Source organism: Miscanthus floridulus, chromosome 16, assembly GCF_019320115.1.
Source record: "Miscanthus floridulus cultivar M001 chromosome 16, ASM1932011v1, whole genome shotgun sequence".
NCBI lineage: Eukaryota > Viridiplantae > Streptophyta > Magnoliopsida > Poales > Poaceae > Miscanthus > Miscanthus floridulus.
Window position 1 is genome coordinate 44,627,738 of NC_089595.1, and position 144,179 is coordinate 44,771,916.

The window sequence follows — 144,179 nt, forward strand, 5'->3', positions numbered from 1 at the left end:
AGTAAGCCATCCATTTCAGTTTTACTGGTAGCCCCTGATAAACTAGCTGGTAATCATATGAAAAAGGTAGATCAACAGTAGGTGTTTGTGTTATGATTTGATCCCCTGTTGTTAATTTCTAGTATTCAGTTAACAATCTTTAGTTCCTCTTGTTATACTCCGGTCTTTCTTTTGTGAATTTTACAGCTTGGTATTGGGTTAACAATCTACCAGCTTACTGTTGTATGGTAGAAGTAGAAGATCTCTCTCTTTTTCTCCATAGGTCACACCAGATGCCTCAAAATATATATTAAATTTGATATCCTGATTATATAAAGAACATGGTAATTATTAGAAAATTCCATTGTGTTAATTCTTAGAAAAAAGCGCAGTAAATGGACCAAGATGGAAACCTTTTAACCAACATAGATATTCATACTTCATCTATTCCAATGTTCCTAGCCATTCACATTTGCAACTGTATCCAACAAAAGGACTCCCTGTGATGGCATTTAGCAAATTTTCCAACCATTTTGCTTGCCTATTGGCCTCCAGCATGGCTTCTATCGGCTACTAACACTTGTCGGCTTCCTACAGGCCAATTTGTTTTTGCTTCCTACAGGCTTACCGATAGTACTTGCCTATCGACTTCCTGCATGGCTCCTATCGGCTACTATATGGCTGACATGATCCTATCGTCTCCACTCTGTTTCTTATCCTCTCCTCTATGTTTGGCAGCAGCAACTGCTCTATTTGTTTTGGCAAGCTGGTGCTGCTCTATTTGTTTTGGCAAGCAGCAGCTGCTTTTTTTGGCCTCCTCTCCTCTCCTCTCCTTTTTGCCTATGATGAAATTGTCATCTCCATATATTATCTGAAATGAGCTTATGATCAAATTCTTGTGAGGAACTGGGCATCATCTACCTTACCTTCATGCACTTCTTTGTTACGATGCCTTGATGCTCCAAGATCATGATCAAATGATTATTGACATATTTCTAAGGCCTCTTACTCATACTCCTCCTACTTCTACTACTACTACTAGTACTACTACTTCTACTACTACTACTACTTCTACTACTACTACTGCTCCTACTACTACTTCTACTACTGTCCCACTACTACTAATTTCTGCCTTTTGCTTATAGCAGTAAGTGATTTCCTATGTTTTCACATTGGCTGGTTTCTACTGTTAACTATATTTGTGATATTTTCTTGGACTACTCCTCCTCCTACCACTACTCCTACTCCTCCTCCTCCTCCTCCTCCTCCTCCTCCTCCTCCTCCTACTCCTTCTCTATTTTTTTTGCTTATATAATGCTGGTGTGTAGTGGCTGTTGCTGCTGCTGCTACTACTACTACTACTACTACTACTACTACTACTACTACTACTACTACTACTACTACTACTACTACTACTACTACTACTACTACTACTACTACTACTACTACTACCACTACTCCTACTAGCCCTCCTGCTCCTACTACTACTCCTTCTCTATTTTTTTGCTTATATACTGCTGGTGTGTAGTGGCTGCTGCTGCTACTACTACTACTACTACTACTACTACTATTACTACTACTACTACTACTCCTACTCCTCCTCCTCCTCCTACTACTCCTCTTACTACTCCTACTACTACTCCTCTTACTACTCCTACTACTCCTCCTCCCTCTACTTGCTACTCCTACTGCTGCTCTTCTTTTAGTGATGCTCCCACTACTACTCCTAAGTGGCTGCTGCTCTTACTCTACTACTACCACTCTACTGCTACACTTACTCTACTCTACTACTTTCTACTTACTACTACTACTTGCTACTCCTAAGTGGTTGCTGCTCTTACTCTACTACTACCACTCCTTTCTCTGTTTTTTTGCTTATATACTGCTGGTGTGTAGTGGCTGCTGCTGCTGCTGCTGCTACTACTACTACTACTACTACTACTACTACTACTACTACTACTACTACTACTACTACTACTACTACTACTACCACTACTCCTACTACTACTCCTCCTCCTCCTACTACTCCTCTTACTACTCCTACTACTCCTCCTCTTACTACTCCTACTACTACTCCTCTTACTACTCTTACTACTCCTACTACTCCTCTTACTACTTGCTACTCCTAAGTGGTTGCTGCTCTTACTCTACTACTACAACTCTACTGCTACACTTACTCTACTCTACTACTTTATACTTACTACTACTACTTGCTACTTCTAGCTACTAACTGTTGGCTGTTGTTGCTTTTTTTGTCAAATCTCCTAGGACTCGCCTAGGACTTGTTGTCCTATCTTTTGCCATCAACTGCTGCTCTATGTTTGCTAAGCAGCTATTGGTTTTTTTGCCAAATCTCCCCTCTCCTCTCCTCTCCTTTGTTTTGCCGATGATGAAATTGTCCAAGTCCATACATTATATGGAATATGAGTTGATGATCAAGAACTTGTGAGGAACTTGGCATCATTAGTAGCCGCCCCTACATTACCTTCTCCTCTCTTCTCTGTTATGATGCCTTGATGCTCCAAGTTCAAGATCAGATGATGATTGACATGTTTCTGAGGCCTCTACCACTGCTACTACTCCTTTTTTATATATTGTTGTTTTATAGGACTACTTTGGTTTATAGACCTTTTTTATTTCTTATACCTTCTCGCATACCTAAAGCATACTTTCTTGCATCTATTAGAACAAAGCGTGAAATAATGTCGCGGATAGCAGACAGTGCAGCCTGATGCCCCAAGCATGATGAGCACCCAACCTATGAGGAGCAAGCACTAGAGGACCAGCTTACTTAGGAGCAGTTCGATAACAAGTTAGAAAAGGATCTAGCAGTGATGCTTACTCAGGAGCAGTGTGACAAGGAGGAAGGGGAGCAGAAGGAAGAGTAGGAGAGGCTGCTGAAGGTGAAGAAGTTGATGATGATGATGATGACTCAGAAGAGGGATATGTAAGTCCCAAGGATCCTTTCCCACGTGAAGCTAGAAGGAGGCCAACGGAGGAAGATTTGGACAAGGATTTTGACCCGAACGAGGAGGTAGGGAAAAAGCCTTAGCTTGTAAATTTGACTAAAGCTTTGGCTGTGTTACCTCTGCTAACACTTTGACCTATCGTATATATAGGTCTCTCCTGAAACTCGGAAAAGACGACATCGATGTCCGTGACATCTCGCTGGACAAGATGGAGTAGAGGAAAGGAGAGCAGAGGCAACAGCCACAGAGACAGATCATGATGCCTTTGCTCTACAACCTCAAGACACAACCACGACTACCAAGCCTAAGAGCAAACGAGGGGATAGAAAAGGAAATCTATATCTAGATAAGGCATGCTATGTGATAACGGAGGTCGGGCCAACAGGGGAGATCCTTGAGCCAAAGGAATTAAGAGCCTGATTTCGTAATGCGATCGGGGCCCTAGTAAGAGATAAATTGAACCCAACAATCCCTAACTAGAAAGAGATACCAGAGAACAAAAAGAATGAACTATGGGATAGGCAGCTGAAGCTCAATTTTAGATTTCTGGAGGGTAAGCAAGAACTGGTAAAAAATGCTTTTAGGATGATTGGAGAGTCATTCCGACGTTAGAGGTCGGAGCTCAACACGAAGTATATCCAAAAGGGGTTAACTCCCTTCAACGAGTTCGATAAAATAACTCCTAGTCAATGGGAGGAGTTCGTGGCTCAAAAGACTTCACCGGAGATATTGGAGCTCAGTGCCCATAACACCGAGCTGGCGAAGAGGAACAAACACCATCATCATCTAGGCCCTAGTGGCTATTATGCCAAGGAAGAGCAGTTTAGGAAGATGGATGAAGAGGCCGTAGCTACTGGGAATATCAATGTGACGAATTTGAAGGTACGCTCAAGGAATTGGATATATGCGAGGAGTACAGAATCATCCGGCGGTAATCTTAAGTTTGATAAGCCAGAGGCCCAAGAGGCAGTATCAAGCATACTGAAATATATTGAAGACAAGGAGAAGGGCTCATTCAATCCTTCCAGAGAGAGGGACGAGCTTAGCCTTGGCTTGGGAAACAAGGAGCACATAGGCCGCACCAGGGGGCTAGGGAAAAGGATGACCTAGAAGCAAGGATTCGAAGAGGACAAACACATGTACAAGAAACATGTCAGAGACTGGGAGACTAATCTTGAGCTCCAAGTGAAGGCTCTAGTTGTGAAGGCGGTGGAGGAGCAAGGACTATCTATGGAGCCACAGATATTAGTGACGCCACCGAGAGAAATGGCATTAGTTGGCAGCCATCCGAAAGTTCCTAGCAGCTAAGGTTCCACTGTAGCCACAACCCCCGTCGATCGCATATGGGAACCAACTAGTTGCACCTTGGTGTTTCTCAGCGGCCGGCAGAACACTGTGATGGAGGTGGCAACGGGTGTGGCACATCCTCCTAGTGGCTTACACCACAATAATAAGATACCGCCGGACTACACTAGGGTCGAGGTGCATACCGTAAAGCCCAAGTTCATGCAGTGGAGGATAGACTATGCAACTCTCGAGGGGCTGGTGTTACTCAGAGACGTTATTGGGTAGTTCATCCTCTGGCACAAACATGACATTATATTGACTGCTTCTTCGCCGCATCCCCCTCTCCAAAATTTGGAGCAAGTTGTTGAGGTCGGGAGATATTTTCACCGTCTCGTGACCACCACATTCATGAGATGCCACATTCTTCCCCGCCTCCTAGCGAGCATGTGCCTAATGAGATGCCACAACCTTCTCTAGCTCGTACCGAGCAAGTGTATGATGAGATGCCACAGTCTTCTCAACAAGCACAGCCGATACATGAACAATGAGTGTTTCCTGAAGAAGGTGATGCACAAGAAGATGAGGACGTTCCTGAATGGGAACTTTGAAAGAAGCATCCAATCACCATAAGGCCAGTTTATGTTCTGATGAAAGACGTCTTGTCAGTGTCCAAGTGGTATTCCCATGACCAGTTCAAGCCTGAGAACCAAGTTAAAAAAGTCCCATCACGGAGTTCTGAGGAGGCCGTCACTAGCAAACTCCACCAAATTGCAAAGCAGTATCCAAATGTTGATGCCATCAAATGGTCAAAGGATTGCCCAAAAACATATGAAAGAGGCAAGCCCTTCCTACCAAACTGGGACATCCAGCGCCTACCACTTAGAATGAGAAGGTTCCATATTGATACTTGCGTGTTCTCCCAACGAGCATAGACCTCATACAAGCATGCTTTCCCACCGGCACATTTGGAAGCCCAGCTGGGAAAATTGTCTTTGACTTCAATGACATGCAGACATGCTTTCACCTGAGAGCAATGGAGATGAATCTAATTCGCACGTGGTGCCTGTAAGTCCTTGTCCTTCCGATATGATATGAATGTAATCTTTGAATTTTGTTATAACTAACCCACGCCATGATTTGTAGAATGCAAGTGCACATTGTCAAACAAATGCTAAGTGTGAAAGCCAGGTATATAGACCCTCAAGCTATAACCCAAACAAATTTTAATTACCCTAAACAGTGGAAACTGGATGCCAAAGAGCTAGCTGCTGCAAAGACTTTTTGGGAGAAAGAGCACATCCATAAAGCAAAACTAAGGGAAGAGTCCCTTAAGGTAGCAGCATACATTGCCCTGGCTTTCAAAATTCTCCAACATCACTCTACTATATGGCTACCTAAAAGCTCTAGTTTAGTTTTGGTGAATTGATGAAACCCTAAGTGCTAACCTAGTTTATCAAGTGATAATGAGATAGGTAGCACACTCCAAGTTGTGAAGCAAATGAAGATCATAGCATGATGAAGATAATGCCATGGTGATGATCAAGTGCTTGGACTTGGGAAGAAGAAAGAGAAAAACAAAAAGCTTAAGGCAAAGGTATAAACCATAGGAGCTATTTTGTTTTGGTGATCAAGACACTTAGAGAGTGTGATCACATTTAGGTTTGATAGCCATACTATTAAGAGGTGTGAAACTTGTATCAGAATGCGGTTATCAAAGTGCCACTAGATGCTCTAACTCGTTGCATATGCATTTATGATCTAGTGGAATGCTAACACCCTTGAAAATGCTTGTGAAAATATGCTAACACATGTGCACAAGGTGATACACTTGGTGGTTGGCACATTTGAGCAAGGGTGAAGAAGTTAGAGGTGAAAAGAAGTTAGTCTTGCTGGTCACTAAGTGACCGGACGTTGGTCTCAGAAGGACCGGCGTGTCCCATCAAGTGTGGCAGCAAAGACGCTGGCGTCGGTCATACGACCGGACGTTGGGTCTTGGACTGATCGGACGCTGAGGTCCAGGGTCTGGTCCTATTGTTGGGCAGCGCAGAGAAATGTCACTGAGTGACTGGACGTTGGAAGGGTCTGATCAAGCATAACCGGACGCGTCCGATCAAAGAAAATCATTTCTAGAACCTTACTGGAAATGACCGGACGCTGGAGGCTGAGCATCTGGTCAGTTATAGCGCAGCGTCTGGTCAGCTGATGACCATTGAAATTTGATGAACAGTATTTGAAGCAAGGGACACGTAGCATGAATCATGTGACCGGAGCGTCCGGTCAGCTCGTGTTGTGCCTAGTGAAGGGGTACAATGACTCTATTTCGTGGGGGCTTCTATTTAAGCCCCATGGCCGGTTGAAGCTCAGACTTTTGGCCATTTGCATTGACATAGCAACCTTGTGAGCTTAGCCAAAGCCCTCCTACTCATCTCCATCATTGATTCATCATCTTTGTGAGATTGGGAGAGAATCCAAGTGCATTGCTTGAGTGTTTGCATCTAGAGGCACTTGGTGTTCATGTTTTGCTGTGGAATTCGCTTGTTACTCTTGGTGGTTGCCACCACCTAGATGGCTTGGAGCAGCAAGGATCATCGAGCGGAGGGTGGTGATTGTCTCCAGCTTCGATCATGGTGATTGTGAGGGGTTCTTGACCTTTCCCTGGTGGAGAGCCAAAAGGTACTCTAGTGGATTGCTCGTGGCTTGTGTGATCCTCATCTTGTGTTGGTTGTGCGGCACCCTATTGAGGGTTTGGTGTGTGAAGCCAATTAGCGTATGAACCTCCAAGTGAGTGAATCACCACAACAAGGACTAGCTTGCCGGCAAGCAAGTGAACCTCGATAAAAATCTTTGTGTTCATCATTGATTCCAAGGTGATTGGTCTTCATTGTTATTCATCCTTGTGATTGATTGGTTCCTTCATCTACACGGCGGTATAACCTTCTTGATCACTCTCTTTATGTTACCGCAAACTAGTTGACAAGCTCTTTAGTTAGCCTTTGAGAGCACACTAACATAGAGTAGTATCATAGCTATTGTGTGAGTAGATACTATCTAAACTAGAATTGTGATAGGTGGCTTGCTTTTTGAGTAGGCTAGCGCAACACTTGCTTCGCCTCATAATTGTCTAACCGTTTTGTTAAGTGTTGTTGTAGAAATTTTTATTAGGCTATTCACCCCCCCTCTAGCCATTAGGACCTTTCAAGTGGTATCGGAGCCAAGGTCACCGTGATTTGAGGCTTAACAACCTTCGGTGTAAAAATGGCTTAAATCAACAACACCAAGAAGCCACCCCAATTTGATGGCACAAATTATCCTTATTGGAAGTCAAAAATGACCACACATATCAAGTCAATCAATAGAAAGGTGTGGAAGGTAGTGAAAACCAAAATTGAGATTGGTGATCTGGAGAATCCCACCGCCGCCGAAGAAGTGCTTCTCCAAAACAATGACATTGCTCTAAGTGCTATTCATGATGCAATTGATGAAAGAACATTTGAGCAAATCAAGAATATTGAGATGGCTCATGAGGCTTGGAAGAAGTTGGAAAAATCATTTGAGGGCACTCAAGCCGTGAAGGGTGCAAAGGCATACATCCTCAAAGAGAAGTTTGCAAGCTTCAAGATGAAGGAGGATGAGAGTGTGCTGGAGATGTTCCATAGGCTTCAAGTGCTTGTTAATGATCTTAAAGCGCTTGGTGAAGAGGTGAAGGACAAGGACTTCTCACATAAGTTCTTGAGATGTTTGGCTTCAAGATTTGGTACATTGGTCACCATTCTAGTGAGAAGCGGTTTGGACACCATGACACCAAACCAAGTATTGGGGGATATAATGACCAATGATACATATAGAGATGAAGATGGGAAGGAAGAAAAGAGGGAGAAGAAAGATGACAAGAAGGATGACAAGAAGAAGAGCGTGGCATTCAAGGCCACATCATCCAAAGGCAAAGCCAAGCAAGAAACATCAAGTAAAGATGATGATTCATGGGATGATGATGATGATGAGAAGATGGCTCTTTTTGTCAAGAGATTTGGCAAGTTTATGGTGAAGAAGAGCTATTGTGCTAGGAGGAAGAAGTCTTCATCCAAGAACAAAGAAGAGTCAAGAAGGTGCTTCTTGTGTGGAAACAAAGATCATCTTGTTGCTCAATGTCCATACAATAGCGACAATGATAATGACAATAAGAAGAACAAGAAGAAGGACAAGAAGAAAAAGAAAGAGAAGAAGGACAAGATGGCCTTCAAGAAGAAGAAGGGTGGTTTATATGTAGTCACTTGGGATAGTGATGCTTCCTCAAGTGATGATGATGATGATAGTGATGATGTCAAGACCACCAAGAAGAGAGTTCTTGCAAGCATTGCTATCATTGAGAAGCCTTCTCTCTTTGAATCTTCATCATGCTTCATGGCTAAGGCCACTAAGGTACAAACTAGTGATGATGAAAGCGATGAAGAACATGATGATAAAAATGAAAATGAAAATAATCATGATAGTGATAGTGATGATGATGAACCTACCAAAGATAAATTATTTGATATGCTAGAAGATGCTAGAGAACACTTTGACATCAAGAGAAGGGAATGTAAAAGCTTGCATAAGGAACTAAAAGCCCTTAAGCAAGCCTTTGATGAGCTCAATGCATCTCATAAGAGGTAAGAGGAAGCCCATGGGAAGCTTGGCAAGGCTCACAAAAAGCTTAAAAAGGCTCATTCCTCTTTGCTTGATGAGCAAAATAAAAAGAAGCATGCTGAAACTTGCAATGTAGGTTTAACTTGTGATATAATTGATGAATCATTATCTATGCCTATCGTTGTTGCTCCCACTAACCCTTCTTGTAGTATTTCCACCTCCACCTCATCTAGTAGTGACGGTCTCACTTGTGATGCCTCACTAGTGGTTGAGAATGAGAACCTCAAGAAGGAGGTCAACAAGCTCACTCACACCTTAGCTAAGGCTTATGGTGGTGAGGACCGCTTGCTTATGTGCTTGGGTAGCCAAAGAGCTTCTCTCTACAAAGAGGGATTGGGCTATACCCCCAAGAAAGGCAAGGCAGCCTTTGCTCCTTACAAGACTAGTTTTGTGAAGAACAATGGTCAATTTTGCACTAGTTGCAAGCAAGTTGGTCATGTAGAGAAAAAATGCATGAACAAGAAATCACAAGCTAATGTATCCTTCATAAAGTTTGATTCATGCTATATGCTTACTAAGGGTACAAATGGTGTGAAGGCTAAGTTCATTGGTAAATCATGGATGGGCTCAAAGAAGAAAGCCATTTGGGTATCAAAGAGCTTAGTGACTAACCTTCAAGGACCCAAGCAAGTTTGGGTACCTAAAAAGAATTAATCTTCTTTTGTAGGTAAATTACAAAGTCGGAGGAAGGCATTAGGTTCTTGATAGTGGGTGCACTCAACACATGACCGGTGATGCAAGAATGTTCAACTCAATCAACACCAATGGAAATGATGGTTATGATAGTATCACATTTGGCGAAAATGGCAAAGGCAAGGTCAAAGGGCTTGGTAAGATTGCAATATCCAATGACATGAGCATATCCAATGTATTGCTAGTAGAGAGCTTGAACTTCAATTTGCTATCCGTAGCTCAATTGTGTGATCTTGGATTCAAATGCATATTTGGGGTAGATGATGTAGAGATCATAAGTGTAGATGGCTCTAACTTGATCTTCAAAGGCTTTAGATATGAGAATCTATACTTGGTTGATTTTAATGCTAGTGAAGCTAGATTATCAACATGCTTGTTCACTAAGTCTAGCATGGGTTGGTTATGGCATAGAAGGCTTGGTCATGTTGGAATGAAACAATTGAATAGATTGGTTAAGCATGACTTGGTTAGAGGCTTGAAAGATATTGTGTTTGAAAAGGATAAGCTTTGTAGCTCTTATCAAGCCGGCAAACAAGTTGGAAACACCCATCCTAAGAAAAGCATGATGAGCACTAGTAAAGCATTTGAGTTATTGCATATGGACTCGTTTGGGCCAACACAATACACTAGCATTGGTGGAAACAAATATGGCTTTGTGATAGTGGATGACTACACAAGATACACAAGGGTATTCTTTCTAGTGGACAAAAGTGATGTATTTGCAACATTCAAATCATTTGTCAAGGGCATTCACAATGAGTTTGAAACAACCATCAAGAGAGTGAGAAGTGACAATGGTAGTGAGTTCAAGAATACTAGAATTGATGAGTTATGTGATGAATTTAGAATTAGACATCAATTCTTGGCCAAGTACACACCTCAATCAAATGGCCTTATTGAGAGGAAGAATAGAACACTCATTGATATGGCAAGGTCTATGCTTAGTGAGTACAATGTGAGTCAATCTTTTTGGGCCGAAGCTATGAATATGGCTTGCTATTGTAGCAACCGCCTCTATTGTCACCTACTGAAAGAGAAGATACCATATGAACTCTTGAATGGTAGAAAGCCCAACATTGCATATTTTCGGGTCTTTGGTTGCAAATGCTATATCTTGAAGAAAGGCACTAGATTGGGTAAGTTTGACAAGAAATGTGATGAAGGATTTCTACTTGGTTATTCCACTACAAGCAAAGTATATAGAGTTTGGAATTTGGATAGTGGTACTCTTGAGGAAGTTCATGATGTTGAATTTGTAAAACCAAGGGTTCACAAGTGGAGAGTGAGAACTTGGAAGATGTTAGAGGCATTCAACTTTCAAATGCCATGAAGAACATGGATGTTGGTGAATTGAGGCCTAGGCAAGTGAATGATGATGAAGATGATCAAGTGCAAGTGCTCTCTAACTCAAATGTGCAAGATCATACAACTCAAGCTAGTACAAGTGGATCTCATGATAATGAACAAGATCAAGTGGCTAGTACATCATCTCAATCCAATGATCAAGCAAGTGCAAGCAATCAAGTTCCAATACTCCAACCAACCAATGTTGTAAGGGATCACCCATTGGACACTATCATTGGTGATATTTCTAAAGGTGTACAAACAAGATCAAGATTGGCATCATTTTATGAGCATTTCTCATTTGTGTCATCCATTGAACCAAAGAAGATAGATGAAGCATTGAAGGATATTGATTGGGTGAATGCTATGCATGAAGAATTGAATAACTTCACAAGAAATCAAGTATGGGAATTAGTAGAGAGACTAAAGGGACACAATGTGATTGGAACCAAATGGGTCTTTAGAAACAAGCAAGATCAAGATGGGATAGTAGTAAGGAACAAAGCAAGATTGGTAGCACAAGGCTATACACAAGTTGAAGGTCTTGACTTTGGAGAAACATATGCCCTGGTTGCTAGATTGGAAGCAATTAGAATCTTGCTAGCCTATGCTTGTGCCCACAACATAAAGCTCTATCAAATGGATGTTAAGAGTGCATTTCTCAATGGTTACATCAATGAAGAAGTATATGTTGAGCAACCTCCTGGTTTTGAAGATGACAAGAAGTCCAACCATGTATATAAGTTGAAGAAGGCTTTGTATGGATTGAAGCAAGCACCTAGAGCATGGTATGAGAGATTGAGGGACTTTCTACTCTCTAAAGGGTTCACAATGGGCAAGGTTGACACCACTCTTTTTATCAAGAAGATTAGAAAAGATCAATTTGTATTGCAAATCTATGTTGATGATATCATATTTGGATCAACCAATCAAGATTTTTGTGATGAATTTGAAAAGATGATGGCTAATGAGTTTGAGATGTCCATGATTGGAGAGTTAAGTTACTTCCTTGGTCTTAAAATCAAGCAATTGAAGAATGGCACTTTTGTGAGTCAAGGCAAGTACATCAAGGACATGATCAAGAAGTTTGACATGAGTGATAGCAAAGTCATTAGCACACCAATGGGAACAAATGGTAACTTGGATAGTGATGCAAGTGGCAACATGGTGGATCAAAAATTGTATAGGTCTATGATTGGAAGCCTACTTTATGTGACCGCATCAAGGTCGGATGTCATGTTTAGTGTATGCATGTGTGCAAGATTTCAAGCCTCACCAAGAGAAATTCATTTGAAGGCTACAAAGAGGATATTGAGGTACTTGAAGCATGCACCAAATGTTGGTTTATGGTATCCCAAAGGAGCAAAGTTTGAGCTAGTTGGTTACTCCGACTCAGATTATGCGAGATGCAAGGTTGAAAGGAAGAGCACCTCGGGCACATGTCAATTGTTGGGAAGATCACTTGTTTCATGGTCATCAAAGAAGTAAAATAGTGTTGTATTATAACCGTCGAAGCCAAATACATATCCGCCGGTAGTTGTTGTGCACAAGTACTTTGGATGAAGGCCACTTTGAGTGACTTTGGAATCAAGTTCAAGAAAGTGCCATTGCTATGTGACAATGAGAGTGCAATCAAGTTGACCAACAATCTGGTTCAACATGCAAGAACAAAGCACATTGATGTCCGCCACCATTTCATAAGAGATCACCAACAAAAAGGGGATATTTGCATTGAGAGTGTAGGCACCGAAGATCAACTTGCCGATATATTCACCAAGCCATTGGATGAGAAAAGGTTTTGCAAGCTAAGGAATGAGTTGAACATATTGGATTTCTCAAATATGTGTTAATGCACCTTCCTACTCATATGACATGCCTCTCCTTCGAGCAATCCAAGGTAAAAGTTGTTTGGCATGACATACATCCTTGCTAAGGACATGGTTAGTGCATCTAGTCACATTTTCAATTTTATTAGGACCTTTCAAGTGGTTCCATTTTATTAGGCTCATTCATGTAAATCAAATGAATTTGATGTCTATATGGTATCACTATTGCTTCTATGCTTGACTTGATCTAGTGGTAGCATATGCCATGTTTGTGGGCTTGTAAACCTAGTGTTTAATCTAGAAAATGAGCTCTAAGTGTTTAACTCAACATGGTACAAGATAACCCTTATTTGGAGATGTGAAGAAGCTTGTCCTTGGATCAAACCGAGTTAAATATCTTTGGCAAATATTCTAGTTTGAACCAAATTTGAGAAAATGATCCTCACACCATTGATTGATATTGATAATCTCTACCTATCTATATTTTAAACCTTTATGGTCATTGATGACAAAGGGGGAGAAATAGTGCACAAAGATAGTGAAAGGACAACACAAAGGGGAAGAGAAACAAAGATATAAGTAATAGGGGAAGAGTTTGACATAGGGGGAGAGATATGACAAAGGAAAGGGATCAATTAAAATTTTGAGCACACAAGTAGGGGGAGCAAGCTCATGAAATTATATGGTGCATTTGAATGTGCATTTCATATGTTTGTTTGCATGGCATAAGTTCTAAATTTTAAAATATCCATGCGTGTGTGATGTATGCTAGTTGTAAGATTGAATGATGAAATGAAATCACTAGATAACTTTCATTTCCAAGTAAGTGTTTACAAGTAGTATCTTTTCAAAGTATGTTTCCAAGTGGTATAAAGCTAACCATGGTGCTAAGGATGGTATAATGGTGCACTCCGATTGGTATCACGCTTCAAAGGTCTATCTTTTATACCTTAGTATCATTTGGTAGACATTGTCTCCTATATTTCCTATCTAAGCATATGTGCAAGCTTCAATCCAAACTCTTAGCACATATGTAGGGAGAGCAATTGCTACCATTTGGGGTTCATGAAACTTGTCCATATTCTTTTACACATAGTAAATATGCTTGGGCAAGCAACAAGGATTTAATTGAATTTCAATTCATATCTTTGTGAAAGGGTTGTCATCAATTACCAAAAAGGAGGAGATTGAAAGCTCTAGTTTGGTTTTGGTGAATTGATGAAACCCTAAGTGCTAACCTAGTTTATCAAGTGATAATGAGATAGGTAGCACACTCCAAGTTGTGAAGCAAATGAAGATCATAGCATGATGAAGATAATGCCATGGTGATGATCAAGTGCTTAGACTTGGGAAGAAGAAAGAGAAAAACAAAAAGCTCAAGGCAAAGATATAAACCATAGGAGCTATTTTGTTTTGGTGATCAAGACACTTAGAGAGTGTGATCACATTTAGGTTTGATAGCCGTACTATTAAGAGGGGTGAAACTCGTATCGGAATGCGGTTATCAAAGTGCCACTAGATGCTCTAACTCATTGCATATGCATTTAGGATCTAGTGAAATGCTAACACCCTTGAAAATGCTTGTGAAAACATGCTAACACATGTACACAAGGTGATACACTTGGTGGTTGGCACATTTGAACAAGGGTGAAGAAGTTAGAGGTGAAAAGGAGTTAGTCTTGCTGGTCACTAAGTGACCGAACGCTGGTCTCAGAGGGACCAGTGCGTCCAGTCAAGTGTGGCAGCAAAGACGCTGGCGTCGATCATACGACCAGACACTGGGTCTTGGGCTGACCAGACGCTGAGGTTCAGGGTCCGGTCCTATTGTCAGGCAGCGCAGAGAAATGTCACTGAGTGACCGGACGCTGGAAGGGTCCGGTCAAGCATAACCAGACGCGTGCGGTCAAAAAAATCATTTCTGGAACCTTACTAGAAATGACCAGACGCTGGAGGCTGAGCGTCCGGTCAGTTATAGCACAGCGTCCGGTCAGCTGATGACCGTTGAAATCTGACGAATAGTATTTGAAGCAAGAGACACATGGTGTGAATCACATGACCGGACGCTGAGGGCCAGCGTCCGGTCAACATGACCGGAGCATCCGGTCAGCCCGTGTTGTGCCTAGTGAAGGGATACAACGACTCTATTTCGTGGGGGCTTCTATTTAAGCCCCATGACCGGTTGAAGCTTAGACTTTTGGCCATTTGCATTGACATAGCAACCTTGTGAGCTTAGCCAAAGCCCTCCCACTCATCTCCATTGATTCATCATCTTTGTGAGATTGGGAGAGAATCCAAGTGCATTGCTTGAGTGTTTGCATCTAGAGGCACTTGGTGTTCATGTTTCGCTGCGGGATTCGCTTGTTACTCTTGATGGTTGCCACCACTTAGATGGCTTAGAGCAGCGAGGATCGTCGAGTGGAGGGTAGTGATTGTCTCTGGCTCCGATCATGGTGATTGTGAGGGGTTCTTGACCTTTCCCCAGCGGAGAGCCAAAAGGTACTCTAGTGGATTACTCATGGCTTGTGTGATCCTCATCTTGTGTTGGTTGTGCGGCACCCTATTAAGGGTTTGGCGTGTGAAGCTAATTAGTGCATGAACCTCCAAGTGAGTGAATCGCCACAACGAGGACTAGCTTGCCGGCAAGCAAGTGAACCTCGGTAAAAATCATTGTGTTCATCATTGATTCCGAGGTGATTGGTCTACATTGTTATTTATCCTTGTGATTGATTGGTTCCTTCATCTACACGGCAGTATAACCTTCTTGATCACTCTCTTTACATTACCGCAAACTAGTTGACGAGCTCTTTAGTTAGCCTTTGAGAGCACACTAACATAGAGTAGTATCATAGCTATTGTGTGAGTAGATACTATCTAAACTAGAATTGTGATAGGTGGCTTGCTTTTTGAGTAGGCTAGCGCAACACTTGCTTCGCCTCATAATTGTCTAACCGTTTTGTTAAGTGTTGTTGTAGAAATTTTTATTAGGCTATTCACCCCCCCTCTAGCCATTAGGACCTTTCACTACCATACAACTTTGAGTAAGTTCAACTCTATACTTAAAACTTTGTTCGATATATTTTATTCGATGCAAAAGAGCTTATCTAGTTCTATGATTAAATCCATGCAGCAACCACTGGATTTGTATAGCCGTCGATGTCGGGAGGAGCATGGCATAGGTCTTTGATTCAATAGATAGGGACCTGGTGACATACAAAGACTTCATATCGATTATCAAGACGTATACAACCCGACAATCCTCATTAGCTTATATGTTTGTATACATACTTGTAACGTTCACATTTGGATACTAACAAGTTGTATTTGCTAAAATAATTCGAACAGGACATTTAGGTTCTATGTCACTACACATCACGGAAGGCATGATCTAGCAAGGAAGGAAAAGCTGACTATAAAAACACTATGTGCGGTAAGTGTAACTTACTTCTTCAGTACTCCATTACATGGCTGTTAAAAGCATTACTTAATATTTTCATATGCAAAACACAGTGCCCCAAGCAGAAGCCTAGGAGTGTACATTGTGGATACTATATCCCCTTAAGGATGAGTTTGAACCTCTTCACCGTAGTATAAAAACTTCGTACATGGTATGAAATACTAAACCGAAACTTGTTCTCTTGTAGTGGAAAGAAGAGAGAGAAATGAAAAGAGACATATACAAGGATGACCAACTCTTAGAGCTCGTCGGCGACTTTTGCAACTTCATATTGGACCAGATTGTACACGTCAAAGGCGCCTATCATGACCGAGAGTCTGACTTAAGTAGTAATTCTCAGTACCAATACCTTCGTGAGACTGAAAGGCTAGCTCTAGGACGTTAATAACAATATGTATGGAATTTGACATTGGTTTTACCTTGTGAATTATGTCTACTTAATGATGGATTGTATATATATATTTTTCTGAATTGGACTTGTAATTGTAGTTTATATAATACTCTTGTGCTTGTAGTCTAAGGGGTTCAGAACGCTGGTCGCAGGGCGTTTGGCAACGTGAACGCGGTTCGGAACTTTGGTCGCGGGGCATTCGGCAACGCGAACGCGGTTCGGAACGTTGGTCGCGGGGCGTTCGACAACGCGAACGCTGATGGAATACGTGGAAGCAAACAGTGTTCTGGTCGAATTTGAATTGTACATTTGAATTTTTTTTTTGCGGAAACGTACTGTAGGGGCGGTTCTAGACTGAACTGCCCCTACAAACAGGTATTATAGGGGCGGCTGACACTACAGCCGCCCCTATAAATCGATTTATAGGGGCGGCTGGCACTACAGCCTCCCCTACAAATCAGTTTATAGGGGCGGCCTGAGAATCGCCCCTACAAATGCATGATTTGTAGAGACGGTTTGGTAGGGGCGGTTGGCCAAACCGCTCCTATAAAAGGTTACGAGCCGCCCTTAAAAAACGTTTCTGTAGTAGTGTACTGTGGCATTATTGATAGTTCTTTAATTTGATCAGAGGAAAAAAAAAATACATCCTCTCTAAAGTATTGAGGCAATGTACTTGACGAAAACAAAACATTTGAGTTGGAGGTACCAATTATAGTTTTTCAATCAACTGCATTCTTAGTTTAAATGAAAGTAAAAAAAAATGGCTGCCAGAATTTAGACCATGGTTTTTGAGCAGCACTATTGCGAACGACAGATCATATACAGGACAAATTAATCGTGACGAGTACGATATTTTATGAAAAGAGCGATATTATAGCCCTCATGTCTATTTGTTATGCCTCTATGGCTGAACCAACAGGGGGAAGTGAAGGCATGAACAGGGCATCCAAAGTAGCAGATCAAATCTTGCAAACATATACTATGAATGTACGACTTGGTGAAACTGTAGCAAATCCAAGTCAGCTGTAAGGAACAAAGCAAACATGACCATGGTTAAAAATTCAAAGAAGAGACGAAGATCGGAACAAATAAAGACAGCTCAAGCGTACCAGTAATCCATCATTTTTAGTCTTCTCATGTCCAATTTCGTCAAACTCGTTACAGTATACACTATAAATCAGCATGGATTGACTTTTCGGGTGCCTTCTGATGGCTTCCCTGCATGCGGACTCTACTTTTAGTCTTCTTGGCTGCCTGCGAACGCATTTGGCTCGTATCAACAAGTAGATCGTTTCAAGGCTAGCAAGGTTCTCGATGCCACCAACTGGACTTCCCTCTGGCAGTTGCATTGTACCTTCTTCACGACCATCAAGATCTATGTTCAGTATCTGTAGCCATGGCATCACGGATGGCTCAAAAGTGAGGAACGATAGCTCACAAGAGAAATCGAAATGCTTCAGGCTAGGGAATGTGTTTGGGTGGATAATGATGTTTTTTTCTCTGGGATTGCTTTAGCTCTTAACTCGAGGTACATGAGGCAGGGCAACTGTCCAAGAACCTGGATGCCATCACGCCCGAGCTCCTGGACTCGTAGTTCTTCCAAATAGGCCAACCTGCCAGCATGCACAATACAATTTGGGACCTTGGGTATTATATGTCCGTCCAAACGAAGCCTCTGCAGATGCTTTGGACGTGTGATGAAATTACTCCAGAACTGTGTTGAGAGGGGCCTGCCATAAAACTGATACTACTTATGAAAATACAGAAGACGGAGGTTGCTGTTCCCAAGCTCGTCAAGAGAGGCAGCCAGTATTGTGTCAGGATCATCTTCTACGTCACCTGGCCAAGAGTAATAAATCATAATAAGCTCCCTAAGACTGGTCAGATCACCAAGATCTCTGATGCACTCTACGGAATTACTAGTCCCGATGCAAAAATAGATCAGTGTGCGTAGGTTGCACAGCTTGCTAAGCCCATTTATCCGCACTACATTTCCAACTCGTTTTCGAAGAGTGAGATGCCTTAAAGATGACAAGGAAGTAAAATCTGAGAATTGGTCCATGGGGCACAATATTGTGGATTCAATATCTAGAGTCATCAAATGTTTCAGTTTCCCAAACTTCTTTGGCTGCACCAAACGAAAGCCCGCGACTCTCAGTTATAGAAGATAAATCAAGGCACGTAGATTCTGGTCGCACATATCTATATGAGTCCAGCTGGTCCTTGTCCAAAACTCTCAAGAGCTCAAACTTCGAAAGCGGAGGCATGCAGTCAGCTGCAGGGAAGAAGTTATATGACCGAACTTGTGATTGATTCATCCTCTCAAATACCAGGGCTATGTCTCTGTTATGGAACTGATGGCTGATCCGACGAACTTCCAGTGCTCCCCAATCACGGTGAAGTTCCTATCAATTATAGTAATGAAGTTTTCCTTTTTGCACTTGGATATAATAAGATCAAGCATTAGGTCATGAACTTGACATGCCTGCACCTCACCATGAGCATTGAAGCATGGTTCGATCATACTTCTGTTGATGAGTTCGTTCAAACAATTTTCAGCAGCTTCCTCCAGATCTAAACCATGCCTTTCCCTAACAAATCCTTCGGCTATCCATTTTCTCACCAAAACATTAGTCCAAATTACACAGTCTTCACGATATGCACCAAGATATAGCAAGCATGTCTTGAGCTCATGGGACAGGTCATTGTAGCTAAGAGTTAGCACATGCCTCATCCATTCCAGTGTATGATTTGTGTCCAACTCGGAACCCATTGAATAGGCCCTGTTCGGCTTACCCCATATTTGGCTTATTCGGCTTCTTTTTTCAGCCGGAACAGTGTTTTCCAGTCAGTTTCAGCCAAAATTCTGCCAGCCGAACGGGGCATCTTCTCCCATAACTCGACATGCATGCTTTGGTTAGCCAAAAGGCTTGCGATGCTAGTAATTGCCAATGGTACACCTTTGCATTTTCTTAACATGTCATTTGAAATCTTTCTAAATTGTTGGGGACAACCATCCTGTGTGCCAAATAACCTTTTGAAAAACAGCCTACTTGACTTAAGCTCATTAAGGGGTTGCATCTGGAATACTTGGCCTCGACTTGGATAGCAACAAGCTGTAGCAACATCTTGAATGCCTGTGGTAGTTATCACTCTACTGCCATTATTATTCTCCACAAAAGCACCGTTGGCATAAAAATGTGGCAATGTGACCAACACACAGCAAGTCGGACGATCTGAACAGAATGAGATTGGAGATCTGCTTGGCTTCAATACAGGACCAGTCGATTCTAAAATCTTATCAGTAATTTAAGGCGGAACATGTCGGTGTTATTCCAGACAGTTCCAAATATGCAGCTAAATAGCCGATTCGATAAGGCTATCGACTAAATAGTCGATATCCAACATATCAGTAAAAGCAAGGATCGCTAAACTGAAGATTATCGGCTAATATCAATGATAATGGTACGAATTCAAGATAACCGATACTCATGGGTAACAACGATTTTATTGTGATTGATTAATCTGGACGAAAAAACAAGTACAATACACCCAAATATAAGTAATATAAGAAAACATCGTCAGCTAGATGGACATAATCAGTGTAAAGTGTTGAGCTAATAAGTTTAACAAGAAATGACATAACATACGAACAAATCGACTGTCTAGTACAAATAAATCTACAAACACTTTGAATCTAATCTGTTATCATCAACAGTGAGATTCAATCGGATCGATACAGCTACGATAATGACATAAGACTAAAGCCAAAAAAAATCTATAAATCCATCTATATATTGACAGGTTCATGAAATCATGTCATATACGTGAAATCACAAGCAAATCGGCTAAAATAAACCGATTGTATGCATAACAAACAAACAGAGTACATGCCTTGATCATGAACAAAACCATTAATCGATAATTTCCAATCTAAAGTCTTACCAGTGAGGTTCGACCGAGTCAATGCAGCTATAGTAGTATCGTTAGATTAGATCTCATTAGCTAGTGAGTTTATTCAAGATTTGAACATATTTTGAATGCATACTATATTTAATTGGGATATAAATAAAACAGTCGGTCTAACAGAATTAAGCCATCAATTATAAGATTTAAAGCGTGACCAGATCAAAGAACGACCAATTAAGATAATTTGAGGCCAATCTATATCTATCTTAATCGGATAATTTATTATAATTAATAAAACATTAATTATAATAAGATTGATAACCGGTAAACCAACCAAAAATAGTAAGTGAAATCTTACTAATTTTAGTTGATTCGATAACTGGTGATATTGTACTAAACAACAAGTTATTTAATACAAAACTGATAGCTTTGATCTATATTATGATTCATAAGAGATCAATCAGCTGATGCAGCCTTACAAACAACAATATGAATCGATAGCTAACTTACAGTATAGCTCATAAAAGATCAATCAGCTGATGCAGGTTTACAAGCATAACACAAGTCGTGACGGTACTCACAAGCAAGCTAGAGGTCGATCAGTCGATGCAGCCCTGTCTGCTGAAGAACTCGCCGGGATCTATAATACTCATACTCCTAATGCGATGGCGAAAGCCGAAAAGTTTGTGTTGATTGATTGTTCGTGTCCTTATACAATAACCAGGGTCTAATATTTATACCTGGAACCTAAACATGAATTCTACTCAAATACGACTCATTACGATTCTTGGAATAAAAGAAAACATTCCTAACTTAAAAATAACTTGGACTCTAATCTTTTCCTTATTTGTAGAATCCGACATATTCCTCCCCCGCCTCCACATACAAACACACACACACAACCCCCCCCCCCCCCCCCCCCCCCCCCGACGCCATCCAAACATAGTCTATTGACGTCGTCTGCTGATGTCATTTTTAAAATAGTCGATTCCGATATTGCATCTAAACCAGCTGATATCGATTCACATCTTAAAAGCTTTGAGTTCCCGTGTTTTTCTCTCTCTCCAAATTTTAGTGTAAACAAGCACACTCAATAGTGCGCCAATCTCTGGTGCTCCATAAGTCATCAATTATGATAAGGTACCTGCAATAAGTAATTTCTAAGTCAGTCTCCACATGATACATGCAAAGTGATAAAGTTTTAGATACAATGACAATAGGTCAAAGAAAATATGAGTAACATGCCACGACTTAGGTCTCGTGGAAAGAAGCAGAGGAATAAACATTTGTTCCATGATGTTTTGATTATGGTTCATGCTTAATTCCACGTAATGGGTAACCTCAAAGTAACCTATTACATATTTAGTGCCTAGTAGGGATGAAAACGGATCGGATACGGACGGATATCACCGATATTACATTTGTTTTCATATTTCTGTCCGGATTCGGATTCGAATACGGATAGTGTCAACTATGTCGGATAGGATACGATTGGATATCGACATCATAAATATGCGATTTGAGTATTCGGATACGGATACGGTATCGGATGTTGGATATCCGGACTCGGATACGGACAGATCTCAACCCCTCTAAACGGATTCGGTTTCGAATACGGTTGGAAAATATCTGTACCATTTTCTTCCCTGGTGCCTAGTAAAATTTATTTGAAAACTAAAACTCATCCTAATTTTTGAAAGTGCAAAATATACCGCTACTACTACAGAGTATAGACACCAGTTAATATTTTTTTTCATCTTTAGTACAACTTTATATACACCATTAAGCTTGAGGGGGAACTTATCTAAGAAAAAAAAGTCCCACGAAAACCAGAAAAAAATCCATAAATCGTATAAATAAAAAAAGATCTATGTTGAAATAAGAACTCTTAAAATTTAATTTTGTGATGTTAGATATTATGACCTTTTGTTGGTAACAAATCATGCTTGAAAATTTTTAATCAAAACGACTTGCTCAACGTACAAGATAGCTATCTATAAGCTTAATTTAGAAAAACTTGGTATGTTCACATATTGCTATTAGACAATAACTGTATATATTTGAGAACAGCGACTAGAAATGGAGAATTAGAAACTTCGACTAATAAATACATTATCTTAAATCCTAGGTAAACATATACCTCTTATTTTTGAGTTGTGCTCTAAGGATTTTGACAAGCTTTTGGACGTCATCTTCCACTTCCTTACCATCAGACCCAACACCGGACAGTATATCCTTTAAAATCTTTGGCATATAGGGAGTTCTAGAGACGGACACAAACGCCGAACATTCAAACTCATTTTTTCATTTTTAGCGTGTACTTGGTTCGCAAATGTTGTCTTGCCGAGGCCACCAAAAGCCACGATGGACACCACTTTAAGTTGTCCAGAAAATTTGCCACCTTCTTCAATCAACAATTTGGTGATTTCCTCCCGCGGACCATCAATGCCCACAAGCCTTTCTGCATCCTCGAACAATGCAGGCAGCCTTGGGTCAACTTCCACCACCACTCTAGATGTTGAGATAGATTCATCAATCCTGTATCTATCTCGTATTTTACTCTGCTCCTCAACACGAGCTTTGATGTCATGAATCATGTTTGCAAGCTGATAGTGCAGTCGCAATTCTCTAATCTTGCGCGCAATCTTGTGAAACAACATCTCCTTGGCCAAGCTGGTGCATGAAAATGTCAATGCAATCCTCGATATCATAGCCCATCTCACGAACCTTGTCTCTCGAGTTTTTTTTGTTGTTGTTTGGCCATCAAGATTCTCCATGTCTGCTAGCTTCTCCAGTGCAGCATTCATGTTAGTCAACTCCCAGCTGAGGAGCCCGATATCTCTTCGGACCCCCTTGCGTTGCATGTACTGATCACTAAGCAGCACTGATAGCTTGGAGAGGAGTGAGCTCAGCACCACAGTGGAAGCACTCACCACCATGCTTGCCATCTCAACCTCCTAGCTAGCCCCCCTCTAGCAGGGGCAATGGTGTGAGGTGGTTTGTGCTCTCCACCATGAGTGCAATGGTTTAGTGGAATTTCCATGTAACTGGGTGGTGGAGGTTCTTATGAATTATGATGCAGAAATCTGCGCAATTCATTTTTGTCATTGGGATCCACACCCAAGTTGAAAGGACCATCATGGAGATTGGCCAAAGGACAAACAGAATGCACCATAGATTCGTCTCTCTTGCTTTGTCTTCTAGGATTCCCTGTGAATTACAATGCTTTAATAAAAATTCAATGGTGACTAGTTCCTAGGGTGCTCAGTCGGCTAAAGCTTGAGCCTTCCTTTTGTTAACGATTATTTGGGGGCTCTGGATAACATGGAAATGAGATATTTTTTTAATAAAGGAAGCTTTTTTTTTTTTATAAAGGGTGTTTCTCGTTGATGCTTGTCAATCCATACACGCCACCTAGGAGTAAGTGGTCTGCAACATATATTTAGTCCTAGTTAGTACCGGACAAACCAGTCGTACATTTTTGTGAAAGTTATGCTGATTGTACTGCTGAACAATTGATGTTGCAAGGTTTCTGTATATTCAGCTGGCTCAAAATTCAGGCATGACAGCTCAGAAATGAATAAGCATATTCACAAGTGATTAATATAGTCATCTAGCAAAACAGAGGTAGTTGTATCACAAAGAAGCGAAGAAATAATGAAAAAGCTGGACACAAATGATCTCAATCTGTATGAATTTGGCTTCTGCAGATCAGACCTCATATTATTTTGCAGGATGATCCATCTGTGCCATGGAAGGCTAATAGACCAAGAACCACCTGGGAAAGTAGACATATATTTGCAGTCCTATTTAGTACTGGACAAACCAGCAAAAAAAAAAGGGGAAAAAATTAGACAAATCATGCAGCCAAACAATTGGTAGTTCAAGGTTTGTACACCACTACACCAGGACCACTTGTAGCGTGATAAATCATGCACATAACCTTCTTTAGCAGTTTAGCTTCGTCAAAAACATAACCAAGTTTCAGGGTTCCAGGGAACTCGCATACATTTTTTTCTCGAAAACGCAGGAGAGTTGTGCATCATTATATTAAGAAGATGAAAAAAGGGGGCAAGTGGCCAAACAACACAAAAACTCACAAAAAACACACAAGACAGGGCCCTAACCACCCAGAGCAATGGCAGCTAGGGGGTGATAAACCTCGAGCCCCTGCCAACGACCACGCCATCAAAAACGCACTTGTTGCGGTGTGTCCATAAAGTCCAGGCTCCAAGGATAATGAGGGAGTTCATTCCTTTCCTTAACATGTCACCAACAGTACTGCTCACCATTTCCCACCACAAATGGAAAGAAGTTTCTGTGACTCGCATACATTTTCAGAGTCTAAATAGATGACAGCTACACCGTATCAATATCACATTCCTTACTTCACATGCCCTGAGGTCATCGGAGCATTTTACATAGCGCTAGTCATAAGGTTAAGAAATCTGCAGTTCCTATGTCATAATTGGTACTTCTTTGATCAGAGGAAAAAAAACAATATTTGCAGTTTCTGTGTCATTAGGTTATGAGGAAAAAATATGCAGTTTCTGTGGCATTTTCTTATACTTCTTTGATCAGAAAAAAGAAATATATCCTCTCTAGAATTTGAAGCTATGTATTGACAAAAACAAAACAGGTCACTTGGAGGTGTCAGTTATAATCCTTTAATCAATTGTAGTCTTAGTTTAAATGGAAGAACAAAATTTAGAGAATGGTCTTTGGCAGTATTATTGTGAACAGGACAGATCAATCATTTTAGTCTGATGACAGGTAAGATTTTCTATTAAAAGAGCGATGACCTTGTGCCTATTTATTTTGCCCCTGGCAGAATCAAGTAATCAACCATGAGAGTTGAAGGCATGAACAAGGCATCCAATGTAGCACTGTAGCAGAGCAAAACATATACCATATATTCAAATCCTAATCAAAGAAAGGTACAGAGAGGATATGATCATATATTTCAAAAATAAAAGAAGAGACAAAGCACAGAACAAACTAAGAACAGCATAAGTATACTGCATACCAGTAATCCAGCATTTTTAGTCTTCTTGACTGCCTGGTACTATTGCATATTTATCCTCCACTAATCCTAGCAACAGTCTCTGACGTTTCCATTTTCATTAAACTCATATACAGTCTACATCATAGTTTTTAAGGCGTCGCCTAGGCGTCCGAGCGGGATTCCAAACGGGGCGTCGCGGTCGCCGCGCCCTCATCGCGTATGGCGTCGCCTCGTGGCTGAAGGCGTCGCCTAGGCGTCGATTTCGCTGAGGCGGACGCCGCTGGACGGAAAAGCACGCAGGAAAGAGCAGCGCCGCGCACTCGCGCGGGAAAAGAGAGAAGCGATGCGCGCGCGTGGGAAAAGAAGCAGCTGCGCGCCTACACCTCCCGCCAACCCAATCCCCATCGCGTCAGTTGAGAGAGGGAGAGGGAGAGGGAAAGGAAGGAGAGAGGAAGAGAGAGGAGGGCGGCGGCACACCTGGAATCCGGCGCCAGCGCGGCGCAGGCGACTGCCCCCGCGCGAGTCCGACCCGTCCGCGACCCACCTGCGCGAGCGCGACTCCGTCCCGTCCGCGACTCCAGCCCTGTCTGCGACCGACTCCCGCCCCGTCCGCCGCGACCCACGTGCAGCCCCGCGACCGACTCCGACTCTGGCCCCGTCCCCAACCGCGACTTTGCTTTGCGACCGCGCGATTGGCAGTTACGTCCTCCCCTCCTCTTTCCTCTGCTGCTCTACGGCTCTCCTCTTGCTCCCCCTTCTTCCTCTGCTCTTCCTCCCCCTTCTTCCTCTGTTCTTCCTCCGCCTCGTTCCCATGCTCTGCTCCTTCCTGTGCTCTACTTTGCTTTCTCTGCTCTGCTCGTTTCTCCTATTTATGAGTTACAGTTTGATAGTTGGAATGGATACACATACTGAACAGCAGTATGTGTATGGCGTCGCCTCGCCGCGCGCCTAATTCACCTAGGCGTCCGGAAGGGGGTGGAGCGCCGCACCTCGCCTTACCGCCTTAAAAACTATGGTCTACATGAATTTGTATGGCTTGACTTTTAGGATGCCTGCTGATGGTGTCTCTGCATGCAGATTCTATTTTTGATCCATGATCACATTTGGCATATATATACATGGAGATCTCTTCAAGGCTAGCAAGGTGCTCGATCCCACCAACTGGACTGCCCTCTTGCAGTTGCATTGCACCTTGTCCACGACCATCAAGTAGTATCTTCAGTCTCTTTGCTGTGGCATTGTGGCTGGCTCAAAAGTGAGGAGTGACAGCTCACAACAGAAATCAAAATGCTTCAGGCTAGGGAATGTGTTTGAGTGGATAATGATGTTTTTCTCTGGGTTTGTCTTAGTTTCTAACATGAGGAAAATGAGGCAGGGAAACTGTGCAAGAACCTTGATGTCATCACTCCAAAGCTCCTGGACTTCTAGCTGATACAAATAGGCCAACCTGTCAGCATGTGCTATCCAATTTGGGATCTTGGGTACTATTACTCCGCCCAAACGAAGCCTCTGCAGATGCCGTGGACGTGACAAGCAATTACTCCAGAATTGTGTTGAAGGGGCTCTAGAACCTGACACATCCTTAAAAACCAGACAGCGGAGTTTGCTGTTCCCAAGTTTGTCAAGAGAGGCAGCCAGGATTGTCAGTATTATCTTCTGCATCACCTAGCCTAGAGTAAAACACACTTAGCTCTCTAAGATTGGTCAACTCGCCAAGATCCCTGATGCACTCTATGGAATTAATCCCGATGTCAAAACGGAATAGAGTGTGTAGGTTACACAGCATGCTAAGCCCATTTCTCAATGCTATACTTCCTCCAAGTATTGGAAGAGATAGATGCCTTAAAGACGACAAGGAAGTAAAATCTGATGATTGGTTACTGAGATACAACCCTGCCCATGACAAATTTATGGTCATCAAATGCTCCAGTTTCCCAAATTCCTTTGGCAGCTCCAAACGAAAGCCTCTGACCCTTAGATACCTCAGCAGAAAAAAGTGATTTATAGCAGACAAGTCAAGGCACAAAGATTGTGGCCCCGCATATGAGCCCTGGTCCATGTCCAAAGCTCTCAGAAGTATAAACATTGAAAGTGGAGCCATACAATCAGCTGCAGGGAAGGTATTATATGACCGAACTTGTGATCGATCCATCCTTTCGACTGACAGAGCCATGTCTCTGTGACTGAACTGATGGCTGATCCAACGAACTTGCGATGCTCTATTCATGGTAAACTTCCTATCAATTATAGTGATGAAGTTTTCCTCTTTGCACTTCGATATAATAAGATCAAGCATTAGGTCGTGAACTTGACATGTCCACACCTCACCAGAATCATCATCATTGAAGCAAGGTTGGATCATACTTCTGTTGATGAGTTCATTGAAACAGTTATCAGCAGCTTCCTCCAGATCTAAACCATGTTTTACCCTAACAAATCCTTCAGCAATCCATTTTCTCAACAAATCAAACTTGCGAATTTCATAATCTTCAGGATAAGTACCAACATATATCAAGCATGTTTTGAGCTAATAGGACAGATCATTGTAGCTAAGACTTAGCACATGTCTCATCCATTACAATGTAGGATTCGTGTCTAATTCAGAACCCAATGAATTACGTACCTTTTCCCATGTCTCCACAAGCATGCATTGGTTAGCCAAAAGGCTTGCAATGCTAGTAATCGCCAATGGTATCACCTTTACATTTCTTTAGCATGTCATCCGAAATCTCTTTGAATTGCTTAGGACAACCGTCCTCTGTGTCAAATAACCTTTTAAAAAACAGCCTTCTTGAGTGAAGCTCATTAAGGGGTTGCATATGGTATACATGACCTTGACCACTAAAGCAACAAGCTGTAGCAACATCTTGATTGCGTGCGGCAGTTGTCACTCTACTGCCATAATTATTTTCCACAAAAGCACACTCAATAGTGCGCCAATCCTTGGTGCTCCATAAGTCATCAATTATGACAAGGTACCTGCAAAGTAAGTGACTTCAAAGTCAATGTTGTCTGTTATCCAACCCACATGGCATTTCCAAAGATACAAGCAAAGTAACAACATTTTAAATACAAAAACGATATGACAAAGTAAATGAGTAATACGTCACTTGGTCTCATGGAAACAAACAGGAGAATGAGCACTTGTTCGGTGATGCTTTGGTTTATGATTCATGCTTAAATCAAGGTAACTTCAATGTAAAGTACATATATTTTTGGGCACAGTAAAATTCATGTGAAAAACTAAAAACTCAATCTAAATTTTAAAGAAAAAAAGAAAGATCTATGTGAATAAAAATAAGAACTCCTAAAATGTAATTCTGTGATGTTATTAATTGATTTTTTTTTGTTTGAAACAGAATCATGCTTGGCAAATAATTTTTCAACTTCATACAACATTAAGCTCGAGAGGGAAATTATTTAAGAAAAAACATTCCCACAAAACAAGAAAACAAAATTTCAATAAATTGGTTAAATAAAAAAGAAAGATCTATGTGGATAAAAATGAAAATAAGAACTCCTAAAATTAATTCTGTGTTGTTATTAAATGATTTTTTGTTGGAAACAGAATAATGGTTGGCAATTTGAAAATGAATGAAATTGACTTGCTCAACAAACAAACAAGATAGAGATAGCTACTGATAAGCTTCCTTGGTAAGTTCACATATTGCTATTAGACAATGGAAACATCTAGATATTTGAGAAAGTCGATGAGAAATAGAAAATATTAAATTTCCACAGTTAAATATATCATCATAAATCCCAGATAAACGTATACCTCTTATTCTTGAGCGATGCTCTAATGATCTCAATAAGCTTTTGGACGTCATCTTCCATTTCCGTGCCACCATATCCAACTCTAGATAGTATGTCCTTCAGAATCTTTGGCATGTCAGGACTTGTAGACACTGACACGAATGCCGTACAGTCAAACTCATTCTATATTTCAGTATGCACCTGGTTTGCAAGTGTTGTCTTGCGAAGACCACCAAATCCCACGATGGATACCACTTTAAGTTGTCCAGGATCACCATCACCTTCCAGCAACAATTTGATGATTTCTGACTGTGGACCATCAATGCCGACAAGCCTTTTTGCATCCTCAAACAGCGCGGGCAGCCTTGGGTCAACTTCCACCACTCCAGACTTTGAGATAGATTCATGTATCCTGTACCTATCTCGGCTTTGACTCTGCTCCTCAACACGAGCTTTGAGCTCTTGAATCTTGTTGGCAATCTGGTACCGCGCTCACAGCTTCGTAATCTTGCGTGCAGTCTTGTTAACTAAGCTGTCCTTGTCATCTCCCTGGCCATGCTGGTGCATGAATATGTTGATGCAATCTTCGATGTCATAAGCCATCTCACGAACCTTGTCTCTCCACGCCTTCGTTTGGACATCAAGTTTGTCCATGCCCGCTAACTTCTCCAATGCAGCATTCATGTCAGTCAACTCACGGTTGAGGAACTCAATATCCCTTCGGACCCCCTTGAGCTGCCTGTACTGATCACTAAGCAGCAGCGATAGCTTGGGGAGGAGTGAGATCATCACCCCAATGGCAGCGCTCACGGCCATGCCTGCCATCTCAAGCTCCTAGCTCCCCTCTCTGGCAGTGACAATTGTGTTATGGCATCTCCATCGGCGGCTGTATCAGCTAGCTTCAAAGGGACATATCAGCTTGTCGTGCAAGGTGGATAACAGAGCACGCTGTCAGGCAGGTGAAGTCGTAGGTCCTTTACTCTCTGCTCCTGCTCTTCGTCTCGCGCCGGTGAAGGCCACCGCAGCCCGCAGGTGATGGGTATGCAGGGAGCTCCAGCCCTGTGCTGGCCGGCCGTGGTGGGCCGTGGCGTCGACACGGCGGTGGAGGAAGCGGCGAACGGCGGTTCGAGGAGGACTGGAGCAGGCGGACAAGCCACAGGGAACGAAGGGACGGAAATCGAGGAGGGTAGGACGATGCACGGAAGCACAGGAGGCGGACAAGCGCGGCCGGTGGCGCAGTCCGACACTTGGGGCTTAGATCAGGCCGGCGGTGGCTCGGAATCGGATCCGCCCGATCTGTCCGGCGTGGCCTCCATTGGACGCCACCGTCGTCGATACGGCGGTGGCAGAGATTGGCAGCCGGCGGAGTAAGACGAGATGGGAGGGAGGGAGCTCTGCCGGGGACACGGGGGAGGCGACGGCGTCGGCGACCGAGGGAGGTCGGGTGAGGAGGGAGATGAGAAGAGAGGTCCGAGAAGAGCCAGTGGAGGGAGACGAAGAGACGCAATTTTTTACAATTTAAACCCTTTTTTTTAAAAGAAAATTTACATTTGACCCATAAGAAACTCATCTTTGAGCCCTGGGGTCGGCACCAGGACTTATGGCTCTGAGGTAGCACATCTCGGCGCTACAGATCTTGGCTCCGAGGTGCCGGGACGTGCACAGCAAGTATCCTCTCTCCCCTTATCATTTTTTACATATTAATTTGGTATATATTACGTCTATTTTACAACCCTAGATACGTTATTACCTAATGTTGTGTGTGTTGAATTAGGTGATCCACTACTTCGTTACGTTTTATTTACACTACGTGAGCTCGTTTCACTACCTATGTAATATTAAACTTAATATTACGATAACAAATAATGAAACAATCAACACTATGAAAGGTCCAATAATAAAGCACATTAATCAACATAACAACATTTGAAGTACATGACGACAAACTAAATAATACAGAACATGCCCTAGGTATGTCCATACTTAAAGTGCATTATATGACAACACAATGCAAAGTCCAAGATTAGACAACATTGTTTATGAATAAACCATAGAACTAGCAAGTCATGAAGACTACTGAGTGCAACGAGACCACTTTCCCTTCCTCTGGACATCGGGATTCTCCTCCATCGCTGCCTTCGTTCGGAGCGTACGCTCAAGCTTCCTCTCCCTCTCCTTCTTGTACGCAGCAACACGTCTCCTTTCCTCCTCTTCCTTGTGCTCCTTTTCTAGAGCCTCCTCTCTGCGTCTCTTCTCCATCATCTCCTTGTCCTCTGCCTTCCATCGTAATAGTTCTACATCCACTCCTTGTCTTTCGGCTTGATCTCAGTGTCGATCCACTGCTCAAAATCACAGAGCGGTGGAGGGGTCTGCAACAAATGCAATTGTTACAAAAATAAATAAATCATGCAAGACTTTATTTAACACAACATCAATTTCTCACCATCTTGTTAATGCAGCGCTGACGAAGTGTAGGCTCAAACGCAAAATTGGCACACATTAAATACCTCTGCCTATACGTGTCCTCTTCATCGAACTTGGCTACCTTGTAAGGATCACCGCACCAGCACATGGGTACTGGAACACCACTAAGTAGAGACAATGGGTCGAAGACATTTCCGGTCATCCGGCCATAACTACAATTGAACCAAATTTGTTCTAAAAACCGAAAGCAATGAATATTAAACCCTAAACCTAGGGGTTTTCCATTTGTTGCACATAAATGAAAACATAATATAACAGGATGACAAGAGATTACCTTGGCTTACTAACTTTACCATGTCTTGACATCCTACCGTTATATAATACAAAAAATAAAAAATCACTTCAAACATTAAATAGACGTAATATATACCAAATCAATGCGTAAAAAAATGATAAAGGGAGAGAGGATACCTTGCTCGCGAAGATGTATGGATCAAATCCAAGTATCCAAGGTCAAATTCGTTGATTCAAGAGATTGGGCGGGTTAGGGAGAGGAAGAACCCGAGATGGAGGAGGAAGAAATGAAAGCAGCCTCGGCAAGGAAAACTTGGCCGTGGATTATGGCTCCGAGCTCGGAGTCGAGATCCACGGCTCCGAGCTCGGAGCCACAGATCTTGGCGCCGAGCTCGGAGCCAAGATCTGTGGCTTTGAGGTACCGGCCACGTTAACGCCACCTAGGATGCCCTGCTGTGCATGCCCAGGCACCTCGAAGCCAAGATCTATGGCGTCGAGACGTGTTACTTCGGAGCCATGAGTCCTGGCGCCACCCCCAGAGTCCAAAGATGAGTTTACGTCTCCCAGGAGGCCAAACATAAATTTTCTTCAAAAAAAAAGACTAAATTGTAAAAATTGGGACGAAGAGAGGGTGCTATGATTTAAAAAAAATCCTGACACGTGGAGTCCACGTCGTTTTGGAATTAAAGGGCTCACATGTAGCTCATAGTCATTTTCATCCTGCTCATGAAAATGATTCCGAACGTGAGATTCAAAAAGAAAAAAAAATGATTCCGAACGTATCATGTTGTTGAATAACTCATGATTTTTAGGCTAGTCTAGGTGGAGAATTTCATTATGTTGTTTCCAAGACGACCACGTCATGTAGATTGAAATTAAATATGGATGAAACACATATTTTCAATGGAGAGTTTCATTCTAGAGTTTTATAGATATTTAATTTCATAACTCATAGAGAGTTTGCATTCATGCCAAGAGAGTTTTATCCTTATGAAACTCACTTTTTCTCAATCTTATTAAAAACCTTGCCACATCATCAAAAGCGCTTATGTGGCTGCTCATTAAATGCAAATGCAACTCTAATGAAACTCCCAATAACACTGGCTTTAGGGCACGTACAACGGTCGTCTTTTTGTCGTCTGGGAGATGTCATTTTTACAAAAAAACTCCTCGACTCAGCCAACAGACGGGTGTGCCGTCTCTTCGCGAAGAGACGATGAGGGCTCGTGCTCCCAAGCTATATCGCCCGCTCCAGCACCGTTGTACGACGGGGGCTCGTGCTCCCAAGCCATTTTTTATCACCTTAATTTATGAGTATGTACAAGAATTAATTATCTTGCAGATAGCCTAAAAGACAACCCATTGTATAATTTGTCTGTATTGCTGTCTCTATATGACATGACCCGTGCTTGCAGACGGCAGCCGTCTAAACTGTTGAACGTGCCCTTAGCAATTGGGGACGTTTATGTCGGAGAGGGCGCGCTGCTTGAATGACCGTCCACATGCCAAAAAAAAAAAGATGCATTTTAATGTAACAAGACAACTGTTGTATTAAGTACAGCATTACAATGTGAGAAAATTTGAGCTCAGCTATCTCTCCAGCCTGAACACTCTGATGTCAAGCTAAACTCCCTCCTCTCTAACCCCGCGGGCTATACTACATGGGCGGATTCAAGGGTATTCCCGGGAATACCCAACTATTTTGGGACATCTTAATGTATATATGAGTATATACTTATATGTATATATATATAATACAACATTCTGTATAGCATTTCCACTCAGTTTAGCCCAAAAAAGCAAAAAAAAAAAAAAAACCAGCCTTTCAGCCTTGCTTCTCAAATATTTTAAGCCTATGGATTCGATTTTTTTATGAGATGGAAGTGGGAATACCCAAGTTTCAAATCCTGGCTTCGCCACTGTTATAGTACTCTCGTTAGGTGGGCTACAACATTGGGCCTCCACTATTTTTTTCTCGAATTATGCACAAAAGCTACGTATCATTTGACTAAGAAGAAAAATAAAAAATACAAAGGGAGGGAAAGTAAGACAGCCCCTCCTAGTCACCCCCAAAGAGGGTTTAGTCAATACATCATGCTAGAAAACAAACTAGGGAAACATAATCAGCAACCTCAAACGACCAAGGACCTAGGAATGATCCAAGACCAACGGCCTAGCAAGGAACTCATGTAAGGCCAAGGTTCCCACCATACACCGTAGATTACTCTCATTGGCTACAAATTGAAGAAGCACCTCTATATTAGGCCTAGCACCTTAAAAAAAGCAAGCATTTTGGTGCTTCCACAATTCCTAATAAAAGCAACTAAAATTATCAGACTATTGGGGCCTTTGTGTGAAGCCCTTAGACCCCCTTTTACGGTGCCACATCACCAACCAGAGAAGAGAATATTGGATCCTTGAGGTAAAACATAATAGGTCTAGCTTTTGAAAAATCACTTTCCAAATTTGCCAGGCCAACACACATGAGATGAGGATGTGTTGAATATTTTCCTCCGCCTAATCACAAAGCAGGCATGCTAGCGGGTGAGGAAGCCCCCACTTGGCCAGGCAATTGACAGTCCAACAACTGTTGTTAATGGCCATCCAAACAAAAAAAAACATCGCAAGGGTGCCCAAACCTCTCCAAATACGCTTATGAGGCGCGAACCTGATGCTTCCAAGGGAAAAGGCATTGTACACAGACCTGATGCTGTATGTTACAGTAATACTTAGCTTCTATTTGTGCTGGAACTATTGTCTATAAAACTAGGTCATCAACCAACCCCCAAATAAACAATATTGTCATGTACCAAGATAAGTCTAAAACTAGGTCATCAACCAACCGTGCATGTTGTTTTCATTAGCCAATGAAAATAAAATGTAGCATCTCAAAAAGTAGAGTTCTAGTAGTTATTTACACTTCGATCCATATGTTTTCATTTCTTTTGTCAATCATGTCCTGAGTCGAATAAATCGAACTACACCTTCTTGCTGGCTTGTTAGTGATAGGCTTTGTTTGTTTGCTGTCAGTTTGCAAGAAACTAGAGGATCTTACAACACAAGGTTGAGACGGTGGTTGTCCGAAGGGTATTGTAGGCCACTTCATCTTTGAAGCAAAGGTGACATTCGGGTTGCGAAGAGAATCTTTCCGAGACAATATGCATGAACTCAAGAAAAATAAACAACCCGGAGTGCTCTTATTATTTATGTTCTTGCTTAGAAGTTACATCGCGTCATCCTTGAGTATTCATCCCTCCATTAGCAACAAGTTTCTCATTCACATCGAGCGCATGCTTACCATTGTCGATCATTTCCTCCATGGATGGTGGCTTGGTAGGTTTGCCACAGCATGGTGGCAGTGGACGGCCAGGCGAAGGGCTAGGCCCCCGTGGCAACAAATCCCCAACCACATTTGGTGTCATCGCCACCGTGGAAGGAGGCTTCCTAGGTCCGATGGGTGGTAGCGGACGGCCAGGCGAAGGGCTAGGCCCCCGTGGCAGCAAATCCCCAACCACATTTGGTGTCATCGCCACCGTGGAAGGAGGCTTCCTAGGTCCGATGGGTGGTAGCGGACGGCCAGGCGAAGGGCTAGGCCCCCGTGGCAGCAAATCCCCAACCACATTTGGTGTCATCACCACCGTGGAAGGAGGCTTCCTAGGTCCGACAGGTGGTAGCGGACGGCCAGGCGAAGGGCTAGGCCCCCATGGCAGCAAATCCCCAACCACATTTGGTGTCATCGCCATCGTGGAAGGAGGCTTCCTATGTCCGACGGGTGGTATTTTCCACGATGGTGGCATCGCCACCATGGGCGGCGGATGGCTAGGCCCGGAGGGAGGTACCCTCCTCCGTGGCAGCAAATCCCCAACCACGCTAGGTGGCATTGCCGAGTATGGCTGTGCATCAGCCATCGTCATCAAAAGTGTGGTCAGTAGTGTCAGTGCCACCACGACCACAATTGGTGATGCGGTGGCCCTGACGATACTTTTCTTGCTGCTAGCCATGGCTAGCTTGGGATTCTTTTCTTGTTGTGGATCTTTGTGCATAGGAGAGCATTGAGGTCGATGGAAGCTTGGACCCCATGTATATATATAGTGGAGACTAGCTTGTAAATAAGGCATGCATATGGAAATCAATGCGATTAGTGGAATGCTTTTATGGACCTCACGTATGTTTGGCTTGCATTTATAGTTTCTTATATTTATCAAATTTTAATATATGCTCAAATGGAAGACTTCTATTGCACGGCTGAATATGTTTAGCTTGCACTTATATCTTCCTTAACTTTACCAAAGTATGTTCAAATAGAAGACCAATTTCGGAATGTGTTTAGTGCATCTTCGTGCTTTGCCTGCTATTTTTTTCTTAATTAGTCCTTATTAAATTTTCTCTATCTTAAAGACATAACTTCAACTCTTCATTTACTACTACTTTTTTACAACTCAATATAATCAATATGTTATAATTCAACCCGTTGTAATTATAGGTCCCTTTAAGATTTCTGTCGCTCATACTTTCTCAAGTTCTGACAATCGACGTACATAAAAACGTAGTGGCATTATGAAAAATAATGCTATTAGTGTGTACAAATCTTTTCATTTTCAATGCCATATTTTTCTAAGAATTCAAGTCAAAAGTTCAATCATAATTAATTGTGACAAGGGAAGTTATAAAAGTAAAACATTTTTACAGACTTGTAGCTAGCAATGTTATTTCCATATATCCAATTCTCTTCGTTATAAACATATATATTACCAGCGGTCTTCTATAAAAACTTCAACAACATAGAGTCTAAACAAACATTATAGAGTTAAATGCACCAGTAGCCCTTGAACTTGTAAGCGTGTATCACTTAGGTCCACGAACTCGGAAAATTCACTTTTGGGTCCCTAAATTTGTCAAGTGGTGCACCGCAGGTCCATATAATACACGTAGGCATTTTTAGCTGACATGGCATGACAACATGACATGTGTTTTTACATTTAACCCCTCTAATTCTCTCTTCTCACGTCGTAACCCATGACCAGCGCCGCATGGTTCAAAGACGTGTCGTAGGGCCAGTGAAGACGCCGGGCCTGCGTGCTTCGGCGATGTCTTGCAGGGCTCCGTGAAGATGCCCTCTTTGTAGCTCTGGAAGGCGCTGCTGTGGCGTGCAAGCAAAGCTCGGCCTGTTAGAGTGATCTCCCAACCAATAAGCCCAACGGCCTATTGGGCCTTGGTCACGCGCCCTGATCGGGGGCGCCCAACCCTACATGGTTGGTGGGCCCCCATCGCACTGCGCTATATATAGAGGTGGGGGCCGGCGGCTCGAGGTACGAGGTTCACCGTGAGCCGCAAACCCCACCAACAAACCCTAGACCGATCTAAGAGGGCGCGCAGCCAGCGACAGGAAGCTCCGCTGACTTCGCTGTCGTCACTGCTACGCCGTCCGTCTGCACTGCATCAACGTCTGTGCAACCTCTACTCCACCCGTCGCTGCCCGTTTGCTGCCTCCATCACCGAAGCTGAGATGGCCAGCTCAACCACGACTACCTCCGAGGGCTCAGGTTCAACACCAGCACCCCTCTCCTTCCTCCCACTCTCTGCTTGTTCTAGTTCATCATGTTCAACAACACATCTACCTAGATCTACCCTAGTCGATCCACAGAAACAAACAATGGTACCAGAGCCTTTTTAGCGGTAGATCTGGATCGGGGAAAGAAAGAAATCGAACCCTAAATCAGATCGGGTACGGGAAAAGTGGACACGGTTTCAACAAAAAAAAGGAAACCCTAACCCTAGCAGTTAGTCAGCCTAGGGTGTAGATCTCGGTTTTCCGAATCAAAAGCAACGAAAAATGAATGAAAAGAAAAGTGAATTCGAACTTGATTCGGATTCAATAGAAGCAAACACCTAACCCTAACTCTAGAGAGCTCGGGACAAGGAAAGAAAGAACTGATTTCAAATCGGGGGAAAAAGAAAACAGTGGCCATCCCAACCCTAACCCTAACCCTAATCGGCAAATCAGGCCAAAATCCGAACAAACGAATCAAAGAAAGGGGAAGAAAGGGAAGGGGGTGGCCTACCTCGCCGTCGCGCGGCACCGTAGTCACGCCGGCGCGCGGGGAAAAGAAAGGCTGGCCGGGGCTCCGCTCGCCGGGATCCGGCCACAGGGGCGCCGTGGCCAGGCCGCTCGATGGCGGCGCGCTCACCCGCTGGGGAGCGCGCACGCCGACGAGGGGGGCGGTGACGGCGCCAGGACCTCGCTGCTTCGCCATGGTCGCTCGCTCGATGATGGACTGAGGAGAGAAGGGGAGAGCAGTGAGGCGAAGAGAGAGAGTGTGCGAATGAAAATGGTCGCTAGGGTTGGCTGACTGCGGCTGGGGGGCGGGTTTTGATCACCTGAAGTCGCCGCGCAGCCGTCCGATCGGCGCGAGCGGCTGAGATTAAATGGGCCAGCGCTGCAGCCCAGGCGGGATAGGGCGCGAGGCCGAATTCCCAGCCCAGGCCCAGGTTGCGGCCTGGGCGCGGGGGAGCGCGCGCCACACGGCTGGGCCGCGGGCAGCTGGGCCGGTTGCGCTGCTCTGGGCCGAAATGGCCGAACACAGTGAAATGTTTTCTTTTTTTTATTTTCCAGAAACTTTTGATTCATATTTGGTAAATTCGAACTGAATTTTGATGTTGATATCTGTATAATTTTGATCTAACGTCAATTTTGTTCAGAGAATAGTAAAGTGCAGTAACAGTTTCTAGAAAATAGAATTAAAAGATTTATTAAAGTTTCCGCTGCGAATTTAAAAATTGTTGTTTTCATTATTAAATTCGAACCAACGGGAGAATTTAATTTTTGAAACATAGATAATTTTTACAGTGATTATAATGTTGTTATTATTCTGACCAACGTTGATTAATAGCAATATTATAATATTGATGTTATTATGGTTTTTGTTATGCATTATTTCTATTTCTGCCCAACGATGATATAGATTTAATGTATAAAATAATTGTATGTTTTAATTTTGACCAACGTTAAACTAAGGCATGCAATTATTGTTGTTATTATTTGTGTTCTCACACTATTTGAATTGTATTTTCAGGAGGATACAACTTGAAGATCCCCACTCTAAAAGGTGATAACTATATTGAGTAGAAGAAAAAGATAGACCTGGCTTTCATCCTCGCTGAGGTGGACTGGGTTGTCACCACACCGTGCCCCAGAGAACCTGTGGCACCGGTGTGGAAGACAGATGAGACTGATGCTGCATGGCAGAACAGAGAGCGGGACTTTGCTCCTGTAAAGATGTCTTTTGACCTTGAAAACAGAAAGTGGGTCACAGCCAATAAGAAATGCTTGGCTGTGATAAAGAATGCAATTGAGCCTGTAATAGTGGGCTCAATTCCAGACTGTAACATGGTCATAGAGTACCTAGAAAGAATAAAGAGTCAGTTCACTGGCTCTTCAAAAACATATGCAACCCAGCTGATCAAGTAGCTGGTAACAGAAAGGTACTCTGGTGGCGGCAGTGGCATTAGAGAGCACATACTGAGAATGAGCAATCTGGCATCTAAGCTCAAACCAATGGATTTGGCACTCAAGGATGAGTTTCTTATTCATTTGATTTTTGCTTCTTTGCCCAAAGAATTTGACACCTTTGTTGTTAATTACAACATACAGCCTAAAAAATGGGATTTAGAAAAGCTCATAGCCATGTGTGTGCAGGAGGAGGAAAGAATAAAAGTTTCACAAGGTGGTACTGTCAACTACTTAAAAGAATTGAAAAAGAACTATAATAATAGTTCTTCCTCCAAGTCATCTGGAAAGGGTCCCATGCAACAGTCTCAGAACAAGCAATTTCCAGTGGATAAAGACCAGTGTCTCTACTGTAAGAAGACGGGACATTATAAAAAGAATTGTCCCGATTTCTTAAAGATGATTATGAAAAATAAAGGTGAGAACATCATTACATTTGTAAATGAATCCTTGTATGTAAAGTTTTCAAAATCTACTTGGTGGATTGATTCAGGTGCAACTATTCATGTTGCTAATTCATTACAGGGATTCCGTTCGATGAGAACTTTGCAAAGAAGCGAAAGTTTCATTAAAATCGCAAATGGAGTACAAGCAGATGTTGAGGCTGTTGGCGATCTTCCACTAGAGCTTGCTGATGGCTTCATACTTATTCTTAGAGATGTTCTTTATGTACCTTCTTTGCAAAGAAACTTGATTAGTGTATCAAAGTTGGACCATGATGGTTATGATTGCCATTTTGGAAATGGCAAATGTCAGATATTGTTTAATAATAGATGTATTGGTCTTGCCTTCCGACAAGACGAACTTTATTTGTTATCACTTCGTGAAAATGTGAATTCCGTATGTGATGTGAATGAAAATGTATCCTCATCGAACAATGGAAACAGAAAACGAAAGAGAGCTCACGATGCGTTGTCGAAATTATGGCACTGTCGTTTAGGCCATATTTCGAGGTGGAGAATAGAAAGACTAGTTAAGAATCATATTCTTCCTCCATTAGAGCTCTCAGATTTAGAACAATGTAGAGATTACATAAAAGGAAAGTATGTAAAGAAAATTAAGAAAGATGCCAAACGAAGCGCAGGAATTCTATAGATTATTCACACAGACATATGTGGTCCTTTTCCTATAAAAAGTGTGGATGGTTATGATTCATTCATAACATTCACAGACAATTACTCTCGCTTTGGCTATATTTATCCAATTAAAGAAAGAATAGAAGCGTTGGATAAATTCAAAATATTTAAAGCAGAAGTTGAAAATCAGCATGATCTAAAGATTAAGATAGTCAGGTCTGACCGTGGGGGAGAGTACTACGGTCGACATACCCCATATGGACAAGTTCCTGGACCTTTTGCAAGGTTCTTATAGGAGAATGGTATAGTCGCCCAGTATTCAACACCGGGCGAACCTCAGCAGAATGGAGTAGCTGAAAGGCGTAACCATACCCTGATGGATATGGTGCGTAGTATGATAAGTTACTCCACTTTACCGATGAGTCTATGGATGAGACGTTAAAAACCACCATTCATATTCTCAATAGAGTACTAAGTAAGTCGGTGCCCAAAACACCGTATGAGTTGTGGACAGGAAGAGTACCCTCACTTAACCACTTGCGTGTGTGGGGGAGCCCTGCTGAGGCTAAAGTTTTTAACCCAAACATTGGGAAGCTAGATCCCAAAACAGTGGGTTGCCATTTCATTGGCTACCCAGAAAAGTCAAAAGGTTTTCGTTTCTACTGTCCTAACAGACATACAAAGTTTATGGAAACAGGACACGCTGTTTTCCTAGAGGATGAAATGATTAGGGGGAGCATGGTAGCTCGAGAAATTGACCTTGAAGAGAAGCGGATGTATGCACCCACTCCGATCATTCATGAGCCATTTTTCTCACTACCTGTTGTTGCTACACCAGCAGTACAAGACACTATGGTGCCATCACCTGTTGTTATCCCGCCTATGACAACAATGAATGATGATGAGGAACCTGTTCCTCAGGATCCTATAGAAACTATTGCCACACATGAGGGGGAGCAACAACAGCCTCAAACAGAAAATGTGCCAAATGAGGAGGCCCCTAGAAGGTCTCAAAGAGTTAGAAAATCAGCTATTCCTGCTGATTATGAAGTGTACAACACTGAAGAATTTCAAATGGAGGATGATCCCACCTCATTTGAAGAAGCCATGAAAAGTGATCGTTCATCAAAGTGGCTTGAGGCCATGGAAGATGAGATGAGATCAATGAATGCAAATAAAGTTTGGGATTTGGAGATAATTCCTAAAGGAGCCAAAATAGTAGGCTGTAAATGGGTCTACAAAACAAAACTTGACTCTCAAGGAATATAGAGAGATATAAAGCCCGACTTGTGGCAAAAGGCTTTACACAAAGAGAAGGGATTGATTATAATGAGACCTTTTCTCCAGTCTCATGTAAGGATTCCTTCAGAATCATAATGGCATTAGTGGCACATTACGATTTAGAATTACATCAGATGGATGTAAAGACGACATTTCTCAACGGAGACTTAGAAGAAAATGTTTACATGGCACAACCGAAAGGTTTTGTCATGGAAGGAAAAGAACGTTTGGGATGCCGCCTAAAGAAATCTATTTATGGATTAAAACAAGCTTCAAGACAGTGGTACTTGAAGTTTGATCAGACAATAAAGAATTTTGGGTTTAAAGATAATGTTGAGGACAATTGTGTCTACGCAAAGTTTAAGAATGGGAAGTTTATCTTCCTTGTCCTGTATGTGGATGATATCTTACTTGCTAGTAGTGATGTCAGTCTACTACTGGAAACAAAGAAGTTTTTGTCCTCAAAATTTGATATGAAAGATCTTGGTGAAGCTTCGTTCGTTCTAGGGATCGAGATTCACCGAGATAGAAGTAAAGGGGTATTAGGACTGTCATAAAAGGCATACATAGAAAAAGTCTTAAAGAAATTCAGTATGCACAAATGTAGTCCCTCACCTGCTCCTATAGTCAAGGGCGATAGATATGGGGATTTTCAATGCCCCAGGAACCAATATGAGATCGATCAAATGAAAGTGGTTCCATATGCTTCAGCTGTCGGAAGCTTACAATATGCTCAAGTGTGTACGCGCTCTGACTTGGCATTTGTTACCGGGTTACTTGGCAGATTCCAGAGCAATCCTGGAATAGAACACTGGAAATTGGTAAAGAAAGTCTTGCGTTATTTGCAAGGAATGAAAGGCCTCATGATGACGTATAGAAGATCTGATTCACTCCATATAGTGGGATATTCAGATTCTGATTATGCGGGAGATAATAGAAAATCCACGTCTGGATATGTGTTCACTCTCGCAGGGGGAGCTATTTCATGGAAAAGCTCAAAGCAAACCGTCACTACATCGTCCACAATGTATGCCGAGTTTGTAGCGTGTTATGAGGCAACGGGGTAGGTGAACTGGTTAAAGAAGTTCATACCCGGTTTGAAGGTGGTTGACGACACCAATAGACCACTGAAGTTATACTGCGATAATAATCCAGCAGTACAGTATGCTCACAACAATAGGTCAAGTGGTGCTGCTAAATACATTGACATAAAGTATTATGTTGTGAAGGATAAAGTCCGGGATCAAATGATAAGTCTTGAGCATATAAGTACCGAAAAGATGCTCGCGGATCCGCTTACAAAAGGCTTACCACCCAACGTGTTCAGAGAACATGTAGCCGGTATGGGTTTAAGGGAAAGCCTATGATTCCTGGACTATAAAGGGCCCAAAAGTTAAAGTAACTATTTCAGATCAGAGACGTGCATTGTAGCTGTTAAATCTATCGGCGATTGACCGTGACGATGAGACATGCTCTATGCATCATCTGTGAAGAAACGAGTAAGGATAAAAGGATTGAAGTTTAAAGTTTAAAGATAAAAGTAATAGTGAGATCAGGGGGGAGAATGTTAGAGTGATCTCCCAACCAATAAGCCCAACGACCTATTGGGCCTTGGTCACGCGCCCTGATCAGGGGGCGCCCAACCCTACATGGTTGGTGGGCCCCCGTCGCACTGCGCTATATATAGAGGTGGGGGCCGGCGGCTCGAGGTACGAGGTTCACCGTGAGTCGCAAACCCCACCGACAAACCCTAGACCGATCTAAGAGGGCGCGCAGCCAGCGACGGGAAGCTCCGCTGACTTCGCCGTCGTCACTACTACGCCGTCCTGTCTGCACTGCATCGACTGTCCGTGCAACCTCTACTCCACCTGTCGCTGCCCGTATGCTGCCTCCATCACCGAAGCTGAGATGGCCAGCTCAACCGCGACTCCCTCCTAGGGCTCAGGTTCAACATCAGCACCCCTCTCCTTCCTCCCACTCTCTGCTTGTTCTAGTTCATCATGTTCAACAGCACATCCGCCTAGATCTACCTTAGTCGATCCACAGAAACAAACACGGCCTCAACAAGTTCTTCGACTTGACTGTGGACGAGTTCACCAGCATGTACACCGGCACCTTGCCCGAAGCTGACGACCAGCAGGTCGTCGCCGGCAGCCTCGCCAGTGGCAGCACACGTCCAGGTCCAACAAGCAGCCGCCTGTCCCCGCTAAGACCATGGAGTTGTCACTGCCGTCAAGGACCAACTGACCAAGGATAATGCGGTACGTGTCGTAGTTACCTGTATGGCTGTATGCATATGCTACATACTCAAATGAATATACATGTGTGAATGAGTCATTCAAAGATGCTAGTAGGAAGCTGCTGGGCTTTCTCTGTGGTAGTGTGGTGGGTTCGGTGGAGGGCATCAACGCGATCAGGACAGTGACCCTGCTGACACTGTCCGAGCAAGAGGTGCTCGACACTGCTCTGATCCAACTACTGCAGCTGCAGCGGTGGTAACAGGTACGACGCGTTCGAACACACCATCAACCACGTGTTAATCGTAGACTAGTGCGGCAAGGCTCCGAACTACCACTTACAAATTTCGTCGCCACCATTGTCGGTAGCAGGAGGCGCCTGGCCGGTGGTTCCGTCGCCGTTGTAGCCAACAGTAGGTGGCGGCGGCGTGGTGCTGTCAGCACGGCCAACGCTGCCACCACGGGTGCTTTGCCCATCAGCGGGCGGCAAAACGAGTGGAGTGGCATCAGAGTCGTGCAACCTGTGCGATCGAACAAACACAAGAATATGAATTCTTAACTTTTGACAGTCGTAAGTTGAGCGGCAAGTGTGATATTATTGGCTACACGCGGTGAAGTGTATGTGGCGAGATTACCCGGAGCGAGGGAGGCAAGGCGATGGTTTAGCCGGCGGCGCTGTGGCAGGTGAAGGTGCTGGAGCCGTCGTCATAGGCGTAGCTGTACGTGCGCAGTCACGCCGACTTAAACACGGACGAGTAGGCCGTCGGGCGGCACGCCGTCGACGTCGCGTATGCGCCGCTGCAGCAGGGGCCTGCGGGACGTTTCTGAACCACGCCATGCTCTGGTCACGGGATACTACGTGAGAAGAGAGAATTAGAGGGGTTAAACGTAAAAACACATGCCACGCTATCATGCCACGTCAAGTAAAAATACCTACGTGTATTATATGGACTTGCGGTGCACCAGTTGACAAGTTTAGGGACCCAAAAATACATTTTTCGAGTTCGTGGACCCAAGTAACATACGCTTACAAGTTCTAGGGCCGCTGGTGCATTTAACTCAACGGTATATTATTGTTTCAGTGGTGCATGTCGGTATATTAAGATGCATTAATCTTAAGATCAGCTTTGATGTGCTCATCTGGGAAATAGGGTCTACGTGTATTTCTATCCGTGAGTATATAAATATGCAAGTTTCTGTGTCTATACTATATTTGGAATATAAATAAATTAGGTGCAGAACCTGCTTTTCTGGAGGTTACGTATAGTGTTGAAAATGGTCGGTAATGGTACGAAGAGGCCTAAATTGTTTTTGTTTTCACTTTTTTTAATTAAAACTAGATGAGTGTCCGTACGTTGCAACGGGTGCAACATAAATTGAATGAGATGTTTGTTAGCCAAGTCAAAATCAAGAATATATCAATTCAATTTTTCAAGTGTATTATACCATGATAATGTCTAGAAACACATTAATTATCGTAATGAATCTGAAATAAAAGCTAGGCTTGGAGCTAGTTGTCTGAAAGTTACGACAAACATCAGTTGCTTCAAAGGCTGAAAATTTATTGCTAGGCATCGAATTGAATTTATCCATGCTCTGCCTTGTCCAAAACATGTATATTCGGACTTACAATATTCTAGCCCGCATGAGGCATGGCAACAATTCATTTTTTAGGAAAAAAAGTATTTGTTGTCAACACACAACGTGAAGGACGACGAACGAGATTTGGATCACGATCATGATCATTGCATGGTGATATTCCAATAAATTTCTTTCTCTTCCCATAATTCTCTTTCCGTTTTATTCCATTTTATTTACTTGCCTTCTAGTGTCTCCATGCGGTGATTATTTGTCTGCTGGTGATTCCGTGAGTTTTATTCTATTTTATTTACTTGCCTTCCAGTGTCTCCATGCGATGATTATTTGTCTGCCGGATATGGATCGCATGAGTGTTTTGGTCCCGTCGGACAGATGTTGACAATCCGTATATTTTAGTTGTAGAGATAGAGATAGAGAAGAGATAGAGATAGAGATAGAGAAGAGATAAATTGAAGATGCTATGGCCGGGAACAAAGATAGCACTGGTATTACGGCGTATGTTAATATCGGTCGGTAATCGATAATACATGTTAAAGGAACAGTTACATAGGGCTGTATATATATAGGAATGATAAGACAAGTCTTCAACCATGTCAGGTCCAAATTACCTGCTCCTTTTTGTCATATGTCCAGATTATCTCCTACACTAATTTTGGGTTCTACTTACTTCGTTCGCCAACTATTTTAGTAGGTCAAATTTACCCTTTAACTAGATTTGTTATTTTTGTTTCTCCCCTTATGAGTTGAATTTTAATTTCGAATTTTCTAAGATGATAGAGGACATTATTCTTTAGCTTAAAAATATATCTTATTTTTCATCATTATTTGTCATAGGTTGATGTTTGGGGGAGGCCTCCCCGGCACCGCTCCTCCCCCGGCGCTCCGCCCTTCTTTAGTCAGACTAAACTACCTCGCAGTGGGTACTAACCCTCGCGGCGAGGGTTTCCAGTATACCATGTTTCATCCGTGTGTTCAGGTACCACGCACGAAGGCCCGCTTTGCGGGAGGAGTACGGCGAAAGGAGAGCAAGTCGATGATGCCGGGCCGACCCTCGGCCGGGATGCACTAAGGTTTGGTGCTCACCACGGGGGGAAACCGACTTGGCGGCGGTGGTGGTCCCATCAAGGTGATTAGGGTAGAAAGTAGCTGGCCAAGGGAGGGAGATTACCGCTGTACCCTTGGCCGTTATGTAGCAGTTGCCCCGTCGGGCTTGGCCCTAATGTATATTTACCGCGCCTCCAGGTATGGCCTATAAATACTTGGGGCGCTCATGTAAGAGCGGGGATTCTTGGATCCCGGGCAAATTAATGGGCATTTAATCCGTATTTTTCCATCGCCCTACACACTATTACCTTCGCTCGCTCTCACACGTTTGCTCGAGCACTTTCCTGTGGGAAACCCTCAGGCTCTCCCCGCGTGTTCAGTTACGAGGGCGAGAGGCCAGGAGTGACCCCACAGTTAATAAATTTAATATTAAATTGACACTATGGGATACAATATTGTATGCAACATATTGATGAAAAATTGGCAATGTATTTTTGTAGCACAAAATATGATATTCTCTATCATCTCACAAAAAATTTGAAATTAAAACATATTTTTTTTATCTAGAGAATAGTTGAGGGAGTAAATTGAACCAAACATAGTTTAGGAGGCGTAGCTTTGTGACCCAAACTCTAACAAGAACCCTCAAATCTCAGCCTCTTCTTTCTTATGACAAGCGGAATATGTACGTCAGTGGCTTGGGTAATATTTTTCTTTTCCTCGTTTGCCCTTTTTCTTTCTTTCTTCGGTGATGGCAGGTCACCTCCTCTTCTCCTTCATTCCCATCTCTCCTATGAAAAAGCTATGGATTTATTTACAACTGTTTTTTCTAGAGGTTCTTTCTTAAGAGGCCCTGCGAAAGTAGCCTTATTTTTAAAGGCATTTTCTTAAGAGAACATCATATAAAGGCCCATTTTAGAGGGGAGCCTCTTTAATTAATGGACCATTTTCTAAAATGTAGCTCTATTTTAAGATTTGTCTTTCTTTAGATATCTGTACCCAAAAATCAATATCTACAGATGGGCTACAACAAATGGGCCTCCACTATTTTTTCCCGAATTACTGAGCTCCATGTCATTTCATTAAGAAGAAGAATAAAAAAATACAAAGGGAGGGACGTTAGAAACCCCCTCCTATAAGCAACCCCTAACGGGGTTTAGTCAATACAACATGCTAGAAAATAAACTAGGAAAACATGATCGACAACCTCAAACGACCAATACCTAAGGAAGAACCAAGACCAACGACCTAGCAAGGAATTCATGTAAGGCCGAGGCTCCTGCCATGTATACACCATAGATTACTCTCATTGGCCACAGATTGAAGCAGCACCTCTATACTAGGCCTAGCACCTTCAAAAACACAAGCATTTAGGTGATTCCATAATTCCCAATAAAGCAACTAAATGATCAGACTATTGAAGCCTTTGTGTGAACCCCTTGGAACCCCTTTGATGGTGTCACACCACCAACCAGAGAAGAAAATATTGGATCCTTGAGGAGTACAAGATAACATGTCTAGCTTTTGAAAAAACAGTTTCCAAATTTGCCAGACCAACACACCACATGATATGAGGATGTGTTGAATATTTTCCTCAGCCTAATCACAAAGTAGGCATGCTATTGGGTGAGGAAGCCCACGCTTGGCCAGGCAATTGGTAGTCCAACAACTGTTGTTAACGGCCAACCAAACAGAAAATTTACATCGCAATGGTGCCCAGCCTCTCCAAATACGCTTCCGAGGCACGAACCTGATGCTTCCAAGGAAAAAAAAGCATTGTATGCAGACCTGCTGCTGTATGTTCCAGTAATACTTAGCTTCCATTTGTGCTAAAACTGTTGGCTGTAAAACTAGGCCATCAACCAACCCCCAAATAAACAGCTACTCTCTTAGCACTTTTACATTCAAAGCCCCTCTAATATCTGCTACCCGGGGCCTAGACCACCGTGCGTTGCTTTACCTCTCTTTTGGAGATCAAGTTGAATAGATTGGGTGCGAGTTCAGAGATTTTCCTACTTTGCAACCATCTATTCGACCAAAATTTAGTTGACTCCCCATTGTCAACTAAAGTTTCAACAGCATCATTGAAGAGGGCTATGCCATTTTGCGGCACCTGGATTGGCAATCCTGCCCAAGATCTAGATCAATCGGTTTTTTGTGCCCAAAGCCACGGATGTGCAGTGCCCAACCAAGACTTTCTAAGTTATGAACTGTATGACCACCATATTGAAGAAGACGCAACACTTTTTCTGAAGCAACTAGATAGTTCACACCATTTTGTTGCTCTTGGCCTTTCCAAAGGAAGCCTCTGCACCACTTATCAATTGCCTTGATAACCAACTTAGGCAAGTACATACGATCATGAGGTAGATGGGGACTGTAGTTAAAACCACCTTAACCATGATCAATCGACCAGATTTGTGCATTAAGGAAAGCCTTCCATCCAGGGAGGTAATCAACCACCTTGTCAATCAATGGGAGAAGGTCATTCTTGGTTGGCTTGTGAATTGGGAGAGGTAGGGCAAGATAAGTGCAAGAAAAATCCTTTAAGGCACACGACAATATTTTAGAGGTGAATGTTGTTTTCAATAGCCACTAAAAATAAAATGTAGCATCTCAAAAAGTAGAGTCCTAGTAGTTATTTACACTTCGATTCATAAGTTTTAGTTTCTTTTGTCAATCTAGTCTTGAGTCGAAGAAATTGAACTACACCTTCTTGTTGGCTTGTTAGTGATATGCGTTGTTTGTTTGCTGTCAGTTTGCAAGAAACTAGAGTATCTTACAACACAAGGTTGAGATGGTGGTTGTCCGAACGATATTGTTGGCCACTTCATCTTTGAAGCAAAGGTGACATTCAGGTTGCGAAGAGAATCTTTCCCAAACCACATGCATGAACTCAAGAAAAACAAACAACTCAGAGTGCTCTTATTATTTATGTTCTTCCTTAGAAGTTACATCGCGTCATCCTTGTGTATTCATCCCTCCATTATCAACAAGTTTCTCATTCAAATCGAGCACATGCTTACCATGGTCGATCATTTCCTCCATGGACGGTGGCTTGGTAGGTTCACCGCAGCGTGGTATTATCCTCCATGGTGGCTTTCACTACCCTAGATCTGGACATTACTGCCGGTCCAAAAACCCACTTCACTGCTGGATTTTGAACCGACAGTGGCATACCGGCAGTGATGGGGGGTTGACATCACTGCCGGTCCTTAAAAATCGACACTGATCTACAGGAAACAGTGTCGGTTCCTGGCTCCACCCGGCAGTGTCCAGTTGAACAACACTACCGGTTTGTAGTGCCAATCGACAGTGACGGTTGCTTCAAGAGTGTCGGTTCTTGGCTCAAGCCAGCAGTGTTGAGCAAGCCTACATTGTCGGTTCATGGATCAAACCGGCAGTGTTATAGTAAATATCAGTGTCGGTTCATGGATCAAACCGACAGTGTTGTCGTAACTATCAGTGTCGGTTCATGGTTCAAGCCAGCAGTGTTGAGCAAGCCAACACTGTCGGTTTGTTTCTAACCGGTAGTGATGGTTACGACAACACTGCCGGTTTGTTGCTAACCGGTGGTGATGACCCGTTCGTATTTTATTGTTTTATAATTTATTTTAATTTATATTTTTTCGTGGAATCGGGTTTCGCTTTATATACGCTACGTAGACGATAGGTCCATCAATATTAAACATTACAAATGTTACGATTACAATTCAAATGTTCTTATCCACATCTCGATCCCTCAAAATAAAAAAGAAATATTCTTGGACTTCCCACATGATTCTCGGACTTCTTACAATAATCTTGCGAGCCGCTCTGGGCCATACTGGTCTTTGTACCTCACGGATTGTGCAATGGAAAATACTCCATCTTTTTCCAATACCTCGGCTAAGATAATTTTTGCGAGCTTCGATTGCAGTGCGACGATCTCCATGTCTAACAGCCTTTGGTGGTTATATTTCTTGCGCTGTCGTTCAAAAAAGATGATATCCAAAGAGGAACATTAAATCATTTTGTTGAATTATTAATAGACATAAATAAAATGGGGATTATACACACCAACTTATCGGCTTCTTCCGATTTCCCGCCGATGTAGCGAAGCATTGCCCACATTACATAAAAACCGCATTCATTGTTTCCCGCAGGCTGTGACAGGTACTTCCCCTCCATTTTGACAACCTTGAATGGGACCGGCGTCCCACCGATATGTCTTCTTCGGACACTAAGCAACATTAAAGGGAGAAACATTAGAAAGCGGTATGTGTGATTAGAAAATAATATGTTATTAGGATCACTTACTAATTCAGCACTGGCACCAGTGCATCTAGATGATCAAATGGTTTTTTCTTTAAGTCCCACACCTCGATCAGATTTTTGGCAAGATTGACACAAATGAAGATGAAATGGTTGCTACAATCACAGAATCCTAATTATCGAATAATCTTAACAAAAAAAGAAGCATAAAATTAAAAGCCGAGAACACATACTCGCAGTTGTAGGCTAGAAGTATGTGGGTTTTCTTCTTCATCGTGAATTCATTGAAAACAGCAATCAATCTCTGTTTTAGGTCTTCCACGTCATATCCATAGAGGCCTAGACATGTCCTCTCATTGACTCGCAAGGGGTCCAAGAAGCCTATGTAATCCTATTTGCTTTTTAGAATACAAAATTTTGCTATACACCTACATAAAATCATGGGAAGTGCTCAAAAGTTAACAATTTGTCTCAAGAGAGTAGTTAATTGTAATATCGTACGTGTAGGGTACTTACATAGTCCACAACGTCAACATTTGAACATCGAGAGAGTGTTTCTGGTATAGCTGAAACAAGCACTCCCACTCGACATCGAACTTCTCTTCTTTAGGATATTGGAAAATATGTGGCGAATGGATAATAACCTCAAAACCAAAGTCGTTCGTCTCTGTTGCTTGAGCCATGTAATATTCATGCAACTGGCGCATATATGTTGTCAGATTTTTATACTCATCATTGGGAACCAAAAGATTGCCCCTTTCATACTTCATTGCTGGTGTTGCCGTCCCTTGTACATCATAATAGATGGTCGCGACCTCTTTCCATGGTTAATCCTGGGTTGTCTTCGACGTACTTCTGTATATTCCTTAAATCTTTATTATTTATTTCTTCATCTCTTGTTGTAGCGTATTTATTCTATGTTTGCCTTTTGAATTCGGACTTCAACAAAAACGAAGGCAGTGAGGCACAAAGATTGAAGAAACTAACACAATCTTCCTTCAAGATGTGTGCTGTAAATTTTTCTTTCATCAAGGTGGTAACGCTGCCACTGAACGACCTTTTTCTTTTCTATTGGTCCACTTTGGGAGCATTAGTGACTGAATCCAAGGACCTTTTCTACGACTGCGAGGATGTCCTTGATCTTGTTTTGGGCTGAGGTGGAGGAGGAAGAGGAGGATGACGATGAGAATTCTGTTTTACCGGCGCTGATGAAGATGGAGGAGGAGGGGGAGGAGGAGGAGTCTCTTTTCTCGGGGCTAATGAAGATGGAGTCGGACGAGGAGGAATAGGAGACCTCTGTCTTCTTGGGGGTGATGGCTCTAGATGAGGAGGGGAGTGATCTCTGTTGGGAGATGGTGAGTGATCATCGCGGGTGGGCGAAGACTCGCAGTCGTCCTCATCATCAGAGGACAATTGATGGTCAAGCTTAATGAAGCGCTTGCGCCAGGCCACTTGAGAGCCCTTGTTTTGACCAAGTTTCGGTCTGTCTTCCGCTACGGGGTACTCAATGGGTATCTTGTTAAACTTCTTATCAAGTATTCTATCAATGGTGACGCGAGCATACCCTAGTGGAATTGGGCGGCCATTAATTGTCCCCTCTCCCGTAGGCCAGGCCTGGCCGAGCGCCACCTTGTTCTTTGTCCATTCCTGACGGATGTACAACCTGCCATTGATGGGTTCAGTGATGTCGTCCATCGGATGAGGCACATTCGCATCTTCTTCGTCGAGCGGGGTCGATCCGCAGCTGCTGCGACCCCTAAACTATGGGCTAAAGACAGTAGGAGTAGGGTTTTATGGTACTACTGACCCAATGGACATCAAAATTTGCTCGACTCATGCTTCAACGGTCGCCTCAATCCGTGCTTCCATTTTGTCTTCCATCTCTTTTAGTCTCCTCAAATACTCTACCTCATGTTCTGCTCTACCCCTCGAGCGGCTTCGGTAAGTGTTAGATTCTTGGGAAAATGCTAGTTTCCAAGGAACAACACCTGTTCCTCTAGTGCGACCAGGGTGCTCCTTGGTTCTGAGTGCTTGGGTGAGCATGTCTTTCTCCCTATTAGAAGTGCGAGTCCCTTGCCTCACCTTCTCAGTTACCTGGGAGATCCTCTGGATGAGTTTGCTCATGGGTTGATTTGAGGAGCTAAAGCTCCCATCCTCAGCGTGCCGTACATTTCTCCCCACACAGTATAATACCGATCTAGGCTCCCAATCGACGGTCTCAACCTAAACGCCTTCCTCAGCAAGGTGATCCATCTTTTGAAGTTCTGCTTCAAATTCTGGCATCTTTTTGGCGTAGCCACGAGAGCCGAGATGATGAGGATTCGTCGCTTTCTATGAATTCTCCTTATTCTTCCTGCTCAGTTCTAAGTACTCCTCGGATAACCTGTATTCCTTGAAAGCCTACCAGAAGTCCTTTTGCTTGCTAAACAGTCCACCATCGAAATCTGGCTCTTTATTTTGGAGGACAAAATTCTTGTACAATGTCCCCTTAAAATTCTTGAAGCATGTCCCCATGATTTCTTTTGCTTTTTTCTTGACTAACTCCCTGTCATACTCGGCTAGGAAAATGAAATACTCTAGGATCTTGACATCCCATATGTAATCCTTCTCGCTTTTGGGAACCCTCCACCGGTCATCATCTTTCCCAATCCACTTCCTGTACTTAATTGGGATGAAGTCCCTAACAAGTAACCCATGGATAGTCTTGTATTTGGTCAAAGCTATAGGCGGTGAGAGTGGATCCCCGAATTCATTGAACTCAGTAATGTGCCAGTGTGCATTCCTACCAACAGGAATCTTTGACACGCCTCGCTTGGATCTGGCCTTCCTTCTACCCGAACCCTCTGGCTCCTCGGTCAGCGGAGGCTCCTGCTAGAGACACCAAGTAAGCTATGACCCTATCAATTGATTAGTGTGTGTGGCTACATAGTGACATGATACCAAAGTTACCTGGCCATCTTGGTCATTTTGACCCAGATCGAGCAGGCCGGACGGGGTCCATGGCTGCTCGTTCTCACCGTCCTAATTGACACCGTCACCGTTTGTCGGATCATGCGGCTCTCCCGTCCTAGCAATATCAGCCACTTCTTATTGCCGATCAGTTCTTCGGCAACGGGGTAACAGGCGATGATGAGTCATGGCTGTGACACGATCATGGTTAGTTTTGGCCACAGATAACTACTAATAGCATATGTTCATATATATATATATAATATGTTTAATGTAAAGTCTAATAATAAGTCCACATACAACAAAGTCAAATAATAGCATATGTTCACCTAGAACAAATTCATTGTTTGACTGACCACATACAACAAAGTCCACCAACTCTTCTATGAAACTAAGCCTACATCAACTTTCAAATAAGAAAAGCAATGACCATAGACATAAATAAAAGCATGACATCTTTCCAAGACCAAGGAGCAATTCTCCTAATCTTCACATCTCCGGTGGGTGGCTTCTCTTCTATCTCCAGTGCCAGCGGATGACCATGGTTTGCATTCATTGGACCATAGTAGGCCGGTTGCCCATGGTTTGCAAGGTAGGCCGGATGACTATAGTAGGCCCTCAAAGCTTCAGGTTCTGTGTTGTATTTTTTGTGCAAATTACCAGGGTAGTGATTAACTTGAGCATAGCAATCTTCCTAGGTTTGATAAATCCCTGGCATGTGACCAACATGCACTACATACCATGCCATAGTTGCCTATACATTTAAGTAAATTAGGCATGTGGTAAGTGGTAATGGTAACTCACTGAACAAGAGTTATTATTCAAGTTATATGGCTAAACTAAATCTATTTAATGTTCTTTATCCTTGACATGATAAAAAATTACCTCAATAATTGGATTGTTTATTATTCGGAGATCAATGTGGTTTAGTAATCATACTTGCTGCTACTGCCGAGCCAATTTTAAAAGTTGTTTTTAACTTTTTTTTTCTGGAACAAACATCTATAGATGTGTTTTTTAAGCATGCTATACATTCCATCAAAATAACAATATTTTTAAAATATACTAAAACTTATACAAGAAATAAATAATTTCTTGTAGTATATATAAGAAAATATTAGATGAAAGGTCAAAGCAAAACATCTACAACAAAAAGAAAATAGGCAAGTCATTGTAATTAACCAACATGACTAGTCAAATAAAGTAGGACCCTATCAAAACACTAGAAAGTTTCTACAAACATATTTCAAGGACCATATCAAGGTCAGATCCTAGCAGGGATTCAATAAACCTAAGGATTGTAAAATTAATTAAGATGAGATTGTAGATAACACCAGAACCAGACTAGCTATTACGAAGTGAGATTAGATTGTAGATGGTAGTGAACATGTTTTATCTGACTATGGACTAGCTATTACAAAGTGAGATTGTCTCAAAAAACAAAGGTGATTTTAATAGCCTGCAGACATGAGGAATAAAAAATGTGTTTGGATCAGTGACATTGCATAGCCTGCAATGGATAGAGTTGCATATATTCTTCATCTTTAAAACTATTTAAAAATATTAAGTCCATTTCTTGTTCCTTCGAAAACAATAAAAAGTATACAGGACAACTTACTTCCTCATATTGTTTGTCAATGTAAAGTCCATTTCAACTGCTATTGGGAAGACAACAACCGTGGGGCATTTCATCTAACACTTAGCGGGCAGTGAGCCACGCACTCACCATGGGGGTGGGAAAGCAGCTGTCCATGCGCGCTCCTGAAGGCCTTGGTGGTGCTCCGGTGTCGGGCGGTGGACGGCGTGGGGAGTTCTCCGGTGTGGGGCGGTGCACGGGAGTCAGCGTCGAAGAAGAGGAGTGCATGGCTGGGAACGGTGACGTGGGGGGTGGTGGATGGGTGCTCCGGCGTGGGGCGGTGCACGGGCCTCGGCGTTGAAGAAGAGGAGCGCGGGGCTAGGAACGGCGGCGCGGGGGGCGGTGGACGGGTGCTCCAGCGTGGGGCGGTGCACAGGCGTCGGCGTCGAAGAAGAGGAGCGCGGGGCTAGAAACGGTTGGCGTGGGGTGAAATTTGGATAATTTCAACCCGCGGCGGGCTTTTATACCAGACCTCATCACTGCCGGTTCTAATTAGAAACCGACAGTGATGGGGGTACATCACTGCCGATTGTAAGTAGAAACCGACAGTGATGGGGGGTACATCACTGCCGGGCCATTCTTTAAACTGGCAGTGATTTCCATGTAGCGGTCACATCATAAGTAACTTATCTTTTCCACTTCTTTCGAATTCCTCCTACTAGCTCAATGGTTAACACCCCGCAACTTAGTCCCTGATACCCGCGTTCGAATCCTGGGTGGCCCAATTTTTTGGTTTAATTTTATAATTTATTAAGCGGTCTAAAGGTCAAAAAGATAAAATAAATAAACCTTAGCACACATCCTATACTAGCGCAGCGGTTAAGTGTCTGAACTCTATAGCCCGAGACCCGAGCTCAAACCCAAGGGCTGGCAATTTTTTTTAATTTTTTATATATCACTGTCGGTTTTCAAAATAAACCGACAGTGATAACAAGCATCACTGTCGGTTTCTTATCATCACTGCCGGTTTTTTGAAACCGATAGTGATATTTATATATATTAAAAAAATTCTTTTATATACTGAATAAATAGAAGCATATGTATTCCTATGTTGAAATGGCTTGAAATTTTTTTGACAAGCTTGTACACCCAAATTAAGATCCCACATAGGATCTTAGGTTTTTCTAATCATTTTTTATTAATTATATTTTTCTGTGTGCTGAATAAGACAAAAGAGGGTAAATTTCATCTTGGACCTAATAGATTTTTTTCATCCACCTCCACAAAATTCTTATCCCTAGGGCACATTAGAGCCTGTGTAAAATTTTGGCACCATTTTGGATCTTTTTGTGGGTAGACTCAGTTCAACCTATAATTAAATGATCTCGTCGCGCGGAGAAATTCAATTAAACCTCAGAAAGTAGGAAACCATCTCCCGAAAATCCCAAACTTGGTGATTCCTTCACACGTTGCATGTGCAAGCCTAAGAAAAAGTTTGAGATCAATACGACACCGGAATGCCTATGAACCACAGAAACCTTGATAACCTATGTGTATAGTCATGGTTCATTGAAAGAGCACATGTACCTCTATGAAGCATGTATACTCCGCCTATATCGAAATGGCTTAAATTTTTTTTGGCAAGCATGTACACCCAAATGAAGACCCCAAACAGGATCTTAGGTTTTTCTGATCATTTTTTTTATTTATTATATTTTTCTCTGTGCCAAATGAGACAAAAGAGGGTGGATTTCATCTTGGACCCAATAGATTTTTTTCATCCACCTCCACAAAATTGTTTATCCCTAGGGTACATTAGAGCATGTGTAAAATTTTAGCACCATTCCAGATCTTTTCGTGGGTAGACTCAGTTCAACCTATAATTAATAGGTGTCGTCGCACGGAAATTCAATTAAACTTCAGAAAGTAGCAAACCATCTTCGGAAAATCCCAAACTTGGTGTTTCCTTCACACGTGGCATGTGCAAGCCTGAGAATAATTTTGAAACCAATACGACACTAGAATGTATATTTCTAGTTGCCCAACAAATATTACACAAATTACATGCATGACAATAATTAAACACACAAAGCCGTACATATTAAAATTAGAACCCAATGAAACTATGACCTTGAAAACCTAGCTAAATAAATATTAATTACTATCAGAATCACTACTGGGATCGATCGGGCCACGCACACTAACATGTCTCTGTAGCCATATATGGTAATTGATGTCACGGATTATGTATCCGCTTGTATCGATGAAGTCCAATGCCCGTATGAGTGCACTCTCTCATGCCTCATAATACCGAAAGAATGGTCGGCCATAGATGTAACCTACTAAACGACCACTGCCCCTGTTAGTAATCCTTATGCAGTACTGGCGTCCTTCTATAGTGTGCTGTCCGAGGTTTCTATTGCAGAAGTACCAATCTTACCCGAGTTGCTCCATAGCTTGGTCTAGAACGGCCCACAAGCCACATGCAGCATAGGTAAGGTCCTGTAGCACAATCTGCATGCGGAGAAAAAGAAAAAAATTAGAGAATGTTATTACAATAATAAACAACAAATAACCACGACTCAGGTATAAGTGACCATTTTACCACATCCGCATGGTTGTAGCTCGTAAACCATTCGCTTGCTTGCAGGACGGGGATATCACCAGCATTCAAAGCAAGTGCCTTGAAGTGCGAGAAATCAGGCACATGATAGCAAATACGTCAAAGTGTCTCTAAATAGATGCGCATGGCACTTAATTGGACGCTTATCATGTCCGGGCTCTGTATTCCCGTCCCGTGGAGATGGTTCGATAAATCCCTGGCATGTGACCAACATGCACTACATACCATGCCATGGTTGCCTATACATTTAAGTAAATTAGGCATGTGGTAAGTGGTAATGGTAACTCACTAAACAAGAGTTATTATTCAAGTTATATGGCCAAACTAAATCTATTTAATGTTCTTTATCCTTGACATGATAAAAAATTACCTCAATAATTGGATTGTTTATTATTCAAAGATCAATGTGGTTTAGTAATCATACTTGCTGCAGCTGCCGAGCCAATTTTAAAAGTTATTTTTAACTTTTTTTTTCTGGAACAAACATCTATAGATGCTTTTTTTAAGCATGCTATACATTCCATCAAAATAGCAATATTTTTAAAATATACTAAAACTTATACAAGAAATAAATAATTTCTTGTAGTATATATAAGAAAATATTAGATGAAAGGTCAAAGCAAAACTTCTACAACAGAAAGGAAATAGGCAAGTCATTGTAATTAACCAACATGACCAGTCAAATAAAGTAGGACCCTATCAAAACACCAGAAAGTTTCTACAAACATATTTCAAGGACCATATCAAGGTCAGATCCTAGCTAGGGATTCAATAAACCTAAGGATTGTAAAATTAATTATGCTGAGATTGTAGATAACACTAGAACCGGACTAGCTATTACGAAGTGAGATTACAAAGTGAGATTAGATTGTAGATGGTAGTGAACATGTTTTATCTGACTATGGACTAGCTATTACGAAGTGAGATTGCCTCAAAAACAGAGGTGATTTTAATAGCCTGCAGACATGAGGAATAAAAAATGTGTTTGGATCAGTGACATTGCATAGCCTGCAATGGATAGAGTTGCATACATTCTTCATCTTTAAAACTATTTAAAAAAATTAAGTCCATTTCTTGTTCCTTCGAAAACAATAAAAAGTATACAAGACAACTTACTTCCTCATATTGTTTGTCATTGTAAAGTCCATTTCAGCTGCTATTGGGAAGACAACAACCGTGGGACATTTCATCTAACACTTAGCGGGCAGTGAGCCACGCACTCACTGTGGGGGTGGGAAAGCAGCTGTCCGCGCGCGCTCCTAAAGGCCTCGATGGTGCTCCAGCATCGGGCGGTGGACGACGCGGGGAGTGCTCCGGCGTGGGCGGTGCATGGGCGTCGGCGTCGAAGAAGAGGAGCGCATGGCTAGGAATGGCGACGCGGGGGGCAGTGGATGGGTGATCCGGCGTGGGGCGGTGCACGGGCCTTGGCGTTGAAGAAGAGGAGCACGTGGCTGGGAACAGCGGCGTGGGGGGCGGTGGACGGGTGCTCTAGCGTGGGGTGGTGCACGGGCGTCGGCATCGAAGAAGAGGAGCGTGGGGCTAAAAACGGTTGGCGCGGGGTTGAAATTTGGATAATTTCAACCCACTGCGGGCTTTTATACCAGACCTCATCACTACCGGTTTTAATTAGAAACCGATAGTGATGAGGGTACATCATTGCCGGTTGTAAGTAGAAACCGACAGTGATGGGGGTACATCATTGCCGGGCCATTCTTTAAACCGGCAGTGATTTCCATGTAGCGGTCACAGCATAAGTAACTTATCTTTTCCACTTCTTTCGAATTCCTCCTACTGGCTCAACGGTTAGCACCCCGCAACTTAGTCCCTGATACCCGCGTTTGAATCCTGGGTGGCCCAATTTTTTGGTTTAATTTTATAATTTATTAAGCGGTCTAAAGGTCAAAAAGATAAAATAAATAAACCTTAGCACACATCCTATACTAGCGCAACGGTTAAGTGTCTGAACTCTATAGCCCGAGACCTGAGCTCAAACCCGAGGGCTGGCAATTTTTTTTTAATTTTTTATATATCACTGCCGGTTTTCAAAATAAACCGACAGTGATAACAAGCATCACTGTCGGTTTCTTATCATCACTGTCGGTTTTTTGAAACCGACAGTGATATTTATATATATTAAAAAAATCTTTTATATACTGAATAAATAGAAGTATATGTATTCCTATGTCGAAATGGCTTGGAATTTTTTTGGCAAGCTTGTACACCCAAATTAAGATCCCACATAGGATCTTAGGTGTTTCTAATCATTTTTTTATTAATTATATTTTTCTGTGTGCTGAATGCGACAAAAGAGGGTGAATTTCATCTTGGACCCAATAGATTTTTTCATCCACCTCCACAAAATTCTTATCCCTAGGGCACATTAGAGGCTGTGTAAAAGTTTGGCACCATTCTGGATCTTTTCGTGGGTAGACTCAGTTCAACCTATAATTAAATGGTTTTGTCGCGTGGAAATTCAATTAAACCTCAGAAAGTAGCAAACCATCTCCAGAAAATCCCAAACTTGGTGTTTCCTTCACACGTTGCACGTGCAAGCCTAAGAAAAAGTTTGAGATCAATACGACACTGGAATGCCTATGAACCATAGAAACCTTGATAACCTATGTGTATAGTCATGGTTAATTGAAAGGACACATGTACCTCTATGAAGCATGTATACTCCGCCTATGTCAAAATGGCTTAAAATCTTTTTAGCAAGCATGTACACCCAAATTAAGACCCCACACAGGATCTTAAGTTTTTCGGATCATTTTTTTATTTATTGACCCAATAGATTTTTTCATCCACCTCCACAAAATTGTTATCCCTAGGGTACATTAGAGCATGTGTAAAAGTTTAGCACCATTCTAGATCTTTTCGTGGATAGATTCAGTTCAACCTATAATTAATAGGTGTCGTCGCTCGAAAATTCAATTAAACCTCAGAAAGTAGCAAACCATCTTTGAAAAATCCCAAACTTGGTGTTTCCTTAACACGTGGCACGTGCAAGCCTGAGAATAATTTTGAATCCAATACGACACTGGAATGTATATTTCTAGTTGCCCAGCAAATGTTACACGAATTACATGCATGACAATAATTAAACACACAAAGCCGTACATATTAAAATTAGAACCCAATAAAACTACAACCTTGAAAACCTAGCTAAATAAATATTAATTACTATTGGAATCACTACCGGGATCGATCAGGCCACACACACTAACATGCCTCTATAGCCATATATGGTAATTGATGTCACGGATTATGTATCCGCTTGTATCGATGAAGTCCAATGCCCGTATGAGTGCACTCTCTCGTGCCTCATAATACCGAAAGAATGGTCGGCCATAGATATAACCTACTAAATAACCAATGCCCCTGTTAGTAATCCTTATGCAGTACTGGCGTCCTTCTATAGTGAGCTGTCCGAGGTTTCTATTGCAGAAGTCCTAATCGTACCCGAGTTGCTCCATAGCTTGGTCTAGAACGGCCGACAAGCTACATGCAGCATTGGTAAGGTCCTGTAGCGCAATCTGCATGTGGAGAAAAAGAAAAAAATTAGAGAAAGTTATTACAATAATAAACAACAAATAACCACGACTCAGGTATAAGTGACCATTTTACCACATCCGCATGGTTGTAGCTCGTAAACCATTCGCTTGCTTGCGGGATGGGGATATCACCAGCATTCAAAGCAAGTGCCTTGAAGTGCGAGAAATCAGGCACATCATAGCAAATACGTCGAAGTGCCTCTAAACAGATGCGCACGGCACTTAATTGGACGCTTATCATGTCCGGGCTCTGTATTCCCGTCCCGTGGATATGGTTCTGATGATTTGAAACCCTCACAGGGATGAAAAAACTGAGTTCACACATCCATAGCCGACCACTTGCATTAGATGCCGTGTTCTTGATGATGTTCGATATAAAGAACCAGCTAAGTGCTGTTCGCAGCCAATCTATTAGGGATATAGTCTGCGACATATATGCATGCAACAATGATATTAAACTAATTACACTTATTTGTTAGCATCAAAAAACAAAAGATGTTGAAAAATATTTCATACAATAGCTGGAACAGGGAACCATGGAATGGCCACATTAGGAGCGAAGGGCTCATCGCCAGGGTGGAAACCTGGTTCTTGTGGTGGGGGAGGTCCATTGTTCATACCACCTGATCGATTAAATACAAAAAAAATATGAACATAAAATATATGCACAAAAAAATTCTTCCAAGTAAAATGTGGCAACATAATTAAATATAGATGGAATGCAAGGAATAAGAATATAAATAAATGTAGAATGCAAAGAAACATGAATATAAATATAGATCAAATGAATATAGATAGAATATTGGAGAAGACAACATATCAATACCATTGAAAAATGCAGGAGCCATGACCAAATCACGTAGAGAGAGAGTGGATGTCTTAAGAAGTGAGAGTGAAACATGAGAAATGAGACTGAGAGAGTTCATGGGTGGGTGGGATCGATGTATGTGGCCAGCAGTTTGTTTTATATAGGGGGGCATGAACATCACTACCGGTTTCTAAATAGAACCGACAGTGAAGGTGGACTATGATGCATAACGATATCTGTGGTTTGTTGTGAGAGGAAAACATTGTATCATGGCTGATAAGGCCTGACTGAAACCAACATGCATGGAGAGGCTAGCTCCTGGTCGAGGGCCATTTTATAGGGGCTAGCAGTCGTGGTATATTTTTATTTCTGAACTAAAGTTGTCAGGATAGGTGGGAGCAGTGTTCCAACTGTTGTGGTCAGTGAGAGCACTGTTGGCATGTGAGGATTATCTACATATCACTATCGGTTTTAGTTTAAAAACCGATAGTGAATTGGGCCATCTGTGTCGGTTTGAGAAACCGGCAGTGATAGAAGCTGTCACAGCCGGTTTTAAAACCAAAACCGGCAGTGAAGGGCCCTGCCGCCATCTTTTAGTAAAAAAAATATAAAAAAACACTATCGGCTTGGAGCCTACCATCGCAGCCTTTTTGTAAAAAATATAAAAAAGTTTAGCCCGCCTGAGATTCGAGCGCGGGTCATGGGGTCGAGAGTGCGCGGCCTTAACCGCTGAATTAGGATAGGGAGTTCGGTTAGAATGGTTTTATTTTTTTTTCTTTTATCCCATTGTAATGCACTACTAAATAATAAATACAAAATCAAAAAAGTTTGGCCCATCTGGGATTCGAGCGCGGGTCTCAGAGTATAGAGTACGTGGCCATAACCGGTGAGCTAGGATAGGGAGTTCGGTTAGTTTGCTTTTCTTTATTTATTTATTAATAGAAATAATGCAGTTAGTTTATATTCTAAAATAACACAAAAATTTATGTCTTGATTATTTAATTCTATGATAATTAATTAATGGTCTATAATTATCAAATAATAGTGTTTGTGAACATCATCTTAATATTTGATTACATAGTCAATAATTAAATTGTAGAGATGCACACAAAATATAAATTAAATATTCAGTGCAAATTACTGATACAACGTCTGCATAATGATTACATAGTTAACAATAATCTAACTATCTTTAGGCGCATCAACAATGAGGGCCTCATTGTGATCAATTCGTACGTAAGCAGGTTTGTCACCCTCTTGAAGGATAGGTAGGGGTACTTTCGCCCTGAATAGAGGCATTTGCTGATAGCCCCTGTAGTCTTCTTCGTCCGTCACTCCATCGACACCGACAATCTTCCTTTTCTCTTCTAGGACTACTTTTAGCCTTCCTTTTGTCTTGTTGTCCCTTGCATAGAAGACTTGCATAACATCTCTTGCAAGGACGAAGGGGTCGTCTCTGTATGCGGTCTTAGTGAGATCAATGGTAGTAAACTCTTTGCTGTCAGTGTTGATTTCCTCGATCCAGACCCACTGGCAGCGAAAAAGAGCTGCCTTCAATGAACCGTAGGCTAGCTCCCATATCTCCTCTATGAAACCATATTATGTCGCCTGCACATTGTCGTTCTTGTCGTGAGCATCAAAACGAACACCACAATTTTGGTATGTGCTCTTTCCATCTTGCTTTTTTGTGTAAAATGTGAATCCATTGATCTCATACCCTTGGTAATTAAGATATGTACTCGAAGGTCCCTTGGCTAAGGCATCCAGTTGATTACCCAACTTTATTCCAAGCAAGCGACGTCGCAACCAATTGACAAATTCCTCCTTATGTTTTATCCAGCCAAGCCTGTGACCTGCTCGGATACAGAGTTTGCAGCGATTGCCTGTGCTCATCAATGTATGGCATCACACCCTCGGCTTGCTAGAGAACAGTGAACTATGCATGTCTAAAAGAAACAGGGTCGTCTACTATAACAGATTTCTCCCCGGTCGTTCCTTTGCCACGTAGTCTTCCCTCATGACAAGATTCTAGAACTCCAACCCTTTTGATGTCTAGATAATATGTGCAGAACTCAATGGCCTCCTCCGTTGACCATCCTTCAACCATGCCCCCTTCTAGCCTGAATCCATTCCTAACATACCTCCTGAAAACTTTCATTAATCTATCGAAAGGAAACATCTGATGCAGGTACATTGGGCCAAGGGCTCTAATTTGGTCAACAAGATGAATGAGCAGATGCAATGAGATATCAAAGTAAGTCAGCGAGAAATGCATCTCAAGCCTAACGAGAGTTTCGGCTATGTCCTGCTGTAGCTGCTCTAGCATGGACACATCAATGACCTTTTTTGAGATCATGTTAAAGAATGAGCAAAGCTTTATGATTGGGGCGCAGACCTTTGGGGGGAGGATACCACACAGGGCAACAGGGAGAAGCTAAGTCATAATGACATGATAGTCATGGGCCTTCATAGGGCCATAGTTGAACTTGAGTTCTCTCATGTTCACTAGCCTCTTTGGGTTCGCATAGTAGCCCATCGGGACTTTGAGTTCATTGAAGAAAGAAATAAGCGCACACTTTTCTTCCTTCTTCAATGTCCATGACGCAACCGGAAGTTCAAACTGGCCATTCTCTAGCTCCATGGGATGCAGCTCCTTCCTGATTCCCAAGTGTTGCATGTCCAGGCGTGTGGCTAGTGAATCCTTCGATGTCCCCCCGGTGTCCATTAAGGTGTTAAGAGTGTTAGCGCACACGTTTTTAGTGATGTGTATGGGATCAAGACAGTGGCGTACACTCAGAAATGGCAAGTAAGGTAGTTTCCAGAAAACCAATTTTTTCTTCCAAACGCTCCCATCAGGTGCTGCTACTACATTGTCCCCCTTCCCAAGGACAACCTCTAGTTTGTTGAGTTCTCGAAGTATCACAGGACCGTCTCGATATTTTGGAGCTAAGCGTTTCTCAATAGTACCGTTGAAATCTTTTCTGTTCCTGCGGTAAGGGTGATCCTTAGGTAGGAACCTATGGTGTCCCATATAAACTATCTTTGAGTTATTTGGCAGATTTACCGCATCGGTGTCGTCCAAGCACTCAACACATCCAGTATAGCCTTTTGTCTTCTCTTCGGACAACAAACCTCGACCTGGCAGGTCAATGATTGTAGCGATAAGTACTCCCTTGATCGTGACATGTTCCTTTTTGTACTTGTCCCAAACATCCGGCACACCCTTTTCAAACATCTCCACTAGTTCATCGATCACTGGTTCCAGAAACACATCGATGTCATTCCTAGGCTATCTTGGCCCTTGGATCAGTAGTGGCATCTGAATGTACGACCGCTTCATACAGACCCAAGGTGGAAGGTTATATATACAGAGCGTCATTGGCCAGGTGCTATGATTGCTTCTAACCTGGTCAAAAGGATTCATCCCATCTATGCTCAAAGCAAACCAAAGGTGCCTTACCTCTCCACCGATGTCCTTATAGAACATAGTATTGATAGTCCTCCAGTCATGCCCATCGGCGGGGTGCCTCATCATTGTATCTTTCTTACGCTCTTCGTCATGCCAGCGCAATAGCTTGGCTGACTTTGCACATGCAAACAGCCTATGCACCCGAGGAGCTATAGGGAAATACCAAATGACCTTTACAGGACCTCCTCTGGTCTTGGTACCCTCATCTGACGGCCCTTCCTTGTATCATGGAGCTTCACACTTGGGGCACTTATCTAAGTCTTTGTATTTTTCTCCACGGTATAATATGCAATCATTGGAACACGCGTGGATTTTTTCAACCTCGAGGCGATGGGGCAGATCATTTACTTGGCCAAGTATGTCTTTTCTGGCAACTCATTTTTTTATGGGAGCATTTTCCTAATTATACCTAACAACTGATCGAAGCCTTTATCGCTCAATCCATTTGTCGATTCAAACTCTAACAGCATGATGTCGGCTTCTAGTTTGCTCATTGGACAATTCCTATACAATGGTGTTTTGCCATCTTGTCTCATTTTCTCTAGCTTTCTCAGCTGTCTTTCTCTAAGACATCCGGTCTCTACATTGCGTAGCAGCTGAGAAATGCCATCGTTATCCTCGGTGTTGTCAGCTAGCGTGTTCCAAAACACATTATTAACTATGGCCATAGGTTCCGTGTTGACACCGGGTTCCTCGTCAGCATCGTGGATGGCTACGTCACGCATGTCCATGTCATCATCATTTTCCTGCAGAACATTCACACCAATCTCGCCATGTATAGTCCATATCGTTTAGTTTGGCATGAACCCCCTGGTAATCAAGTGCGATCGTATAGACTCAATTTGATGAAAGTTCCTATGATTCTTGCAATCATTGCATGGGTAGAAGACAGGGTTCCCATTCTCATCATGAGCTTTGGCATCGGTGATAAACTGGCTGACACCATGCATGTACCGCTTGTCCGTTCAGGACAGATGCATCCACTCTCGATCCATCTCTGCACAAAAAAATACTGAGACAGTAATTACAAAGAATTAATAAGAAATCGAGCTTCATGAACAATAATTGTATCTTGAAAGTATCATTTTTGGAAAACATTATTGTACACTAATTATTGAAAAATTGAAATTGGTAGCCCCGGCCCTGTAAATTGAAAATCGTAGTAAAAAATAATTATTGCACAATATTGAAGAACAACTATTCTACTCTACTCCTAAGAACTAATTATAGCATCACATACTAACAATGATGATCTTGACCACCATGGAATAATTAGCTAGGAATTTAAATGTGTTCATAGACACCAACCTTTTGGATGATAGATTCACCACAATTTGAGCCTTGCACAAATGTCCAATTGGAAAAAGTGCTCTCTAGAATGGAGAAAGAACTAGAATGAGAATCAAGCAATGTAGCCATCAAAATGAAGCTAATTAAGCAACAAAATCAAAGGAGTGGATGTTTGTTACTAACCTTAAAGCAAAAAGATCAAACCATTCTTCAAAATCCAAGCACTAGCTTCATGGCGAAGAGCAGCCGCAACAATGGAGGGAGGGGTCCAAACACGCGCCTCTATTCTTGGGATGGAAGAGAGGAGGAAGAAGAGGACGACTGCAGCCTTTTTGTGTCGTAGGCTTATCACCGTCGGTTCTTGGCTAGAACCGACAGTTATAGTTCCCAATCATTGTCGGCTATTGGCTTAAACCGGCAGTGATGACTGCCCGCCAAAACACTACTGGTTCAAGCCACAAACCGGTAGTGATGTGGTCCTTCACTGCCGGTTTTAGCCCAGCACCAATCATTTTTTTTTCATTTTCAAGCTCATAACCAGTAGTGAAGGTACATCACTGCCAGTTCTCACAAATCCAGCAGTGATGTGAAAATCTGGCGTAGTGTTTCTAGGCCCAGAAGGCGGTGACATGCTAGGCCCAGAGAGAGGTATCCTCCATTGTGGTGGCATTGCCACCAAGGGTGGTGGATGGCTAGGCCTGGAGGGTGGTACTCTTCCTTGTGGTAGCAAATCCCCAACCCCATCAGGTGGCATCGCCATCATGGAAGGAGGCTTCCTAGGTCCAATGGGTGGTATTAAACATGGTGGTGGCATCGCCACCATGGGAGGTGGATGGCTAGGCTCGGAGGGAGGTACTCTCCCCCAGGGCAGCAAATCCGCAACCATGCCAGGTGGCATTGTTGAGTATTGCTGTGCATTTGCCATCATTGTGAAATGTGCGGTCAGTAGTGTCAATGCCACCATGACCGCAATGGATGATGCGGTGGCCCCAGCGATGCTATTCTTGCTGCTAGCCATGGCTAGCTTGTGATGTTTTTTCTTCTCTTTATATGGATCTTTGTGCATAGGAGAGCATTGAGGTGGATGGAAGCTTGGACCCCATGTATATATATAGTCAAGCCTAGCTTCTAAATAAGGCATGCATATGGAAATCAATCTGATTAGTGGAATGCTTTTATGGCCCTCACATATGTTTGGCTTGCATTTAGAGTTTCCTATATTTATCAAATTTTTATATATGCTCAGATAGAAGACTTCTATTGCACGGCTGAATATGTTTAGCTTGCACTTATATCTTCCTTAACTTTTCAAAAGTATGTTCAAATAGAAGACCAACATCGGAATGTGATTAGTGCATTTTTGTGCTTTGCCTACTTTTTTGTTAATTAGTCCTTATTAAAATTTTCTATCTTAAAGACATAACTTCAACTCTTCATTTACTACTACTTTATAACTCAAAATAATCAATATGTTATAATTCAACCAACTGTAATATAGGTCCCTTAACTTTAAGATTTCTGTCACTCATACTTTCTCAAGCTCTGACAATCGACGTACATGAAAACATAGTGGCATTATAAAATAAATTCTATTAGTGTATTCACAAAAAAGGGTACTTATGTAGTATACAAACCTTTTTATTTTCAATGCCATATTTTGCTAAGGAATTCAAGTCAAAGTTCAATCATAATTGTGGCAAGGGGAGTTATAAAAGTAAAACACTTTTATAGACTTCTATCTAGCAATGTTCTCTCCATATAGCAAGTGGAGCTGCTTTGCCCATTGGTTTACCAAAATGGCACTTGCTCCACTAATGGAGTTGTTTATGGAGCTGCAGCCAAAAAATGGTTTCACTGGTGAAGTGAAGCCATGCCAACAGGGCCTTAAATATCGATCCGTAATCGAAAATACATGGTAAAGGAATGGTTACACATGACTGTATATATAGGAATGATAAGACAAGTCATCAACCATGTTAGGTCCAAATTACCCACTCCTCTTTGTCATATGTCCATATGATCTACACTAATGTTGGGTCCTACTTATTTTGCCAACTTAAGTTAGGATCGCATGATCTATTGTTCTTAAGTATGCCTGTATGAAGTCGCACAACAATATACATGTACGAAGATTGGTCTAGTATTTACTTTCATGCCATTTGTGTTACCACGTTAACATACATAGTTGGTAATATGTTGAAAGGACCGAGGATGCCGCCTAGAGGGGGGTGAATAGGCGTTTCTAAAATTCAACCCTTCAAAATATGGAAACGATTATTGTTGGAGTTTCCAATTACTTGGGAACCCCAAGTCAGAGAACAAAACCCCTCACAAGGAAGCCAACAAAGAAAATAAGGTGTATAGGAACAATCTAGAAGATATAACCCTGCAACACAAAGTTAGAGCAACAAATAAATAAAATCAGCACTGCTCCCCAATACCGAACATGTCCGGTATACGTGGGCTATGCAGATCAGCTCCCAACTCCTTCCTTTCGATTCCTCCTTTTGCACCAAGTTGATGACACCTTTTGGTAACCTGTTTGCAAGCTCAAGCAACACACAAATATCACAAATCCCAAAAGAAAGAGAGATCGAGGCACGATATTTATTCTACCGAAGTTCGGACTCTGTCAAGTCCTACTCTCTGTTGAGGGGGCTGCGAGCGACCCAGTGAAGGTCAGCTCTAGAGAACCACGAAGGCCACTCTAGCTAGAGTCTTTTCCAACTCCTTTTTCTCCTTCCACTAGATGATTCCTTCCCTTTCGACGGTGGAATCAAACCGTTACAAACTTCCCAAGGCACACCACAATCTCTTGGGTGCTCTCCGGCGACGCCTAGCCATCTAGGACCAAAGAGTCCAAGAGTAGCAAAAGCAAATCATGAGATCGACAAATATGCACAAGTGCTCAAGGGTGGCTTGCTCTCAATTTGAATCTCACTGAACCCACAAGATGGATTTTGCAAGTTTGAATCCATCACTCACTAAGAGAGGGTTGGAGAGAATCCTCAAGGCTCAAAAACATGTATGAATGTTAGCAAAATCAGCAGCCTCCAAAGGTAAAGGCTAAGGGATATTTATAGCCCCTTTGAAAAACTAGTTGTTAACTTGCCATTGAGGAATACTAGATACGTTCGGTATCAATATCGTATATGTCCAGTATTACCTGTACAGCTCCAATGATCACTAAGTTAGTAACACAATGAGACGCCGGAACTCCCGATGATTGCCAGAACTTCCGACTCCTAGAACTCCCGACGTTTGTCGGAACTCTTGGCGAACCAAACCGAGAACACCGAGAAAGCTGCTGTGGCTGAGAAGATACCGAACACGTCCGGTATCCATACCAAACTTAGCAAAAACTGGTTAGCTCTTTTGGCTCTCAAATACTCAAACTTCACATAGGTTGGCTTGAGCACTTATGAATAAGTATCTATCAACATGATGCATCCCTCTTAATAGTATGGCATACCTATTAACTCAAGATCAAATGAAAATAGAGTTGAGCCGCTTGAGTTGATTTCCTTCAAACCAAATGCCAAAGACTTCAATCATCATCAATTGAGGGTGTCAATCATGTCGATCTTGATTTTCTCCTTGAGCATAGCCATCTTGAACATGTGACTTGATTCCATTCAACAAATATGAATTAACTCCAAATGTATCAAGTCATTTCCATAATTCATCCAATGTGTTTGATCCTCCAATTCAATGTGACCATCATAATTTGATTGGTACCTCAACTAAATGCAAGTACTCCCTTCTTCACCCTAGCTAGGTTCCTCGGTTGCCAAGCCATCGGTTGCCCTTCACCCTTGCTTAGTACCTTGAAGCCTTTCCTTGCTATCTTCACCATATCAAGCTATCAAGTCACACTTGGTGTTGAATCATTCATCAAGATCATTTGTTGTAACACCCTAAATTTTGCATATTTTTGAAATAGGAGAAAATAGTTAATTATGCATTTTGGGGGAATTTGAATTTAGGAAAATAATAAATCAAATATAAGGTCACAATCATGTATGTGCATTTATGCCGTTGCATAATATTTTGGGTTGCTTGGTTTGAAGTCAGATTCTAAATCGATTTGAATTTGCATTTTGGACTTTGCTTTGGAAATATGTTTAAGAAAAAAAGAGGAATTCTTCTTTCTTTCCATTTGGCCTGTTGGCCCATTTTCTTATGCTGGCCCATTCCTTTTTCCTTCCTAGGCCATCGCTCTCCCTCTCCTTCCCGCTTGGGCCGAAGGCCAGTTGGTTGGCCTGGCTGTTGCAGCCGCCTCACTCCCTTGCGCGCCGCACCGCAGCGGCCCAGCAAGGCACCTGGCCCAGCCAGGTCACGCCGCGCTCCGCGCGAGCCCTCTCCGACCGCTGACCGCCCTGACCCACAGGTTAGGCCCTCCTCCTTCCTCTTGCTCATATCCTAGTCGGACACTACCTCACGCCGACGCCGTGTCAACCTCTGCCACGAGCCGTGCCATGCCTCTCAAGTAACCCTGCCCCCATAAATAGCCGCCTCCGCCGCCTCCCTATCCCATCTACCACAAGCTTTTTTGCCCACGCAAGCCATAGTTGCGCCTCGCCCTAGCACCGCCATGACAGCCATCGACCGCCAAAGCACCGCGCCGCCTCTACTGCCTCCCACTCTTTGCTTTTGGGTCCGGTGAGTTCCCCATCTCCTCCGCTCTCCCCCAGGCCTTTTCTTTCGTCGAACCGAGCATCGTAGACCGGAAACCGCGAGCTCCTGTGAGCTCTCCAATGGCACCGCCATCGCCCACCCATCGCCGGTCCTGTTCCGGCGGCAGTGTTTTTCCCCCCGCCAGATCCAATCCTGGCCCTCCAAGTCTAATCCAACGGTTCCAGATCCAAGATACCCCTTCGCCGCCAGTTTTTCAAAAATGCCCTTACAATTATTTCAGATTTAACCTGTAGTCCAAAGCGTGTTTTCAGATTCTGTTTTCTATTTTTGAAAGCATATTTTGGTTCATTTAGATTGAAAATATGTTTTCAGGTATTTACAGTTTTGCCACTCAACTTGTTTTAGCCATAAAATCTCTGTTTTAACTCCGATTTGATCCGTTCAAGTTGCGTTAGGTTCATAATTAAGTAATCTACATGTTTATACTACTGTTAAGTAGGTTTTCAACTTTTAAAATTTAAAAGTAGATTTAATCTATTATTTTACTATAGGAAATCTTATTTAATTCATAACTTTTCCGTTTTAGCTCCGATTTTCGTGATTTTCACGTCTGTATGTTCGTAGCAAGACGTAGATTTGTTTTCCAAACTTTTCATCTTGATTTTATTCTGTTGGTGTACTGTTCTAATCTATAGCCTTGTTTGCTTTGCATGGTTGCTCCTGGATGCTTGTATGTTGCTGTATTATCAAGTATAGACGGTGAGCAATTGGTGGGAGATCAAGGGTACAACTTTGACGAGCAGGACCAGCAGGAGTACTTTGCTCAAGGCAAGTATAGCATGGGATCATTCTTGTTTCCTATTCACTTTAATTCATTAAATTCATGTTGCATGTGTCACCTTGATAGGGATTCCCTAGAATTGAACTTTTACCTTGTTACCTACGGGTTATGCATTTGGGTAGCTTTGCTAGTGCTCAATTAAACCATGATCTTATAACTTGACTAATGGTATATGCAATAAACATTAAAATATGACTTTTTAGCAAGATGGAAATAGGGGGCTAGAGTGTTTGGCTACTTTCTAAATACTTTAGATTCCTCTCCATAAGGACTTATCTGTAAGTCATCATCCGGGACTTATAGTACAGCTGTGAGGGCTACATGGCTCTGGCTTTAGCTCAGTATGAGGACCTTTTCTAGCTTGTTAGTGGTTACCTTTATTGGCGTAAGAATGGCTTGATGAATCGGGTATAGGACAACCTCTACTCTTATGTGTATAGCCGTGAGGGAATTATGCCATTTGACAGGGGGGTTCCTATATCTGTTTGCCGAGTGAATCTAATGGCCTTAACTTGTTAGACGAACCTTTAAAAGACTTCATAGTGACCCCTGCCTGCTCACCTTGGAAGTGTTTTGGGAGTAATTAACCTAGGCATATGGGTATCACGACTCATAGTGAAAGTGTACAACCTCTGCAGAGTGTAAAACTGGTATATCAGTCGTGCTCACGGTCACGAGCGGCCTTGGAACCCTTATGGAATAGATGAACACTAAGTAATATCTGTTTATGCTATTCATTATTCATGTTTACATTTGATCATGTGTTTTGCATTGGAAATTGAAACAACTTGTTGCTACTCTTAACTTGAAATTGTGACAAGTAAAAGCTAAATGCTGTTAAACCTGTGTCAAGCCTTTTGAGCCTCATGAACCCCGTGTTACATTTGTTGAGTACGACATGTACCTAAGCTTGTTTATTTTCATTATTTGGATAAAAATCCCGGATTGGTTACAGATGGCTTTGGGAATGATGATTTTCCTGAGGACTACTAGACTTGTGGTCAACCAGTCGACGTCCCTATGAAATGGAGCTTCTACGAGAGATCTTTTATACTTCCGCTATATTTATGTGATAACTCTGTCTTATTCGTGATGTAATAAACACTTGTGATGATACTATTCATAATTTGTCGGCTTATATGTGTGACTGATCTCTGGGTGCATATAAGATTTTGCACTCCATTTTATCCTTAAAATTGGGTGTGACAGATTGGTATCAGAGCTGTGTTGACTGTAGGACGCAAGCCTAATTAGCAATGGTCATTTTAGCTTCTTTTGCTTCACTCATTTCATGCTTTCTATCTCACCCTTGTTATTTGCTAAAATTTTATGCATCTTTTGCCTTATTCTATTATAAAAATTATTGCTTTTAATATAATCTAACTAAATCTAATTCTATAGATGCCTCGTGCCAGCAAGACTGCCCGCATCAGCACTGGAGGGTACTACCTGCCTCATGGTTTGTCCATGGAGCCTAAGGAGGAGGAACCCTAGGAACAAGAATTTGATTCGCCAACACCGCCAACACCTGTACCTACGCCTGCACTAGTCTAGGAGGAACCCCAAGAAGTCGACGTCGTCCACTTGTCCGACGATGATGATGAGGAAGACATCGTTGAAGAAGATGAGACGATCCCGCCCCTAGGGTGGACCACAAAGGTGTGGTATAAGCTGGGATGTGAATCCTCCATTTCACATCACCGACTCATGAGCATGCTTCAAACCTACTACGGCGACTGGGATGCAGCTGTGGAGTACGTCTGCGAAGAACATACACACCCTCTTGAAGATACCTATTGGAAGACCAGGGTGTGCATCACCATCAAGGACAAATAGAAAGGCACATATCAGCTGGATTCAAACTATGCGCACCATGCTCACCGTGATACCATGGAGGATGGCATAGAAGGTGCAGCCGCTGAAGCTTGTATAGGCCTCCGTGGTCGCCGATTCGAGGATATGAAGAATGACCAATATCAATTCCTCCCTCACCAACACCCAGAATTGGGATAGGCGATGATGGACCCACAGGGTACGGATCCAATAACCCAAGTGATGGTACACTTTGGCTATGAGTCCGTAGCAAAGATTCACCGACTGGAGGATCAGTTGAAGGCACAACAAAAAACCATCAAGAGACACCGATAGGTGATAGATGAACAAAGGGTGTGCCACAACTTGCCAAAGATGTACGAGGAACTTCCCCATAAGTCTTGCCCATAGATGTTGGAGTCCCTTTTATGTAATAAAACGATAGTAGAACGAGTCAAGTTGAGTCTAGTCGAGTCTACTAGTGCGGTGTGAACATTGGTGTGTTTAGTTGATTTGTTATTATGTTTATGTGTGAGTTGGATATTTGTAATGAGTGCTGAAACTTTGTGGGCATGTCCGCAAGTTTCATAGTTAAGAATATTAAAGTTTGGGTCAATAAATAAATAGTTGGGTTTGGTATATCTTATTCTCTCGGAATCTGTTTTTCGGAGCAGTCTGCCTTTATCTTAATGCCAATTAAAATCGACTTGACCAAAAATTATGAAATTTTTATGGAAATAACTAGACTTAAGTATATTTCCAATGCCCCTAGAATCACCCCTATAGCTGATCTGGTTTGTGAGATATCTCTATTTTAAATTAAAGTTTCTGCATAGTCTGGAATCTGGAAACAGTTTCGGTTGTATCCTATTTTTGAGTAATCTAACGACAGAATATGGGAATGTGGTCTGAATAAGAGTTGTAGATAATTTCTTAATCTTTCCAACCATATAAAGTATGTCTCATTTGTATTTCTGGAACTCGAGATATGACTATTTTACCGAGCTGCTGATGTTGAGACTCGTCTAGAAAAATTTTAGAATATATTCTAACTTCGAAATTTATAAATTTTAAATATTTGATAACAGATGTCTAGAAGAGGAAGAGGCTGAGGTCGTGGAGGTGTTTCCCCACATCCACCACCACCACAGCCACCGTCTATTGAGCAACTCTTGGCAGTACAGACACAGATCATGCAAGCGTTGAAGCAGAATCATCAGACACCCCAGGGTCAGTAGAGTAATCAGAAGGGATCGCCGCAGAAGTCAGCACCCAACACAGGGAAGGTGAACCATGTGTCTGCCAAGACGGCGCTTGCAGAACCAGAAGTCATGCTCGGTATGTTCGATGTTAACTCAACCCCTGCCACTGTTCTTTTCGATTCTGGAGCTTCGCATTCATTCATATTGCAAGCATTTATTAGAAATCATAGCATACCATTATGTGCCATGCAAAATCCCATATTAGTAAACTCACCGGGTGGAAGTATGCAAGCTTCATATCGTTGTCTTCTGACTAGTCTATTCTTAAGGGGGTAGAGTTCAAAGTGAGCCCCATTGTGTTGAGAGCATCTAGTATTGATGTGATTCTGGGTATGGATTGGATGATGCAACAATAAGCAGTGATTCAGTGTAAGGAGAATGTAGTTGTTGTGACCACACCGAATGCGGAAAGAATCAGTGTTGATGTTGTAATACAAGCACAGCCGATAGCCACCATGAACCAGCTTGATGATAGCGGCAACAAGGAGGACCTAGTGGTTGATGAGTTTCTAGATGTGTTCCCCGATGATTTGCTAGGTATGTCACCTGATCGTGACATTGAGTTTATTATTGAATTATTGCCTAGAACTGCACCTATAGCTAAGTGTCCATATAGAATGGGGGTTAATGAATTAGAAGAACTTAAGAAATAAATAAAGGAGTTACAGGAGAAAGGTTTTATTCGTCCTAGTTTGTCACCATGGGGAGCACCGATTATATTTATTGATAAGAAGGATGGTACTCAGAGGATGTGTGTTGATTATCGGTCACTCAATGAGGTTACTATCAAGAACAAGTATCCGTTGCCTAGAATTGATGACTTGTTTGATTAGTTGAGAGGTGCTTGTGTTTTCTCTAAGATTAATCTTCGTTCTGGCTATCATCAGTTGAAGATTCGTGCAACTGACATTCCCAAGACAACTTTTACTATGAGGTATGGTTTGTATGAGTACACCATTATGTCCTTTGGTTTGACCAATGCGCCTACATACTTTATGTACTTGATGAATAAGGTGTTCATGGAGTTTCTGGATAAGTTTGTGGTGGTATTCATCAATGATATATTGGTATTCTCCAAAATAAAAGAAGAGCATGCTGAACATCTAAGGTTGGTCTTGCAGAAGCTCAGAGAACACAAGTTGTATGCTAAGCAAAGCAAGTGTGAATTCTGGTTGAAGGAACTTTCTTTCCTAGGCCATGTTGTCTCTAATGGTGGAATCACAGTAGATCCAAGCAAGGTGAAAGATGTATTGAATTAGAAACCACCAACAGATGTGGGAGAGATTCGTAGTTTGTTGGGATTAGCTAGATACTATAGAAGGTTCATAGAAGGTTTCTCTAAACTTGCCAAGCCTATGACAGCTTTGTTGGAGAAAAATGCCAAGTTTGTGTGGTCCGAGAAGTGCCAGGCTAACTTTGAAGAATTGAAGAAGAGATTGACTACCGCCCCAGTATTGGTTTTGCCTTATTTGAACAAGAGCTTTTCTATCTATTGTGATGCGTCTCATCAAGGTCTCGGATGTGTTCTTATGCAAGAAGACAGAGTAGTGGCTTATGCATCCCGACAGTTGAGAAAGCATGAGTTAAATTATCCTACTCATGACTTGGAGTTAGCAGCAGTGGTTCATGCTCTGAAGATATGGAGGCACTATCTTATCGGACATAAGAGTGATATCTATACTGATCACAAGAGTCTGAAGTACATTTTCACTCAGACGGATCTGAATATGAGATAGCGTCGATGGTTAGAGTTGATCAAAGATTATGATCTGGAGGTACACTATCATCCTGGAAAGGCAAACATTGTTGTCGATGCTCTTAGCCGGAAGAGTTATGCCAATGAGGTGCAAGTGGCACCTATGTCAAGTGAGTTGTGTGCTGAATTCAAGCGACTGGATTTGGGCTTTGTCACTAATGCAGTGGAGTTGGTGTTGGAGCCTAAATTGGAGCAAGAAATACGTAAAGGACAGTTACAAGATGCGAAGTTGAAAGAGATAGCAGAAAACATAGTGATTGGTAAGGCACCAGGTTTCCATATGGATGATAATGGAACTCTATGGTTTGGGAAGAGACTATGTGTGCCTGAGGATAAGGCTATACGAGAGGTAATTCTTCGTGAGGCACATGAGTCTGCTTACTCTATTCATCCTGGGAGTACTAAGATGTATTTAGATCTGAAAGAGAAGTATTGGTGGTATGGACTGAAGAGAGATGTTGCTGAATATGTGGCTTTATGTGATACATGTCAGAGAGTCAAAGCTAAACATCAAAGACCTGTAGGATTGCTACAACCAATGAAGATACCTGAGTGGAAGTGGGAAGAAGTTGGTATGGATTTTATAGTTGGGTTGCCACGCACTCAGAGAGGTTATGATTCAATCTGGGTAATAGTGGATCGGTTAACTAAGGTTGCTCACTTCTTACCAATCAAGACTACCTATACTAGACCCTAATTGGCTGCGTTATATATGGAGAGGATAGTTTGTCTACATGGAGTTCCCAAGAAAATTGTGTCTGATCATGGTACTCAATTTACATCTCATTTTTGGTAGCAAGTACATAGTTTGTTGGGAACCAAGTTGAATTTTAGTACCGCATATCATCCTCAGACAGATGGGCAAACTGAGAGAATTAATCAGATATTGGAGGATATTTTGAGAGCTTGTGCGTTGCAGTATGGTACAAGTTGGGACAAGAGTTTACCTTATGCAGAGTTCTCATATAACAACAGTTATAAAAAAGGTCTCAATATGGCACCTTTCGAAGCTTTGTATGGACAAAAGTGTAGAACCCTGTTGTTTTAGAATCAAACAGGAGAAACTCAAGTGTTTGGACCTGATGTTTTAAGAGATGCAGAAGAGCAAGTAAGGATGATCAGAGATAACTTGAGAGTGGCTCAGTCTCGACAAAAGAGCTATGCCGACACTAGAAGAAGAGAATTGGTTTTCGAAGTAGGTGATTATGTTTACCTGAAAGTGTCACCTATGAGAAGTGTGAGAAGATTCAACATGAAAGGAAAGTTAGCACCAAGGTATATTGGGCCTTTCAAGATTTTAGAGAGACGGGGTGAAGTAGCTTATCAGTTGGAATTGCCTGAGAGTTTGTCCAGTGTGCACGATGTGTTCCATGTGTCTCAACTAAAGAAGTGTTTGTGTGTACCTGAGGAGCAGATACCGTTAGAAGAGCTTACCATTAAGGAAGATCTCACTTATGAGGAATTTCCGGTAAGGATTTTGGAGACGGCAGAAAGAGTTACAAGGAGTCGGGTTATAAAGATGTGTAAGGTTCAGTGGAATCGGTATACAAAAGATGAGGCTACATGGGAAAGAGAAGAGGATTTGAGGAAAACATACCCGAAGTTGTTTGAGTAAGCATTGTCCGAATCTCAAGGACGAGATTCATTTTAAGGGGGGTAGAATTGTAACACCCTAAAATTTGCATATTTTTGAAATAGGAGAAAATGGTTAATTATGCATTTCGGGAGAATTTGAATTTAGGAAAATAATAAATCAAATATAAGGTCACAATCATGTATGTGCATTCATGCCGTTGCGTAATATTTTGTATTGCTTGGTTTGAAGTCGGATTCTAAATCGATTTGAATTTGCATTTTGGACTTTGCTTTGGAAATATGTTTAAGAAAAAAAGAGGAATTCTTCTTTCTTTTCATTTGGCCTGTTGGCCTGTTTTCCTTGCGCTGGCTCATTCCTTTTTCCTTCCTAGGCCGTCGCTCTCCCTCTCCTTCCTGCTTGGGCCGAAGGCCAGTTGGTCGGCCTGCCCGTTGCAGCCGCCTCACTCCCTTGCGCGCCGCACCGCAGCGGCCCAGCCAGGTCGCGCCGTGCTCCACGTGATCCCTCTCCAGCCACTGACCGCCCTAGCCCACAGGTCAGGCCCTCCTCCTTCCTCTTGCTCGTATCCCAGTCGGACACTACCTCACGTCGACACCGTGTCCACATCCGCCACAAGCCACGCCGTGCCTCTCAAGTAACCCCACCCCCATAAATAGCCGCCTCCGCCGCCTCCCTATCCCATCTGCTGCAAGCTTTTTCGCCCACCCAAGCCATAGCCGCGCCTCACCCTAGCGCTGCCACAACAGTCACCGACCGCCGAAGCACTGCGCCGCCTCTACTGCCTCCCGCTCTTTGCTTTTGCGTCCGGTGAGTTCCCCAATCTCCTCCGCTCTCCCCTGGGCCATTTCTTTCATCGAACCGAGTGCCATAGACCGGAAACCACGAGCTCCAGTGAGCTCTCTAATGGCGCCGCCGTCGCCCACCCGTCGCCTGTCCTATTCCGGCGGCAGTGTTTTTTCCCCCGCCAGATCCAATCCTGGCCCTCCAAGTCTAATCCAACGGTTCTAGATCCAAGATACCCCTTCGCCGCTAGTTTTTCAAAAACGCCCTTACAATTATTTCAGATTTAACCTGCAGTCCATCGCGTGTTTTCAGATTTTGTTTTCTATTTTTGAAAGCGTATTTTGGTTCGTTTAGATTGAAAATACGTTTTCAGGTATTTACAGTTTTGCCACTCAACTTGTTTTAGCCATAAAATCTTCGTTTTAACTCCGATTTGATATGTTCAAGTTGCGTTAGGTTCATAATTAAGTAATCTACATGTTTATACTACTGTTAAGTAGGTTTTCAACTTTTAAAATTAGAGAGTAGATTTAATCTATTATTTTACTATAGGAAATCTTGTTTAATTCATAACTTTTCCGTTTTAGCTCCGATTTTTGTGATCATCGCGTCTGTGTGTTCATAGCAAGACGTAGATTTGTTTTCCAAACTTTTCATATTGATTTTATTCTGTTGGTGTACTATTCTTATCTATAGCCTTGTTTGCTTTGCATGATTGCTCCTGGATGCTTGTATGTTGCTGTGTTATCGAGTATAGACGGTGAGCAATTCGTGGGAGATCAAGGGTACAACTTTGACGAGCAGGACGAGCAGGAGTACTTTGCTCAAGGCAAGTATAGCATGGGATCATCCTTGTTTCCTATTCACTTTAATTCATTAAATTCATGTTGCATGTGTCACCTTGATAGGGATTCCCTAGAATTGAACTTTTACCTTGTTACCTACGGGTTATGCATTTGGGTAGCTTTGCTAGTGCTCAATTAAACTATGATCTTGTAACTTGACTAATGGTATATGCAATAAACATTAAAATATGACTTTTTAGCAACATGGAAACAGGGGGCTGGAGTGTTTAGCTAATTCTAAATACTTTAGATTCCTCTCCCTAAGGACTTATCTGTAAGTGATCATCCGGGACTTATAGTACAGCTATGAGGGCTATATGGCTCTGGCTTTAGCTTAGTACGAGGACCTTTTCTAGCTTGTTAGTGGTTACCTTTATTGGCATAAGAATGGCTTGATGAATCAGGTATAGGACATCCTCTACTCTTATGTGTATAGCCGTGAGGGAATTGTGCCATTTGACAGGGGCGCTCCTATATCTGTTTGCCGAGTGAATCTAATGGCCCTAACTTGTTAGACGAACCTTTGAAAGGCTTTATAGTGACCCCTGCCTACTCACCTTGGAAGTGTTTTGGGAGTAATTAACCCAGGAATATGGGTATCATGACTCACAGTGAAAGTGTACAACCTCTGCAGAGTGTAAAACTGGTATATCAGTCGTGCTCACGGTCACGAGCGGCCTTGGAACCCTTATGGATTAGATGAACACTAAGTAATATCTGTTTATGCTATTCATTATTCATGTTTACATTTGATCATGTGTTTTGCATTGGGAATTGAAACAACTTGTTGCTACTCTTAAGCTAAAATTATGACAACTAAAAGCTAAATGCTGTTAAACCTGTGTCAAGTTTTTTGAGCCTCATGAACCCCATGTTACACTTGTTGAGTATGACATGTACTTACACTTGTTTATTTTCATTATTTGGATAAAAATCCTGGATGGATAACAGATGGCTTTGGGTATGATGATTTTCCTGAGGACTACTAGACTTGTGGTCAACCAGTCGACATCCTTGTGAAATGGAGCTTCCGCGAGAGATCTTTTATACTTCCGCTATATTTATGTGATAACTCTATCTTATTCGTGATGTAATAAACACTTGTGATGATATTATTCATAATATGTCGGCTTATTTGTGTGACTGATCTTTGGGCGCACATAAGATTTTGCACTCCATTTTATCCTTAAAATTGGGTGTGACATTTGTATAATTGTCTTTCAATATAGCAAACTCTAAAAAGTGAGACCATTCCATATGCAATCCCTTATGTCTCATTAATTATTATTTTCAACGTGCTTGCTTTCATATGAGTCATCGAAATGCCACAATGAATAAGCCTTGTATGTATTACATTTGCATTGTTGTCTTGTGTTTGAACTAGATTATTTATACAACAACACATCATTTTGGCTTTCATCAAATACCTGTAAGATAACCCATTTTCTGTCCAACACTTAGCAAATGGGTTAGACCTTTAATCACGTTGTCATTCAATCATCCAAAACCCACTAATGGGCTTGATGCACTTTCAATCTCCCCCTTTTTGGTGATTGATGACAACTTGATTAAAGTTTACAAAAAGATATTAAATATTAAAGATTTTGGGTTCAATGATTTATGAGAGACTCTCCCTTAATATGTGCTTATGAATGGAATTCACAAATGACCTCAAATGCCAATTGCACATATTAAAACATACAAGTGACTCCCCCTAAATCATTGCATCCATGGGTGCAAGTTAGTGACAAAATAAAACCGTGATGCATATGACAAGATATATCGCACAAGAATCAATATAAAAGCATCACACCATACATTTTCATTCTAAGACATGCATGGTCCTTATAAAAATAGATACAACACATGTATATCACACATATAGCACTCATCACAAATTTTCTCAAGTCCACAAACCACTAAGATAGATTATATTACAAGATAAAGATCATGTCTCATGAGTCTCAAAAGATACATCCAACAAGAACAAGTCTCATCTCATACATGATACAAAGATAAAGCTCATATAATCTGTCTCAACTCAAAATGATACAACAATAAAGCTCATAAGATATAAAAGATAACTACAGCTGCAGTAAGTATGTCCAGGTAGAAGCTAAGCAAATGAAACACCCTAAAGCTTTAATCACTCTCTCCCCCCCCTTTGTCATCCATCACCACAAAAGGTCGTCAGAAGATCAACAAAGCACAAAGGGGCTACAAGTTGTATCTGGAAGCTGTGATCACTCCTCATCATCGTCGTCATCCTGTCCACCATCATCCTCATCCTCTAAGCATGGAGCACCAGGTGGACAAGAACCACCCTCACCAGCAGGGCCATAGCCACCAAACCCGAAGTAGCCGTATCCACCAGTGAGGTCATCCCAAAAGTCTGAAGCAAAGGCCTCTCCTGCACTAGGATGTGGCTAAAAGTCAGAAGGCACACGTGCCTAGAGTGGCAAGGTGTCAGGGTGCTCCGATGCCTATTCCTGCTGCTGCTCCTGTCGCTGAAGAAACTCAGCAAACTATCTGTCATGCCTGACCTATCTCTGATCCTCAGTCTCATTCTCACTAAGGGGGTCATCATCTAAAATAGAAGACATAGGAGGGTTAAGCTCAAGATTCTAGGAAATCATCTTGAGTGTGCGGGTATCCTTCCTCCTAGTCTCCCTCTCCTTCCTCTGTCTAACCTCACTGTCCTTGCATATCCCAAAGATAGCACTGAAGAGCTTGCGAATAGGAGAAGGAGGGCTATAGCGATGTGAAGAAGAACGTGGAGGAGCACGTGATGGGGGTGAAGCTCCTACTGCTGCACCACCCTAAGGTGCATCTGCCTCTACTACTACTACTGCTGCTCCCCCTGGACCAGGTGGGGGTACTCCTACCTCTGTCAGATCAACCACTATCTTCAAAACCTTGTGAGGTCTGTCATAATCAAACGAGTGCCCTGTCACTTGCTCAATCATATGCATAATGTATGGACCAAAGCCACAACCCTTGATAGGCCTCTCACTAACACTTTGGATCTCACACCAGATAAAATCAAAGATACTAAAGGGGTGAGCATCTAGTGCCATCCTGTGGAGAAGGTTCCTAGAGTAATCTGCAATAGTGCCTTTGTCACCACCCTTGCAGTCAATTATCTTCCTGAACATCCTATCTAGGTACCTGTAGGTGGGATGAAGGCCATTCACCTTCCCAACTGAGCCACCTCTATACATATAAGCCATCCTATCAGGAGGTAATACCTACTCAGTGTGAATCCTGTCTCTCTAAAGCTCCTCCTCTAAAATACCTAGATGCCCTGCGAAGACTGCATAGTCAACACTGTACCACTGTCCCTCTAACATCCTGTGCATACACCTCAGCTCCTCCTCTACAAACAGGGTAGCATAGAAGTCCACAACAACTTCAGAGTTCTAGGGATGATGAAACTCCATGAGTTGGTAGACACCGATGCACTGACAAGTAGCAATAGCATCATCAAGAGAGCACTTCTGTAACTCTCTAACATGTGTCCAATCAATCCACTAAGACTTAGCCACAACTGGGTTCCTGGAGAGGATCACACTAGTATAAAAATCAAGCTGAAACATAGTGTGAAACCTATGATCATATGGGCAACTCTCTGGCTAACTCCTAGGATCAATTCTCCTCTGCCCTCTAGCTCTCTCGGTCATACTTTTAGCCTTGTAGTTCACTCTAGCAACATAGTTGGGTATCTTGGTGCTATGCACCTCAAGCATACCAAAGTGAATACTGTCAGCTGGCTGTCCTCCCTGAGGTGGGTGCTGAACTGGAGGTGCCTCCTCCTCCTCATCAATCTCCTCCTCCTCATCTGTACTGTTATCATCTGACTCTCTGTTGGTGCTCTTTCTCTTCCTATTCTCAACTCTGTAATCCTTAGTGTCATCATCATCAGAAGAGGGGCTGCTGCCATCACCACTCTCTCTATACTGTGGAGCACCTCTAGTAGTTCTAGTAGGTCTCCTGCTGCTCTCCTCCTGACTGAACCTAGGATGCATCTCTTGTCTTGCCTTCTTGTGTCTCTCAAAAGCAGCTCGGGGGTCATGCTTGGCCTTGGAACGAGGCTCGACCTTGCCATACTTATGTTCCGCCATCCTTTGCTGCCCTGTATCCAAGTAGGCATACCACAAAGATTGGTCTTAGAAGCATGTCCAAAAGATATCTCAATTTAGTTGAAATATAGAACAAAGATGTCTTAGTGTTTTACAAGCACCTTAACCAAACTAGGTCACAAGGTTTGCAGAACACAACGGACAATTAATCCTAACTCTATGATCAACCAGTGAGAGGATTGGGGCAATTGGAGCGGAAATCCTGCTCTGCTGACGGATATTGGACGCATCCGGTATGCATACCGGACACGTCCGATATGTCCAGTATGCATACCGGACACGTGCAGCACCCCCACCGATGGTATGCCGGTCCAGCGTACCATCCGACAGTGATACTGGAACCATCGACGATGGGCTGGCATACCGCTCGTCGGTAATGAGGGAACCATCGTCGTCGGGCCGGTGTACCATCCGGCGGTGATGATTAAGACACCAACGCTACTGATAAAATTTTTAATCATTTTTGTGAATCGGCAAATGCTACTGAAGTTGTGGCATAATCTAGCACTGTTCATTGATCGGCAATAGGTATGGCACTAGATAAAAGATTGCAAACTACATGCTACTTACTATGCTTCTTGATGGAATGTCGGTCCGGCGTCGATGGTTCCATCATTACCGCCGGTTAGCACGACAAGCCGGCGTTGATGTGTACAATGTCAACGCCGGCCTGTGAGCTCGCTTAGTGTTGGTCACAAGATCATCGCCGCCAGATGGTATGTCGGACCGACGGTGGTAAATATCGTTACCGCCGGTGCGCAACCGGCGGAGATGAAGCTCGTCGAACACCACTGACTTTTACCAACTGGGGCCAAAACCATCGGTAAAGGGGGTTCTGGAGCCGGTGATAAACTGTCTGTAGTAGTGGCGCAAACTTCCTGACCGACGTTATTTTGATCAAAAGATGAAAATTAACGTGTGTTGCAATAGGAACAAAAAAAATAATATCGTTATAATTCATTTTGAACGTATTGTAGTATATTAATAAAAAGTTTAGGTAACTCATCATGACTCTTTGTACTACTTTAAGTGAGGGTAATATAGCAATAAGAAGAGGCGGTTTTAGTTTAGGTGTGGCACTAATTAATAAAATTGAAAACCGCTAACATGCAAAAGAGTATACGAAACTTGATCGAAATAGTAATATACATTTTGTCACAAACAACAAATTAGAAAGTTTGATCAAACATGTAAGATCAATCAATTAAATGAATATAGTGGATTATTCCTGACACAAACATGACCATGGCTGGGTTGTTGCCAGAGAGACAACAATGTTCCTATAGCATGAAAAACCGATCTAATTGCTAACCCATGGCACCTAAGTTGACAATAATATTTCCAATTTTTTTTGGCACTGATGCTGCTCAACAAAAGCATGTAGATTTAAAAAGTTGAGAATGCAGAATAAGAACTTAAAAAACATATATTCATGCAAAGGGGTATCCAAAACTGGCTAAGAACACAATATTGTGATTACCTCGTCCTGAAACAAGGTGGCCTTGGAAAACCTGCACGATGCAAAAAAAATGTTTAGAAGGTCTGTCACTTGTTTCCACAAGTTCAGGAATCACAGGAACACTCAATTTATTTTGCCCATGCCAATGCCAATGCTCTTATTAGCATCAAACAGTATGAGTTATATATATTCTAGATAAATCCAAAAATTCCTCTGCACGTAGCATGGGGCTGCAAGTCCATTGCTGCAGATTCCAAATGTTTGTCGTACTTCTTTTCAGAAATGTATCCAATGGAGTTCTGGAGCAAAATGGAAACTATCAAAGTCACGGTCGGGAAAAAAGCAAATGGAAAAAAATTAAAAATAGAAACCAAATAAGATGAGATACGTATACATATTTGTACTCTTACTTTTACTATTTGATTATAACTCCTATTCTAAACAATAGAAACCAAAGTCACGTTGGGAAAAAAAACAAACATAGAAAATTAAAAATAGAAACTAAGTAAGATGAGATACGTATAAAAATTTATACTCTTACTTTTACTATTTGATTAGAACTCCTGTTCTATTTAGTTTAGGATTTTTATTAAGATTCATGATTGAAGATATCTATTTGGATCAGAATATAACTCCTATTTATCCAGATTGGACTCCGTACCGTGTTAGACAAGAGCTATTTTAACTCGTATGAGTACAGGTTATATATAAGTCCGGACAGAAGAAACTCTATATTATCCGATAGTTAGAGGGTGACAGCCAAAAAAATAGGTGGACAAAAAAAATAGCCTAAAATTTTGCCTATTATTATCAAGTATAGATGAGGTTAAGAGATATGGATATGTGCATGTCGTTGTGATAGTGTAGATGGGTTGTTGCAGTGTTTAGATTTCTTGTATAGTTAGTTTGTTATCTTGTTGTTCCGTCTACTTGTTACCCGAGATTGTAATGCCACGCTAGGGGCGTTCTTAGCTTTATTTCACAAAGCCGTGAGCCTGAGAAGACATCACGTTATACCAAACTTTACAATTGTCACACATTTTTTTTCATCCCGACTCTTCCCCATGCTATCGCCAATTATAATTCCCCTCTCCAATGTGGCTCCATCAATGAAGCCATCGGCCCGGTGTGGCTCCTCTCCATGTCACCCATCTCATCCCCCATTCAATGCGGTTCCTCCCCTCCCAGGAGGGCACTCAGACCCCGCCCTTGCCATCTCTGGCGCTCCTCGCCCTCGCTCCTGCATAGCTCAATCGATTAGAATGACAACAGATATGGTCAAGTGATGAGTGGGTCCAATGTGCTAGTGCCTACTAGAATGGATTTGAGGATCCTAATTTGAGGGCTTCCGTTAGAGTAGATGCAACCAAAAAAACCATACCCTAAAAAGTAAGAGTAACCTCTTAAATAAAAAGTATGGGCCCTAATTTGAGGGCTTTTACTGGAGTTGCTCTAACTCATCAATACCCATGTTCTAATTGAGCCAATTGTACTTACAAGTCACTCTAAGAATTCTGCCACTCAAGCTTTCTCAATTGATTAAAAACAAAGATACAGTGACAATGCAAAAATTATGTTATGGACCTGTTTGGTAAAGCTCCACTAGCTTCAGATTCACCAAAACCAGATCTGGATCCCATTTTTCTAGCTAAACGATTTTGGATGCAGCAGCTCCACCATGGATCTGCTCCACTAAAATGGTGGATCTGCCCCCAGATTCACTAAATTGGTGGAGCAGCTCAGGGTGCTCCACCAAATCCAAGTTTGGTGGAGTTAGAGGAAATTACCCACCACTACCACTGGTTACACAGAAATAACGATTTGATTCGTTCTGTTTTGCATCTTCCTCACTGCCGCGAGTGCCCGCGTCCCCATGCCTGGTCGTCACGAGCGGTGCAGCCGCGAGCGTCAACCCAGTCATCGCGCCCCTCCCGCTAGCTCCGTCCACGACTGTTGCGGTACGCCTGGCCATCATAGCCGCGGGCTTCGTCCGCCATGGCCGAGCCCTGGCCGCCTGGCGTGAGGTGCGTCCGCCCGGCGTGACCGTGCCCACCCGTGAGGCCGTGCGCCTCCTCACCTCATGTGCGCGTTGGAGGAGGAAGCTGTTGTGTTTTTGTTGCATTTTTCATGTGTTGTATCCTACAGAATGGGACCTAGATGGAAGTGAGATAGAGATGGAGGTGGAGCTGTACCAAACATTTTTACGAATCTTAGACCCGCGGTGGAGCAGATCTATGGTGGATCCAGGTGATTAACTGATTGCAGATTCAGATACACCTTTTGCACTGGTGGAGCATATTGAAACATTTTTTTCGAAGAGAAGGGGGGCTTATATTAAATCTTGACACGGTATATCCCCAAATTACACATGAAAAAACTAAAATAAAAAATATAACAATATTCTATCCAGATCCTTCCACGTCTTCTTTCCCAATGGCCTCCCTCGAACGTCGGAGCTAAAGTGCAGTCCTTATACCGAATCCAATGACCAACCCTAAAATATTGGACATGTCGCAAGATCCAACGCTTCAGAATCAGTCCAAAACCCATCTAAATTACTGAAAAAATATCGGGTTCCATCGTCAGATACGACATAAGCTGCAGATTCATTACCTCGAGACCTCGAAATTCTCTCCACGACCATCGACGATGAGATCGATGACCCTGTGTCGCTGTCCTTATAGTGGGCTCCTAGAAACACCCATGCCCTTGCAGACAAATTGGCCGCCTACCGATGAAATCGACACCTGCAACGACGATCTTATCGTGGCAATAACCGAAATCATCATAGGCAAACTCGACCCCGACCGAAAATCATCTATTTTCGCCGAAAATTTTATTGGACTAAACCCTAAGCAACTAGATAGAATAACTGCAGAAAAAAAGATGGGTCCCTCCTTTTCTTGTCCCCGGAAGACGCACCAGAGACAAAGGAGAGGGCCCTAGGAACGGCGGCGGTAGCGAGAGTTGCGATTGCGGCCGCTTCCATAGGGCTGCGAGTCAGGCGGCGGCGAGCATATTGGTACATTCACCACGAATAAAATATATTTTGAAGATGGTTCGTTGTTATTGGTTCAACTCGGTTGTTCACACGATTCGTCATTCGTTTGTTCGGTAATCTGAATATTCATTACCTTGACCTCCCGCTCAATGAGAAGCAAGCACAATATAATGCGGTACTCCAGAACCCACACAGAAATGCAGCTATTTTTGGGCTCACGTAATTGTGTTCGGAGATAGTTATGGCATAGCTCGGCCCACTCGCATACATCGGAAATTAAATTATGCAAAGTTAATTAAGTTTATTCCTCATCATACATAAAACCATACAACAATATGGTGCTGCTTAGCTTTCAACTGATCTTATTATAGAGCGGCGGCTTCAATTGATTAATTCCAAGGCTGCAGCGACGACCAGCCGGCGCCGGCAGGTTGGTCGTCTTGCTGCACTGCCGCCGGCGCCTGCTTCTGCTTGTCCATGGTGGAGGGCAGGTCCACGTCCCGGCCGTGGTGCCCAGAGTGTGGAGGAGGCCGTACCGGCGACGGGTAGATTACCGGGGGGCATCCATGGTTAGATTACCGGGGGTTCCCATTTCTGATGGCGTCGCGCCTCCGACGCGGTGGACGACAGCAGCAGAAGGACGAGGAGTGCCACCGTGGTTGTGCTCCTGCTGAGCCCGGACGCCGCCATTGTTGTTGTTGCTATCTGTGCTTCTTCTCGTTGGAGGAGAACGACGCCGGCGTTATACTATTTATTTATATATATACAGCGTGAACTCTCCAGGTGCTTAACTTTAGCATGCATAGATGGGCGTCACCTAAACTAGGTGGTTATTTATTTTTTGCTCTCTGAGAGAGCTGCCAATACTGTGTTGCATAGATAGATGGACAATCGATCTTGGAATGAACTTATAATGGGCTTCCATACTTTGCCTGCTTTCTCGGATGTTAATTTGACCTTATTAACTTCTCCCTATCTTTGTGACGTAACTTCAAGTCTTGAACTACTACACATTTTTATAATATTATCTAAAAAAATACACATTTTTATAATAATTTATGAGTTCTATGTTCTAATTGAGCTAATTATAATTGTAAGTCGCTTTACGATTTCAGCAAACTTTCTAAACTTCTGATCATCACTAGTATAGAAATGTGTTCTACTGGCGGTAGTTTTTTTATCTTTATAGGCGGTTTTGCAAACGTACTGCCACCATGAAAGATCAATGAAAATGGTGACGTTCTACTGGCATATACTGGAGAACCGCTAGCGTAAATCTATTTACACCGGTCCTTATTGACATAACAAATTAACAATACCACTTGTGAAAACAAATTTACATAGGCGAAATACTTAAGTCAACCACCGTACCAGTGCAAACGTTTATAATGGTGGTTTGTGTAACAAAGTTGCCTCTGTTAATTAATTTCTAGAGATGTCTTAATAACAATACACCACCTGAATTTTTTTAAAAAATAAAATGTTCACTAATAACTACTGAAATGGTTTTGAGATGCGGGCATTTTGAATTTCCAGAGGTGGGTATGACGTCCGCCTCTGGCAAATGATCACTATTAATTGGCCATTTCCAAAGGCAGGAGCCATGGCCATCTCAGATAATCAATTAACTCAGGTGGGCTTCAAGGATGCCTATCTTCGTTAATGGTATTAACAGAGCCGGCCACCTTAAAATGCCCACCTCCGTTAATCATTAATTGACACTACTAGCAAAATGATTTTAAGAGTCAGGGTCAAATCATTTTTGGAGACGGGCATACCTAGTGACCGCCTCCGTAAATAGTCAAGAGGCTCCAAGAAAATACCTATCTCCGAAAATCAACGGAGGCAGAAGTCCTAAGACAACGGCCTTCAAAATCATCAATTAAGGTGGTCGTCTTAGGATGTCCGTCTCCGTAAATCGATTCTCGGAGGTGGGCATCTAAAGACAACTGCCTCCGTTGATTAATGATTTTCAGAGGCGGTCGTCCTAAGTGTTAGTCTCCTAAATTTAATTTACGAAGACGGACATCTTAAGATGTCTGTCTCTACAAATAGTTACATGAAAAAATAATTTATAACTTTTTCATATAAATTCGGTTGAAGACAAATTTTAAATCAAGACTATAGCTCTCGACGTAATCTACATCTACAACTCTGTAGTTGAAACGTTTTGAATTGAAACTGTTTAGGGTCCTAAAATATTGTTGTAAATTCATATATTTTGAAATTTAAAATGATCAAACAATCTCGGATGTTGAGATGGTCTATACGAAGTTATAGTTCTCAATATGGTCTACAAACATATAGTTGAAAAGTGTTTTTATTTGAAGTCCGATAAGAGTCTCAAATATGTATTCTAAGTTTATAGATTTTAAAATTCCTAAACGACCTCGAATGTTCACATAGTTAACACCAAAGCTGTAAGTGGCCGACCTGAGCTACATGTTCTCTGTTGATAAATTTTTTATTTTAAGTTATTTAGAGTCCCAAATATTTGTTTTAAATTCATATATTTTGAAATTCAATTTTTGAATTTTTCAAACAATCTTAGATGGAGAGACATATATATAAAAAATGTAGTGCTTGACAAGATTTTAAACTTTATAGTTTAAAGTTTTTTCATTTGAGTTCATTTAGTAATCAAAATATTCGATATAAGATTACCAAATATTGATATGAAAAGATAACATGTTATATATAGTCATAATCAGTGTGTGCTGTAGTGGTGGAGACGTGCTATTGCTAAATGGCAGGTCACGGGTTTGATTTCTTGAGGTCACAATTTTTTTTTGTTTTTTGGGTTTTTTTGGAGACCAGGTCACGGGTTTAATTTCTTGAGGTCACAATTTTTTTTTGGGAAATTTTGCTGCAGGACATCGCTAAAAAGCCTAATATACTGATGGACACCGCCAAGAGCGAAATTTGCCCAGTACCATTACAAAATCGCGTCCATTTGCTTAAACACACCGCACCGAATATTTTATTTATTTATCAGATTTGCGGAGAGAGAAGGTGGGGAAAATGACTCTTCTGCCCTCGTCTTCAACCTTGGGCTGGTCACTGATTTTTTTTGCCGTAACACACAGTCTCATGTTCAACGACAGCGCCTCCATCTCGCCGGCAAGTTCATCGCGTTCCTAGAATTCCGTCTCCACCAGAAGGTTCATCTCAATCCTCTCTACGTCGTGAATCTGTTCATTTGTCAAATCCACCTGTTCGTCTCCGTTCGATGGCTAGGACCTGCCCGCGACGACTTCGGCGTGGCTTGGGCGGCGCTCTGCTCACTCGTGGCTTTGTCGTCACTGGACTCCGGCACCAGCACCTCGACCGGTTCCGCCGCTAGGCCCAGCCCGCTGCCTTCGGCATCCTTCTCCGCTTCCTTCCCCCGTAGCAGTTTCCTTCTCCGCGAATCACGTTTCGTTCCCCATCTCCAAACGCTGCCGCTGCACCGTCTGTTTCCAAAATTCCGGCGAGGACTCCATGGACGGCATCGACGTCCTCTCTGCTCTGGCCTCACTCCTAGCGGCCGTGTGCCACCCTCAGGAGGCCGGCCGGCTGCTACTCCCTCCTCCGGCCGAGGCCCTCCAGCCCTCGCCCGCAGCACTCGCTGCCGCCGGCCAAACCCCGCAGCCATCCTGCCAAGGAGCCTGTGTGGCCCCACAAGCCGTGCGCAACCTAGCGCCGCCACTCCGCCTTGCCTCGCTGCCAGCCGGCTGGCTGGAGAGCCCCAGCCGGCCCCCCTCCTACCTACGCGTGTGACCAACAGAGGCTCCTCCATGGCTTCCATGGCCATGGAGTGAGGAGGAAGGACCTATTCACGACTCATGTGAGGATCAGCGCTGACGACGACGAGAAGGCAGCAGTGTGTTTTGGCAAAAATTAGTGAATAGCTGGAGGTTGAAGACGAGGGCAGAAGAGTCATTTTCCTCACCTTCTCTCTCCGCAAATCTGATAAATGAATAAAATATTTTGTGTGGTGTGTTTCAGCAAATGGACGTGATTTTGTAATGGTACTGGGCAAATTTCGCTCTTGACGGTGTTCATCAGCATATTAGGCTTTTTAGCGATGTCCTACAGCAAAATCTCCCTTTTTTTTGTTTTTTTGAGACCAGTAACGAAGGCGGGCGTGTTAAACTGCCCATCTACATAAATGGCATTAACGGAGGGGGACGTTTTAAGATGCTTGTCTTGCCTCCGTTAATAAAAACCGACGACCGCCTGCAAAAAATAATTTCTTTGGTAGTACGCATGCCTCCGTTAACTCTTAACAAAGACAATAATAACTAAGATGATCATCTCTCTGTTAATGTTTTGTTGATTTGAATTATTTCGTTTCCTGGCAGCAGTAAGATACACAACGTTCATATCTATTTGGGGTGATTAATTTATTTGATCATATAAGCATAATAAACTAAAAAAGTATTCTGCCTCATCAAAAAATTAAATCCGGTCTCTCTCGGCCAAACATAACATTCCTACGAATCAATCAATAATTACATGGCGCCGTGGCCCAGTATGTCTCGGGCGGTGACGCACGGTGGTGGTAGGGAAATCCAGGGTGGCTGGAGGGCACCTGAATGATGTATGGCGGCAGTTCAATCAAAAAACCATCTCCAAAATTATTTATAGAGACGACTCACTTCTAAAAATTGATTTGTAGATACGGTTCATGTTTTTTCGTGTGCCCTTAGAAATGTCCTCTATGTTCAGATACAATTGACAATACCAGGTGTCTCTAGAAATCTTATTTCTAGAAGAGGTTAGAGTTTCCAACCACTTCTAAAAACAAAGACATTTCTATAGGCGGTTGAAAACACCATGTACATTTAGAAATCGATTTCTAGAGACGGTTAATAATGTAGCTCGCCTCTAAAAATAGGTGTAGTACAAAAAATCATAAATTTTTGAAGTCAAGCTGATGAAGACAAACTTTATCAAGGTTGTAGAACTAAAAAATATCTACAATTTTTGTAGTTGATCCATTTGAAATTATTTAGTATCTTGGAGTTATGTCTTAAGTTCTCAAGATTTCAAAATCTTTTTTTTATTTTTCAAATGACCTTAGATGGAGAGACATGCTATACTTGATGAGATTCAAAAATTTATATTTTACTATTTTTAATTTAAAACATTTATGTAGCACCCTAAATTTTGCCTCTTTTCAAAAATAGATTAAATTGATTTAATTATGCAATTATATGTGCATTCAAATGTAGGAAATAATAAATTTTTGCTTAATTAAAATCAATCATAAGGCTAGACACATGTTTCTGCATTCATGCTGGTGCATTTTAGTTTTTGTATTGTGTGATTTTGACCAAAACTGAAAAGGATTCAAAATCTAATTGAAAACATCTTTGAAAATTTGTTTAGGAAAAAGAAAAGGGGATTCCTTTCCCTGTTTTTCCCTCTCTCCTAATCCGGCCTGCAGGCCCAGCCGGCACCTCCCGCAGCTCATTCCTCTCCCCACGCTCTCCTTCATTCCCTGGGCCGAAGCCCACTTCCGCAGCAGAAGCGCAGCCCGCGTGGGCGCTCTCTCCCTCCATTCCGCCGGCCCAGCAAGAACTGAGGCCCAACACGCCTCAGCTCCCTCCCTCTCTCTGTGCAGCTGACGGCTCGGCCCCGCGTCTCTCTCACCGACGCCTGGGCCCCACCTGTCGGCGCTTTCCTCTACCTCCGGCTCCCTCTTCACTATCCCGATCCGCCATGGCCGCTCGTCCGCGAGGACCGAGCACTCCGACCAAGCCAGGCCGCAGGCTAAGCCCTTCCGCGTCCACCGCACCCGCGCGCCAACCGCAGCCGCCGCGACCTCGTCCCGTGCGCGCCGAATCCGCCGGCATGGAGCCGAGATCGCGACCAAGCTCCTCCGCTCGTCCCTCCCACTCCTCTGCTCACTTCAGTGGCCCGTGGTCTCGTGGACTCGCTCCACCTCCACTCGACCTCGCCCGCGCTCTCACTCGCCCTACAGCGCCACCAGCCGCAGCGCCGCCGCAAACCAATCCGCCGCCGTCGACCTCCTGAGTCCAGCCACCTCCCTCATCTCGTTTTGCTCCCACGGCTTCGCAGTGACGAGCCGCGCCCGCTAAGGAACTCCGCGACGCAAATCCGTGACCGTTGTGAGGTCCTTCGAGCTCGCCGGAGCTCTAAGCCGAGCTGCTCGCCTCCGCCGCCCAATCCCCCTCTCCGGTCCGCCTCCGGCCACGAGAACCCCCGCTGTTGGATCCGAGGTAAGATCCTCCTCCGTTTGCGCCTATCCCCGAAGGCTCCCGTGGCCCGTAGGCCATTTTCCGCCCTTGCCGGCGAGTCTTTCGCCGCCGGTAATGGCCGCGCCGCGCGCGGCCATCCTGTTCCGGCCGGCCGGTTTCTCTCTCTCCCTCCCACTTCTAATCTCAGCCGCCCATCCCCAGATCAGCGGCCGAGATCACGCCATACCTCTTCGCCGTGGCAATTGTGCTAAAGAGACCCTTGCGTTTACTGTAATCAACCCGCGATCCAGATAACCCCGCTTGTCAGCCGCAGCATATTTTTCTCCCAGCCCCCTAAGCTTTTCATCATTTATGCCCACTGTCCCTCGCCGGTTTTAAATTCAGTTTTGATTTATTTTAATTCAAAATTAGTTCGCAATATTTACAAAACTGCCGTCCAGAGCTTTAAATCATCATATCTTTTCTATTTTAAATCTTATTTGAGTGCAATTCACGTCTGCGTGTTCATAGCGACGTGCAAAATAATTTTACAAACTTTTAAATATCTTTTTCCACTGTTGATGTACTGTTCTAATTATAATTCTTGTTTGCTTCATGCGTGACTGTCTGTGGATGTTTGTATGTTGATGTATAATCGAGTATAGACGATGAGCAGTGCCTTGGTGAGTAGGATCAATATTTTGAAGACCAAGACCAGCAAGGAAACTCTGAGCAAGGCAAATATAGTATGTGATCATCCTTGTTGTCCTATTCACCTTAATAACATTTAATCATATGCATGTGTCTACCTTGATACCCATAGAAATTTATCCTAGTTATTTTGATATCCTGATTCCTTGACACCTTGGGAAAATTTGCATATGGGTAGCTGATGCTAGTGCTCAATTAATTATGATCATGAGCTGTAACTTGATTAATGGAATATGCAACGAAAAATAAAAGATGCTTTTAGCAAGGTGAATTAAAGGGTGAGAGCATTTGCCCTTATACATGATGCTTTTGTCCTTCTAAGGACTTATCTGTAAGTGATCATCCAGTACTACAGTACAACCATGAGTGCTATATGGCTCTGGCTTTAGTCAGGTATGAGGATATTTTTCTAGCTTGTTAGTGGTTACCTGAAAGGGCGCAAAAGGGGCGTGACAAGATGGGTATAGGACAACCTCTGTTCTTATGAGTATAGCTGAGAAGGAATTGTGCCATTCGAAAAGGGAGGTTCCTACACCTGCTTGCCACGAAAACCTAGCGGGCCTAACTTGTTAGACGAACCTTTGAGAGACTTCATAGTGAACCCTGCCGACCTTCCTTGGTAGTGAGTCAAGAGATTAGCTATCTTGGGCAAAAGGGTAAATCACAGCTCATGGGTAAAGATGTACAACCTATGCAGAATGTTAAAAACTGTTATAACAGCCGTGCTCATGAACACGAGCGGCCTGGACTCCTTATGGAATAATGACAAATGATCAATGATGTTTTTAAATGCTATCTCATTATTCATGTTATCAGTTTCATATGATTAATTGGGGCATTGCTAAACTTGTTGCTACTAATGCTAAGATTTGACTCATTAAAAAGCTAATTGCAGTAAACCCGTGTCTTAACCTTTTTGAGCCTCATGAACCCATGTTATATTTGTTAAGTACGAGATGTACTTATGCTTGTTTATTTTTATTACTTGGATAAAAATCCTGGATGGATAACAGATTATGACGCTTATGATAAGTTTCCTAAGGATTACTAAACTTATGGTTCACCAGTCAACCGTTCATGTGGCACTTGGAGGCCTCACATGAAGATTAGATTTGAGTTTCCACTACTTTGATAATTTAATTGTTCCAATGTATGGATTATCATTCGATATGTAATAAACTCTGAGCTTGATATAATGTAATTTGTCATTTTATGTGTATGATTGATTCCTGGGCACACACAGGATTCTTCATCCGATTTTGTTCTTAAAATCGGGTATGACAATTTAGGTATCAAAATATGTGCTGCAAGATTTGTAAAAGTCAATAGAAAAATAGCGTCCCACACTTTGTCACGTAGTAGTAGAGGGGGGCTTGCGCGAGGCTTGAGGTTGGAAGTTCAAATCTATAGCCGCGCGTTTCTCTTATAATATAAAAAATACTTTTTTATGGTTGTTTTTCAAAAAAAAATCAAAAATTATTTTCCTAGATACGGACCATGTTGCCAAAAAAAATGACTTGCAGTGGCAGTCCCGGACATGACCTGTCTACACCTTCCCGCAGGCCTATTAGTGATAGGCGTTGTTTGTTTGCAGTCAGTTTGCAAGAAACTAGAGGATCTTACAGCACAAGATCGAGATGGAGGTTATCTGAAGGTTATTGTAGGCCACTTCATCTTTGAAGCAAAGGTGACAATTGCGCTCAGAAGAGAATCTTTCCTTGACCATATGCATGAACTCGATGAAAATAAACAACCCAGATGCTCTTATTATTTAGGTTCTTGCTTATAAGTTACACCGCATCATCCTTGTGTATTCATCCCTCCATTACCAACAAACTTTTCATTCACACCGAGCACATGATTACTATGGTCAATCATTTCCTCCATGGACGGTGGCTTGGTTGGTCCAGAGGGTGGTATTCTCCTCCATGGTGGTGTGGACGGTGACCTTCTATGCCCAGAGGGTGGTGACTTTCTATGCCCAGAAGGCGGTGATTTGCTAGGCCCACAGGGTGGTATCCTCCATTGTGGTGGCATCGCCACCAAGGGTGGCGGATGGCTAGGCCCGGAGGGTGGTACTCTTCCTCGTGGTAGCAGATCCCCAACCCCGTCAGGTGGCAGTGCCACCATGGAAGGAGGCTTCCTAGGTCCGACAGGTGGTATTAAATATGGTGGTGGCATCGCCACCAAGGGCGGCGGATGGCTAGGCCCAGAGGGTGGTACTCTCCCCCGTGGCAGCAAATCCCCAACCATGCCAGGTGGCATTGCTGAGTCATCGTATGGCTGTGCATCTGCCTCCATCATCAAAAGTGTGGTCAGTAGTGTCATTGCCACCACAACCACAATTGGTGATGTGGTCGCTCCGATGATATTATTCTTGCTGCTAGCCATGGCTAGCTTGTGAATTTTTTCTTCTCTTTTTGTGGATCTATGTGGATGGGAGGGTATTGTGGCGGATGGAAGTTGGGCCCCTCTATATGTAGTCGAGCCTAGCTTGTAAATAAGGCATGCATATGGAAATCAATCGAACTAGTGGAATGCTTTTTTTTTTGTCCCTCACATATGTTGGCTCGCATTTATAGTTTCTTGTATTTATCAAAAATGTATATATGCTCAAATGGAAAACTTCTATTGCACTACTGAATATGTATAGCTTGCATTTATAGCTTCCTTAACTTTTCAGAAGTACGTTCAAATAGAAGACCGATTTTGGAATTTGTTTAGTGCATCTTTGTGTTTTGCCACCTTTTTTGTTTCTTAATTAGTCCTTACTAAATTCTATCTTTGAGACATAACATCAAATCTTCATTTACTACTAGTTTTGTATAACTCAATATATCAATATGTTATAATTCAGCCAATTGTAATCATAAGTCCCTTTCAGCCAATTGGGACTTCTATGCCCGCTCTAAATTTTTTCTTCCCTTTGGTGCCCTTGACATTAACTTTTAAAGCGGGTATAGGAGCTCAAACGATTATTTCGAGGGCACAGAAGGGGCAACCACTTTTTCTAGGGGTACATAGGGAATTCTCTATATAGAAATGGGTTTTACTGGCGGTAGTTTTTGTATCTTTATTTACAGGCGGTTTTGTGAACCACCAGCATGAAAGATAATGAATGCCCTATCCATCAGCTGGCCATTAACTTTTAAAGCGGGCATAGGAGTCGAACAATTATTTCGAGGGCACAGAAGTGACAACCACTTTTTCTAGGGGTACATAGGGAATTCTCTCTATAGAAATGGGTTTTACTGACAATATATATAGGCGGTTTTATGAACCATCAGCATGAAAGATAATGAAAATGATGATGTTCCATTGGCGTATGCTCGAGAACTGCTAGTGTAGATCTATTTACACCTGTTATTATTGGCATAACGATGCCGCTTGTGTAAACAAATTTACATTGGCGAAATACTTAGGTTAACCGCTAGTGCTAATGTTTATACTGGTGGTTTGTGTAACAAAGTTGCCTGTGTTAATTAATATCTAGAGGCGGCTCAATAATGTTAACCATCTGAAAAAGATATTTAAAAAAAAGAAATGTTCACTACTACTGAAATGGTCTTCAGATACGGCCATTTTGGATTTCTAGAGTTGGGCACGGCTTCCGTCGCTATTAATTAGCCATTTTCTAAAGGTAGGAGCCATGGCCGCCTCATAATTAACTAAGACGGACGCCCAAGAATAACTTTGTTAAACAGAGGAATCACCTTAAGACGTCCGCCTCTGTTAACTCTTAACAGATGTAGACATAACTAAAACGGTCGTCTCTATTAATGCTTTGTAGATTTGAATTATTTGGTGGTTTCCTGGCAGTAGTAAGAAATACAACAATCATATATCTATTTTCTCGTGCTTAATTTATTTGATCACAAGCATAATAAAACTAAAAGAAATATTCTGCCTCATCAACAAATTAAATCTGGTCTATCTCGTCCTAACATTCCTATGAATCAATCGATAGTTACTCGGCGCCGACGGCCAGTATGTCTCCGGCGGTGGCGCATGGTGGTGGTAGGGAAATCCAGGGCGGCCGGAGGGCACCTGAATAATGTACGGCGGCTCCACCACCGAGGCCGCCGGACGCGGAGGAGGAGGAGACGACGACGCTTGCCCCATATTCTGCGGCGGAGGATAGCTGACCACGGGACCCCAAGGCCTCGGAGGAGGGTCGGAGAAGGGTGTGGGTAGTTCGACGATGCTTCCACCTAACGGGCGCGCCGCCCACGCTGTCGAGGACAGCATCAGCGCCGGCAGCAGGAGGAGGAGCGCGGCGATCACAGGTGCCGTCGTGGAGGCCCTTTGCACCGCCATTGTCGGAGCTAGCAGAGCAGCTACCTGTGGCCTGTGGGTGGCTGAGCTTCTCTGGATTCGTTCTTGGATCTGTCGCAGACTCGCAGCGTTTTCTATATATAGCGTGCACTCAGTAGATGGCTCCGGTGCAGTGCATTTGCTACTGACCTAAAAATAGTGATATTTTATTAATCCATCTCAGAAAAATAGCGACCTTAAAAAAATTGCTATATTTCAGGTATCTTATATCTCAGAAAAATAGCGACCTTAAAAACAATTGTTTGATGCACGCACGTGTGTATAAAAAATTCTTATATGTTGGAGGAATGACAACGTTGTTCTTATGCGTTGGAGGAATGATAACGTTGGAGGTTGCAATAAACATACACACCAATAAATATTAACCATGTGAGACGAAGATCTCTAAGTAACCTTGTCCTACGACAACCACATGCCAGACGTTGCCGGTTAGTGGTTGACACCAAGGCCTAAGAAAGTGGACTTGGCCAGATCTAGGTGAAAGTTCACGAGGCATGGTGGCATCGGTGGAAACCTCATGTTCTAATGGCGAAACATATCAAGGTAATCTAATTCATGTACTATAAAAATTCTATGCGCAATCATTGAATTGAAACAAAACTCTATGCCATCATATAATGATATGAAGTGCAACATGTATTTTTTGCCTCTAGAGAACAATTTGATGGATTCTTATAATGATACCCATCTCTCCCTCTAGAGAATAATTTGATGGATTCTTATAATGATACCGGAATTCTAGTTTCTCAAAAACAGAACATCTGTTCATCCAATATACACACATATATTTATGTACATGAGGCCACATCAAGCATATAAGTTATCTTTGTCAAGTGAGTCTCCTATGTTTTCAGGATTGCACTTCTGGATCATTCCTACTTTACTTTTCTGTCACTGGTTTATTCATCCGTAAGTCGAGGACTATTTTCCTCATCGTCATCTCCAAAGTACATCAAGCTATGGTCTCACTTGTTCCTAAATAAAAAAATACCAAAAGACACCAGACATTAGATCAATAACAATCATCTACCAAGTTCATGCAACATAGGAAATGAGCGGGTACATTTAATCGTACTTAGAATATTAACACTTTCAATAGCAACTGAGACAACTTTATGGTCATCTATGATATAGCTATATGAGAGTAACTGAGTCAGACTCTTTATTGGTTTGAAAAACAACTTAGCATGCCTTCCGATGAAATGGTGACCCACAAACTGAATTAAAAAAAAGACACAAGAGTACAAAGCAATTCAAATATAGTATGCAGTATAAAAGAAAAAGAAGGCAATATGTTTTGCAGTTGTTATAACAATGAGGAAAAGTAACTTTCTCACCATATTTCAACATATGAGTAACGTTAACAGGAAAGAAACTACCAACCTAAAGAGCATGATGAAGCAAGAGTCCACCATCATGCCTAAGGCAGGCTATCCAACGAGGACCACAAAAAAGCCAAACCTGAAATAGATTGAACCCTACACTGTTTATGAGGCTCATTTGCTTGGGCTTTGCAGGGATAATATCAGGACCTTGTGATTCTTAGGCTTGCTGGAGAATTACATTGTTGGCTTCAGCCCAGTGGTCAGTAAGACACCAGAAACAAAGAGGATCTGACAACATGACAAACAACCGTGCTAATCAGTAAACAGGAGACTAGACTGAAGTCAGAATCAATCAAGAGGATAAATCATTATTACATTACCCGTTGCCAGAAATCTCTTGTCAAACAGCATAATGATCCCAAGAAATGAGAAGAGGAATCCAAATCCAGTCTAGCCCAGCCCAATCTCTGTTCAGGGGGAAAAAAAGAGGACACAGACGGTTTAGCAAAAGTTGGAAGAAACGGGGGCGCTGTACATTGCAAGTTTGCAACATAATCACAACACAAGGAGCTGTAGTGTCACAAACGTCATAAAAAAACCATTTTCCTGAATATATTGTGTTATGTCAGTAGCCATGTTTAGCTATTAATTAATGGATACAGAGTGACTGATGGTTCCCATTATTCTTGATTAGACAAAAAGTTGCAACTACAGAGTGACTGATAGTTCCCATTATTTTTTCTTAGAAAAAAAAATGCAACTACATGCCATTAAAATCACGTAGTTCAGAACTTTGGAATTGAGCACATATGCTTATTTCAAAAGTCACATATATGGGGAGGCTGCAGACCAAATAAGTGATAACTGAAAATATGAAACAGAAACAAAGATGCACAACTGAACCTTATTTTAACAATGATGCATAATTGATTTGATACGAAAAGGCTAGGCAAAAGGTCCTGCTCCTTGCCAAATCATCTCGAAAGACCCGCTGCAATCTGTAAATGACAAACATAAATAAGTTGTTGTCTTGTTGATCTCTAAAAAAGCTAAACAACATGCTGGCTTTGGAACTGATGACTCTTTCTTCTTTTACATCTACCTTTGAAAGTTCAGTGCAGCCAAAACAAGGTAATAATAAAATCTGGACATGATTCAGCCGTTACCTCTTGACTGATCCCATGCTACTGTGAGAAGCAGCGCCTTCAGGATCAAATGGTCCTTTTTTGCTCAGCTGAAAGGGAACAAAAACAATTATTAAATCTGAGGTTAGACAAGATGCCACATGGCACCCAAGGAAAATGATATGGAATACGGTTTTAAGACCAAGTTTCAGACAAATACACTGTCAGGGAAATTTTACAACAATTTTAGCTGGGGATACTGACTCTAGCTCCCCAGCTACTCATATCTGCTTCTTGCCATGTGTCATGAGTGTGGCAGTGTACAAATTGAAAATCTTTGTGCATTTCAATTTTGGGAGCTGTGTTTTTAAGGTATATCCTAATATGTAATAATCCCCGTGCATACATTGGACATCCGATAGTTGTTTTGTTTTGTAACTTTGGTAATTTTAAGTCTTATAAACCATGACATGCCTACATGTATTATATCACGAACACTCAAGAACCAGAAGAATCGCATACCTTCTTCGTTAAACCTGAAGAGGAGTGGTGTGCAGTTCACAAACTCGTCCCCGCAACATTTAGGAACATCTCTGTAATTTGTTTGTCCTTTGCCTGTACTCTTGTGATTTACTATTAGAGTGGGTAGCGAACTGCAGCGGAGCAAAGGGGAGGAGCCATCGCTGCCCTTTTCGATGGGGAAGATGTGAGCGATGCGTCTGCCAGGGATCTGGCAGGGTGGTCGCCATGGCTGGCAAGGTCACGTCCGATGCTGGATCTTGAAGGGCCTGGTGAAGGAGGCTGGGGAGGCAACCGACGGCGCGGGCTCGGACGGCGAGGCCGACGGTGCGTGTGCGACGAGGTCCTTCTCGGCGGTCTGTCGGCCGCGGATCAGGGCGGAGCGAAGCCGACGGCGCGGGTGCGAACAATTTTTCGGCGGCGGCGCGGCTTCTCGGCAGGGAGGGAGAGGAGGCCACGGCGTAGGCGAGCCCGGGGCGATCATCAAGATTCGGCGGTGTGTGGATTATGTTCGTGCGGCGTGATCTAGCCTGGAGGTGACCGTGCGTGCGAAGCGTATGTTCGTGCGGCGTGATCTATCCTGGAGGTGTCCGTGCGTGCGAAGCGTGGACTCCGGCGCAAGCAAGGAAAGGGCAAGAGAGGGGGGAATCATGACGGCGGGTACAGGAGGCGGGTATGTTGAGAGGTGGGTGGAAAAAAGATCACGAGAGGAGAAGGTGTTCTGTCCTTTTAAAAGGCAGGAACTCGTAAGATGTCTCACAGAGACCGTAAGACGGTAGATGGCACACAATTTAATTAAGGTATACCGTTAGATTTAAAGATGTTTAGTTTTTCAAGGGTCTAGATATAGAGTGTGTAGAAAATTTTTCGGTGACAGCTATTTTACAATTCCTTCGCTCTTTTATAGTATAGATAGATAGATAAACAACATTATAAATTATTTCTTGTGAGTTGTGTATTTAGTTGTATATAAGATTATCATCTAAAATCAACTTAAAATTCAGACACCGTACCAGAAATATATATAAAAATTCTATCGGTAATGCTGGTAAATGGGCGTCCACCAGCCCGGATGCCCATGTTGGTGGGCCTCACCAAAAGGCTTCGCAGTTTCTGAAAAAAAACTAACGCAGCGCCGCGATTGTGCTCTGTCACGCATCTCGCCCGCCCTCCTCTCCACCGCGCCTTACACTGTCTTTCCTCTCCACCGCCGCCGCACCATCACCGCAGCGGCATGCTCCCCCGCGACCACACAGTCGCTGTCGCCTCGTCGCGCGAGGCCACACCCGCCCGACTATTGCTGCTGCCTCCACCGCGTGCAGGACACCGCTCACCGGTAGGGATGGCAACGGGGCAGATTTGGATCGGGTTGAGTCTCTATGCACCTGAACCCGAAATCAAAACCCTAAACCGCACAGAACACCGTTTCGGGTGATAATCCGCCCACAAAACCAAACCCGCGAATACCCGAAACCCGAATGGATACCCGAAATCCGCTTTGTATGGCAACATAGTAAGACCAACAAGGACTTTCTATAAACATATGTGTCGGGTTCATAAACCCGAGGTCCCAAATGGGCCCACTTCCCAGCAAAAGCTCGGCCTAGCAGACGATATTACAAACGGCGCGCAACTCCTAGGTCGGCCCAGATACCTAACGACAGGCCGGAAGAGCGATCTAGTCTTTGACCAGAAGGCCTGGCCAAGGAGGGGACGACGATCGCTTCCGACTCTGATCCGCTTTTCCGACCGGAAGGCCTGGCCAAGGAGGGGACGACGCTCGCTTTTGACTCCGACCCGCTTTTCCAACCAGAAGGCCTGGCCAAGGAGGGGACGACGCTCACTTTCGACTCTGACCCACTTCTCCGACCGGGAATACACTGGAAACGACCGGCCGAGGACGCCCGCTAGGTGAGGACCCAAGAAATCAGGCGGAGCAGATAAGGTAAGGCGCTCAAGGAAACCACAATACCGTGGACGATACCCTGCACACTTGCAGGACAGTACTGTTAGGCCAAGCTAGAAGGGTACTTTGCAACCTTCCAAACATGTCAGAACACGAACAGTGTGTGTGCGCCGACATTTGTCCTACAGTATGGTAGGCGCTGACATTTGCCATACCAGAAGAACACGATGGAGCCTGCCACATGCATCTAGGCGTCAACAGTATTGTGGGCACCGACAAACTGTCTTGTACCCGACGGCATGGGCAACAAGACAAGAAAACACATACTCTCTCTCTCTCCTAACTTGTAAGGCCGTCCCCTTCACCTATAAAAGGGATGCGCTCTCTCCTAAAAGGACGGTCATTCTAACTCTCACTCTACTAAACTTTAGATATTCTGAGCACTTGAACAGCTCCAAGGCTCTAGAACTCTAAAGATGAACAGAGCATACGTTCCAACTCTTAGCACACGTAGGAGCTCCTGTCACTCTTGGCCCTTTGATCCAGAGTCCGACCGGACCTCTAACACCCCCATCTTATCCCCACTCGTTTGTAACCCCACCGTAAACTTTGAGCACCTGGGCTCAGTAATAAAGTCACTGACTGACTAAAACTGGACGTAGGGCATGTTGCCTGAACCAGTATAAACCCTGTGTCATTGAGTGCTAGGCCACATCCGATCATAACGTACGGTAAAACTACAAATATTTACTTGTTGGTCACTTTTTGCACCGACAGTTGGCGCCGTCCGTGGGGAGAACGTCGTACGTTCACACTTTTAATCATCGGCTGGCCCACCTTTCCGCCATCTTGGTCATGACGAGCTCAAGCGATACGATTTGCTTCATCTCGCTGGAGTTTTCCACGCTCGCACCTGTTGGGATGTAGATTCCTCCCGTCTTCGAGCCGTTCCAGACCTTCCTCTTTGGAAGCCTGGACTTCGTCGCTGACCAGCTCGGCATGCTTCGCCTTCATGAGAAGGCACTTGTCCCGGCGCCCATCAGAGGAGGAGTGCCCTCCATCGGCTTCGGGCCACCCGACGACCTCAACGATGAGATGCCTGCGCTTCGTTCTGAGCCTACGCGGGGCTCAAACCCCACTGTGAGTAACGTACATATTGTTCTTTACTCAATATTTGATATCTTCCACTGACTCTCCGGAGGGACCCCATTGTCCTCACCACAACCACCTTGCGACCGGTTCCCCTACGGCCTCACATCCCCCGTGGACGCGTACACACGGGAGCTCCAAAAGATGCTGACGCCGCCCCCTCTCACATCCAAATTTGTGGGGATGGCGGGCTACGCTCCCACCTCTTTCCACGACCTCATGGATGACGAGGTTGAAAGCGATGGCTCCAGCATCAGCGACGTCGTCACACCTAGCCACCCTCTATCCTAGGAGTGCGCTATGGCGGACGCTTCGGGATAGCCACAGGTGATAGCGGAGTCTCTGCAGACTCACACCCCTCTAGACCCTCGGGCGAAGGCCCTCACGCATGCATAGGAGCACGGCGAGGAGTTACGACAAAGGCGACAGCAACCACCACCTGCGCCGACGTGCTTAGCGCATCACACTGCCCCATGCGCGAGTAACCCAACGAGCGGCACCCGGGGTCATGCCTGTTAGGTCCAGCGCAATATCATGGACAGAGGAAACGATCCCCCACAGTTCGCTCGGACTGGTTAGAACATCGCCGCTGTGGCGATGCTTCTGCACGGCCTTCCTGAGCCTATCGACCCCTAAGAGCAGGTGATCCACCAAAAACTCCAGGCGCTGGTGGAAACCGCTGCCGTTCAACAGGCGGAGAGCTCCGCGTCGTGACACCGACTCGTGGCCTCTTTCCCTACCTAGGGAATAGGGGCACACCAGTTGAATCGCTCTATCTGCTCACCACTACAGTCGTCGAGCGTGGAATAGGAGGCCGTAGCTGCACCACGGCCTGACTCGGCGCCCGCTCCACACCGACCACCCGTGTGTGAATGGCTCGGGCCAAATCAAGACACTCGCAGCGTCATCAAATATCAGTGTCAAGCCTAGCGTGATGATGACGTCCATCATGGGGCGGTGAGAGCAGGCGGCACGAACCCTAGCCGAACCATCGAGGGGAGCGGGGAAATGCGCCCCAAACATGGTCACCGACCAAACGTTGGGAGTCCTAGCCCAGATGGCCTAGGACCATGGGCTTTTGGTCGTCGCATCCAGAAAGCATCGTTCCAACAACGCTTTCGACCACCTACCAACATCGCTAAATACATCGGAGAAACGAATCCCGGTATATGGCTCAAAGACTTCTGGCTCGCCTACCGAGTCGGAGGAGTGCATGATGACCATTTCATCATTCAATACCTCCCCATCTGTGTGGGGGAGCACGTTCGAGCATGGCTCGAATTCCTCCCGCCTGATAGCATCCGCGACTGGGTAGATCTCAAGAGGATCTTCATCGGGAATTTTTAGGGGACGTATCTCCGTCTTGGGAATTCCTGGGACCTCAAGAGCTACCAACAGGAGCCCAACGAGTCCCTATAGGATTACATCCGTAGGTTCTCAAAACGATGCAACTCCCTTCCTAATGACGTTGATGCGGATGTCATCAGCGCATTCCTCTCTTGGACAACCTATGAGTCCTTGATCCACAAGCTCGGCTGTCTGAAGCCCCGTACCACTCGCGACTTGCTCGACATCGTCACGAATAATGCCTTCGGCGAGGAGCGGTCGGAGCGGTCTTTAGTGGAGGCCGAGACAAGGGCAAGGCTAAGCGCGAGGACCAAGACGAAGGCCCCTCCATGCAAAGGGGCAAAAAGAACAAGAAGGGTCGGCGCTGATCGGCCAACTCCGCTTTGGTCACCACGACTGATCATGTGGGTAAGCAGCCCTAGTAGGGCTATCCCGACCACTTTGACAAGCTCATGGAGAGCCCATGCACCAACCACACCTACCCCGTCAAGCACCTCTACAAGGACTACGAACTCCTCAAGTGCTTTCTGCGATAGGCCGGCGGACCAAAAGAAGGAAACGGCAAGGAGGTAGTGGCCAAGAAAGGAGCCATGACGAGCAAGGATGGGGACGGCTTCCCAATCCTGAGGAATGCCTCATGATCTTTGTGGGGGGTATTAACCCCTATACCCTTACGGCTAGGCTTGGGCCGGCCCGGATCAGTGGGTCCAGTCCACCAAAAGACGACGCATGGCCCGGCCAACCTGATTGGAGTCCCGCGTAAGGAGTCAAGGCAGATTTGGCGATCAAGCAAGATCCTGGTTGGTTAGAATATGAATCCTTATCCGGCCACATATGGCAATTGTAACTGGCTAGGATTAGTTTCCAGATCTGTAACCCTACCCCCCGAATTATATAAGGCAGGCAGGGGACCCCTCTAAAAAACACCTCTCATTGACATACAACAATACAAATCAGACGCAGGACGTAGGTATTATGCCTTCTTGGCGGCCGAACCTGGATAAAACCTCGTGTCTGTCTTGCGTCACCGTCTTGTTTGTAGCTCGCGCATCTGTCTGCCGACAATCTACTACCTTGGGCATACCCCTAGGTAGACTGCCGACCATATTTCGTCGATAGTGGCGCGCCAGGTAGGGGGTGTGCGTACTGCTCTCCAAGCAAACAAGATGGTCATCATCTCTGGCACCATGGCTACGCCGAACGGCCTCACGTTCACCGTTGGCCAGATCACCTGGACCACCGGCTCTGACGACTTCGTCGCCATGACCCCGAAGGAGGCATGGATCTAGTCTGCGCCGACCACTGCTTCACCTGCATCGGCTACGGCTCCAACCACGGTAGATACGGCTCCGACCACGGTGGATACGGCTCCGACCACGATGGATACGGCTCCGACTATGGTACATCTAGCTCCGACCATGCCTGCATCATCTTCAACCACGCCGACAACTCGTCATCCGCTTCCCCGCTACAAAGGGAAGCAGATCGACAACACCGACCTGCTCGACTCCATCGATCGGGTCGGCACCAAACTCGCTGAAACCCTAGCTCTGGTAAGTACGATTCAAAGTCAACCTAATGAGCAGGTAACCGCTCCCCACAACAGATCTATCCGACCAGCTCGGACCAGTCATCCTGCATGACTTGGTACAGATCTCGTGGTCGTATCTACTCCTGAAGGGCGCTCCGCTCATCGCCGGCCAGCCTTCGCGATGGGTCTTCGACTCTCTGAGTATGAAGCCTCGACAGAGAACCACCAGGTCTAGCCCTACGGCCTGTGAAACGCTGCCTCTAGCTACGCGTATAACCTACAACACCGCTTGGATCTGTGTTTTATGCACCGACCTCGGCCGAAGCCACGCAACTTCGTCAACATGATCTGGATTGAAGATTATCAAGAAGGATCCATCCACACAGTCCAAGAGGGTGACTCTAGCTCCTCATCTGGCATCGCATCTAATGCATCTATCCACACTGAGCTTCAGCATCATGAAGATGAAGGCGTCAAATACGATCTGGATATCCCAGACCATGCCCCGGGGTTCTCACAATTCCTGTCTTTTCCGCCAAGATGAGGGGATTTGATCCATATTGTCAGCAATGATGAGCCGCCAGCAGTTGGCGAAACAGAACAAGAAAGGACTGCACGCGAAGCACGCAATATTGACCGGTTTAATCGCCGATAAATCGAAGGCGAAGCAGACCAGGAGGCACGACGCATAAGGGTCCAGCCACGTGACCTCAACGATGCTTTCGATAGGGTGGGGGACTGTCGATGAAATATGGTCGGCAGTCCACCAAGGGGGGTGCCCGTGGTGGTAGATTGTCGGTAGACGGTGCGTGTAATCAGGAACCAGATGGTGACACAAGGCGCAGAGACAGCAATTTAGACAGGTTCGGGCCGTCTGGTCGACGTAATACCCTACGTCCTGTGTCTTTGGTGTATTGTATTGAGATGTATACATATTAACCTGTCCTCTAGGGGACCCTTGTCTCTCCTTATATACTCCGAAGAGACAAGGTTACAAGTAAAGTATCCAATTTGGTACTATTACAATATCTAGTACAACTTGTAATCTTGATGTGTACGCCTTGATCTTACGGGCCGGGCCACCTCGGATGGTGCGGCCCATGTACCATCTTGTGGTACCCAGGGGTATATCCCCCACAGTTAGTCCCCGAGCGCCATGTATTCTGATGCGACAAGCCATTTTAACCTTCTCCGAATAGTGAGGCTTGAGTTCTTGACATCTCCGACCACCGTTGTCGCCGGAGAAGTAGGTTGTCCGAAGAATGTATGGTGCTCTTAAGAAGAAAGAAAAATATTTCCGTCCCGAGAAGTGTGCCCACTTGTATTTCTGAAAAGAAATGTAAGTGCGTCTTGAAGCGTAGCATCTTTGATCATCAGAGGCGTAGTGGTCGAAAAACAAGCACATTCACCGCAAGGTGAAGTGTGCCCACTTAGTCCCCGAGCCTGGTAGTAGGTGACGTAGGCACGTTGTGCCAGGGTCTAAAAAGAATTCCCAGTTAAGTTGAGAATCCAATCGTCATACAGGTGATACAAGATGCACCGGCAGGTGCATCATACCGATGTAGTCCCCGAGCTTGCTGGAAGGTGAGGTATGAGCCTTGTAGCAAGGTCTAAACGAGAAAGAATATCCCAACTGTATGCGAGTCGCCAGTCGCATGTAGTTGAGACGCAAAGTTCCCGAGCTATGGTCGGAGAGTGGTCGAGGCAGTCCCCGAGCACAGGTCGAGGAGCGAGCGACGAAGTCCCCGAGCTGTGGTCGGAGAGTGATCGAGGCAGTCCCCGAGCACAGGTCAAGAAGCAAGCGACGAAATCCCCGAGCTATGGTCGGAGAGTGATCGAGGCAGTCCCCGAGCATAGGTCGAGGGGCGAGCGACGAAGTCCCCGAGCCGTGGTCAGAGAGTGATCGAGGCAGTCCCCGAGCGTAGGTCAAGAAGCGAGCGACGAAGTCCCCGAGCATAGCTCGAAATTCCTGCAATATAAATATGTAGAATGGTAGTACATGATGTACAAAATAATAAATTATGGAGAAAAAATCAGCGGTGAAGAAAATACGCTCAGCAGTCATGAGCATGATGTGATAAAGCAGTTGGTGCTTTGTAAACATCAGTGTTAATGTGAAGTTTGTGTTTATACTTAATATAAATTGCTCGACCAGTTAGTATGTAGCTGAGTCTCCAGCCCTAGCTAGCCCGTTAACCATAACGCGGGGCGCGGAGCCCGTGCACGTGTAGGATGAACAAAGCGTCGCTAAGGAGTCACTGCCGACCACCCATAACGCAGAGGGCAGACGCTCGTGCACGTGTAGGGAGGAGCCGGAGATAGGGCCTTTTCTAGAGACATCGAGCGTCAACATGACTGGTCGAGAATTTGCATTAAGTATAGCTATATGTTATATTTAAGATTGTATACATGGACAAACGTTATTTGAAGAATAACCATGACGAGGACGTTGTGGAGAAACGTCATGATGAAAATTATATTAAATATAAATATTAGAAGTGTACTTATCTTTGGATAGAAATCTGGTCGGCGGTGATGAAGTCGTCCGGTCCTCGAGCTTTCCGACCTGTCATCATGACGGTGGTCGCGGTTGTCATAGCGTCATTTCTTCGTGGCAATCATCATTGCGATGTGGTCTGGTGGTCGGAGCTTGGCGGAGCCGCTCGGGACATGGTCTGGTGGTCCAGTGGTCAGAGCTCGGCGGAGCCGCTCTGGACATGGTCTGGTGGTCGGAGCTCGGCAGAGCTGCTCTGGACGTGGTCGACGTGGTCTGGTGGTCGGAGCTCAGCGGAGCCGCTCTGGACATGGTCTGGTGGTCCGGTGGTCGGAGCTCAGCGGAGCCGCTCTGGACGTGGTCTGGTGGTTGGAGCTCGGCGGAGCTGCTCACCACTGTCGATGAAATATGGTCGGCAGTCCACCGAGGGGGGTGCCCGTGGTGGTAGATTGTCGGTAGACGGTGCGTGTAATCAGGAACCAGATGGTGACACAAGGCACAGAGACAGCAATTTAGACAGGTTCGGGCCGTCTGGTCGACGTAATACCCTACGTCCTGTGTCTTTGGTGTATTGTATTGAGATGTATACATATTAACCTATCCTCTAGGGGACCCTTGTCTCTCCTTATATACTCCGAAGAGACAAGGTTACAAGTAAAGTATCCAATTTGGTACTATTACAATATCTAGTACAACTTGTAATCTTGATGTGTACGCCTTGATCTTACGGGCCGGGCCACCTCGGATGGTGCGGCCCATGTACCATCTTGTGGTACCCGGGGGTATATCCCCCACAGGGACAAACAGGTCTTCAGGACTCCAAGCGCCAACGTAGCCGTTGCCATGGCGACAATGCAACAGCTACCCAACACCTCGGAAACCCAAGCAGTTCATGATGAAATACAAGCCTATCTGACGGCTGCTATGGCCCAGACCATAGAGATTGTAAACCAAGCCCGGGCTCCATCCGTCTCAGTCGAGTCAAGCCACAGCCACCAGCACCCAAGTCGCTCACAGCCACTCAACCAACGTGGCTCGCGCAACAACGACCCATCAGACAACCATCAAGGCGGAAACGGTGGCCATGATGGTGGCTAGGATGACAACCACCGTCGGGACGACAACCGCCGCGACGTCTAGGACGATAACCGCCGAGACAACCGCGACAATCGCCACGATAACCACGGTCGCAGGGCTAATCCAGATGGCAATCGAGATCGCCGCAATGGCAATAATGATCTCCGCCATTACCTCGGTGGACGCGATCTGCGCGCTCGCATCAACCAGAGAGCCGACGATCGAGCATCCCACAAAAGTTATCGCCGTATGGAATATGACACTGCCCACGGCCCTCTGGGTTTGAAGCAGTTTACTCCACACCTTCGCCAAGTCATATGGCCCAAGAATTTCAAGCTCGAGAAACTTCAGAAGTACGACGGTAAGGAAAACCCCGAATTATGGGTCATGCTCTACGAAACTGCGTGCAGATCAGCCATGGCTGACAAGCACGTCATGTCTAACTATTTCCCAGTCGCTGTTGGCCATACAGGTCACCAATGGCTGGTCAGCTTGCCAGCAAACTACTTTGACTCTTGGCAGGAGCTCAAGCAAGCCTTCATCGACAACTTCATTGCTACTTGTGAACAACCAGGCAACAAATACGATCTGCAACAGATTCGAGATTGAAAAGATGAGCCACTGCGTGAGTATGTCCGGTGTTTCTCAAAGATGCGCATCAAGGTCCCATCAATCTCCGACAACAAGGCAATCAAGGCTTTCATCACTAGCCTCTGCTTCCACGATGCCCTAAGGGACAAGCTCCGCCGCAAGAGACCTGAATCGGTCACAGCGCTCCTGGCCACCGCTAAGAAATATGCGGACACCGACGACGCTAAAAAGATAATTATTGAAGAAGCAGCAAGGGTTCCATGCTCCGACCACCCCCACACCACGACGACTACCGCGGCAACCATGGTTGGAACGACAATTTTGACCGCCGCAACCAGCGCAACGACTCCCGCGACCACCGCGACCAACGTAATCAGCGGCGTAACCGCCGTGATGATTATAGGAGCAAGCATGCTTGGGAAGACGACGGCAAGGTCAACACCGTTAAAAAGGGTGGCGGACGTCGTAACTACGAAGATGACTATGCCAAAGCATTGAAAGGGCCCTACCAGCTCCATCCTAAGTCAAACCATACCATGGAGAATTGCCGTGTTCTCAAGTCTATCTACACGCGCCAACAGGCTCCGGATATATCCGACAAGCCTAACGATGTAGGGGAACAGCGCAATGAGGATAACGACAATGATGATGCAGACCCTCGTCAAAAGTACATCAAGCCAACCGATCATGTACACACCATCATCGGAGGTAAAGTGTCCATCGAGACCAAACGAGAACGCAAGCTGCTCGCCCGCGCTTGCTTGAACGTGGCCAACACCGACAACCTCCTCGCCGATCCCCAGCTCCCTCCGTGGTCTCACCACAAAATCTCCTTTAGTAGAAAGGACCAATGGGCCGTAATACCTGAGCCAGGACATTTTCCCCTGGTCCTCGATCCTTGTATCAACAAGGTTCAGTTCGATAGAGTACTGATCGATGGCGGCAGCTCCATCGATATACTGTTCAAGAACAGTCTGCCCGCCCTGAAGATAGCTCAGGCGGACCTCAAGCCGTACGAGGCACAGTTCTAGGGTGTTCTCCCCGGATAGAGCTCTACACCTCTCGGGCAGATCACGCTACCTGTGCAGTTTGGGACCCCGGACCACTTCCGCACCGACTACGTCAACTTCGTGGTCGCTGACTTCGACGGCACCTACCATGCTATTCTTGGTCGACCGTCGCTCACCAAGTTCATGGCCATACCTCATTATAGGTATCTGGTGCTCAAGATGCCTACCGAGAAAGGAGTTCTAACCCTCCAAGGCAACGTGTACGTAGCTTATACCTACGAAGACGATAGTTTCAAAATAGCAGAGGCTTACGACCTCTCTATTCGCATGGCCGAGACCATGCTCAACGCTAAGAAGACCTCGACCGACCACCTGGAGATCCTAGAGCTCGAGGCTCCACGCAAGAACATCAAGTCCAAGGAGCACAAGGTGATCCAGCTGGTCGACGGTGATCCCAGCAAAACGGCCCTTATCGGGGCCAACCTGGATCCCAAATAGGAAGACGCGCTCGTCAGGTTCTTGAGGAGCAACGTGGATGTGTTCGCATGGAAACCTGCTGACATGCCTGGTGTACCTCGAAACTTGATTGAGCACTCCTTGAATGTCAACGGCAAGGCCAAACCTATCAAGCAGAAGCTACGACGGTTCGCTCGCGACAAAAAGGAGGTGATTAGGGTAGAAGTTACACGGCTTTTGGCAGCCGGATTTATCAAAGAAGTGTATCATCCGGAGTGGTTAGCCAACCCGGTTCTTGTACGCAAAAAGAATAATGAATGGAGAATGTGTGTTGATTACATTGATCTCAACAAACACTGCCCTAAGGACCCCTTCGGCTTACCTCGCATAGACGAGGTTGTAGATTCAACCGCCGGTTGCGAGCTGCTTTCCTTTCTCGATTGCTACTCTGGTTATCACCAGATCGCTCTCAAAAAGGATGACCAGATCAAGACATCTTTTATCATGCCCTTCGGCGCCTACTACTACATGACCATGTTGTTCGGGCTCAAGAACGCCGGGGCTACCTACCAACGCGCTATACAAGCTTGCCTCAAAGACGAGATAAAAGACGACCTCGTTGAGGCTTATGTTGATGATATAGTTGTCAAAACCAAGGAAGCACATACCCTTGTTGACAACCTAGAACGCACCTTTGCTGCCCTTAACACATTCCAGTGGAAGTTAAACCCAAAGAAGTGCATCTTTGGTGTTCCTTCTGGCATACTACTTGGCAATGTCGTCAGTCACAACGGCATACACCCTAACCCGGAGAAAGTCAAAGCTGTCTTGGACATGAAGCCACCCAAAAAGGTGAAGGATGTTCAGAAGCTTACCGGATGCATGGCCGCCCTCAGCTGTTTCATATCAAGATTAGGCGAAAAAGGATTACCGTTCTTTAAACTACTCAAAGCATCTGAAAAGTTTGAGTGGTCGGAGGAAGCAGATGCTGCCTTCACACAGCTGAAACAATACCTTACGTCACCTCCGGTCCTCACTGCTCCAAGAGAAGACGAAACACTCCTGCTTTACATTGCGGCTACTAATCGAGTGGTCTCCACGGCCATGGTGGTCGAGCACGACGAGCTTGGCCACGTCTACAGGGTACAACAGCCAATCTATTTCATCAGTGAGGTACTCAATGAGTCCAAGACCAGGTACCCATAGATCCAGAAGTTGATCTACGCCATACTGATAACATCCCGAAAGTTGAAACACTACTTCAATGGATATCATGTGGTGGTCATGACTGAGTACCCGCTGCGAGACATCATTAGCAACAAGGATGCGAACGGGCACATCGTTAAATGGGCAATGGAGCTATGCCCCTTCTCCTTGGAATTTGCAAGCCGTACTACAATCAAGTCTCAGGCACTCGTTGACTTCATCGTCGAGTGGATAGACTTAAGCATGACTGCCTCTCCGGGATCCGACGAGTATTGGACGATGTACTTCAACGGCTCTCTCAATATTGACGGTGCGGGAGCAGGAGTCCTTTTCGTTTCACCATCCAAGGAGCAGCTCCGGTACATTCTCAGGATTTATTTCCCAGCATCTAATAATGCCACCGAGTATGAAGCATGCCTACATGGTCTGCGCATTGCGGTTGAGCTTGGCGTTAAACGTCTCTATGTCTACAGAGACTTGGCTCTGGTCATCAACCAACTTAATAAGGACTGGGACACGACCAGCGAAAAGATGGATGCATATTGCAAGTCTATCAGAAAGCTAGAAGGCAGGTTCTATGGCATCAAGTACATACACGTGGTCTGAGACAAGAATCAAGCAGCGGATGCGCTGTCCAAGTTAGGATCATCCCAAGCTAAAATCCCACATGGCGTATTCGTCCAAGACCTGCTCGCGCCTTCCATCGAAGAGGAAGATTCCATGGCAGGCAGGCCTCTAGACCAGCAATTGGTGGCTACGGTTCTGGCGTCGAGCACCACCGAGCCACCTCCGACCACTCATGAGCCCGACTGGAGAATACCTTTCATCAAATACCTAACAGATGGCAGTGGTTACACTGATCGGACAGAAAACGAGTGCCTGATGTGTCGCAGTAAGCAATACCTGCTCGTTGATGGCAAGCTATGGCACAAGAACACAAAGGAGAAAATCTTGATGAAATGTATAACCTAGGAGGATGGCGAACATCTCCTGGACCAAATCCACTCTGGCTCCTACGGCAACCACGCGGCCTCAAGAACGCTGGTCGGTAAGGCTTTTCGAGCAGGGTTCTATTGGCCGTCAGCAGTAGCCGACGCAGAGAAGCTAGTCCGCCACTATGAGGGTTGTCAGTTCTTCACTAAGAAAATCCATGTACCAGCACATGAGATCCAGACAATACCAGCCTCCTGGCCTTTCGCATGCTGGGGACTGGATATGATCGGGCCCTTCAAACCGGCTCCAGGGAAATTTACATGCGTCTTTGTGCTGATCGACACATTTTCTAAGTGGATAGAATACATGCCTTTGGTATAGGCATCCTCAGAAAAGGCTATCACGTTCCTTGACCAGGTCATCCACCATTTCGGCATACCCAACAGCATCATCACTGATCTAGGTACTCAGTTCACCGAGAACGCTTTTTGGGACTTCTGCGATGAAAGGAGCATAGTAGTAAAATACGTCTCGGTGGCGCACCCTAGAGCTAATGGACAAGTCGAGCGGGCAAATGGCATGATCTTGGACGCATTGAAGAAGAGGATGTATCGAGAAAATGACAAAGCTCCCGAAAGATGGCTCAAAGAGTTACCAGCCGTGGTCTGGGGCCTCAGAACTCAGCCCAGTAGTAACACTAGCGTCTCACCATACTTTATGGTTTACGGCGCTGAGGCAGTCCTCCCAACAGATATAGCTTTTAGATCAGCACGGGTAGAGAATTTCGATGAAGGCAAGGTCAATGAAGTACGGGAGCTAGAAGTGAATAGCGCAGAAGAGAAGCGGCTTGATTCTTGTGTATGTACGGCCAAATACCTTGCTGTTTTGCGTCGGTACTACAACAAGAACGTTAAAGAGCGGTTCTTTGTGGTCGGGGACCTTGTCCTAAAGTGGAAGACGAACCAGGCTGGCGTCCATAAACTCGCAACCCCATGGGAGGGGCCCTTCATGATCAAGGAAGTCACACGACCAACGTCTTACAAGTTAGCTCACCTGGACGGTACGGACGTACCAAACTCATGGCACATCGACAAGCTTAGACGTTTCTATGCTTAACTACTGAGATATGTACTCCTCTTGTACTTTCAATTTACTTCAATAAAGCTATTATGATTCCTCCAACAACTCTAATGTGTCACTTCGAATTTTATGGTTATTCTAACTTAGCCAGTAAAAGCCGACCACCACTCCTATGGTTTTCGGAGCAGGCCCTGTCTCCGATTCCTCCCAACACGTGCATGGGATCCGCTCTCTACGTTACGGGTGATCGGCAGGTCCCCCTTGGTTTGACTTGTCCGCGTCTACGTGTGCACAGGTCACGCACCTCACACTCCGACCACATGGCAAACTAGGGCCGCACAAACTTTTCAGGATGATGTGTCGAGCAAAATGGTACAACTAAACAGAATGTTAACAAGTTCTCACTTAGTTACACCAGCATGAGTTTCAAGCTTAAATACGTTTTATACAAAGCAAACAAGCTTATGATGATATACAGTTACGTTATTACAAGCTTGCCTGAAGAGGTCCAAGTTTACAATAACACAACTATGTCCTCCTTCTACAGCTCTAAGCCTATTACATTGGCTAGTCGGGGCGCGTGACACCTACTGCTCGCTGTTTCTGATATCCTACTCGAGTCTCGGGGACTCTTGTGCTAGTCGAGCTAAAGGGGATGGCCCCACCGATGCCTGGCTAGTCGAGACCATAGGCTTCGTCGGTTGGCTTGCAACTGATGGCGTTCCTAGCTGACTTGTCGATGGCGTACCCTATACAGGTGCTGTCCCGCCTCCGCACAGGTTAATGTCGCCAATTATCTTTGACGATAGGTCCAGCTGGGCCATCCAAAGTTCCTCAGCCTTATCTGGGTCTACCTCCTTCGAGTATCCACCCTCCAGGCGCTTGAGATCGATCAGGGGGTAGTGGGCACACACCATGCTTAGCACATGTGCACCTGTGTACTCACCCGCCTCCTTCACGAACTCTTGGAACCATCCCCATGCTTTTCTGCATCTCTCGACCAGCCCGAGCTGGGGCGTCCTTGGCTCTTCCTCTGTGAGCGCCGGGTCAATAAGGTCGAGGATGGGCAAAATGCCAGTTGCCACTTCCTGGCACCGGTTCTTCCATGTGTCCCGATCCTCGGTGGTCTCTAGGCATCGTGCCTTCCAGCCGTCACGCTCTTTCATCACGGCTTCCAGATGTTTCTTGGCATTGACTTTTAAAACTGCAAACCGTACAAGACATCAAAATGTAACGGCACGACAAGGTAAGGTGGGCAACAGAATGAGAAAGGTGGTCTGGAATACTCACTTTTCAGTTCCTCCTTCATCTTGGTTGTGCGGTCCTGAAGTTGTGACTGGTTGCGCGCTAGTTTTTCGTTGTCCTCCTTCAGCCGACCACACTCGGTGGTCACACGGCTATTCTCCTCTTGGAGGCGGGTTACTTCGGCTTCTAAACCTACACTACAGCTGTCACTACCAACAATGCAACAACACGTGTCATGCAATTGCTATGATAAAATGAAAACTTACTTGTTTTTTCTAGCTCTTTGTTACTGAGCTGGCCGACCAGGTTCTGGTTCTGTGCCTCTTGCTCCATCCTCTCCTGGTCGGCGGCTTCAAGTTGGCGGCGCAAGTGTTCCACCTCGGCCGCCAGTTCTCTATTATTGGCCGTAATTCCCTCAATCTGGTCGAAGCACCTCTTTTGGTACTTTGCGGTCTTCATCAAGTCCTGCATATAAACAAGCTAAGTCAGACAGTTCGACTACATAGTAGAGTCAAGTGGTCAAGCCAAACATACCTGGACTTCTGTCACTAGATGTTTTGCCGCTCGTTCAACTTTTAGGGTCTCTTCGACCTCTAGGATTTCCTCATGCATGACCCACTCGTCGTTCCGCCAGCGCGACACATATACATGTTGTCGCCTGTCTTGGGGACGGCCCAGGACCTCTTCTACTTCGTCCTCTTCGGCCTCTTATCCAGGAGGTGGCGCTGGTCTGGAGTCTATAGTCTCTGCGACCACTATGGCCTTCCCATGAGCCGTAGCATCAGCAAGCGTGCTCTATGCCACCTCTAGCTGCTGCTCCTCGGCTTGGTCTGGTCCCCTTGGTGCCAAAGTGTCCCCCTCAGTAGGGTTAGTGCTCAGAGCACTTGTACTTGGCTCGGCTCTCTTCTCGACCAGCTGCTCGAGGACTGTCGTCTGGCTGCTCATCTGCTGAGGTGCCGGTGGATTTTCTTTCATAGGTTCCTCCACGGCTGGCTGCTGGGCAGTTTTTTCCGCCATTGCTGGCGAAGTCGTGCCGCACCCGGCTAGCTAGTCGAGATTTTCGGTGGACGCCGACCTAATATATCAGAGAAAAGTTCAGAAGACAGTATTATTCAATACAAATTATAAGCTTACATCAAGGTTACAGATACTTACAGCTTGGAGGCATGGAATGACGTGGCAAAGGAGCATCTCTTCAACCGCGCCTGCTCCACGTGCTCGGTGGGTTCCACCGGGTCTTTTCCCATGACCGGTACTGGCGCTGGGGTTTGCTCCTTGACACTTCCTCCGCTTGTCTTCTGTGTTGCAGTGGTCGGTGATGCGATCACTGCTGGCATAGAGGAGCCACCCTGTTTTGTCACCTCCATTTGTCTCCTCCTTTTTCGAGGGATGAGTCGGAAGATGTCCACATCCTCTGTTTCATCGTCTGAAAGGGGGAAGATGGCCTAACGACGTTTGTTGGCCGCCGGCCGCTTGCCAGCAGCCCTGGCCGTTGCCTCCTCCCCAACCCCGAGTACCGCCCAGTCGACGTCTTCAGTCCTAGCACTGGTCTGGGCGGTTGGGCCGGCAACTTGCGGCCAATCCACACCAGGGGGTGGAGACACGTACACTGCTGCCCGGTCACGACCATTGCTCTAGGAAACATAAAGGCAACAACACAGTCAAATTTTGTTACAACATAACTCTGCAGGTACAAGGAAGTATCATTTACCTTTGGGGGAGGTCAGGCCAGCTTGAAGGCGTGCTCGATGTTGCTTAACCTGACATAATTGGGATCAGCTAAGTTGAATAGCTCCTCAATCCTGGCCTTGACTTCGATCTTGTCAAGCGCCTCTTTCTTGGTCCTCGTTGGATCTGTGCTCCCCTGGTATTCGTATCCAGGATGCACCCTCTTCTGGCAAGGTTGGATCCTTCGGCTGATGAAGTTCCCGACCACGCTTGGACCATCCTGCTTTCCCCATGGGATCGTCCCGAGCAGTTCTGCGATCTGCTCCAAGTTCTTGGGCTTCTCCGACCAGCTATTCTTCTTCTCTGGAATCAACCCCACGTCGCACAAGGTGATCGTGTTCGGCTCTTCATGGATGTAGAACCACTTCTTGTACCATTCGTCTAGTGAGGTGTTCCAAGGGCAGTGCAAGTACTGGGCCTTCATACCGTCACATAGATTGAGGTATATGCCTCTGGCTATCTTCGAGCCGCCGCTCCCTTTCTTTCGCAGACAGAACAGATGGCGAAAGAGGTTGAAATGGGGCTGGAAGCCACCATAGGCTTCGCAAAGATGGATGAAGGTGGAGACAAGAAGAATCGAGTTGGGATGTAGATTGCAAATCCCAATCTCGTAATACAAGCAGAGCCCCTGAAGGAAAGGCCCCATGGCGACGAGGTCTTCGATGGTCTGCTCATTGCTCCTTGACTTCCACCACTCCTTTGCCATGACTCCGCCTTTCTTCTGGGTGTCTCTCTTTGCCATTAATCTACCCTTGCTAAAGGGGTGGATGTGGTGGAGGGGGGATTGGTGATGATGTTCGGAGGTATAGGGTTCGGCAAGAGGAAGAAGAAGGTTGCGGCGGCGAATGACAATGGGGATCGGTAAAAAGTAACTTACCAGTTCTATATTATAAATAACCAAGGGCTCTGTCGTTTTGTCCGCCTGAGATTCTTGGGAGACGTGTGCACGCACCGCAATTGGTTGTTTTCACAACCTCGAGATCTACGCCAATAAACATGCCCTTTCGTTACCAGTGTACGCGCCTCTTCATTGATAATGTGAGAGGGCCCACATTGACGCACCTCCATGCAGGTGCCAAGCGACTGTTTGCTAGAAAGAGCAAGAAGACAGAGTGACGTGTTATATCCATCTGCTTTTTTGACCAGACGTGTCAGATTGGACTTGACAGAGTAAGGAGATAAAATAAATAAACCAAATAAAAATACAAGCGGCGTTCGTTTTCTCGCTGCATGTTTTGTGCTCAAGGATGGACCAGACCACTACCATGCTCGGGGACTGCCCAGACCACTATCGTGCTCGGGGACTGCCTAGACCACTGTCGTGCTCGGGGACTGCTCCGACCACTGTCGTGTTCGGGAACTACTCCGACTACTATCGTGCTCAGGGACTGTCCCGACCACTGCTCGGAGATCGTTCTCCTCGGCTACATGTGATTTGTACTCACATACAGTTGAGAGACTTTTATTTAGGCCTTGCTACAAGGCTCATACTTCGCCTTCCAGCAAGCTCGGGGACTACATCGGTACGATGCACTTGTCGGTGCATCTCGTATCGCCTGCACGACGATTGGATTCTTAACTTCAGTAGAAATTCTTTTTTAGAGCCTGGAACCACGTGCCTATGTCACCTACTACCAGGCTCGGGGACTAAGTGGGCACACTTCACCGTGCGGTGAATGTGTTTATTTAATCGACCCCTATGCTTTGACTGAATGTAAGGATTACTATCGTGCTCGGGGACTGTCCCGACCACTGCTCGGAGATCGTTCTCCTCGGCTACATATGATTTGTACTCACATACAGTTGAGAGACTTTTATTTAGACCTTGCTACAAGGCTCATACTTTGCCTTCCAGCAAGCTCGGGGACTACATCGGTACGATGCACTTGTCGGTGCATCTCGTATCGCCTGCACGACGATTGGATTCTTAACTTCAGTAGAAATTCTTTTTTAGAGCCTGGAACCATGTGCCTATGTCACCTACTACCAGGCTCGGGGACTAAGTGGGCACACTTCACCGTGCGGTGAATGTGTTTATTTAATCGACCCCTATGCTTTGACTGAATGTAAGGATTACTATCGTGCTCGGGGACTGTCCCGACCACTGCTCGGAGATCGTTCTCCTCGGCTACATGTGATTTGTACTCACATACAGTTGAGAGACTTTTATTTAGACCTTGCTACAAGGCTCATACTTCACCTTCCAGCAAGCTCGGGGACTACATTGGTACGATGCACCTGCCGGTGCATCTCGTATTGCTTGAACAACAATTGGGTTCTCAAATTAACTGGGAATTCTTTTTAGACCCTGGCACCACGTGCCTACGTCACCTACTACCAGGCTCGGGGACTAAGTGGGCACACTTCACCTTGCGGTGAATGTGTTTATTTTCTGACCCCTATGCCTCTGCTGATCAAGGATGCTACATTTCAAGATTCACTTACATTTCTTTTCAGAAATACAAGTGGGCACACTTCACAGGACGGAAATCTTTTTCTTTTTTCTTAAGAGCACCATACATTATTCGAACAACCTACTTCTCCGGCGACAACGGTGGTTAGGGATGTCAAGACTCAAGCCTCACTATTCGGAGAAGGTTAAAGTGGCGTGTTACAGCATAATACATAGTGCTCGGGGACTAGCTGTGGGGGTATTAACCCCTATACCCTTACGGCTAGGCTTGGGCCGGCCAGGATCAGTGGGTCCGGTCCACCAAAAGACGACATGCAGCCCGGCCAACCTGATTGGAGTCCCGCACAAGGAGTCAAGGCAGATTTGGCGATCAAGCAAGATCCTGGTCGGTTAGAATAGGAATCCTTATCCGGCCACATATGGCAATTGTAACTGGCTAGGATTAGTTTCCAGATCTGTAACCCTGCCCCCCGGATTATATAAGGCGGGCAGGGGACCCCTCTAAAAAACACCTCTCATTGACATACAACAATACAAATCAGACGCAGGACGTAGGTATTACGCCTTCTTGGCGGCCGAACCTGGATAAAACCTCGTGTCTGTCTTGCGTCACCGTCTTGTTTGTAGCTTGCGCATCTGTCTGCCGACAATCTACTACCTTAGGCATACCCCTAGGTAGACTACCAACCATATTTCATTGACAATCTTCGGGGGATCCGATGCCATCTACTCCAAGCGCCAGCACAAAGTGCGCTATAGAGAGGCATGCATCGCCGAAATGGCCATCCTATCTTTCCTTAGCTGGTCAGAATCTCCGATCACTTTTGATCAGAGGGACCATCCTTCCCACATCCCCAGACCAGGTCGCTACCCGCTTATCGTCGACACTATTGTTCGAAAGAAGTGCCTCACTAAGGTGCTGATGGACGGAGGCAGCGGCCTCAACATACTCTACGTTAACACCCTCGACGCCATGCGCATCCCCCGGTCAGAGCTCCACCCAGTGAGCTCTCCCTTCCACGGCGTGATCCTAAGGACGTGGGCATACCTCCTCGGGCAGATCGACCTGCCCGTCATGTTTGGCGACCGAGCCAACTTCCGCTCGGAGGTCCTCACCTTCGAGGTGGTGGACTTCCCAGGGTGCTACCACGCCATCTTGGGGTGGCCATGCTACACCAAGTTCATGGTAGTCCCCAACTACACCTACCTCAAGTTGAAAATGTTAGGACCGAACGATGTCATCACTGTGGGTAGCACCTTTTCGCACGCCTACACGTGTGACCGCGAGCATTATGAGCTTGCCACTACCGTCATCAACTTAGCCGAGCTCCCTCAGCTCAGAAATTTGTTGACTCTAGCAGTCTCGAACTACAACAAGCCAACCTCCTCGACTGCCTTCCACCCACTCGAGGAAACAAGGGTGGTGGGGATCGACCCCACCGACCCAACCAAGATGGCGTGGATCAGGGCTAGGCTCCTAGCCAAATACGAACGCAAGCACGCTGACTTTCTATGCGCCAATCATGATGTCTTCGCATGGAAACCTTCTGACATGCCAGGCATACCACAGGAGGTCGCCGAGCACGCATTACGCCTCATCCTAGGTTCAAAGCCCTCCAAGCAACACCTGCATCACTTTGACGATGAGAGGCGTAGGGCCATAGGAGAGGAGGTCGCCAAACTCCTGACAGCTGGATTCATCAAGAAGACCAAGAAATGAAGAATGTGCGTTGATTACACTAGCCTCAACAAAGTGTGTCTAAAGAACCATTTTCCTTTACCACGAATAGACCAGATAGTCGACTCCACCTCAGGATGCGAAATCCTCTCCTTTCTGGATGCCTACTCAGGCTATTACCAGATCACGATGAAAGAGTCCGACCAGCTCACAACTTCATTCATCCCCCCGTATGGTTCGTACTGCTATGTAACCATGACTTTTGGTCTAAAGAACGCTGGCGCCACCTATCAATGGTGCATGCAGTAATGCTTTGCCGACCAAATCGACCTGCTTGACCAGCCTTACCAAGTCGAGCGGCCAAACCAACAATCGTCGTCTATGTTGATGACATAGTGGTCAAAACGGCTCAAGCTTTCAACCTAATCGCGAACTTGGCCACAACATTCGCGAACCTCCGAAGGTTCAACATCAAATTGAATCCCGAAAAATGTGTTTTCGGGGTTCCAAAGGGGAAGCTGCTTGGATACATCATGTCCAAACATGGCATCGAGGTCAACCCCGAAAAAATCATGGCCATCTCCAACATGGGCCCTATACGCAACATCTAGGGCGTACAAAGGCTCACCGGCTGTTTGGCCGCCCTGAGCCGGTTCGTCTCCTAGCTAGGCGAGCGGGGGATGCCTCTCTACAAGATTCTCAAAAAGATGGATGCATTCATCTGGACTGAGGAAGCACAACAGGCTTTGGAGAGCCTCAAAACATCACTAGCATCGGCCCCAATCCTCGTCGCTACTGAACGGGGAGAACCCCTCCTCCTCTATGTCGTGGCAAGCAACCACATGGTGAGCGCCACCCTAGTTGTCGAAAGGGAGGAGCCAGGACACCACTTGAAGGTCCAGCAACTTGTTTACTTCATCGGTACCCTTAGGTGTAGAAACTTCTATACATTGTGCTGATGGCGACCCGGAAGCTCCTCCACTACTTTACCGACCACGAAGTCATGGTCGTCACTTCATTCCCACTGGGAGACATCATCCGCAACCACGACGCCATGGGATGGATCTCCAAGCGGGCACTCGAACTGATGGGCCACGACATTAGGTATATCCCCCGCACCGCTATTAAGTCTTAGGCTCTCACAGACTTTGTCGCCGAATGGATGAAGGTCCAGCTCTCGACCCAGATGTCACCCATGAGTACTGGACGATGTACTTCGATGGGTCAGTGATGGCACCTGACTCGGGGGCTAGAGTGGTTCTGATCTCCCTAGATGGGAGCAGGCTCTAATACGTGATCCATCTTCACTTTTTAGCCTCAAACAACACCATGGAATACGAGGCCCTCATCAATGGACTGCGCATCACCATAGAGCTCGGCGCTATGTGGTTGTACATCCACGGAGACTTGGAGTTGGTCGTCGACCAAGTCATGAAGGAGTCCTCTTGCAAAACCCACCTCATGATAGCATACTGCCAGGAGGTGCGCAAGCTCAAGGACAAATTCTAAGGGATCAAACTACATCATGTCCCTCGAAAGGACAACAATACCACCGATTCTCTCACAAAATTCACTGCCAGTCGGGTTCCATCTCTAGATGGGGTCTTCATCAATGACCTTCACGAGCCGTCTAGCCGCATCCTAGAAGGTCTGATCCAGACACACTCTGACACCAATCCAGCACCTAGAGGCTCTGACCTTGGTGCCTCCATGACGACGTCGCCTACCGAAGTCACCATGGTAGCACTTGATCAAGCTGACTAGAGAGCACCGCTACTCGCCTACCTCCTTGAGGAGATTCTCCCACCCAAAAGGACTGAAGCACGACAGATCGCTCGATGCACTAAGATGTTCGTCACATTTTGTAATGAACTTTACAAGCGAAGTCAGTCGGGAATACTCATGAAGTGCATCCCTACCGACCAAGGGAAACAACTCCTCCTCAAGGTCCATGCCAGAATCTATGGACATCACGCGGCCCCGAGGTCGCTGGTCGAAAAAGCCTTTTGACAAGGTTTTTACTAGCCCACTATGCTACGAGAGGTAGAGGAGGTCGTCCGCAGGTGTGAGGGATGTCAGTTCTACGCTTAGCAAACTCATTTGCCAACGTACGAGCTTCAAACCATCCCCATCACCTGGCCATTCATGGTCTGGGGCCTCAACATGGTCGAACCCCTCAAAAAGGGCTTGGGCGGCTTCACTCACCTACTCGTAGCGGTGGACAAATTCACCAAGTGGATAGAGGCGAAGCTCATCACCAACATTCGCTCAGAAGAGGAGGTCAAGTTCTTCCTTGACATCATCTACCGTTTCGGTGTTCCTAACTATATCATCACTGACCACAGAACTAACTTCACCGAGAAGAAGTTTCTAGACTTCTATGACGGATACGATATCAGGATTGACTGGGCCTCGGTCGTACATCCATGTACTAACGGTCAGGTCGAACGAGCCAATGGCATGGTCTTCTAAGGACTTAAGCCATACATCTTTGACCGACTCAATAAGTATGCCGGTGATGGGTTGTAGAGGTCCCAGTGATCCTCTAAAGCCTGAGAACGACCCCAAACTGATCCACAGGGTTCACACCTTTCTTCCTAGCCTACGGAGCTAAAGTAGTGTTGCCCTCCGACCTCGACCACGACACCCCAAGAGTGAAGGCCTTCGTCTGAGACCAAGCTATGAAGGCTCAACAAGATGCGGTTGACCTACTCGAGGAGGCTTGTGAAACGACCATCATCCGCTTTGCTCGCTACCAGCAAACTCTCCGCAGGTACCATGAAAGAAAAATCAGAGGGAGGATCCTCGAGGTCAGTGATCTCGTGCTCCGAAGAACCCAATCAACCAAATAGAAACATAAACTCTCTCCACCATGGAAAGGACCCTATATGGTGATCGAGGTGATCTGACCAGGCACCTACCAACTGAAGGACGTCAACGGCAATGTCCTCACCAACACATGGAACATCGAACAGTTACACCATTTCTTCCCCTAAAACTTGGTCTTACCGCTTTCTTTCATTCAATGTTTGCTCCTACAAGCACCCCTGCCCAAACACTCTCGGCCTAGTGTAAGGAAAATGGACCCTTGGCCCATTTACTTTGGATTTTGGTGTTTGATGACCAACACAACCAAATTGGACTAATGAATTTGCAAGTGATTGTTTTGTAGTTCAATAGGGTGCAAGACATGACTTGGACAAAGGCAACGTGATGATCCAAGGATCAACACCACAAGCAAGAACTCAGGAGCACAAGAGAAGACCTAAGATATCAAGCAAAGTCCAAGCACGAAGATAGGAACCAAGCCGTATGCAAGGTTATGAAGAAAAGAGCTCACAGAAGTGACTGGATGCTGGACCGGACGCTGGAGAAAAGTGACTGGACGCTTTGATCAGTGGCTCCGCATCAGCAGCAGCGACCGGACGCTGAACAAGTGAATCAACCGGACACACCGTTGGCACTATTCATCAGTCCGACAACACACTCAACAAGTGACCGGACGCTGGCGGCAAACCGATCGGACGTAGGACATCAGCGTCCGATCGAGTACAGAGAGGTTCCAGAGCCGCAAAAATGCGACCAGACGCGTCCGGTGGCATGTGACCGGACACTGGCAGTGTCCGATCAGTTGTTCACGGCTCCAACGGTTGGGACGACCGGACATGTCCGGTTAGGACGTCATCAGCGTCTGGTCAGTAGCAGAAAAGCGGGATTTCGTCCCCAACGGCTACTTTCTCAATGGGGATTATAAATACAACCCCCAACCGGCCAAATGAGTAGTGTGGAGCTAAGGAAACATACCAAGGATGTTGATATACCATTTTAGTGATCTCCGCATGCATAGTTCTTAGTGGTTTATTAGGTGACTAGCGTAGGTGCTTTGCGAAGTGCTTAGGTTGTTTAGACCACCGCTTATGCACTTGCTCTAGGTTTAGGCCTAGTGTTTAGTGAGGTTTGCATACCTCTTTCCACTCAGTGATTGCGCGCACCATTGTTGTACATCAGAGGGGCTTGTAGTCTTGTGAGATCACACCAACCGCGTTTGTGGTGTGGCCGCCACCGTGTACCGGAGGGAACAAGGCCCGTGTCGTTTTGGCCAGAAGCTTGATAGTGAAGACGATGGGGAGCATCCGGGAGAGGCTTGCTAGAAGGCATGTCGGAGACCCACTTGCGCGTGGGGAAGGCCCGAGGCTATCCACAGAGTTACCTGCCTAGGAGCTTGGCCCTTGCGAGGGATTCCTTGCAAGGGGCACCAACGAGGACTAGGGGAAGCTTGCGTGCTTCTCGATACCTCGGTAAAAATACCGGAGTCATCGACGGGAGTTTGCATATCTCTACCTTGCTCTTTAGCTTCCGCATTTACATTATTTGTATTACTCCTTTTGCGGTAGAGATAGCAACACACTAGCAAAACCATAGTTGCACATTTAGATAGTTTATCTCTTGCATTGGTTTTTGCTAGAGTTAGAAAAAGAGGCCATAGTTTTAGACTTAGATTTTTAAGTTGCCTAATTCACCCCCCCCCCCTTTTTAGACGTCACGGTCCCCTTCAATTGGTATCAGAGCCAATTGGCTCAATTTGTACCTTTGGCTTAACCGTCGTTGAGCCGACGCTATTTAGAGTGGTTGGGATGGATACCTCTAGGCCTTCGCACTTTGACGGCACTAACTTCCCCTATTATAGAGCTAGAATGGCTTGCTACCTTGAGGCGGTTGACTTGGGAGTTTGGAGAGTCACTCGTGATGGGATGAAACCCATTAAGAATCCCGATAAACCCACGAAGAGTGATGAAAAAGAAATTCATTTCAATGCTAGAGCAAAAACTGCTTGTTTGAATCTTTTAGCATGGATGTGTTTAACCAAGTATTCACCTTAAATACGGCAAATGAAATATGGTTAAAACTCCAAGAGCTCCATGACGGCATAAGTAATGTCCGTGAGCAAAAACATTGTCTAGCTAAACAAAATTATGATTCCTTCGAAATGAATGATGATGAGCTTGTTTGTGATATGTATTCTCGTTTGAATCTAATTATCAATGAGCTCCATTCTATAGGATTAACAAAGCTAGATGATGCAGACATCATGAGGAAGATCATCTCCATGCTACCATAAAAGAAATATACAAGCATCATCACCATCCTTCACAACATGGAGGACTTGAGCACCATGACCCCGGCCATAGTCATTGGCAAGATAGTGGCATTTGAAATGTCACGGAAGATGGGTCAAGAAGAAGCCTCTTCATCAAGCAAAGGCAAAGCTCTTGCATGTGGCAAGAAGAAGATGAAGAGCAAGCAAGTTAAGACAAGCTCAAGCTCAAGCTCCTCAAGTGAAGAAGAAGAAGAAGATGAGGATGATGATGATGAAGAGTCAAGTGATGATGATCAATCTTCCTCCTCCACCTCCGACCTTGATGAAGAATCAATCAAACTAATCAACAAGGTGGAGAAGATGATCCAAAAGCTCAATGTCAAGGGTGTGCCCATCCAAATCCAAGATCTCATTTTCACCAATCAAAGAAATGAGCAAAGAAAGAGAGGGTGCTATGGATGCGGCGAGTTGGGGCACTTTGTTGAAGTTTGTCCAAACAAGCCCACACCCAAGACAAAGAAGAAGGCATGCAAGAACCAAGCCCTCACATCAATAAGATCATGGGATGATTCTTCAAGTGAAGAAGAACATCATCACAAGAGGCGAGGGCGCAAGCACTCATCATCAAGCTCTTCTCGTATGTGCCTTATGGCATGAGGTAATGAAAGCTCATCCTCTAGTGAGAGTGATAGTGATGATGAAATGCCTTCTTATGAAGAAATTGTGCAACAAAATCTTAATTATGCTAAAGTTTGCACTAGTCAACAAAAGAAGCTCAGAAAAATAAAAGAAAAGCTAGATAGTTCACAAGAAGCATATAAAACTTTGCCTGAACAATATGAGAACTTTGCTAATCTCAATGTTGAACTATCTACTAAAATTGAGCAACTTAAGGCTAGTGCAATAACAAATGCATGCACAATTAATGATGAGCAACTTGTTAAGAAAAATGAAAAATTAGAAAAATTAGCTAACTCATAAGTTGCTTATAAAAGTCTGCTTACTAAAATAGAAACCATGTGCAAACATTATGATGAGCTAACTAATAAAGTTGCTAACCTTGAAGCCGTTAGGACAACTCCCACTAAGGCATCTAAAAGGAAAAGTTCTAACATGTCTAAAAAGGATGCCTCTACTTCTTGTAATGATTTATGTTTAGACTCATCCTTATGCAACCAAGTTTGTGTTGAGAAATTTATTGTACATACATGCACATAAGAGGTTGCAAAGGAGAATGAGCAACTCAAACAAGAAGTAGCTCGCCTCACCAAGGACTTGACTCAAGTGAAAGGCAAGGCAAAGCAAGCCCAACTTCATCAAGATAACACCGTCAAGGGAGTGAAGAAGCTTGATGAAGGACAAACCATGGTTTGCTACGTGTGTCACAAAGAAGGTCACAAGTCCTATGAGTGCAAGGTGAAGAATGGGGGAGGAGCAAAGAAGAAAGCGAAGAAGCAAACAAGCAAGCTCTCCAACACCTACACCAACAAGGTGGACAAGAAGGCCTCCACACCTTATCTCTTGAAGAAGAAGAAAAATGACAAGGTGGTGGCCATCAAGGTGAACAAGCAAGCCAATAATAGGGTCAAACGCTTTTGGGTGCCAAAGGAAATCATCTCCAACATGAAGAGCACCAAAAAGGTTTAGATCCTGAAAGGGAAGTGAGAAGTCCTATGGACTCTCGGGGAATTTGGAGACTTGGCAAAGTATGGGTGCATTTCATGGGGTGCATCATGATAGACAAAATCATTGCCAAGTGAGTTAGTGAATACTTTGGACCCAAATTCTCCTTCCCATGTTAGGTAACTAGATTCAATTTACGTCAATTGGTATTAGATTTAAATTTTCCTACAATTGGTATCTTTTAGCATCTAGTTACCCTTCATGCCTAGGTTTGCATTTGTATTCTTATATATTTTTTTATGCATACACTAGGTATTTCATATGGTAGGCTTGCTCGGTTTCATTCTTATTCCTTGGAGCAATCCTACATGGTTTTAAATTGTTTAGGAGCACGACACATAGCTTGTCCTTCAATTGTTCATCTAATATGTGCCAAAGTCCAAATTGTAGATAACTTCTTCCGAATATCATCTTCGAAAATGATTCTCATATTCATGAGATGTCATCTTTCAAGTGGTATTTTTTATTCTAAAATCAATGTGCATGTTTCCTACGAGTATTCCATACTTGTGTGCACAAATTTAGGGGGAGGTTACTCTACAAGCTGGATGCTTTGAGACTAACACATTTTTAAGCTTATCATGTGTGTAGTAGTGAAAGGATCAAGATGCCCAAGAGGGGGGGGGTGAATTGGGCTAATTCTAAATTTCTTCGCAATAATTAAAGTCCTATGGTTAGCCCAATTAACCCCTTGTGCCTAGAAAGGTGTTTCCTAATTGTTCTACCGCACAAAAGACTTGCAACCTAAGTTCCAATCCTACTCTAGCATGGCAATTCTAAGAATGTAAAGACATGAATTGAATTGCATCAAAGTAAATGCTCAAAGTAAATAGAGAGGAAGGAACACGGCGATGTTTTGCCGAGGTATCGGAGAGTCGCCACTCCCCACTAGTCCTCGTTGGAGCACCCGCGCAAGGGTGTAGCTCCCCCTTGATCCGCAGCAAGGATAAGTGCTCTCTACGGGTTGATTCTTCGACACTTCCGTCGCGGTGAATCACCCACAACCGCTCACAACTGTTAGTTGGGTCACCCACAAGCTCCGCCGGGATGATCACCGAACTCCCAATCACCACCAAGCCATCTAGGTGATGGCGATCACCAAGAGTAACAAGCACGAACTCTCACTTGACCACAACAAGCCTAATGAGAAGGTGGATGCACACTTTGCTACTCTCGATCTTCACTAATGAGGTCTCTCTTTTGGATTCTCAAATCTCAATCACCTCACTAGGACCTTGCTCTTCTTGGCACTCTCTAAGGTGTTTCTCAGCTGTTGGAATGAGCAAAAGTAACTCCACACACGAGTGGAGCTTCTATTTATAACATGGGCTAAAAAATGAACCGTTATGTGCCTTTGCGGGGTGACCAGACGCTCCGGTCATGTTGACCGGACGCTCCGGTCAGTACACCCCAAACTCCAGGGTTTACAGTGGGACCGGACGCTGCCCATGTCCGGTCAGCACTAACCGGATGCGTCCGATCACGATTTACCCTCTCTGGAACCTTACTGGAAATGACCAGACGCTGGCTCTCAGCGTCCGGTCATTTGACCTTCCAGTGTCCGGTCACACCGAATGATTTCACCTTAGTCAAATGAACTGACCGGACTCTGCACCAGCGTCCGGTCACACCTGAAGCCAGCGTCCAGTCAGTATTTGACCCTCCATTCACTTCCAAACTCTCGATCATATGTGAATGAAGTTTGCTCCATTTGATCTTAGGCATATGTAGGAGCTACCTAGCGCTAGTTTGAACAAGTGTGCACCACACCTAACTCACTAGACTCACCTAGGTCAAGCTACCCATCCATACCCCCCTTAATAGTATGGCCAAAGGAAAAACAAAGTCCTAAACTACTCTAAGTGTCTCTTCAACTCCAATCGACACTTAGAACTAGCTCATCCTTAACCTTGTCGTCCATCCTTTGAAAACCAAAATGATTTCCATCGTAGGGGCATGACAACCATGATTGCCCAATCGATCTCCATTACCGTGACCTAACTCAATTGTTTCTGCAAAACACACTGTTAGTCACAGTAATCACTGTATTGTCATTAATCACCGAAACCCAACAAGGGGCCTAGATGCTTTCAATCTCCCCCTTTTTGGTGATTGATGATAATACTACCTCGAGTATGTGAAAGAGTGAGGTTTTTAACATGCTTGGATCATATAAGCTTTTGTCAATAAGAACAAAGGTGTTAGTCAAGCTTATATGAACCAAGCCAACATGATGTACTCAAAAGATATGAAATAAGCATGAGTACAAGTAATAAAGCTCATTTGCATCGGAGTAAAATGCGAAAGCAAAGGCAAATGAGCATAACACAAGTGATATGACATATAAATAATTCAAAGTAGAGAGCACACATGTCATATAACACGATCACGTAGATATCACTATCACATATATATGGTTCAATGCATGAAAGTAAACACATGATGAATGCATAATAGTGTATCACACATAAGAACTCCAAATGTAATATATAAGCTAATATAAAAACTAAGCTCCCCCTAGCTAAGTAGCTCCCCCTAAGCCTAACATACTCAAACCATCTCCCCCTTTGGCGTCAAACACCAAAACCTATGGGTCGGTCGGTGGGACTATAGCGGACAAGCCAGGCGCAGAGGTACGAGGGGCAAGGTGGAACTGGGTGCCGTCATCATCTAATCCAGAACTCTGGACTGTGTGACCCTCTATAGCTGGCAGTGTCACTGAAGCGGTCTGGGTCTGAGCTAGGATAGGTGTTGCCTGTGACTCTGCTGGTATGCCTGTAGTAGGATCTAAAGATGCAACTGAGGAAGGAAGCCTCTGTGTAGTCATGACGTGGGGAGCTACTGTAGAAGGACCTAGGGCATACAGATGTGGCGGTGTTGGCTACCCTATCAACTCACTAAAGAGGCTCCAAGACTCCTAGAGACTGAAGTATCTGGCTCTAGCAGTGATGATGTCTGTGCCGGTGTGAAGCCCGTCTGAAATGGAGTGAACTACAGGGCTACCACTGGTGAAGCAAACCACTGGGACACCTGCTCTGTAGGAGAAGCATACTATGCTGGTGGCTATCCCTGACTCTGAAGCCCACTAGGCTATAACGCTGGAGTCATGGAAGTGGTGACTAGCTGACCAAGCTAGGGCGTAGTCTGTGGCGGTGGAGCCCCAATGGCAGTCACAACATGCTGCATAAATCCAAGGAGCTGCTGCTGCATGAGGATCTGCTACTGATGCATGGCTTGCTACTGCTGCTATAGAGCCAGAGTCTGCTGATGTATAGCTAGCTGCTGCTGCTGGATCTACTGTTGCTAGCGCTGGAACTCATCCTGCCGAGTCTGGAACTAAGCAAATGTAGCAGCTGTCTCCTGAGCCTGTCATGCCTGGTCCTGCCTCATCTGCTCCAGTATAGCAAGGAGAGCGAGGTTAGTCTGTGGGGTAGGTGGCGCTGAGCTGGAGCTACCGGCCTCATGGTCATGTCACTGAGGAGGCATCTGAGGGATGGGCTGATAGTCATCATCAGAACTATCACTGGGGTCACTCACGACCATCCCCTCCTGCTGAGCAAGCTCCTCCTCCTCTGTAGCTGCAATGCCTCTAATGATATCATCCTGCTAGGCTGCAGACTCTGGCACCTTAGGGCATTGACATGGCTGACTGGGTGCTGTAGGTGTACTGTGCCTGATCATCTGTGTCATGTTATAGGCAGGAAACTCTATGGTGGCACCACTGTACTCAGCAATCATCTCAGGCGACTTCACTGACATAGCTCTGTGGATAGAAAAGTGACCCAGTGAGCATAGGGTAGCTGCATGTGACCTCTGAAGCCCTCAGCTATAGTGTCCTCCTATCTCTGACAGAAGGAGATCCCAGATGTCGAAGACTGTCTGCTGCATCAGAGAGTTGAGAAGCCAAAGCTGAATCCGAGTCAATCCCTCTCTGTATCCCATCCTCGGGAGTAAAGTCCTTCTCATAACTGCCTCAAGCACGCGAGCAGTAGGCGTGAGATCACTGGGGTTCCTCCTCGAACCCTCGCCAAAAGGCTTAGTAAAGCAGTGACGCACCAAGTCTGTAGGGGGTACCAAGCCACCATGAGGACGTCTAGGGGGTGCAGTCTGTCCATAGCACACCTCATGGAGCCTGATTGGCTGCTCCTAAAGCCTAAGAATCTCCCTGACCATGGTGCTCATCAATCGATAGTCTCTCCCACCGAATGCAAAGTGAATAAAGTGATGGTGTGGGTCAATAAAGAGAGAAGCATAGAACTGCCGAACCCAAGATGGAACATATAATCTAGTCCATCTAATCAGAACTGTCAGCCCCGGCAGATATGCAAGGTAGGGGTGAATGTGCTCTCCAGCTGCTGCAACAATAGACTCAATGATGCATACTCTCTGTGGTCTGAAGACTGCTCCACTGTTGAGATAGGCATTGTAGAAGTCCTCTTGCAGGGGGGTATAGAATCCCTCTGATGCTCTCTCATCCCTCCTGGGTGGAAACCATACCTCAAAGTCAACAAACCTCAACTGCTGCACCTGCTTGGCCGTGGTGGCCCTCAAGTCAAGATGGGTCTCTAGAGGCGGACCCAGTGGTCTGGATGGTGGACGAGAACCCCTTCACTGAGTGTCAGCCCTCAGCATGATTGGGGCATAAGTATGACCAGAGCGGCGAGGCTGTGGCTGAGGTGCCTGCTCTGTCTCCTCAGCCTGCTGGCCCTCCTGAGTCTGCTTTGTTGGCTCTGCTAGTGGGGGCTGCTGCTGTGGCTCCTGCTGTGACTCCCCTAAGGCTGAGGATCCACAATGGGAAGACATCGTCCTGCCATCATGACAGTCCTAGGTGGACTACCATGAAGACACTCAATATGCTCAAGTCTACCATGTGCCTCTGGTGACAGATGATCTACAATAACAACTCCGCTATGAGCTCCTCCTCTCTCGGCACGCTCTGCGGCCTCAGCGACTGCAACTGCTCTAGCTGTCTCTGCATCAGGGTACTTGCGCTTCTTTGATGCAACCTTCTTCATTGCCTTGCCTTTAGGATTTGTAGGCAAGCGAGGTGGACGCCTTGAATCCTCATCTCCTGGACCACCACCGACATTCTTCGTGCGAGCCATCTGAAAGATCTGAGGAAAATCAACTGCCACTAACAGGAAACAACTGCCTCTGACACTTTCGAGGCTTAGCCTCGATCCTTACTCGTGAGCTTGGCTCTGAGTTAAACTGTCAGCTGCCACATGATCTCAACGGCACCGACTCGCTGCATGATGGATTAGAAGGATATACAAATAAATATGATATGTCTAATAGATGCGAAACCCTAGGAAGCAAGAAATTAGGTACAAAATTGGAATGACGGGCTTGCTACCTGACGAAACGGCGAAGCGGCGAGAGGAGGAACGGATTGGGGGACACCGAATCGAGGGTTAGGGTTGCGGTGATGGATCGACGGTCTGGCACTGGACGTGGATGGCACTGTAGCGGTGAAAGTTCGTCAACGGTGGTGGCTCTACAGTGGGTCGCCGGCGCGGTGGCGTGAGGCACGAGAGGCGGCAATGCGGCGGCGTGGGGCTAGGGCACTGGACTGTGGCGCTTTGGCAGGCGCGGCGGCTGGTAGTGGGGGCATGCAGTGGCACTGGCGCGGCGAGCTCGTGGCTAGAGACGGCGGCCTGGGCATAGGAGGTGGCGGCTCTCTGCGGTTAGGGCACGACGTGATGCGGGACAAGGCAGTACGGTGCGTGGTTAAATAGGATGCCCCCCAACGAGATTGAATAGGAAAGGAAAAAGAGATCGAATCCGACACGATTCCTACTGACCGGATGCTCCGGTGGTAGCGATCGGATGCTACCACCCAGCGTGCAGTCGATTCCAGAGAGGTCCAAATCCTCTGGAATCACGACCGGACGCGTCCGGTGGACACCGACCAGACGCAGCCAGAGTCTGGTCACCTAGCCTTGATGTCTTCATAATCAACCAGACGCTGAAGCACCTTCTGACCGGACGCTGGAAAAACACGGTTTTAGCGTTCGGTCACTCCTTCCGCAGCAGGTTCACCTCCTGTGAACTGACCGAACACTGAACACCAGAGTCCGATGCAGCGTCCGATCACTCCTTCTTCAGCAAATCTTCAAATTCCTTTGTGCTACCTGTTCCCAATCAAGTCCCAACTCCAATAAGATCCAAATAAACACAAATTGGGACTGATATGAGTGACCTCTCTCAAACCCTCAAGTTTTTCAAAATATTTTGCCTTAGGCTATAATTCTTTTTAAGAAAATAGTCAATAAGAGGGCGATTTAAGATAAACGACAAAACAACATTCATGCTTATGCAATGCAATACTTAAAAGTAAATCTAGTTGCTTGTCAAGTTTGATCCAAGGTTAAGCTTCTTCACTCGCTTTTCGGCGGTTATCTTAACCATGTTAGACAAGCCCTATATGCATTATAAAGCATTAAACATGTTGTATATTACAATGCAATGCAAGGGACAACACAAGCTCAATTTTTAGTGAAGTTGCTAAAATCAAGCACATTGAGTTCATTCCGCAATCTACAAAATGTTGCCTCATCTAGCGGTTTAGTGAAGATATCCGCCAATTGATCCTCGGTCCTTACACCTTCTAGTGATATATCATTTTTAGCAACATGATCTCTAAGAAAGTGATGGCGGATATCTATGTGCTTGGTGCGAGAGTGTTGAACCAGATTGTTTGCAAGTTTTACCGCACTTTCATTGTCGCACAAAAGAGGTACTTTATCTAGAGCTACACCATAGTCTAGCAAAGTTTGTTTCATGTAAAGTATTTGTGCACAACAAGCACCCGCGGCAATGTATTCCGCTTCGGCGGTGGACAAAGCCACACTATTTTGTTTCTTGGAGGACCAAGACACAAGTGATCTACCAAGCAAATGGCACCCTCGGATGTGCTTTTTCTATCAACTTTGCATCCGGCATAATCCGAATCAGAATAGCCAATTAATTCAAATCTAGCTCCTTTGGGATACCAAAGGCCAATGCTTGGTGTGTGCTTAAGATACCTAAGGATTCTTTTTACAGCAATTAAATGAGTTTCCTTAGGATTAGCTTGAAACCTAGCACACATACACACACTAAACATGATGTCGGGCCTAGATGCGGTCAAATACAACAAGCTACCAATCATAGAGCGGTAGAGAGTTTGATCAACCGGGTTACCTCCCTCATCTAGGTCGAGATGTCCATTGGTTGGCATTGGTGTCTTGATTGGCTTACATTCATCCATCTTGAATCTCTTGAGAAGATCATTAGTGTATTTCTCTTGAGAGATGAAAATCCCTTCTCTCATTTGCTTGACTTGAAAACCAAGAAAGAATGTAAGCTCTCCAATCATTGACATCTCGAACTCCTTCGACATCAATTCACCAAATTCTTTGCATGAATCTTCATTTGATGATCCAAAGATGATATCATCAACATACACTTGACAAATGAAGATATGCCCATCAAGCTTCTTGGTGAAAAGTGTGGTGTCGACCTTCCCAATGATGAAGCCCTTCTCAATGAGGAAGTCCCGAAGGCGCTCATACCAAGCTCTTGGGGCTTGCTTAAGCCCATATAATGCCTTGGACAACCTATAAACATGATTAGGATATCTAGGGTCTTCAAACCCGGGAGGTTGATCAACATAGACTAGTTCATTAATAAAGCCATTTAAAAATACACTTTTCACATCCATTTGATAAAGTTTTATTTCATGATGTGATGCATATGCAAGGAGGATACGGATGGCTTCTAATCTTGCAACCGAGGCAAAGGTCTCTCCAAAATCCAAACCTTCAACTTGAGAGAACCCCTTTGCAACTAGTCTTGCCTTGTTCCTCACAACAACACCTTGATCATCTTGCTTGTTTCGGAACACCCACTTTGTTCCAATGACTCTTGCACCTTTTGGCCGCTCTTCAAGAGTCCAAACTTCATTGCGAGTGAAGTTGTTCAACTCTTCATGCATGGCATTTATCCAATCTGGATGTTGAAGAGCTTCTTCTACCTTAGTAGGCTCAAAGCAAGAGACAAAAGAGTGATGAGCAATAAATGAAGTAAGTTTTTGAGATCGAGTCATTACACCCTTTGATGGACTCCCTATGATGAGATCTTGTGGATGATCTTGAAGTAGGGGTGTATTTCTTCTATTGACCACTTGAGGGGGAGGTTGTGGAGCATCAACATCTTGTGCTTGTACCACCATTTGTTCATGGGAGACATGAGTATCTTCATTTTCTACTCTCCCATCTTTGTCATCATCTTGTGGCACACTTGATGAAGAAGGTGGATCAATCACTTGTACATCATCTTCATCATCTTTAGGCTTGATGTCTCCAACCGGAATGTTCTTCATAGCCTCCCTCAATGGTTCATCACCTACATCATCAAGATTCTCATGTGCTCCTTGGGAGCCGTTAGATTCATCAAATTCCACATCATATGTTTCTTCAACCAAGCCGGTGGCATGATTAAATACTCTATATGCTTTGGACTTTGATGAGTAACCAACAAGAAAGCCAATATCACAACATCTTTGGAAACTTCCCTAGGTGTTGCCGCTTCTTGTAGATGTAGCATTTGCAACCAAACACCCTAAAGAAGAGACGTCCGGCTTCTTCCCATTGAGCAACTCATAAGGTGTCTTGCCAAGGAACTTTTGAAGGAATAGGCGGTTTGATGCATAGCATGCGGTGTTGATTGCTTCCGCCCATAGACCTTCGGGGGTGTTGTACTCATCAAGCATTGTTCTAGCAAGAGTGATCAATGTCCGGTTCTTCCTCTCAACTACACCATTTTGTTGAGGAGTATATGTTGCGGAGACTTCATGTTTGATTCCAACTTCATCACAATAAGCTTCTATGTTTGTGTTGTCAAATTCTTTCCCATTGTTGCTTCTTATCTTCTTGAGCTTCACTTCAAATTCATTTTGTGCTCTCTTGGCAAACTTCTTGAAGCAAGATGCAACTTTCAGATTTGTCATGAAGGAAGAATACCCATGTATACCTTGAATAATCATCAACAATCACAAGACAATAAAGATTTCCTCCCAAACTCTTGTATGTTGTTGGTCCAAATAAATCCATGTGAAGGAGTTCTAGCACTCTTGCGGTTGACATGAAAGCTTTTGTTGGATGGGTATTTGCAACTTGCTTGCCGGCTTGACATGCACTACAAAGCTTGTCCTTCTCAAACTTCACATCCTTCAACCCTCTCACCAAATCATTCTTCATAAGCTTCTTGAGTGAGCTCATCCCAACATGAGCAAGTCTTCTATGCCATAGCCACCCAAGTGTTGTTTTGGTGAATAGGCAAGTCTTCAAGTTTGCATCTTCGGAGGTGAAGTCCACTAGATATAGATTGTTGTATCTAAATCCCTTGAATATCACTTGTTCATCATCCTTCTTGGATACAACAACCTCCTTCTCGGTAAACAAGCATTGGAAGCCAAGATCACACAATTGTCCAACGGATAGCAAGTTGAAACTCAATGAAGCAACATATAGCACATTTGAGATGGAATGATCATTTGATATTGCCACTTTGCCCAATCCTTTAACCTTGCCCTTTGAATTATCCCCAAATGTGATTCTTTCTTGTCCATCTACTTCTTCATCTAGTGAGGTGAACATACGAGGATCACCGGTCATATGTTGTGTGCAACCACTATCAATAACCCAATGACTTCCACCGGTCTTGTAGTTCACCTACACACAAGAGATCAAGCTTTAGGAACCCAAACTTGTTGAGGGCCCTTCACCTTCTCAACAAGTGACTTTGCAACCCAAATTTTCTTAGGCCTATTCTTATTGGGAGGTCCTAAGAACATCACTTTCATCTTTCCACTAGAATCCTTTCTAAGCATGTAGTGAGCATTGAAGGCAAAGGGTCTAGCATGCTTGGGCAAGGGTTGTGGTGGTGGAGTTTGGCACTCATGAGCAAAGTGGCCTTCTTGTCCACACTCAAAGCATCTCTTTGGCTTTGGCTTTGGCTTTGATTGTTGTTGTTGAAGCTTGAGCCTTCTTCTTCTCTTGATTTGCCATGTATCCAATGCCACTTCTATCCATCTTCATGACGGTGTTCATTAAGAGCTCACTTTGAAGGTGCTTGCCTCTTGTGAACTTGCTCAATCCAATCTTAAGATGCTCTTTTCTCCAACTTGAGCTTCTTGTTTTCTTCCTTGAGAGCATCATTGTTCTTTTCTTCCTTGAGCTTCTTGTTCTCATCTTTGAGCTTCTCATTCTCAAGGATCAAACCATCATTATGAACAATAGTTTCTAGCACAATAGGCTTGGTGGCTTTGAGTTCTTCAAATTCTTTCTTGAGCTTCTCATTATCATGCTTGAGCTTGATGTACTCATCATAGTCATTGCACTCAACCACTTGCTTGCCTTTGCCACTAGATCCTTGCTCAATGCTCTCATCAATAAGATCATCACATGATGTAGCTATATCAATCTTAACAACATCATTAGTGGCATCATGTGGCTCATTGGGTAAAAATTCTTGAGCAATAACAAGGGTATCATGATTAACCTTAAGAGTAGTGTATTCATCTTTTAGCTTGTTGTGGCTAGTGATGAGCTCTTTGTGCACCCACTCAAGTTTATCATGTTTATCCTTTAAGCTCTTTCTTAGAAGATTTGAGCTCCTTGAGTTTGGATGACATAGCATCATTTGCTTCTCTAAGCTCAACACTAGCCTTTTCGGCTATCTCACATTTAGCTAAAAGAGAATCATTCTTAATCTCAAGCTTTTCATTCTTAGCTCTAGTCTTTATAATGATCTTAGTGTATTTCTTTAGTAATTTAGCAAGATCATCATAAGTAGGTGACTCATATTCATCATCGCTATCACTATCACTATCATCATTATGAGCATGATCATCACCACTACTATCATCATCATGTGATACCTTGCGTTCACCCTTGGCCATAAGGCATAGGTGTGTAGAGGATGATGGCGGTGAAGGCGGTGAAGATGATAAGTCAATAGCAATGGCGACCACCTTCTCATTGTCACTTTCATCATCGGATGATCCACTAGATGAATCAATGTCCGTGAGCCAATCACCGACAATGTAAGCCTTTCCACTCTTCTTCTTGTGGAAGTCCTTCTTCTTGCCATCTCTTTTCTTGTATGGCTTGTTCTTTTTCTTCTCATCTTCATCTTCATTGCTTGAGTCATCTTTCTTGCCCTTGTTCTTGTTCTTGAACTTGTCTTTCTTGGGCTTTGTGCATTGATGAGCTAGATGGCCAAGTTCGCCACAATTGTAGCAATCCATCTCGAGATTGGCTTTCTTCTTGAGCTTGTGAAGAACTTCTTCTTCTTGCCATCGAACTTGATGCCACTCTTGTTGAGCTTCTTTAGCATCTTGGCGGTCTTCTTCACCATGAGAGCAAGGCTTTCATCATCAACTTCATCTTCACTTGAGCTTTCATACTCAAGTCTTGCCTTGCCCTTCTCTTGGCTAGCTTTGAATGCTAAGTCTTTGTCTTTCTTCTTGGTAGAGGATGAGCCATCTTGTGGCGTGATGTGCATGTACATTTCATGAGCATTGATCTTTCCCAAGATTTGTGTCGGTGTAGCGGCGGAAAGATCACCTTGATGTAGCACGGTCACAATATGCCCATATTTGTCAATGGGGAGGACACTCAAGATCTTTCTTACAACATCGGATGGTTGCATTTGAGTGAGTCCAAGCCCATTGACTTCCTCTACAAGAACATTCAAACGTGAATACATTTCATTAGCACTTTCTCTAGGAAGCATTTCAAAAGAGTTGAGCTTTTTCATGACAAGATGATAGCGTTCCTCATGCTCACTCTTAGTTCCCTCATGGAGCGCACAAACATCCGACCATAGTGCATGGGCTGTCTTTGTGGTTCCTCACACGATTGAACACATCTTTGCAAAGGCCTCTAAAGATGGTGTT

The 144,179-nt window shown here is 44.3% G+C and overlaps 3 protein-coding genes, 1 long non-coding RNA gene and 2 pseudogenes across 4 annotated transcripts; all 6 read right to left on the minus strand.

Moving 5' to 3' along the window:
• Window positions 1-17,866: 17,866 nt before the first annotated feature.
• LOC136513898 (disease resistance protein RGA5-like) lies at window positions 17,867-23,486 on the minus strand (annotated as a pseudogene).
• A 902-nt stretch (window positions 23,487-24,388) lies between these two features.
• Window positions 24,389-30,776, minus strand: LOC136513806 (disease resistance protein RGA5-like; annotated as a pseudogene).
• Window positions 30,777-35,250: 4,474 nt separating this feature from the next.
• LOC136512536 (proline-rich receptor-like protein kinase PERK2) lies at window positions 35,251-36,018 on the minus strand. The gene is made up of 2 exons (XM_066506505.1): window positions 35,693-36,018; window positions 35,251-35,605 (listed from the first exon to the last, which is right to left on the minus strand). The coding sequence occupies exons 1-2, from the start codon at window positions 36,016-36,018 to the stop codon at window positions 35,251-35,253; spliced, it is 681 nt and encodes a 226-aa protein (XP_066362602.1).
• An 8,841-nt stretch (window positions 36,019-44,859) lies between these two features.
• Window positions 44,860-98,698, minus strand: LOC136510637 (proline-rich receptor-like protein kinase PERK9). The gene is made up of 3 exons (XM_066505021.1): window positions 98,290-98,698; window positions 67,820-68,184; window positions 44,860-44,973 (listed from the first exon to the last, which is right to left on the minus strand). Exons 1-3 carry the CDS (start codon window positions 98,696-98,698, stop codon window positions 44,860-44,862), a joined length of 888 nt encoding a protein of 295 aa, XP_066361118.1.
• A 1,539-nt stretch (window positions 98,699-100,237) lies between these two features.
• Window positions 100,238-100,624, minus strand: LOC136510638 (uncharacterized). Its single transcript, XM_066505022.1, has one exon. It carries the CDS (start codon window positions 100,622-100,624, stop codon window positions 100,238-100,240), a length of 387 nt encoding a protein of 128 aa, XP_066361119.1.
• Window positions 100,625-101,277: 653 nt separating this feature from the next.
• On the minus strand, window positions 101,278-104,278 carry LOC136513460 (uncharacterized). Its single transcript, XR_010773368.1, has 6 exons — window positions 103,614-104,278; window positions 103,134-103,201; window positions 102,871-102,965; window positions 102,348-102,434; window positions 102,026-102,255; window positions 101,278-101,617 (listed from the first exon to the last, which is right to left on the minus strand). It is a non-coding gene; the product is annotated as an uncharacterized lncRNA (long non-coding RNA).
• Window positions 104,279-144,179: the final 39,901 nt, after the last annotated feature.

What these genes read in the sequence shown, in the direction of transcription:
- LOC136512536 (XM_066506505.1), bottom strand. Translation starts at nt 36,018, where the DNA reads ATGGCTAGCAGCAAGAAAAGTATCGTCAGGGCCACCGCATCACCAATT. An exon ending in AGCCCTTCGCCTGGCCGTCC is followed by an intron (nt 35,606 to 35,692) that starts GCTACCACCTGT and finishes ACGGGGGCCTAG; the next exon opens with CCCTTCGCCTGGCCGTCCGC.
- LOC136510637 (XM_066505021.1), bottom strand. Translation starts at nt 98,698, where the DNA reads ATGGCTAGCAGCAAGAATAATATCATCGGAGCGACCACATCACCAATT. An exon ending in TAGCAAATCACCGCCTTCTG is followed by an intron (nt 68,185 to 98,289) that starts GGCATAGAAAGT and finishes CACAGCAATACT; the next exon opens with CAACAATGCCACCTGGCATG. An exon ending in GTGATGTACCTTCACTACTG is followed by an intron (nt 44,974 to 67,819) that starts GTTATGAGCTTG and finishes CTTCTCACGTAG; the next exon opens with TATCCCGTGACCAGAGCATG.
- LOC136510638 (XM_066505022.1), bottom strand. Translation starts at nt 100,624, where the DNA reads ATGGCGGTGCAAAGGGCCTCCACGACGGCACCTGTGATCGCCGCGCTC.